Source organism: Camarhynchus parvulus, chromosome 5 (genome assembly GCF_901933205.1).
Source record: "Camarhynchus parvulus chromosome 5, STF_HiC, whole genome shotgun sequence".
Classification (NCBI taxonomy): Eukaryota; Metazoa; Chordata; class Aves; order Passeriformes; family Thraupidae; genus Camarhynchus; species Camarhynchus parvulus.
In genome coordinates, this window is record NC_044575.1 from 40,140,721 (window position 1) to 40,283,604 (window position 142,884).

At 43.7% G+C, this 142,884-nt stretch overlaps 4 protein-coding genes across 5 annotated transcripts; 2 read left to right on the forward strand and 2 right to left on the reverse strand.

Annotated features, from left to right (window-relative positions):
* Nucleotides 1-374: 374 nt before the first annotated feature.
* Nucleotides 375-14,432, reverse strand: ALKBH1 (alkB homolog 1, histone H2A dioxygenase). Its single transcript, XM_030948739.1, has 6 exons — nt 14,287-14,432; nt 11,438-11,546; nt 7,230-7,392; nt 3,678-3,768; nt 2,416-2,609; nt 375-1,889 (listed from the first exon to the last, which is right to left on the reverse strand). Exons 1-6 carry the CDS (start codon nt 14,410-14,412, stop codon nt 1,469-1,471), a joined length of 1,104 nt encoding a protein of 367 aa, XP_030804599.1. The 5' UTR covers nt 14,413-14,432; the 3' UTR covers nt 375-1,468.
* On the forward strand, nt 14,145-18,407 carry SLIRP (SRA stem-loop interacting RNA binding protein). The gene is made up of 4 exons (XM_030948740.1): nt 14,145-14,572; nt 14,728-14,786; nt 16,429-16,536; nt 18,283-18,407. The coding sequence occupies exons 1-4, from the start codon at nt 14,479-14,481 to the stop codon at nt 18,340-18,342; spliced, it is 321 nt and encodes a 106-aa protein (XP_030804600.1). The 5' UTR covers nt 14,145-14,478; the 3' UTR covers nt 18,343-18,407.
* Nucleotides 18,340-45,110, reverse strand: SNW1 (SNW domain containing 1). The gene is made up of 15 exons (XM_030948736.1): nt 45,023-45,110; nt 36,574-36,855; nt 35,400-35,553; nt 32,843-33,004; nt 27,093-27,188; nt 26,897-27,003; nt 25,961-26,065; nt 25,792-25,861; nt 24,951-25,016; nt 23,566-23,682; nt 23,071-23,212; nt 21,297-21,393; nt 20,349-20,466; nt 19,184-19,347; nt 18,340-19,107 (listed from the first exon to the last, which is right to left on the reverse strand). The coding sequence occupies exons 2-15, from the start codon at nt 36,654-36,656 to the stop codon at nt 18,903-18,905; spliced, it is 1,686 nt and encodes a 561-aa protein (XP_030804596.1). The 5' UTR covers nt 36,657-36,855; nt 45,023-45,110; the 3' UTR covers nt 18,340-18,902.
* On the forward strand, nt 45,039-117,751 carry ADCK1 (aarF domain containing kinase 1). Of its 2 annotated transcripts, none has more exons than XM_030948737.1 (11): nt 45,039-45,088; nt 47,959-48,096; nt 52,408-52,491; nt 73,930-74,133; nt 95,040-95,198; nt 98,943-99,101; nt 102,299-102,415; nt 111,497-111,646; nt 111,871-112,068; nt 115,221-115,414; nt 116,753-117,751. In XM_030948737.1, the coding sequence occupies exons 2-11, from the start codon at nt 47,971-47,973 to the stop codon at nt 116,922-116,924; spliced, it is 1,563 nt and encodes a 520-aa protein (XP_030804597.1). In that variant the 5' UTR covers nt 45,039-45,088; nt 47,959-47,970; the 3' UTR covers nt 116,925-117,751. The 2 variants fall into 2 exon arrangements, with proteins under 2 accessions (XP_030804597.1, XP_030804598.1); XM_030948738.1 differs by lacking the exon at nt 45,039-45,088 and adding an exon at nt 45,172-45,643.
* The last annotated feature ends 25,133 nt before the right edge of the window (nt 117,752-142,884 follow it).

Sequence of the window (142,884 nt, forward strand, 5' to 3'; positions counted from 1 at the left end):
TTAGACCTTAAGTTACTGGAACTCCTTGCAGTATTGTATAAGGAATTAATTGCATGCAAATACACATTCACCTCGTATGAAACAAGCAGACCAGACACTTTACCCATGCGGAAAAGCTGTCACATATGTATTAAATTGGACTTTGATACTGCAGGCAACACCCCTCTGCAACTGCCCAACAAACCCTGAATTGCCCATAAGCAAAGCAGCCCTACAGACATATGCAGGGTTCCTCCACAGGAGCTGGCAGATTGCAGAGGGAGTAGATCCAAAAGATACCTGGAGGGAACTGCACAAGAGATACAGCAGCATTAACAATACACTGGAACAACTAACAGGGAGAAAAGAAAAGAAGAAAATAGCCAGCCCAAAACTGATAGAGATCTTTAATTTAAAACCAAGTAAGTTTATTCATTGTGAAAGTGCAACAAAATACCCCAGGGATAGCACATTCCACTCCAACAATTAAAATTGCATTAAAAAGTAGATAGGATGGTCTGAATCTTAAAAAGAACTAGCACAAAAGCTAGTGCTTTTCTTTGTTTCAATATATTTATCTTTGGGTGACAGAGATAGTCACTGATTAGTTTTTTAGGTACTTAATTTACAGCTTCATTGCTTTTATTTGCAAGTCATCCTGCTCCTTACAGATGCTAGCTTGGGACTGGAGAACTGTAACACACAGGCACTTAGGAGAGGGCAGTTTTGAAAGAACGGCGATGTTGGGCTCAGTCACATACGGAGGAGACCCAGTTGGGAGCTACTAGATATTCTAAGCAGATATTGCTCCCAACTGTTTCTCTCTGAAATCTGAGATAAGATGTTCAGTACCATTCATAAAAGCAGATTCTGCTGCAGCTGAGGGGATGCAAGCAGGCAAAAGGAGAGCACAGGACTACAGAAAGCTTACAGCAGGTGTTGCTTGAGGGAGCTGCCAGTTTCTGGCCACTGAACCCATTTTTGCTGTAGCAGTAATTATCTTGAAAATGCTGCAGGTAGGTCTTACACCCATAGCAGCCCATTCTCATACACACTTGTTACTTTGCTTCAGCTGAGCTTTACAAGCCCAACAGGATTCTCCATCACATAGCAATTATGTATCTTCTGCGAACACTCTCGGCCCAATGATTTCAAAATACTTTAAAAGCACCACTCCTAAAGCTTAAACCATTTAAGCTTAACCAAGCTTAAAGTTCTCTGACATACAGGTATTTTAAAGGAAACAGAGTACAGTAAACATTTGCAACAAAATGCCAATAGAGTTAATCTCCTGAGTCCCAGTCCTGAACTTATCCTTCTTTTCCTTTTACATTATTTTTCTCCTCCTATTTATTACAGCAAGAAGGACTACATTTATTCTGCACGAGTTTATTAACCACAATACAGACAAGTACTTCCAGTATTACATCAGTTCCTAATTCCACACGGAGACTGCCTGTCTGGTCCATGTCAGTATGATGGCCTGGTCTCAGCTGACTCTGTTTGGTTTGTGTCTTTTGGCTTTGCTGTTCTCATGATAACTGTCTTCAGAGGGTGCTTGGCCCTTTCCATTTGTCCCAGATTCCTCTGGAAATTTCTGGCCCTCAGCCAAGACCTGTCGAATAGTCATGTTGATGCGGGAGGACTGCAGGTACTTGGCACACACCTGCCAGTCCTCATCAGAGCTGTGCTCAATGACTGAGCCAGCAGGAAGGTCTGAAGAAAGAGCTTGGCTGAGGCAGGAAGGTAGAGCTGTCCCCTCAGGGTTGGGCAGGACGCGAGGGACAGCGTGGTACAGCAGGCGGCTGAAGCCAGACATCACCATGATATCCCCGCTGTGCATGAACATCGCTGTCGGCGCCTCCTCCCGCTTCAGGCCCCCCAGCAAAAATATCGAGGATTGCCCAAAGCTAGAGACGGTATAAAGATGGAGAGAGAAAACAAATTCAGGTAGAAGACAATTTTCTGTACAGTAAGAAAATATCAGTTATTAAATTCCTTCATAAAAACCACCCCAAGCAATCACAAAAACCAGAGGGATTCTTAAGAATTAAGAACAACTTTTAGGTGGGAACATGGCAAACAGACTAAGATCTGGTCCAAGATAGGCAGAGTATGAGCAATTGCCCTGCCAGGTTTGAAGCTCTGCTGAGATACTTCTTTAGTACCCAACTGGCACTCTGCTGCTTTAGAACAGACCTGTGCTCTCTGCAAAAGAGCTCTTCACTCCAGGCACTATATCCAGACTATTCAAGCAGTCCTTAAAGAAAAACTATGTCCCTGACCTACAGCGTTCTGTTATTCAAATCTTCTGAGAATGAAGATTATATACCCAATTAGCAAACCACATGATACTGCCTTCCCATAACCATAAGCAACCCTAGAAAAAAGCCATCTGTCTTTGCATAACACTCAAGTGGGCTTTCCTTGACTCACCTGAATGACAACAGGGGCCGAGAATGGTCTAGTTCAGACTCATCCACATGAATTCCCAGTGAAGAGTCAAAATGATAGTAGTTCAAAATCCCTGCTTGGGCTTGGAAACCCCGAAACCCACAGGCTGCAGCCACTTGCTCTGACAGGAATGCAAGGTCTGAGGGGAAAGGAGTGTGGTGATTTGCTGAGTACTTCTGGAAGGAGAAGGGGGAGAAAAAAAAAAAAAAAGAAAGCCACACCCAACACATCAGAGCAGCAAATACACTTGGAAACAAACATTGAAAAAGAACTCAAAATCTTGGCCGACAGTAATGGAGAAGGACATCACACTTACCTAGAAAATGACTACAACACAGGCAGAACCACAGCAAATTTACCTCCTACCATTAAATTCGTGGCCTATGCTGAGACTGACAGAGATTCAATTAATTGTGGAGTTAATCATTGTATCTAGATGCTAAACTTGAAATCAGTAAGATAGTACCAACACCCTGAGGATCATCTCAGCCACAACCTGAAGCTGCCAATGGAAAAACAGTTCCGTAGCTCATCAACAGAGCTCCAAAACAAGCATCTTTATTCCTTCATTAATAACAAGCAGAAATCAATTGCAAACCTACTTTTTCTCTCTCCCATAAGTCATTCTGAGAGGACTGGAAGATAATAACCAAAATTTTATTAAGGCCATCCAATAACAAGTTCATCTGGTAAATAAAAGGCTGCAAGCAGATTTGGCTATCTGCAATATACAGATAAGATGCATATTCACTCTACCAGTGTTTATCAGCCTCCATCTATCTCAGTCTCATGAAAAATAGTTTATTTTGGTCAGGATCCTCAAAACAGCTGTTAGTTGGTAAGAAAGACTATAGTGGTTCAGACTCATTAAAGTTCCAAAATCATATGAGCAGCAGTTTTTTCTTGTTCTTGCTCACTCCACTGAAGAGTAGTTTCCCTGAAGTCACACACAGCTTAAGAGTTAGCAATGCTTTTGTAATCATATCATTTGGTAGGTAAAAATGTCACTTACCCTGAAATAATTGCAGGTTTAGAGCTGAGTGTATGCTATCACGTTAACTGCTGTTAAACCCTTCACACTAAACCAATACAGATTAAAATGTTCTTAAAAGCACAGTTTGTTAGTGCCTTTCCTCAAGACTGTCTTGTAGGATCATAAACATTTTATTCCATTATGTCCTTCTCTGTTTGCCATTCTGAGTGCTTATGGCTAAGAAAAATGGAGAAGAATTTAACCTCAGTACCTTAGTATCCCAGTTATAATGGTAACCAAGGGTCACCCAACGCAGCTTCTCCAATAGGCTCCTGGGCTCCCACTTACTGGAACCTTTCCTTCTACAAAGACAAAATATAAAGAAATAGGATATTTGTTAATTTCTGAGGGGTCTTCTGGTACTGCAGCATACAGTAATGAGATTCACTCATCCATTTCACAGCCTATTAAAACCAATCAATGCTAAACTTTTATTTTCAATGCCAATACTTTCTTCCTCCAAAGACCCTGAAAATTTGGTTCATGAAACGTGTGGAAGCTGTGGGGCCTACTGCCAGCTGGTGTCAGTTTGAAAGCTTGTGTTTTCAAATGGTACCTAAGAGATTATCCAATGGAAACACAATGAGTAGCACAGATTAAGAAATCAGAATTAAACATGCCCTATTTGAGCACCCAAAAATGAAAGACCAGAATCTGAAGATCTGAAATCTGCAAATTCAAGGAAAAAATATTCTCGGCACTTAATGGAAAATTACAAGAGAGGAAAATGAGTTGCCTGACAGTGAAGCATAGCATGCTGCCTAATATTGCAAAGGATAGTTAGTTCTACTACTTGGGACTTTGATAAAATGTCCTTAGGATGGGCTGACTTGCAGTAAGAAGCAAGACTTCTCTAGCTATGACTACAGCGTCAAGAAGTCCAGACTGCAGGTGTCCCCTTATCCAGACTGCTATGCAGGACAAAGAATGTGACAACCCTGAAGTAAAGGGACTGAGTGGGCTGAAGCCACACGCCAATTTACCATTCTTATTTGTAGGTGATGAAAGAGAGAAGAGGCTTCAAGGAGAGGCTTCTAGGACAGACTATGGAAAAGCCTTTGAAAAGTTACAGAGTACAAATAACTAAATCAGATAGAAATATGTTAATGACAAATACAAAAAGGAAGGTACACATCTATCTTCTAGTCTACTCACTCCAGCAATTTCAGCATACTTGCATATTTTTCTCAAGCCAAGTCACATGCTTTAGTAAAAAACCAAAAATATAGAAAAGGGAAATATCCTCAGAAGATAAACAGTAGTACCATACGGCTGGCTCTCATTTATAGCCTCATTAGTTCAGCATGACATGCTCTCTTTTACAAAAAAAAGATTGATATTTGTGCTGTCATGGTCAAGTCTCAGCCAAATGTCTGCATTTAATGTGCATTTCTACCTGGATACACCGTTTGTTCCTGCCCTTCAACTACGCCATCATGATAGCTCAGAAGATAAACCAGGAACAGGAGTAAAATGCAAGTTTCTTTACCTTTAGCAATTTTTCTTAGCTCACTGATTACTGAAAACAGTCTTTGCAATTTCCATCTGTCATAGGGTAACAGCAACTGCAATTACCATAAACACCAACACAGTAACTGTCAAATAGATGCTGCTTGGAACAATTTGTGTAGCCCACAAGCAGGAAACACAGCATTTAGAAAAGGGAGAGCCCACATTTGTTCTTGTACATCTTTCAACTGACAAACAATGTTCATAATGAAACAATTTTAGCATGTGCCTTTCAAAAATGCCCCTTTTTTGCTACAGTGCTAAAGTGTTTGCACAACAGCAAGAGCCCAAATGTGTGTGGGAAGTCCCTATTCCCAGAACTCAGTATTTTACATGTGATTTCATATATGATTGCTAAGAAGGGGAAAGTATGAGTGTTGTGTATCTGGAAACATTGAGGTCCCACAAGAAAGCACAGAAAAGGTCTGGTATAGCTATGTTAGAAAAAGACTGAACAGCATGGGAGCTTTGGTCTGAAGATCCCTTGTTTCTTTATTTGCTGGTAATGATTGCATCTCTAAAACCCCTCCAGGCTTTTCCTTATACACAAGAATAGACATACGTATATATCTGTCTATATCTCCCTTGTGGGAATGCTCGATTCCCTTTTATGCTTTTGATCGTCCCCAGTACCAGAGAAAATACTCAGGCTCCACTTTGTGAGGAAAGCATAGCATATATGTCTAGGAATTGTATAGATTTACCCTACCTTGTGATTCCTGCATCCTGAAAAGAGCAGATAAGCCATGACCCAAGCACATGCATGCATTATCCTGATGGCTTTAAACAGCATTAAAGGTGTTACCCATCTTGGAAGTAGACCTCTTTTCAGTTAAGCACTGTTTCTCACCTCCCTGAAATGCTTTCACTCCAGATACTAGAGAGGCTGGCTAGTTCCACCTGCTGCCTCTAGGTATAAGCACAAATACAGCAGTTTGCTCACTTGAAGACTTGGGTAAGTACTCCACAAAACTGCCAGGGTTGCTGCCAGCCATCACTTTTCTAAACACTGTTTTCAACTGAACTGGATTCAGCTGCAAATTAACCTCTGCTCGGATCATTCTCTGCACACAGGAGGTCCTGCTGGGAGAGGCCTGTCAAACTGGAACAGTACCCCACTTTTTTTGGCCATTGGGCACAATGCACAAACCTTTCACAGAACAATTTTTCATTCTTGACAGAACACAAAAATGGTGTCTACATTTCTGTAACTAATTCTGACTGAGGCTGGAAAACAGAGGTCAGAGTATAACTTCTGTCTTAGGTGCAAACAAGAAGTCACAATCTTGTAGATGTCAAGAGGTTTTTGAAGAAACGTCTCAGCATGTCAACCTCACTAAGAGACTGAGGTGGAAGATGAGCATTGTAGAGAACTCTGGTTGCACCATCACACAAAACAATCATTATGAAAAATGAGCAGTGAAATTAATAAGGTAACAATATCCAAATAGCTAAAAGACTGTGTACTGTAAACAGTCTGTCTTATATATTTTTTTTTACAGGTGACTTTAATAAAATTCAAGCTTTAAAAAACTTTTCCTTTTTGTAAACTTTCTACTTGACTTCAAAACTGGGACAAATTCTCCATTAAATTCCAGATCAGGTAGAGGAAAGGCAGCTACATCAGCCACAGAATTCTGAACCTGATGGAATCTTTCAGATTAAACAGGATTGCTATTAAAATGGTACATTTAATACATGTAATTCAATGTCATGCTGAATTAAGAAGAACCACAAACAAAACCAAACCAATAGAAATACTTTAGAAATGAGAACACAGACACTCTTAGATTTGAGAAGTTCAAGAAAGTACAGCTAACAGCATTTCTATTACACTGTACTGGGTCTAAGAGCTGACTGGGAAGAAGTGCTACCATTAGTGGGGAGTTTTGGAAAGGATCTGTTTTGCCTCAGGAAAACTGAGGCCCAGAGGAACTTCACGGTTCAACTCACAGCTGAGCTTAGCAAGCTTCAAGCACCACAGCAGCCAGGGTCACTACGTAACAGTTCACCAATGGCTTTAGAACAATATGCTACTGGAAAATCCCATTGAGAATGAAAGCAGAGAATTAGCAAGGATGCACATGAAGCTATGAAATAGCCATCTTTAACTTGGCATGTCTGACACCATCTGTTTTCTGCCAGCATGTACACAATCTTCTTCAGCTTCCCTTCCCTGCTCCATTTTCTTATCCTCTCAAAGGTGAGATCTGGCTCCAGCAGTTTTGACCACGAAAGCTGATAGTGAACCCACCTCAGCTGCTCCTTGCTCTGTCCCCACAGGTCAGTGGTCTTCTCAGGAGCCATGTGCAGGTCCAGGTTGCAGACATTGGGTTTCTCAGGGTATAGCTTGAGACACTGCTTCACCCAGTGACGCTGGCAGCCAGGAAGGAAAGGGTTTGGTATGAAAATAAACCCTGAGCACAAAGAAAAGAGGATGGAGACAAAGAAAGATTAGGCATTTCCTTAAAAATTATAATAAAGGACATATCCATGTAAGGCATATTGATTACAGGAGATAAAGGAGTAAGAACAGTTGTTTTGGGGAAAATTTTATTTCTTAAATTATTCAGCATGACTTTTCTCTTAAGTCCAGCAAAGTTAGAGCAATTCTGGCCTAGTTTTTCCATGCTTCAAAATAACTTTATCCCTGGCTCTGAACTCATACTGTCTTCCTTCTGCTACTTCAGAAAGAAGTCCCTGAGCTGAGCAAGTATGTAGTAATGTAAAGTGTCCTCCCCTTTTCTTCATGCTTATTTCCAGGTAAGTCTGGTTGTATCCATATTTGCATTTTGATATGGTAACACTCAGAAAGGGCCATGAAAGTCCAGTGATATCCCAAACCACTTGTTATTGACTGTGAATACTCTGCAGGCGTTGTTAATTAACAAAACAAAATAAACATGCAGCTATTCTGCACATTCATTCAGCCAGGCACCTCAGGCAGGGTTCAAGCAGCAGCCCATATGAGAGATGCTATTAATCAGTACTGTACCTACTCTGAGAATCAAGGCATTCTCTCAAAGACTGTCAGTTCAATAAGACTCACCAACACAAAATCCACATGTAAAGAGAGATAAGGGTATAAGAGGAACAAAGGAAAAGGAGGTTTTAGGGTTTTGGCCTACTGTGTCTTTTTGAACTTCTCAGTCATATCAACTTAAGAGAGACAAAAATAGGTGAAAAAAGAAGCAGCAAAGCCAGGAGTCTCAGTAGGATACAAACTTGCCTTGTGGCCTTATGAAAGTGGTAATAAAAACACAAGAAGAGCTACCTGCCAACATACCTCAAAGACTCAAGATTAAAGTAACTGATTAGAAAAGAAGCCTTCAGTGTATTAATAACATATGGTCATTCACTTCACCCTGTTCCCTGCACTTTCAGACTATGGTAGCCTTCTGATAGGTTTGGCTACAAGAAGTTGCTTTGGCAGAAGCATTATATTTACTTTCTGTTGGCAACTACATAGAACAGAATAATAATACTGCCCTTCCTGTCTGCAGCTTTTGATGTGGGGTTCTTGAAGCAATTTACTGCATCCATGAAATTACACTTTACTCTGCATGTGTTATCCCCAGGTATTAATGAAGGCATTGAAGCCTGGAGAGTTAGTTACAAGCAGAGATGAGAACAAGAATCCAAATTTTATGGCTTTTATCTCACAAACTTGGAACATGCTCATGTCTCTCCACACCTTTCCTTGACCTAGGTTTCTCTTAAGAAACTAGACTGGTCTAGATTTACAGAAGCAGTAACAACTAAAAAGTGGGTTACTACTATGCTCATTGCGTCAAGAAAGGCAGAAACTGAATTTTTAAGAGTCACAGAATTTTACTATAAAATTCTGTGCAAACATAGAACAAAGACTAATAGTGCTAGAAATCAGTGACTTGCACACATAGGAGGGAGAAAAGTAAGAAATAATAAATATTTCTGTAGCAATCTTTCTGAACTGACTGAAGAACACCACAGACAAACTTTGAAGACAACATAATTCAACCTCTTGCCCTTGAAAGATGTGGGAGGAAAGGGCAAAAGAATTATTCTTTGTGAATTTGTATACTAAAGAAAACTGCCCTGAGGAAGCAGATGCAGTGCTCTTACTGCAGTACTATCTTGCTATGCACTACAAATTAATTTGCACTTAATGAAAGTGGTCTCCAACTTCAGACAAAGGAAGGATAAGACATGCAGATGTCTAATAACAAGAAAAACCTCTCATAAAAAAAGTGTCAGTTACAAAGACCTAAAGACAGCATCACATGCTTCTCACAAACTCAGGATATCACAATAGAAATTCACCCAGATTCCTCCATCTTCTATTTCATTGCTTACTGTGGGGACAAAACCAAATGACTTCCTTTCCACTTGCTCATAGAAAACTAAAGAAATTCTTACTTCACTTAGCAGGCTATTGGGACAGCTCGTTCCACATCTCCTACTGTTTAAGGATGTCCAGAAAAAGGTAGCTGAAAATGATAAAATACTATTCTCCTCAAGTCCACACATGACTTGATTCTAAACAGGACAGATAATTTGTCAATGTATTTGCATTTCATTTTAGTAAAAGGTTTCCTTTGCCAAAGCAGAAGAGAAATGCAGTTAAGTGGGACACCTGTGATTCCCCACACCCCCTATGTAATTACCAGGGAAGACATTTAGACAGACAGTAAATGACAAGCAGACCAAGCAAGGGCAGCTATAATATGACAGACAAGTGGAACAAAACATTTACAGAGGCAAGAAGAGGCAGAAGCCTTTCTCATGAAGTTTTCCAATTCCCTGTGTATTAAACATGCCAGATGGGTAGCATGGCTGCCTCAGTTTCAGAAATAGTAGGCTGGCTTCAAAGCAACCCACACAGAAACTGAGGTCCCAATAAATGGAAAGAAACATGAGAAAAAAACCATAATTAACCAACCAAAAATTCCTGAAATAAGGAGGATCTGGGGAACTACAAACTCATCAGCCTTACCGAAACCCCTGATAAAATGATGAAGCAAACTTCCATGGTAGCAACTTCTAGACACATAGTGGCTGGGAACAGAGAGCATGGAAGGCAAATTTTGTCTAACCAGCCTTACTGCCTGATACAGTGAGATGTTCAGACAAGGGGAAAACAGGGAATTATGTTTACCTTGGCTTAAGAAAAGTTTTCCATATGGTCTTCTACAGCACCACTGGAGCCAAACTGGGAGCCATAAATTTTTTGGGCAAATTGAAAAAGTAAGCAAAAGGTGGATGGATCACCAGGCTTAAAGAATAGTGATTTGACGATTCAAAGTCTAACCAGCAGCTGTTATGAGCTGCATTCTTTGATCCTGGGGCAAAGCTAACTAGATCTACATCAACAACGTGGACGATGGGATGTTCATCCTCACTTCACTTACAAATTACATTAAATTGGGGCAGCAGTGGATCTTCTGGAGGCTAGTGCTGTCCCTGAAAAGGACTCTGACAAATGAAGGACAAGCTAAAGAGAACTTCAGAAGTTCAACAGCAGTAATTCTGCATCTGGGGCAGAATAACACCATGCAACAGTATGGCCCAAGGGCCAAGAGCAGCTCCAAACCAAGGCCAGGCTGCCTTGAGGACAAACTGAGCAGCAGTGAGGGCTGAGACATAAGTGACACATCCTGGTATTGGTGAGCACCACCCACAAGCATGAGAGAGGAGGGGAGCCTGAATCTTCTCAGGTGCGCACAGCAAGATTGTGAGAGACAACAGTCACAAGTAACAGCAAGACAAATTTTTATTAGATACGGGGTTTAAGAAAAAAAACATGGCCAAACATTGGTACAGGTGCCCAGAGAGGGCGTGTAATCTCTCTCCTTGGAGATTTCCAGAACTTACCCATACAAAGCTCTCAGCATCCTGATCTAACTTGCAACTTCATCCTGCTTTAAGCAGGGTGTTGGCCTAGACCTCTGGAGGTGCCTTCCAACCTAATACCTCTCTGTGACTATACCAGGTAAACTGCAAACCTAAAACACATTGCCACTTCTGAAATAACCTGCCTAATGAAATTACTCTGCATATTGAATAGGCCAAAAGGTTCTTATTCACTTACTGTACTCCATGTCCTACACTGACAAGTAGATGCCACACTTCAACTGTGAAACTACTGTATTTCAGCCATGTACCCAATGAGCATGCTGTATATTGAGGAAAAACAGATTCTACAGAAATATAGTCTCTGCCAAAGGCAACAGGACTACTCTCATGAGCTATAGTCTGGCTGATCTCACCGTGAAACTACTGGCTCTTCTCATTTTTATAAATATTGCTGGATCCCACCCTTTAGCTGATTTGTTTGTCCTCCTGCACTTATGACAACATTAAATTACATTTAGGCAAACCAATATAGCTTTTTCAGGCAGGACAAGAAAAACAAGATTGACACTGCATGAATTCAAAGCAATGAGGTTGTGTTTAATTTTTCTTGAAATCAGAGGTACCTACCTGGATACCCACTGAGGCCATAGGCTTTCCACTGGCTAACTGGCTGTAAGCCTGCTCTGTAGGCATCTTGATCACTGACTGAAGAAATACTGAGCTGTGATCTGAACACCTGGAAAAATAAAACAGGTGGTTTTAAAAAAAGTGGTGAGAACAGGTGGTTAAAAAAAGAGTGAGAAACACAAAACTCATCCAAAAATAGCATCTAAAAGGAAGAGTGCTACCATGCTTGAAGGTAACTCTCGTGAAAATGCCAAATGTACCACAAAACTACTGTCTAAACAGCTGTGACCAGGACAGGGCAAACAGAGCCAGCACACATTGAATATAAGAATCAAAAGGTACTTACAGGTTTTATCTAGGGATGAGGTGTCCCCCACTCACAAAAAACCCCAAACAATATATACCAATGAGAAAAAATTCATGATTTTGGACAGTGATTTGTCCATTTCCACAGTACAGCCTCATCATTATAAAACATTCTGGTAACTATCAACCTCCATTAGAGAGCAACATACTGATAACACTTCTTACTTTCAAAGAACATTCCAATCACAGTTGCCCATGATCCTAGAGAGTAGATGACTAATCTCATCTCTAATTTACAGAAGGATAAGCAGTCCAGCAATGAAGTAGCTAAAGCTGTCAGATATGAAGGACTACAGAAACTCTGTCAATTCTGAATTCTGTTCCAAACATCAGGATCAACAGCTCAAGGCTTGGCAAGATGTATTTACTTGACACCCTCCCTTATGTTACAACAACACATGTATTTAAGCTAACATTTGCTGGAAAAAACACACCAAACTCATTCTACTGTGTTTCCACTCCCTTCTTCCTTTAGGACAGGGAACTGTCTTGAGGGCAAGGCAGAAGCAAGTCGGTTTTGTTCTGGCTTAGTTCCCCAGTCCAGCTCTCCATGCAGCAGTGGAAAAGTACAGGCTCATATAAGGAAAGAGATGGCCAGGCACAGAAGGAATAAACAGGCAGAGACTGCAAGACTTTGTCTATGACAACTTAAAATGTGTCAAATTAAGGCCTTTGCACACAGCCTCTGTAGTGGTGCATGTGTAAATCAGTCTCTCTGCAGCTGACAGCTCTAGTTAACATTTTCTGAACAACAGGACTAAATTACATACATAGAATTTCTAAGAAATACTGAACTATTGCTGGACAGCATCATTTGGCAATATAGTCAATTTTACCAATTTTTCAACTCTTTGTCAAAAGCAGCTTTGTGAGTGCCAGCCTTGAGCTTACTTCACAGTCCTGCCCACAGAGCATCCCCAGGAAGTCTCATCCTCTGACCAAAACTCTGCCACCTCACTGCCTGCTCAAAGTGCTTCCACTCCAGATACTGCCTGGGCTTCTGGAGAACAGGAGGTGTTTCTGAGCTGAGGAATTACATGTGCTGAATCAGTTAAACAAGCCTGGTAACAGGGCAGATGGGGTATGTCACACTTCACTGCAGAGCTCAACTGCATGAAGCAGTTTTCGGAGAAAAAAGAAGCAATACTATCTAGGCCAATCTGCCTGGCCTGTAGGTCTTAAAGAGAAACAGCAGATGTTTTTAACCTGGTGGAAAGAGGAATAAAAGACGTTTTCACTAGTAAGCTGTTACCTGTTAGCTGTAACAGGCACAAAAAAGAGCCATATTGAAAGAAGACAGATCCTTGTGATGTTCTCAAATTGAATTCAAAATTAATTTCCCAGAAGAGCCATAATGCTATAATCTTTTACCAGATACAGGATTCCTGCAAGCTCAAGAAAGGCTAAGATGCTAATAACTTCCTTAGTTAATTCTAATGCTTCTAACAATTTCATATGGGTCAAGTTTTCTGTTTCATTAGCAAGAGCAAAATTAAAATCCAAAAAGATAGAAAAATAAATAGCTTAATAGAACACTAAAAAGAAAAGACTAAGGATTGAAACAATGAAAAATTAGGCAAAGTTTCATTTTAACTATATTCCTCACTCCTTTTTTTGACATAAGCTCATAAGTAGAAAATCCCTGGATAACAACACTTTAGCAGATTTGTGTCATTCTTTTGTGAGCTGACAGAACAGAAGACAAGTTTTAAGGATCATTTCTTCGTCACTGAAGACATGGTAAACTACTATGATGGCTCCTACTTTCAGCTGTGCTGATGACTGTATTCCCCACCCCACTGCAGCAGCCGAACTCGTCCTGATGACTAAGTCCAGCATTTATTATACAGGCGCAAGAAAGGAGAAGAAACTTGACTAGGGGAAAGGCAGTACAGCAAGGGGAAGCTGATTCCAGCTCACCCAGGTATTTCAGGGCTAAGACAAGGGCTAGCAGGGAAACAGTGTCAGTTCTGAGAGTGAAACTCGGCATTTTTTATGTTCATACGTTCTGCTGCTTAAGTATCACGTGGTTCTATTAGAGGCTTTGAAGTTCCCTAACTGCAGTATAGGGAGCTAATTAAATATTATGAAAGTAAACATAAGGAAAAGTAGTAAATCTGTGACTGGGCATGGCGTTGGCCAGGGGCACCCGGTGCCCTCGGGCAGCGTCCCCCGGCTCAGGGACACCCCGGGCGAGCCCGGCTCTGGAGCCGCGGGCCCTGCCCAGCTGCCCCACTCGGGTCACGCTCTCCCTTTTAAACCAGCACAGGGACCCGTAAGAGGCTCAGCGATCGAGTGCAGCGTCGTATAGACAGAACGGAAGCGGCACTAGGGATTCGGCGTGGGGCACGAAAGGAAAAGGCAGGTGGAGAGAGCAGGCTGCAGCGACACCGCCACAGCTCCGCACTGAGACACCGCGCCGAGGGCGGGACGCGCTCGGAGCCGCTCGCCGCGGGGCACGGGCAGAAGCAGCCCAGCATTACCTGGCCCCCCGGCGCAGAGAAGTCCACCACGCCCCGCAGGTCAGACGCGTCGCGCTGCCGATAGAAGCGAAAGAGCCGGCGGAACGCATCCTCCCCGCCCTCACGGGTCACGGCCGCCGCCGCCATTTCGGGCCGGCCGGGGCGGGGCCGCCCCTCCCTCTCTCCGTCCCTCCCTGTCACCGCAGTCCCGACATGGCGGCGGCCAGTGCGGTGCGGACGGTCGGGCGTCGCTCCCGGCGGCTCTTCGACATTTTCGTGGCTGAGATTCCCTGGACGGTGTCGAGCAGTGAGTCTGCGCCCCCCCTCCCATCTATCGCCGCTGCTGGGGCTGGCGGGGTTGGGCAGCCTCGCCGCGTGTGCCGGCATAGGCCGGGGTCGGGCCAGGGCGGCGCGGCTGCGCGGAGGCGCCGGGCCTGGCTAACCTGGTGCGTTTTCTCACAGAGGAGCTGAAGGAATACTTCTCCCAGTTCGGGTCGGTGCAGAGGTGCCAGCTGCCGTTCGTGAGTACCCGCGCGTCCTCCGGGCCGCACTTCGTGTCTTCTCGGCGAAGCGGGGAAGAGTTGCTTGCCCAGAAACAGCTCCCCCGCTTCTTCCTTGGAGCTGCAGTCTGGACCCCTCATCTTGAACTCTAGCGAGGTTTTCAGCGCTCTCTACCCTTAGCTCCTTCTTCCAGGAACGCCACTTATTGAAGCTTAGTGATTTCCATTGGCTTTCAAAAAGCTTTACAAAGTACATCCTTCAGTATCCTGTTGATGCTGCCATTTCTGAATAATTAATCTAAATGCTTTGAGCTTTTCTATCATCGTGTTGACATTCTTCTGACAGAGAATAAAGTTTTTGTGTGCCTGATCTCACTGGCTAAAACCTAAAGATGTGGGTATGAACCTATCGTCTTTTCCTGCTGTGGATTAAGACCCCATCCAGAGTGCAGGGCTAACACAAAACCTATAACCTCTGCAGTGTGCTGCCAATGCCTCTGTTGTTTAGGCTGTTTATCTTCTGAGTGTATAGATCAGGGATTGTAGTATCTAGTGCACTTTTTAAAAGATGAACAGTCAAAAAATGTGTTCCTTTGCAGGTAAATTGCAGGCCATTGCTCGAAGTGTAAAGGTTCTGTCTGCTTGTTTCTCCACTTCAAGTAATCCTGTTAAATTAAGCTCAGTGTGTAGTGAACGTCATTGAGCTGATGGGTTCACTCTCTGTTGAGGATTAGTTTGGAAATGGAGAAAGTTTGAAACAGGCTGGTTGTTGTGAACATTTGAAGCTGAGGTGCCTGCCTGTCACATTTTTCCTCAAGCCCAGGTCAGACTGCATTGTTTTGTTGCAAAGTCTGGTAGCTTACCACAAACCCACCTCCATCACTGGTTCAGGTCATGCACGTGTGTACATTCAGATTCAGTGATTACTTGAGTTTCATTACTGCCTAAAACCCAGAGGTACAAAAATCACCAGTGTAGGACCAGCCTAATTTAGACATCACTGTGGTACTGCAAACAAGCAGTACCTTGTAGGTGGTTTGAAGTGTTGCCATTTATGCCTGATGACGAGAGTGGCTGAGCTGTTGTGAGCTCGGAGTGGGATCAGAGTAGGGACAGAAGGCACTTGGATACACCTGGCTTTTCCTCATTATCATCTGTTTATTGACAACTGTCTTTTCTGACTGGTGAATTATTTCTAAAACTAACCTTTTTCTTTTCAGTGCAGTTAGTGCTTGTCATTTTGAATGGCACTCTGCTTTTGTAGTCTCTTAAGCAGCTGCTTTATCTTGCTGAATGTTGTTCAAGTACTGTGGCCATTTAAATGTCAGTTCTGTTGTGACTGGCTTATTAGTAGATAAATACTGCAGTTGGAAACTACTGTCTATACATTATTCCAGACTTCAACTGTATCTTAAGATCGTGATTTTTTTGTTATTATTGCTAGATTCAAGTTGAAAGGGATGTAGAACAGCCTTTGCTAGACCTCTCACCTGTCACTGACACCAAATGTTAGTGTGAAAAAGGTTCCTGAAACAGCAAGTGTGCCAGTTCCTCTGATAATTTCTGAATCTTTAAATTTAATATCTATAGAAAGTTTTTAACAGCCCGTGTGAATATTTCCTGTAGTAATTGCATTGTTTTTTTTTTTTTAACTGGTAATTAGAACAGAGATACAGGCTTTCACAGACGTTATTGCTGGATTAAATTCTCAACTCCAGAAGAAGTTCAGAATGTGTTACAGAAGGACCCCCACATTCTTGAAGGTTCCAAGGTAATGTGCTAATTCCTTTATTACCATATTCTTTCAAAGTGTGGTTAAGAATTTTGTCAGTCAGTGTGCTTTTAATGTTTTTTAAACCATTACCACTTCTGTTTATTCCCTCCTCACAACTTGAATTGTTAGGGGTCAAGATCATAGAGGTACCAGAGAGATCACACTCAAGAGACCAAAAACTCCTGCTGTACTCAAGGAATGTGAATGCAGTAAAACTGGTTGGGATGTGCTGTGCAGCTAGTTTGCAGTTTGTAATGCAGGTTTCTGCAGGTGGGTTCCAACATCTGATCTGGATGTTGAGTGGCAGGGGGAAGATGATAAAGAAAGTGATGCTAAGCTTCGAATTTCAGTGAAATTTATGTTTTCTCCGGCTGTCATTTCATACAGGAGAAATCAGCTTCTTGCTTTCATGTGTTCAAGACAACCCTAAAGTTATTGCTTTAGTGTAGGGTCTTGTTCTCTCCATCTTTAACATTTTAAATGTTAGTAAAACAAAAAATAAAGCACTTTGGCAATCTCAGTGCATTAATGTATGGCATTGAGACAGTGTACTGGTCTACTACACATACAAAAGTGTCTGTCCTTGACTGGTCAGCTAGAGCCAGACACCTGTATCCTCCAGCTCCACTCCAGCACAGAAACACAGCAAAGCCATCTCACCACTTTCTCAACATTTAGTGTGCAGTGGTATTGACAGATAAGGAATAAAGAACAGTGAATCAGTGGCTGCCCAAAGCCATTTTATTAAAAGGTCTCATCTCAAAATAATTGGAAAATCTCATCTGGTATGTTCCCTAAATAGGGGATTTTCTTACAGACTTACATGTGCTTCAGCATAGTAGAGAGTGAAACCATGAGCAACAGGCAAGCTGGTGTATCAGACACAATCAGTTCAAGCTTTGATTAATCAATATCCTTTTGACAACCAGTTTCTTATTTTGAGATGTTAAATGCTAGGAGATAGTAAAAGGAATTGATGATAGACTTCAGTGATGCAGTATTTTGATTGTGGTAAATTATTTCACTTGCCATGGTTCATATTACTGCCCAAGTCATCACTGGTTGTGGTTACTTGAGTACCTATTCCCAAGAAGAACCAACCTGCAAGTTCCAACTGGTACAAATTGGGAGCAGAAATTAAGACTCTTTAAACTGTGATTAGATTGGCAGTAGATTGGTCCTTCATAAGTTGTGTTGAAATAGGATGTTATCTGTATGCAATTATCAAATTAGGTACTAGAAGTAACATAATATTTAGTGGCAATTTCCTGGCAATTTTTGCTGCTTTTTGTTCTTGAATCTGTAAGGATAGCCACATGCATCTAACTGCCTAGGCTTCAAAGACTATACTCTCACAAGAGGTGCATGCTAAGAGGCTTCTTTATAGTGAAATAAAAAGCAGAAGGTAAGCAGTAGTTATTTTCATTTCTTAAAAAATGTAGGCTTCTCTAGATTACATGAGCACTTTTCCCAATTTTTCTAGGCTAGGTTTAGACAGTTACTTTTTATTAATTCCGGTTGAAAGCACAAGCTTTTTTTTAAGATGCATTTTGCTGGTACAACTAGCAATTGCTGTGGATATATATTCAACTTTTGTGTCAGGAAAGCCCTGGCTTGGCGCTTATGAAACTGAATTGGTTATAAATGTATCTTCTGCTTTCTGTATCAATGTTATGGGTGATCAGAAATGAAAATAACAAACTTCCTTGCCTAGCTAATTTCAGTAATTTCCATTGTTTTCAGCTTGCTCTCAAACAGCAGATCCGTAGAACACGCAGTCAAAGGAAGAGTCAAAGCGAGTGAGTGGTGGAAGGAGGCTTTATTTCACTAAATGTAAAGAAACTAAAATAAAGATTACTGAGAAACTATGAATGAGTACTTGTTTTAAAACAGAATCCAGCTGTTTCCCCTCCCTTGTTCAAAAATCTGTATAGCCACACTAAAACACTGAATTATTAACATCCCAGCATCTGTTACAGCATAAGATGATCATTATATACAGCATGAAAGCTCTTAACAGATCAGGTCAAAGCTTCAGCTACCTACAAAAACTAAAGCTGTAGGAAGGGGGCTACATTCTTACCCCTGAGGTGCTGGGCAGTGGGGAATCAGCAAAGTCAGAACTTGTTGAAGAATAATTAATTCCCTTATGAAATGTTTCAAAGTGGTCTCCATGTCTTCTCTCTCTTCAGGTAGCTGTCCCATGTAGAAGAGTTAGTGTGTGTATGTATCCACACGGCTAGAGTTGTGAAATTGCTGTGATACAATGCCATCCTCCTGTACACTCAATATTAAAAAAAAACCCTTTTGCATGAAGTCCAAGCTTGCAGTCCATTTCCCTACCTCTCAAGGAGCAGGGGCATTCAGTCCTTCCTCCTCTTCTTGCTCTCGTGCTCATGTTCCTTAGGGCGGCTGCTGTCTGATGGCCGTTTAGAGCCACCGTGTTGCTTGGCTTCCTCCAGAAACTTGTCCAAACCAAATGGATCCTCCTCAAATTGAACTGGTCCATCTCTGCCCCTGCCTCTGGTGTTACGATCCGAGTTAGAAAACTCTTTGTCAGGAACAAACCTGCAGGAGAAGATGATACTCAGTTGACTAGCTTCAAAGTACTAACTAAGAATATTTCTTAAATTTATTTCCTTACCTGTTGGTCTTTATTCGAGCCTCTAGATCATCACCATACATATCCTTATCCAGATTTTTACTTGGCCTGTAGATGTTTTGGGCCATATCCTTGCCACTTCTCCAAGGCTGGTCATAAACATTATAAATTTCATCCTCTCCTCCAGCAAAGCCACTATCCATACCCTGCGAGGAACAGCAGAACAGCACAAGTTAATTGACAAAACATCAGCTAACTTACTTTATCAACAAAATACATTGATGATGTTTCACAGTTACACAAAGATGACATGGCGTGATTTACAATTGATTTCAAATGAGTCCAAGCACTTAATGAGGATGTGAGTGGGTTTGGGTCTGGGATTAAGTCGAGAAAATCACATTACAGGCCTCAGTCCTACTCTTCCAGATAGCAACAGGAAGGATTTCAGGCCATCCGCATTTCAGAATAATGGATCATTTCAGTCTGCCCTGCAAGTACAGCTGTCTGTAATAGCTACGTACAACCATACAGAAATGTGTATTATTCAGAATTTCTGGAAAACATGATTTAAGCTGACTGATCCAAATCACACAGAGGCTTATATAAACCCTGAAAGTATAAGTATCTGCTTGTTCATTTTTGGTTCATCAGCTTTCCCTCCTTGCCTGCAAGTCTTTCACTGGAGGCGTGAAGAAGAGTGATTGACAAACTGCAGGTCTATTGAGGGATTTGCTGAAGCCCAAATCTATTTTGTCATCTCTGAATAGTATAAAATTCAGGGAAAATAAATGTTGCTGTTAACTCTTTGTATCTTCAGAAGTATTAACACAAGCAGTAATGGGAAAAGAAAGTATTTACTTGCTTCTCTCTGAAAGCAGATTTCCTATTCAGTCAGTACATTTGTACAAGAGAAGAAAATGAGGTCACTGCAGCTTGAAGGCAAAATAGTTTTTCTCCCCAGTGAGAAAAATCACAACAAAAACACTTTAATCCAGCTATACACTTTTTTTTTTTTTTGGCATAGGCTCTGGATAAAGGAAATCAATAGTTTCCGAAACATTTATGTAAAGATTTTTTTTGAATGTATCCACACCAACCATGAGAACAGCTTCTCTTTAGTATTCTGTCTGTACCTACAAAGGAATGATGAGCATGTTCTCATAGAAAGCTACACAGCTTTCTATGAAAAGAAAAGGTATTTTACCTTGCTCTGGTTGAACAGCCTCTGGTCATATTGGATTTCATTGGATGGCCTGGGGTTTGGTACCCCCAGGGCAATAACTTCACTGATATCTCTGTTCTCATTTCTTTGCAGCTTTGACCTGAATTAAAAATTTGAAAGTTTTATGAGGTCAGTAAACCATACTTGTTGACACACTCAATTGCAACCCGATCCTGTATTCCCTGCTAACAATTTGCCTCAGGAGCCAGCTTTTGACTGTTGTTCTTCCTTACTAGGTAACATTTAAAATTTGTCTCCTGGCAAAGGAAACATTTGGAAAAATTATGTTCAGCTGGGTATGACATTTAAATTTGCTTTCCACTATCTGCAATTCACATCAAGCTGATTTGGTCTAAAATGTCATATTTATTTTTTGCAAGAATTAGTGCAGTTATGTTCTGGAAAGGCCGAGCAATCCAGTTTCAACATACTAGAGATGTTAAGCATCCAGAAACCATTTGCACTCAAAAATCTCAGTGGCTTCAGCCAATAAGATACTCCAGCCTACCTCCATAAATCTAAGCTTCCTTAAAACGAACAGCTTCAAGAAACAAAGCCACTATGGATAACTCTAGTCTCACCAAAATTAGAAGATTCAGGTTTAAATATTTGCTGTCAACATGTTAATTAAACCTGAACATAAAACATTAAACATGAAGTCCCGCTGAAGAAAAACCCATCCAAAACCAACACAGCACACCCCTCTTTCCCATTCATGTGGAAAATTCTACACTTTGAAGAAAGTACTACAGTATTTTAACACAGAAATGCCTTTTCATATAATGAACAAACTGTGCTTCATACCAGTCACTATCTCCACAAGATACAACTCAGGCACTTATATCAAAAAAAGGAAAGCCCAGTAGTAGGTTCCCTAGTGGGGAAGCCAGTGCCAGTACAGGAACAAACCAGCTTTTTTTTGTGACTCACCTTTTATCAGGGGCTGCCCGGGAAAGATTTCTGTCATGCTGCCTCTCTTTGCGCCTGTCATGTCTGATTTCGTCTCTTTCTCTAGCTTCTCCATCCTCTGAACAAGTAAAGATTGCTCATTATAGACAAGTATTTGAGGTTTGAATTAATTATGCCACAGACATTGGCATAGTAATTCAATTCAGTATTATTTTACAGAAGAGTAGTGACCCTTAGCACTATTTAAAATGTTCCATTTTAAATAAACTGAACACATGAACACCACAGCTTTCTTAAGCCCCAAGCAAGTGACTGTTCTAGGTAAGTCAAAGCAGACATCCTAACAACTATGTTCTTCCATCTTTCAAGAGCTTAGAATAATTGTCTGTCTAGAAATTAATATCCTAAAACATTTACAGATCATTGTATCATCATTCTAAGCATAATAGTATCATTGAAACATGCAGGGATTTAAGTGTTTCAAAGAACATTATGTGATGCAATATCAGAAAATCACTCAGGTTGGAAGGGAGTCTAATTCGAAACCTGCTATCAATGCTGAATTCAAACCAGGTTGGTCAGGGCTTTTTCCCACTCAGGTGAGGAAAACCTGCAAGGATAGAGACTGACAGATTTCCTAGGCAGCATGTTCCACTGCTGTTTGTCCTCACGGTGAAAATCTTTCTCCTGACACATAGTTGAAACCTCCTGCTTCAACTCTTGACCACTGCCTCATTCTTCCACCAACTTGGTGAAGCATTCTGATAATCATTTAGGGATCACTGTGATATGATCTGCTGGGTAACCTTCCCATTATCTGGCCCCAATGGCACATCATCTCCTAGCAGAAGAAGCCTTATTCTCTCAGCATCTCCTGAACCTGAGCTCCATGACCATTCTGATGCCCTTTCACTGAACTGACTCCCATTTATCAATGTCTTTCTTGTACCCAGAGGCCCATAACTGCACAAAGTACTCCAGATGATGTCTAACAGGTCACCAATAAAAGGAAATTATCACTTCCCTTGACTTACTGGTTACAGTCCTGCAGATGCAGCTTTGTATGCCCTTAGCATTACTGTTGCCAGGGCACACTGCTGGCTTATATTCAGCATATTGTCCACTACAACTCCTGAGTCCTTTCCAACGGAGCGGCTCTCCAGCTGGCTAGCCCCCAGCCTTTTGGTAAGAGGTTAGTACATCCCAGCAGCAGGATTTGGCATTATATGAGCATATCCCTCTATCTTCTGAAGAGATTGTAACTGCTTTCTAAGTTCATAATCTTGATCTTTGAAGTGTAAGTTCCATCAGAATAGAAGACAGCACAATGGACACAACTCAGTTATGTTGGCAGCAGGGTTTTTTGGGGCCTACTAGCCAAGAAAATTGCTGCTCTGCAAGATCAGTTACAACAGTGCAAGAGCCAGAATATTGCATTTATCACCTTTGATAACTTAAAGATGGTTTAGTTCTTCTAGACAAATCTGCCCTTCATCTGCAATAAGCTAAAAAAAATTAATTTAGAACTGTCCATGAAAGCCATCACTTACACTGATGCATTATTAACTTCAAAATTCTCATTGTCCTAAACCTGTATACATGAACATACTGATGTGAGGTTCAAACCTGCATCCCATCAAATCAGCCAGTGAATTAACCAATAAAGATATGAACTGATGTCATACTTAGAAATTCCAGCTGGTATTTAGATATTTCAAGTTCTCAGATTATTACTCCAAACCCACACTTATGAATACTAAAAAAGCCATGGTGTCTTAATGACAAAGAAATGTACCTTTTTCAACATGGGTTTTGATCCCTGCTCTTCTCTCCCTGGCTTTCTGAGCCATTTCTCGGAGCTTTTCCTCATGTTTCTCCTTTTCTTTCTGAGCCATCTTCCTCTCCACCTGGGCACGCATCTCTACTGCCTCCCGAGCCTGCACAAAAAAGACACAGTTAAAAACACAGAAAGTGTAGCACCTGGGATACACACAGATCTGTCACAGAGTTAGCCAGTAAACAGGACAGAAAGGAAGCCAAAATTAGGAAGCTTAAACCCATCAGCCACAGCAGTTAGAGCTGAGAGACAAGACCCGTGACTTCCAATAACTGAACGCACGCTGAGCCCACGATTCACAGATAGTGGGGATAAGGCCTTAAGTCTTAGGTTAGCAAAGAAGCAGGACAAATCAAAAAGCTAAAGCCTATTCACAGCTGATTTTGTGAAGGAAATTAACATACAAAGATGGTAAAACTATATGGAACAAAACAGTGTGAAGAACTACCTGACCTTTCTGTCAGCAATATAGAGTGCCTCAGCAAGTTTGGCAAAGTTTTCATTAATATGAACGGTCTGCAATCCTCTGCCATCTGCAGCCAGACGCTTATCTAATGGAATGGTGTAACCCTACCGTGGGAACAGAGAGGCAGTTAATCACAGAAACAGTATTCGTTATAACAAGCATTATTATATTCATTGGGTAAGAAAACAAAACCACATACAAAATTCACAGCCCATCATTATAATGCCTCAATGGATGTCCTTTACATATGTACTTCAAATTCTTGCCAGGTAATACAAAGCTTCACTCCAATTCCACCCGCCCACCAAATCCAAATCACAGCTTCCCTTCAAGGTTCATCTTAGGACAAAAGATAGTTTTCAAGTGATAAGGTCCACTTTTTGCTTTATATTAAGAACTACAGATAATAGCTTCTCCACTCTAAGCTGTTTTACAATTTTTTGCTTAAAAATTGTTTTACCTGAACTGTTTTCATACCTGTTAAGAGATTAGCTGATTCAAAATGAGAAAGTAAGGGACAAGGCAACCAGCAAAAGTAAGACACACTAAACACCAATTTTGTTTTCCAAAGCTAAAACTCAAAATTATTTATAGATTATATTTAAAGATTTTTTTAGTGAGCTCTACAAATTTTTTGCTTTGGTTTTAGCATCTGTAACCTAAAATTTGATCTCCTAATTAGCATCAGTCCCAGTTAGACAGCTGTGTTGCAGTAGGAAAAAAAAGTGACATCCAAACATACAGCTTTTCCTTCCTTCATTTGAAGAGGCTGGCTCAGGACAACAGTTTAGTATATTTCAGAATGATCAGACTAGTTAGTGCAGCAAATGAATTCTCCCCTCTCTAGGAACATAAACTTAGTAACGGATAAAAATCAAATGGACAGGACATACCTACTCAAACAAGGAACAAAAATAGCTAGCTGACCAGTGATAAGAATTAATTAATGAAAGAATGCAACAAGGAAAACTTTCCAGAAATATGGACTGCAGTATTAAAAAGAAACATGCTTAAGTCTCTGATAGTCTGCTGTTTTTCAGTTTAGATGGCTTTACTTTGTGACCTTGAGAGATTCTGACTTTGGACTGCACTATTATGGGGATTTTAACTAATATAAATTTTCCTCTCAAAATTTATAATCTCTGGCATGAAGTAACATATTCACCCTCAGTTCTATACTCTCAATTGGACAACCTTTATATGCCAAACTGAAGAAAAATTAACTCTATTACCATGTGTTCTCCATGCTGGAAGCAGCCAGTTTACCTAACTCTAGATGTTTAACATCAGTATTATTCAAGCTTAAATCACTCACTTAAGTTTCCTATCAGGGTGAAGAATTAGAAAAATAAATTTATGGCAACTTAATTACCTTTGCATTTTTCCAGTTTGAAATGCACGGAGGAATTTTCCACTCTTGCTGCTCTTTCACAGTCATCTGATTTAAGAGAATAAGCAAAGTCATCTTCAGATTTATAGTAAAAGGAAATACTGTTTTCTTTCTCAAAGGCAGCTATGAAACTGTTGAAATGAGTTAGAGTAGAAAGTTCAGAATTCCACAATAAAACCCCAGCTCTTCTTAGCAGCCGTAAGATTGCCGAATCAAGGAATGGTTTGATTGGAACGGACCTTAGAGATCAGCTGGTTCCAAACCCTCTGCCATGGGATTTATTTTTGCACTGTATCTTTGCCAGCACTGAATAAAGTCCTGACAGCTCTTCAGCATCCTCTTAAGCTTTCATCACACAGCCAGCTTGTTAACATCTGCACATTTAGCAGCTATTCAAGTTGTACCAAACTGATGAGCCACCACTACACTCATCTCTCAGAAGGAGCTAATCCTTAATGACACAAGTCAGTGTTATTAAGGATTAGATTAAAAGTGTTGTCTAAAAGCAACATAAGAGTACCAGGCTAAGCCTTAGTCAACTCATTCATGCCATGAACAAATTCAGCAATGCAACCCTGAATAAAATATATTAAACATCTACTCAACCTTTGACAAGATAAATGAAAATACAGCTACTTTCAGAACTGTCCAAATGAAAAAAAGAAAACCACAAACAAAAAGACTGCACTGGGCACCAAGTTTATCACTTCAAGTTTATCAGAAGGTCAGTAATGAGAAGGTACACAGAAATGAACTAGACTGAAGAAGAATTTGTGGACCCACCTAAGCATTCAAAACTGAGAACAGCTATGGCATTTCATACCTTTCTACTTGGAGAGTGCATTACAGGTGCTGGAGGAGATGGTGGTCCTCGTGGAATCTTCTTGTTAATTCTGAGCAATTAAGAAAACAAGTACAATTACAGTCAGCATGTTGCACAGAAATACACTTCAGAATCTTCTATTTGTCCTGAACAAGCCATGAATACTTACTTGAATCTTGGAGGCTCCATAGGGTCCTTCTGCATTTCCACCATCCGAATGACTCTCTGTTTTGCTCCAGAGTTGAATGCAACTCCTTGCTGAGATGGTGTGTACCTGAACAAAACAGTGCTCAGCTTTCTGCACACAGCTAGATATTCCTTTCCCACCTCCATTTTCACTCTGTTCACTGCTCCAGCTGTGGTTTCATTTTATCCACAACAGTTTAAGACTACCCCACTATCAATGTCAGCAGCAGGTATCTGCACAGATGATACTGCACTGAGTGCAGACTCAGTTACACCAAACAGAATGTAACCTCTCTTCAGGGCTACATTCTCCTGTTTCAACCTAGAGTTGAAATAGCAGAAAAACAAGTACAGTACATATAGCTTGTCACAATACTCCCTACCTATGTCTGCGAAGCCCTGGTGTTCTTTTACTGTTCATTAAGAACCTCTTCACATACCTTTTTTCAGAATTATCTTCAAGCCAAGTGTAACCCTGCTATTAAATTTTTCTGTGTTTGAAACAGAAAAACACCATAAGTAAGTATCAGCCTCCTCATAATTACAATTGTTTCCAACTACTCATTTTCTGCGAAGGAAGAACTTTGTTATGTGTCTTGTTGTGGCTTGAAACTTGCAGTAAGTACTTTACTTTCAGGGCAGCATCATTAATAGTGATCCTTGGCAAATCTGTGGTTTTTTGCTAAAACAGTAACACCTCCAGAGTGCCATAACTCATGACATGTTAAAGACATATTTCTACACACTTCAAACTAGGTGATCATTAGTGGGTTAATTCAAAATACAGAAGCCAGTTTCATATTCCTTACAGAAGAATAGAATTCATGAGGAATTTCTGTTCTCAGACATTCAACAAATATGCCAATTTTAATCCATTTTGTATATCACACCATTCTACAGCAACACCAGCACTACATACCGAATGTACTGTGCAGGAGCTAGCTTGTCAGCAGCTCGAACTGGCATGGCTGCTGCAACTTTTTGGGAGACTGATTTCTCCAAGGCCGCTCTTGTCTTCTCTGTTATCTGAAGAAAAAAACCACAGTGTACATCTCATCCCATTACAAGACATAAAGCATACCACTGCTAACTAGGCACATCAGTGCATACAATACCTCTCTAATTGCCTCCTCATCTGGTCTTTGCAGTTCAGGATCATCCACATTCATGACCTCTTTTGGCACAAGATCCGTGTACTTGCTGTAAATGACCTGGAAGACATTAGATTCTACTAGTGCTGGTGAACAGGAATACATGTATATATATCAAAGGAAATGTTTCAGGCTTAGACTATAAGCTGAGTACTAATTAAAATGAATATACAGCGATAAATGCATTATGATTACATATTGTTCAATTAGAAGACTGGTTTACATATATACTCTGGACCCCATTTTACACATGGAGTAATTGAAGAAACAAAGCAATCTAATAAATATAATTGTATAAGTTGCTCTCAGAACTGGCATTAGACAGTAGTTTTCTGCTTCCCATTCCTAGTACTTTCCTTTTTAAGGGACCCCAAACTGATAAAATCCTGCATGTTTTTACTTCTGTTTTCAAGGATTACTCATGATTTTGATACAAGTATTTTCCACAATCTGTATTTTTTCATTTCACTATGTGTACTAGTTTCTTGAAAAAATAAATACTTGAGAAATCTTGACACTTTGCCTTATATAGGTACTTGAGTTTTCACACAACCTGCAGCTAGCTCCTGGCAGCTCTAAGTCCCAATTTTAAATACAGGGAAAGAACACTATTAGATGGCTTCAGGGAAAAATGTATTGTATTACATTAATGTTTCACATATATCCAATAAAATAGGAAGTTTTAGTTCAAAGGGTTAAAAGTCAGGAACTATTATTTCAAGTTCATTATACAGTACATGTCCAACTACAAAATTAACCTTTAGCCTCAGCATTAATTAATCACACAACAGTCATTTTCTACTTCTCAGCCTTCACTCCTAAAATTTAATCATTTTAATTAGTATCAGCAATATTCTAGCTTCTCAGATCCTGAATGAAGGACATTTGAAGAGAAATGTTCCTCTAAGGTAATTAATTTGTAAGTTCAAATGTCTTGCTGAAGAAGAATATGAAAAACAAAGTACGCTGAAGGATCTGTAGAGCATCCCAAAAGACAAAAAAAGAAAATAAAAAAGCTAGTCCTTGTGGTGGTCCAAGAGTGATCTAAAAACTACTTGACACTGAGGTACAAATAATCTATATGAACTATTTAAACTCTGAAGCATTGTATGGAAATGGCAAGAAGCTTTATTATTGAATAAATATATAATGTAGATTAAACGATCCTGAAAAAACAAATATTTCTGTTGCCATCAAAAACTTCATACACTTGCATGTTTGAATTGTAGTCTTTTTTCCGAAGTGATAAAAAGAGGCAGATGATGAATTTACAATTATTTTTGTTGTTTTTCTAGACATTTATCTTGTTTTATGAGTAATGTTATTTCATTCATCTAAGCTAAAGAAGAGACTGGGATTGTTTGATATTGTACTGTGCCCATCCACTACTATTTTTCAATTTACAAAATTTGAAAGGAAGCATGAGCCTGAGCAATCACTCTGATTGCTACTGAAAAGCAGAATCTCCTTCTAGGCAGAAAGAAAAACCTCTAGTTTTGCTACAATTACATGATTCCCTGGCTGGGACAGCCTTAACAGGCAGCAATTAGAAATCTGCACGCCACTACAGTCAGAAAGAAAATAATATTACCTAACTAGCTAAGATACTGTACCACATGGCAGGGTTTAGACATCAATCACATTCAGAGTCTCACAAGGCACTTGATAGATGCAAATGTCTTGACAGAAATTACTTAATTTGCTACACAGAAATCCTCAACATATTTTGTTCTATATATCTCAACCAGCCCTGTACAGTGCTCATCAATCCTATATGTAAATCAAGAATTTGCTATCAAGTGAGGCAGCATGACCGCCTTCCTTGTCAAAGAACCGTTTCTCCATATGAAGTACATACAATTTACAAAGTCATTAAGATTACCTGGTCGTAAGCCCGGTACACACACCAGAAAACAAACTGGTAACAAACTCTCAAACCAAGCTCTGCCACAAAGGCAACTAAGTTGTGAGTGAGTAATGCTTTTGATTATTTAAGTCAGATTCATGTTCTCTTGACCTATCCCATATCTGTGACAAGACTTTCTTCAACAATGGAACTACTCTCTTGTAAATGTTTGATTCAATTGACAACCTTAGGAATAAAACCTGTAAATAAGCTTCATGATTGTTTTTTTTTTTTCTCCTTTAACAAATAAGCCACCAGCCTTAGGCCATGAAGAAGAAATCAAACTCCAGCATATAAAGTTATTCTTGCTGGAAAAAAGTAAGAGACCTAACAGTTCCATTCTTTGATTTCCATACTCTTTCTTCTATCTTCATAAAAACACAGGATGCAATTACATGTTCTTATTTTACTAATAAAGGAACAGCTCCAGTCTCATCAAAATATATCACAATTGATGCATTATTTTAGTCTGGCTTTTAGTAATGTAAGTACAGAAAGTATTGAAAGAATTTACAGCAGCACAAGAACCAACCCCATAGCTAGGCTAGAAATTCTTCATCTCGACAAGCAGATGGAACTCCATCCGCAGATCCATAAGGTCACACATCCAGGCCTGTCAACGTTATCCAGCATTTCATGTCTAGCAGACTTTCTGCCAACCCCAAACAGGAAGCTTGTCAGACTATCACATTGATGTCAGTATTTTTCAAGGAAAATACTCTGAAGCCACTATTTTTAAAATACATAAGGGAACAGATGCAAGGAAGATGAACCACTGCAATAGCAGAAACTGCTGACAAGTCATCCCAAGATAGGGGCTGGGTGATGGAACTGCTGCCTCTACAAAGAAGGCAGAATACTAAATTCAACTTCAAAAAATCCATAACCTGTAGCAAGAACAAAATTTGCTTTCTAATTGAGACCAAACAAGTAGCTCCTAGAATAGGTTCATAAACTCCATCTCATTTCTGGCAGGCTGCTAAGTATCTGTTTCTTTTAGCTCTAAGTATTAAGATTGAAGAAATATTGAATTGTGGCTGCAGCTCTCTGGAAAATGAAACTTCTGCGTCTAATCCTACTGACACTGTACTATCAGAAGCTCTTAAGAGAAAATATTCCATATTATTCAACTCAACACAGATCACTGAAGAACCACTCCCTATGACATATCTGGCAATACTTTCTCCTGCAAAGCAAATCAAACCAAGCAATAGTAGTTCTGCTGTTTTCAGTGAAATTGTTTCAAATAGCTGTTGCAGCACAGAAAGTCAATTTTATTCTGAGCTACATCAAAAGAAGCATGGCCAGCAGATTGAGAGAGGTGATTCTGCCACTCTACTTTGCTCTGGTGAGACCTGAGCTGGTGTGATGCATCCAGCTCTGAGGCCCCAAACACAATCTTGACCTGTTGGAATGAGTCCAGATGAGGCCACTAAGTTGACCACAGGGCTGTAGCACCTCTTCTATGAACATGGGCTGAGAGTTGGTGGTGTTTCAGCCTGGAGAAGAGAAGGCTCCAGAAAGACCTTACAGCAGCCTTCCAGTACCTAAAGGAACCTACAAGCTGGAGAAGGACTCCTTGTAAGGCCATGTACTGACAGGACAAGGGGGAAGTGCTTTAAGCTGAAGGAAGGCAGGTTTAGATCAGGATTAGGAAGAAATTCTTTACTATGAGTGTGGTGAAGCACTGGAACAGGCTGCTCAGAGAAACTATGGATAGCCCATCCCTGGAAGTGTTCATGGCCAGAATGAATGAGGCTCTGACCAACCTGGTCTGACAGAGGATGTCCCAACCCAAATCATTCCACAAATCTGTGATCTAATCTTCCCTCAGTTTTACTCCCCTTTGACTCGCAATACTTAATCTTTACTCTCAGCTTTTACATCCAGCTGGATGCAATCAAGATCAACCTGACACAGAGAGGCAGAGCTCAGGATTTAGGAAACCCAGCTCTACAGTTCTACAGAGCCTGGTTTCAAAAAAGTCCCACATCTCTTCCATCTTGGTGAATGAGACAGAATATGACTGCCTTCATTATAGACAACATATGGAAAGTTAATGAAAGTACAGATCTTCATGAATCAAATATGACAAACATTAACAGCTTAAATCTAACTCTACCTGTTAAGAAGCATTTTCCTAACTTTAAACCAAATAAGACCCAGTGAAAGATTATGGTCATTTTTGTCTCAAGCCTACTATCATATCTAATTATTTTTCAAACATACTAAGATTCCAATCTGAACAGTTCTATTATATACAAATTAAAGATAATCTGACAAGTAAGTAAAGATGTATTTGACAAGTTGTAAAAATGAGGGTTTAACTACACTAGATTTTTCTTATTATTTGGCCCGCAGCTTCCCCTAAATTGATATGATTACTTCTTGTCTAATTATCTGCTTGAAATTCTTTTGTATGCTTTTGCCAAAGTAGCATTTCTATTCAGCATGAAGTATCAAATCTTTAGTAAAAAATTATTCGAATAGAATTAATATTTTCACACCTTCCTCTTGAAAAATAATTCCAGGCATTAGATAAAGCCTGATGGAACTTCAAGAAAAGTCCCCTCAATAAACATATTGCCACTGCTGGGGTTTTTTTTTCTGTTTAGTCTAACTACTTTCTTCCACATGATGGCATGCAGTCCAGTTTGCACTCATCTTTTTCAAAGGTACTGCAGTAACGTATGAGGCAAAGGATGAGGATATGCAAGATGTGATGCTTTGACACTCAGATATTAATTAAATATAAAATCCTACTGGCTGTAGAATCTATTTAAAGCAATAGATTTATCTGTTAAAAGTATTTTCTCTGATATTCTTAGAATACTCATCCTATTTTTTTGATTGAGAAGTAAAGTTTGTATTTTGGTTTCCTCCCTTCCTTAAATGTAGTAAGACATGGGGCATGTTACGTAATCATAAGCTTTTCAAGATACCCTAATTAAAAGCCTAAGAAGTCAAATTATTTTGACAACAACTATTCATATCTATTAGCTAAAACACTCTTTGTAGTTAACATTGTTTAGACTTTCTTTACAGAAGATGCTTGCTGGAAGAAGCAGCTGGTCACACACTTCATCAGGCCTCAGCAGTTTTCCAGACCCCAACACCTGCCTTAGAGAATTAAAGTCCACAGAGCCCACTTGGTTACACCTGGAAAGGCAGGTGTAAATACTCCTTAAAGGAGACTTAGGTACCTGATCTCCTCAAAACTATTTAGGACCTCAGGTGTCAACTCCTGGTTTTAGAAAGGCTACTGGATACAGGAAGTTGAAGTTTCCCCTTAAAAACTCCATAAGAATCTTGCTATCTCTGAACTCAGCACAAAACTTCTGTAGTATAACCACTGGCAATACTTTCTGCTACAATTAAATAACAACAGCAAAAACAGAGTGCCAAAACCACTGAAAACAACCAGAAGTGTCAAATGTTGGATCAGTAAGACACAAGGTGCAGTATTCTGAAGGCTGACCTGTGTTTTCTGTCCATTTTTTGCCCCCTCTCTCTACATGCTGAAATGAGGCTGCAGAACTGTTTTCACTTTCTTGCCTTCATTGGAAAATGAAAACTGCTAAGCCATCAAGTAAGTTCTGTGCAGAGATTTTCCCCATTTTTGTCTTATCTTTTAATTACATTACAGAGAAGATCCCAATTTCTGCCTGACATTATTTTAATTCTTAAATAAGAAAAAAGGACACAATCCATGTGGCTAATGCCATACCAATGAGTTCAAGGACATGCAATGTGTACACAAAACTTTTCCAAGTACATACACCAGCTGACAGATTGGAAGAAATATTACCTTGTCCTTTGACTGTCCTTGTCGAGCGATTGCATCGTATTTTATCTTTCCTTCTGCATCCACCTGAACAGCCAAAGCATTGGACATTTTCTTCTTTCGGCCCATATCCAATGGATATTGGGCCACGTGAATTTCGGGGAAAGCACCCCCATCTCCAAAATCCTACAGACAAGAAAAAGTAGTGAATGTCCAAAAGAAAAAAAAAATGCAAAATAGAATGGAAAAGCAGATTGATTTCAAACAACTAACTTGGTAAGTATGCTCCAGTAACATTATTCTTTCACTGGTAAGAAAGTAATTAATGAGAGAACTCACAGTTATTAAAAGACACTGAAATGGAGAGATATCTCGCAGTAATTATTTCCTGCACAAAGTCAGAACAGATATTACTGACTAGAATGTGCAGGCAATACTATGCTACAGACAATACAAAATTAAGTATTTAATTCTCATGTCACTTATTAATGAGAACTTCAAAAATTGACCTTCTGAAATAAAGCAACTGTGGATACTAAAATTACAAGAGCAGCATTTTTATGAAGACTTCTACTGGTTATTTGTTGCTTTTCACACCATAATGAAGAAGATAAAAAAAACATTCCATTCTTTTCAAAGCCTGTAGCTCATACTTTACAATGCTACGTGTGTCAAACATTCTCTTACTTTGATGTGTAAATACACTGAAAATTGGGCCAGCACCCAACAGCCCAATATTCCTATGGTTTATTCCTCTCTCCTACAACATGTTGGTGCAAAAGCATTTAATAAACAAAATAAAAAGCATTTAATAAACAAAAGACTTCTTAAAGCAAATCACCCTGGCTCAGTACCACAGAGGATGCAGTGGTACCATTCATAAAACAACTTCAGGTTACAGTTTCAAATGCAACACCTTGGAGGAAGCATTTGCTTTAAGCAGCATGAGCACCCATCCCTTTCTCTGCTGCAATGGCATGGCTTACGTGGAGTCTGGTAACAAAACAGATCAAAAAATAAGAATGGGTGTGTTGAGCACATCAATCTCCCTTCATGCTCACCATGTGACCAAGTAGTTACCACCACTGCGACAGAGTGGACTGAGAGTGGAAATGACCAAGCAGAACACTTGCAAACAAGGACAGTGCGCTTATCCCATCTGCAAATGCTCCTTGAAATACAGTTTCTGTTATATGAAGTTTTCCACTGCTTGTCCCACATTCAACAATTAGCTGTTAAAGTATTAGCCAGAATCAAATTCAGTCATTCTTCAATTGTTTTTTTTTTGGTAACTTTATGTCTTAAGAACAGGTTTTGCATTTTCCAGCAACGGCAGTCCAGGGTCACTGGACAAAGGTTATGCTTTGAAAGCATTTACTGAAATTTGCACTTGTATATGAAGCAGAAAGGAGTCCTTAACAGGCTTTTTGGGATGTGTATTAATTTGTGGGCAAATGGTGCTGGAAAGTCTTCACAAACCTTCAGCACGTGGCTTCTTAAAAAATTTCTTTAGTAACACTAAGAAAGAATAAGCGCTACACTATTAACTTTAATACTCAACAGTGTCGGAAGGGAAACCTACACTGGGTATAATGAAAGTATAATTTCTGATATCATACATATGCAGCATATGACTAAATGCTGAACTCACATAAGAATGCTTCCTTTCAGTGAACCACTGGAACACCTACCTGAAGTACCTGGATTACTACAGAACAGTGTTGGATTTAAAAAAATGGCACTCAAACATAAATGAGGGCAATGCTGTTACAAGCTGATGAAATTATGGTATTTGGAAACAATGTAGGATCATACATGAACTACTGCAGTAAAACTTCAACAGCATGCTTGTTCCAAGAGCACTGCCTTGGGACTCATCAGAACAGGTCTCAGAAGTTATTGTCAAGGATCACTTCAAACTGTAAGGTTTTTCTGGCTCACAGTTAGAGATTGTACTAAAATAGTTTTGTAATCAGATCACGTCTGTATTTTCTTTCTACCTTTAGCAGTTCCAGTTTAGATTACATTAAACTGGCAAGGGTTACAACACATAACATTGTCCAAAACCCTTTAGCCAGTAACATACTTAAACAACAAATATTGACTAATTTTTAAGTTTCCTTCCAGCTATAAGAATTTTGTCCCCCAATAGCGGCTATCTTTTTGAACAGAACACATGAATGTTCTCTTCTCTGATACACACACATTCACTTATTTCAGCTATAATCTAGAATTTGCATTTAACACTAACAGCAGAACAATATGGATGTCTTTCCCAGGGGAACATTGTGCTCACAGACTGTAAACCCTAAGGACTACAGACATATTTCCACATTGCAACACGACAATCTCTGAACAGAAGTAGACATCGACCATCCTGTTTACCATCAAATGTTTTAAGGAATCTGGTGGATTAGAACCTCTCCCAACACAAAAATATATCAAGAAGTCTGGGTCATGTGCACTGTAAGGCTTTGCACAATTCTCAGCAATATTCAAGGTGATCAGGGTTTATTTCTACTCCAGAATTTGTTTTCCCCTTTAGCAAACTCATTACTATTGTATCAATTCAAATATTTACCTCTAGTACTCGTGGTATCCATCCTTTCCGGTAACCATATGGGGGAGGTTCCCTTCTGGACGAGACCAGAGCAGCCTGCCTGGATCTCTGAGCTCTTGCTCTTTCTTCTAGTTCTAGCTGATCTTGGGACAGCTGGGTTGGAGCTGGCAAAAAACTGGACATCCATGGACAGCAACCAAAAGAGAATGAAATAAAAAGTTCATTCCGGTAACTTCACTCATGGACACTCAACTATGCTTGAGCCAACTTCTTGCTAAGTCAATACTTTCTCAACAATCACTCTCTATAGACTAAGAAACAATTTATGAAACTTAAGCATTGCACTCATAAATGTGAGAGCAGCTTCTGAAATTTAGCAACTTCAGAGATTAGAGTTGCAATGTGTGCTTTCTCAGCATTCTGAAAGACTCCTACAAAAACAAATGCTAAATTCACACACATTCACATCTTTCTTGAACAGAAAGAGTGGCAATACCCGTTTCCGACAGGAATGTCACACATCACTGGTGTTCTTTACACTACCACGAATAAGAAAGAAATATTATGTTCCTATGTCTCTAGTCCCAACGATTCGCTCTTTCTTCCTCTCAAGGCAAACACCCACAGACAAACCTGACAGCGACCTCCCATCTCAACGCCTGACACCCCCCTGCCAAGGGCAAGTCGAACCCCAATTTCTTCACTTCCCCTTTTTCAGCTCTTCTTGTCTACACAGCCTTTTTGTGCATTTACTAAGAAAGTATCCAGAGAAACCCGGGATTCCGGGGCAGGCACCGGAACTGCACTCCCATGCCCCGCGAGAGACACTACAACTCATAACAAAGACCGCTCGCCCTCTCTGACGGTGATGAAACCTCGATCAAACCCCACGGGCCCAAGGGAGGCGGAGGAGCTCCTTCCACCCGGAGTGAACACGCGAAAGAAGCAGAGCCTGACCAAGGGCCAAACACCCGCTCCCGCCAGGGCTCCCCCAGGCCCCACCGGCCCTGGCCGCACTCTCTGCGGCCGCGGCCCGGCCGCCGGGCCCACTACGCACGAGAGGCCGCGGCCCCTCAGCGCACTCCCTAACCGCGGCCGCTCCCGCCGGCGGAGCCCCGCAGGGCGGCGGGGAATCCCCGGGCCGGCCGGGAGCGTCGCATCGCCCTTACGGCCCGGGTGGGCCCGCCCGACCCACCTGGTGAGCGCCATCTTAACCGCGTAGGCCGTCAACTCCGCAGCGGGACGCCGAGGAGGGGGAAGGCGGCGACACCTGCGCATGCGCAGCACCGCAGTGTGCCCTGTGAGTTGTAGTCTCCATAGGTCACTCGGGGCGCGGCGGCGTACGCGGTAGGCCGCAAAGCGTCATGGGAGGTGTAGTTTTACAATATCCCGGATTATTTCTTCAACCATCCTATTCCGCTCCCCCGCACTATTCACGCAGTCTCCAACAAGTTCAGTAACTTCACAGTTCATCCAGCTGATTATGTCCAAGTAAAAAGCAGAAAATATAGAACAAATGGATCGGAATAAAATTTATTCTGATACCTACTGTTTAGAAATCGTTGAACAGGGACATGGGAGTAAAGGGAAGAAAAGAGACTTAAAGTGGTGCAAAAATATTGATTTAAAATAGAGAAACCTCTGCATTAAAAAGGAGTTGTGCTGTCTATGTTTAATTGGCATTCATATGTTACACAGGAGTTCTTTAAATCAAGAGATGCACTCTAGAGTACAATTAAAATTTGGAATGTGAAAAAATACTTCTCAGGGAGCTGTAATACATGGGAACTAGGTGGAGCTTTACATAGGAAAATCATTATTTGAGTTAAAGTGGCAATATATAGCACCATATATAACCAGATACAGTTATTAATGAATAGTTGCTATTGGTACATCACATCTAGTGAATCAAAGGTAGAAGAGTCCCACTGAGCCAGGCACGGTTCATCTAGAGAAACAGAAGCCAGATAGGGAAGAAAAAGGTAGAATGACTAAAGAAACAAACATGCTCTATCAGAGATTTAAAAAATCATACATAAGAGGCAGGAATGTGATACAGCAGAGTAACTGTCTTGCAGTCCTCTAGTCATTTTGTCTGCCTTATCATCTCCTAATCTGAAGGGTGAAATACTCCTTCAGGCTAAATTAATCTGCTACAACTTCTAGGACTGGAGAGATTTGGAGGAAAGTAAAGGCAATCCTGTGCAGTGTCTCTATGCCTGAACTCGTCATGTCCAGTGGGAATCAGCTTTTGGTCTAACATTGTGGTGACAGCAGCTCTGTCACCACCTCCATGAATGACAGATACTTCCCCTTCTCTCTGAGATAGCTGGTGTCTTATGAGCAATTCATACAAAGGTAAAGATACAAGACATCATCCCACCATTTATCAATTATTTTCCTAAGCAAAACTCATCTGTCATCCCTTCTACCCAATTCTGTCACTCATTTAGTAACAGTATTGCTGTTGTCATATCTGGCAATATTGCCACCTGATTCACGAGCCTTCTTTCCCCCTTAGAAGTTGCCAAGGCTTCTGTGCCCAGCTGTTATACCAGTCTCAGTGAAAAAAATTGTTTTATCCCTCCTACTTTGACATTTCTTCTCCTTTCCTTGCTGTGGAGTATTATTAAATGCTGTATGTGGGGAATGCATTGCCACACCATTACTTCTATCTTCTGCTTATGAGGCTGTTTTGATTAAAGAATTCGCACTGTGCAACACTTGAAGAGGTGTGCCACTGGGGTTGGGAAGTGGCTGGCATTTCAAAGTACAAAGGAATCACCACCAGTGGATCAATGCTGCTTAAAGTATTTCTGAGGCAGTTACAGAGGAAGGAAGGCATACACTATGATTTATACTAGTCACCATTTTCATCAGCTTGCTATCAATATGAAATATTCATCAAGTCTGTATGTTTCAAAATGAGTGGCAAAATGTTCAGGGATACTGGGAGGAGAGTCCTACATTGTGAGCTACATGACTTGGTAAGTAGAACCAATTTAAATCAGCTGTGTTCCTGCATCACATTGTACAAACTCATATCTGTAAGTAAGAAATGCAGGGTTAAGTACAGTCTGTGCTGGGAACCAGTGACTTTGAAAAGGACCCATGAGGGTTATGAGAGACAAGCAGCTTAGAACAAATTTCTTGTGCTACGAAGTAACACAAAGTCTCATGCAGGCCATAGATGTAGAAGTAGTGATATGGCAAACTCTAGAGGAACTCTGGTCCAGGTCTTCAAGTTTCTAAAACAATTCTGGAAGGTAGAAGAGGTTTAAAAGACTACAAAGGTATTATAAGGCTACCATTAACTGGACGTGTAGGGGAAATACAATAAGTAAATTTGTTTTGTGGTGAAGTTTAAGAGGTAAATGTTACTATTGCCAGACTAGAATGAGGTTAACTCCATCTATCAGCTCTTTGACAATTAGATTACAAGGAAAAATTACCTGAGTGAGCAAATGAAAACATTTAGTATTTTTTGTTCATTACAAAAAATTGAGATATTTGACCATCTTGTATATGTACCTGTGCAAATTAGAAATGCAAGATATTAAGCCACTCCTTAATCTCATAGAGGAAGGCAAAACCATAACCAGGGACTGGAAGTGGAAATTGGGGAAATTCAAATGAGAAATTAGGTTGAAATATTTAACAATGAGAGTGTTTAACCTTTGAAAAACTGTGGGAGGTGCTCACTTTTCTATCCCTTATTATCTTCTAATCAAAGCTGAAATCCTCTGGGAAGAGACAGTTTCATTATTACCAGATCTGCTTTGGGCAAGCCTGAGCAACCAGGGCCCACACAGGAACAGTCAGAAGTGGTCACAGCACCAAACCTGACCAAGTTCAAGAAGCATCAGGACAATGTCCTCAGGCACATGGTGTGATTCTTGGGCTGTCCTGTGCAGGGCCAGGATCCTTGTGTGTCCCTTCCAACTTAGCTTATTCTGTGCTTCTCACAAAAGAAACATTAGGCAAGGAATGGTTCTGACAATCTGAGATGTATTTTCCTCAAACATAAATCTCTCTCTAAGACAAAAAGGATTAATTCCTTTCTGGTTTTATCAGCATATTTTGGACAATATCTTTCTGGACAATGATATCAGGTTTCCACATGCATCTCTATTCACAAAAATGATTGTGCCAAAATGATCCTTGGTATGGTGAGTAAGGAGTTCAGGCTCTGTGGAGGTTTTGGCATGGCTGGGAGCAGGGACATTTTTAGTTTGATGAGAATATCACAGCTGGTTTTAAGAATATATTTCTGATGCATTCTGAGAAGTTTTTTGGGGTACGTTTAGGGTGTTAAATCCTCTGTACCTTTTTTATCTTCAGCACTTCAGCACTTTTCACATTTGCAAATCCAGAATTAAATGGTTCATGAAATATCTTGTAACAAATGAAGATGATGATACAAAGTAATGGAATAAGTGATTGTTAATATCAGATACCTGTATGCCTATCTGTTGCTGCGCATAGTTGGATAAAAATTATCAAAATAAACAACTCTTCTTAACTCAAGGGATAAATTATGGACAGGTAAGGTGCTAAATAGTGAAAGAGAAGAGATTTAATTTGATGGAAAGGTTCAACCACATCAGCAATTCCTGTACTTCTCATTCCCTTAGGCGTTACAGGCAGCACTCAGAAGGAATAATTATAGCTGGGGGAAGAAGGTTTATTAGTGCTTTTGTAAAAAAATCTTTACATTCTTCAAGCCATGTCTCTGTTCTCTGGAACAACTGAAATGAAGGCTGGTTTAATTTCTGTTATTTGTTGCATATTGTAGAAAAGTAAACTCTCTCAGGCAAAAATGTTCTCATGTACTTCTATAAAAACCACAGACTCTGGGGGTGTTTTGCAAAGGTCTTGGAAGCATTCCACTTCCAGGTGGTAAGATCATTTCACACAGGACATGTTGGCCCACTGACATTTCCCAACAACCTGCAATAAGAAGTGGAGTGCCCTTTAGGCACCAACAGCTTTAGCAAATAAAGTAAGGGGAAATTTTTTGCCAACAGAAATTATGAGAGAGAGGTATGGAGCTGGCATGCAATTGCCTAAACTGATACCACACAACAAGGTTGAGCAAAGGCCTTGAAGGAACAAAATACTGGTAGAAGTGAATTTTGCTGCTTGTGTAAAGCCCTGCTCTCCAAGGAGCACATCAGTTTCCACTGTCACATTCAGACTTTGGTGACTACTGAGTCACAGGGACTGAATGACCCTGGGCAATGGGCATGTTTTTGTGGAGACATGTTTTATCCAAAAATTGGCTCTGTACAGTATGATTGGCAAGAAGATGCTACTTTAAAATTTTATGGATTCCAGAGTCAGCTCTCAACTTTCTATTGCTGATATAAAGGCAAAACCTGCCAATATCCATTTAAGTCGGACCAAGAATTGGTAAAAAAAAAATCATAGGATCACCCGCTTTCTGGACTGTTTTGTTCTTTTCCCATGCCTTCTCTCCATACATGAGGAATATCTACTATAAGTGAGCCTTTGCAGATATCTTGTCATGTTCTTCATCAAAGTGAAGCTGAAAAAGACATCGATTCTCAATAGGGAGGGCTGATTCTGACCTTCTGTCCACTCTTCAGGCAGTGGGGCTGCTCTTGCTGCTCCAGTGCTTGGGACAGAGAGGCTGAGCCTTTGGGTTTGCATCTGCATTGCATGAGATTCACACCTGGGATGCAAATGTCTTCAACAGGAATGAAAAGGAAACGCTTTTCATAGTTTGTCTTTCACAGCAATTTGGGGTAATCTGAGATTTAATTTATTCACCAGTTGAAAAGGGAAGGGAAATCAAGCCAGCATCTTTCTTTCAAGCCAAGGTTTTTCTTGCAGAGCCCCGTGCAGGCACACACAAAAGAGCTCTGATCACTCTAACTAGGTGCTTGTTCTAATTATAGAAAGATTTAGCGTTGGTTACATAATTGCCCACTGCACATCAGCACAAGGCATTGTTATGCTACAAAAGCCTCTTCTTTATTCCCCTCTCTGCAGCAGACCCAGCGTCAGCCTGTTTAACAGAAAGCTGCAAGGAGCAAAATAATTCTGAAGAAACCTCCCATAGCTTTCCCAGGAGAGGCCAGCAAAAACCAGATGCTGACCTGCTCCCTGTGCTGGGAGCATTGCCAGCATGTGGGATCTAGCCACCAAAGCAGAGGACTGATAGCCAGGGTAGCAGTCTTTTAAGCATCCAGGGTAGAAGCAGTGGGCTGTGGTCAGGAATCAGTGGTTGTGCTGAGGTTAGAGTTGCTATTTTTGATTTTTATATGCAATAGCACAGTAGCTTTAAATGGACACCCCACTATTATGCCCACTATCAGCCTGAGCCATGGAGGCTGTGAATTTGCAAACACAAAAATCTATTGCAAAACTTACATATGCTTTAGCAGACAAAAGAACAGTAGAGCTTTTCCCTGTATTTTTAAGCTTTTTAAATGATGTGATTTGGAGTTGTTACTTCATGTTCAATCTGTATTTATTTCTCTCATTTCCTCAGCAGTCCATCAGGTTCACATCTCCCTTTTTAATTTCTTTTTTTAAAATTTCTTCCTCTTTTTACCTCCAAACCATGAAGCTTCCTTCCAGAAAATAGTCTTTCCCACATAATTTGTAATCGTCCAAGACTAAGCTGTGATGCTTCACTGCCCCCCATCAGTTCAAAAGCTCCCATCTGTCCTAGAAGGGAAAGAAACTTATGGGATTGCAGCCAGTTTAGCCATCATATGGCTGATGCAGCAACTGCCATGTGGGCCCTGTATCCTCAGTGTGCTAGCAGGGTAATCACCCTCATCTCTGCCCTTCATAATTTGTAGCTGCTTTGTTTCTTAGAGATGATATTTAGCAGCAAGCCCTCACTGTGCAGGCATTGACATTAAGGTCGGTCTGCAGCAGAGTGCAAGTGAGGAAAACAAAAATGAAGTGAAGCCGGACGGAGACAAAAGGGTACTGTGGCACCTTGACTCTATCTGGATGGCATGTGCCAACCAGTGCTGCTCTGTCACTCCCCTCCTCAGCTGGACAGGGACAGACAACAACAAAAGCCTCATGGGTTGAGATAAAGACAGGGAGAGATCACTCACTAATTACTGTCAGGGGCAAAACATGGGGACTGGGGAAAATGAAATAAGTTGATTTTTAACTTATTACCAATCAGATCAGAGTAGGATAGTGAGAAATAACTCCAAATTTTAAAAAACACCATTCCCAAATCTCCCTTCTTCACTCTCAATTTTCTCTATTTCCTCTCCACCAGAAGAGTAGGCTGACAGGGAATGGGGGTTTTAGTCAGTTCATCACACACAAATGTGTGTTGCTGCTCTTTCTGTCACAGGGGTGGAACACCTCACACTCTTCCCCTGCTCTGTTGTGGGGTCCCTCTCTTGGAGAATTCTCCACCAACTTCTCCAATGTGAGTTCTTCCCATGGCCTCCAGTTCCTCATGAACTTCTCCAGCATTGCCTCTCCACAGGGTCACAAGTCCTGCTAGCAAATCTGCTTCAGTGTGGGCTCCTCTTTTCAGAGGTCCACAGGTCCTGTCAGTCCTGCTCTAGGGGGTCACAGACTCACAGCCTCCTTTGGGCATCCACTTGCTTCAGTGTGGGGTCCTCCCCACACTGCAGGTGGACATCTGATACACCATGGCCCTCCATGGGCTGCAGGGGCACAGCTGCCTCATCATGGTCTTCACCACAGGCTGCAGGGGAATCTCAGCTCTGGGTCGTGGAGTATTATGACCCTGAGAATAGCTCAGCTGGTTAGAGAATAGTGCTACTAACACCAAGGTTGTGGGATTGATCCCAAGCTGGGCCATTCACTCAAGAGTCGGACTTGATGTTCCTTCTGGGTGCCTTAGGATATTCTGTGATCTGAAAATATCCACCTCCTGCCTCTCCTCCACTGACCTTGGTGTGTCTGCAAGAGCTGTTTCTCTCACATATTTCCACTCCTTTCTTCTCTGACTGCAATTACTTCTTCACAATAACTTTTTTTCTCTTACCTATGCTATTGCAGAGGTGCTACCCCTGTCATTGACAGGTTTGGCCTTGGCCAGCGTTGGGCCTGCCCTGGAGCCATCTGGTGTTGGCCCTGTCAGACACGGGGGATGCTTCTATCAGCTTTTCACAAAAGCCACCCTGTAGCATCCTCCACCCCCCACAACAAAACCTTGCCACACAAATCCAGTAAGGTACCCATCAAATGTTCCCAATATTATGTTGATCTTTAAGAAAACTACTTAACACACCACTGTCCCACAGCCAGGGAGAAGGGAGTTAAATCACCTTTACAGCACTTTTCCACAGGGGTGAAAAACCTATTCATCCAGGAAGAGAGACTTGTCATCAAGATGTTTTCTTGAATGCAATGTCATGGTCTCCCGAGCTAGTAGATGGGACAGGGAGCAGAATAGTGCTCCTGTAATCCAGGAGGAAGCAGTTAGTGCTGCTGAGCCACTTAGATGCTCACAAGTCTATGGGACCTGATGGGATCCATCCTAGGGTGATGAGGGAGCTGGCAGATGAGCTTGCGAAGCCGCTCTCCATCATTTACCATCAGTCCTGGCTCCCTGGGGAGGTCTCAGATGACTCAAGGTTACCCAGTGTTAACCCATCCATAAGAAGGGCCAAAAGGAGGATCTGGGAAAGTACAAGCCTTGCAGCCTGACCTCAGTGCCTGGCAAGTTTACCGAACAGATCATCTTGAGTAAAACCACACTTCACCTACAGCATGCCCAAGCAATCAGAGCCAGCCAGCACAGATTTTGAAGGGGCAGGCCTTGCCTGACCAACCTTATTTCCCTTTAGGACCAGGGGACCTGCGTGGTATCTGAGGGAGAGGCTGTGGATGTTGTCTACCTGGACTAGCGAAGGTTCTGGAGCACATGGCCTATGAGGAGTGGCTGAGGGAGCTGGGCGTGTTTAGCCGGGAGAGGAGGAGGCTCAGGGGACACTTTACCACTCTCTATGGCTGCCTGAAAGGAGGGTGTAGCCAGCTAAGGGGTGGCACCTTCCCCCAGTAACCAGCAATAGCACAAGAAGACGTAAGCTGTGGAAGGGGAGGTTTAGGCTGGACTTTAGGAAGAAGTTCTTTCACTGAAAGAGTGATTAAATAATGGAATGGGCTGCCCGGGAAGGTGGAGGAGTCACTGTCCCTGGAGGTGTTTAAGAAAAGACTGTATGTGGCACTTAGTGCCATGTCCTAATTGGCAAAGTAGTGTTAGGTCACAGATTGGACTCAATGATCTTAAAGGTCTTTTCCAACCTAGTTGATTCTGCGAAACAGAATGCGAAATTTAATTTAAGTGTGAAATTTTTTTAAGAGTGCAGAGCATAGGTTTGCTGGGAGCTTCACTGACAAAGTGAGATTGCATTACCTTGCAGTTACCGAAGAGGAGCAGGTAGCAATCCTGCAATCTTACAATCCTGGGTGCCAGCTGCGCACTTCCCCGCAGCAAGGGCGAGGCGTCAGCGCAGCGCGGGCCCCATCGAAGCGCAGCGCTCCCCCCGCCAATCCCCGGTGGGCTCGCCCAAGAGCCGCCCCTTGCAGTCCCACCGCGCCCCCGCCCCTCCGAGATGCCGCCAAGCGAGACTACGTTTCCCGGCGTGCCGCGCGGGCCAGGGCCGTACCGTGTGCGAGGTGCAGGGGGGAGCGGCGTGGGGCGCGCGCGGGTTGAAGTGCCGGCGAGGCGGTCGGTAAGTGCCGCTCCGAACGCCGGCGGAGCGCTCGGGCCGTCCCGCCCTCACAGCCCTCGCGGCCGCCCCGGCCCGTGCCGGGGACTCCGGGCTCGGGCGGCGAATGCCGCCCGCAGCTGCGGCCCCGGCGGCGGGGACTCGGTTGTCGCAGCGCTCGGCGAGGCCGGGGCTGTTCGCGGAGGCTGGAGCGGCGCGGGGTGCGGAAGCTGCTCCGGGAGAGCCGGCCCGGCCTGAAGAAGAACGGAGAGCAGGCGGCGCAGGCCCCTCGTGTCCTTCACGGGCAGATCCCGGGCGCGGCGGCGGACGCGGGCCTGGCGGCCGGAGCGGAGCGGCCCGGCCGGGGCTTTGAGCGGCGCCGGCTCCCCCTGTCCTCGGGGCGGACAGCGGACACCGCCGCTCCCGGGCCGCGGCAGGCGGCGGTGGGGTCACCTTCAGGGCTCGGGCGGGGAACCGGCACCGCCCCGGCTGCCCTGCTGGGAACAGGAGGAGCCTGGCTGTAACGTGAGGGACACCTAGGTGCGCCAAGTTGTGTGAAAGTCAAAGGAGCCACCTCAGGTGAAAAAAGGGCTGGAGGTGATCTATCAACGCAGGGCTTAATAATGAGAGGCAGTGACATCCCAAGGCTTGTTTCACAGCTGACAGGGCCCTTAAGATATCCCTAGGGGTGTCATAGTGGCTCATTTACGTGGAACAGGCTCCTTCATACCTTATGCAAAACTTTGAAATACAATTTACTTTAGAGAATTCTATTTCTGTACCTATTATTGGAGGCGTTTTAGTTATTCCCTTTTTATTGCTATAACATGCTAAGCATGAAAGTAGGAACTTGCAGAAAAATTAAGCTTTGCTGCCTGTTTATTTGCTACCTAAAGTTCCCATCTTCTGTTTGTGACGTACAGCTGGCGGGTATGGCAATAGATGTGATGTAACAAACTGCAGATTATAGCTTCAGGTAGGAATAATATGCAAGAACAGATGGACCTGCATCCTGCTTTCAATAAAATGTTCTTTTAGTATTTGAGAAAGTGAAGGAAAAAATAATGAAAAAGAGAGGCATATTTTCTGTTAAGAAAATGTCACTGCACCTTTCACTTTTCAATAAATGAAATTTTACAGAAATATACAAGGAGCACAAATGATTTAATTAAAATACTTTTCAAAAAATTACTTTTGAAGGTGACAGAAGATACAAGAGATCTCTGTAAAAAAAAAAGATTTGTCCTGCTGGAAGAAACACCAAAATTTGTAGAATTCCAGTGAGGCAGGGGACGGAGGGTGACTTTTTTTTGGTGAAGTATGTGTGCATTTGGCTGCAGTCAAGAGCCCAGGTTTATTTTCTGTTGAGCTTGATCACAGATTCAAAGGAGTACTGGTCAGCCAGCTACCCATTGTGACAGGAGAAAGAGCTGGGTTGCTGCAGGCAGCTGTGACTGGCACTGATAGAATATGCCTCAGCTTTTCTGCCTCACAATTGCCTAGGGTTTGTAAGGAAATAAAAGGAAATAATAAAGTTTAGCTAAGGTTCATGTACAAAGGTCTCTTGTGTTATATTAGCTTATTTTGCTGATTGTGTTCTTGTGAACTGTTTTTGAAAGACTTGACCTGTGTCACTGCATGTGTTTTTTGGTTACAAGGCTCCGAGAGGAAAGGCACAAGCCAGACTGACCCTGCTAAAGCTTCACAATGAGAAGCAGGCAAGTTTCTCAGTCAAGCCTAGGAGTGGGAGGATTAGTAGACTCCATCTTGATGGGGTAAGAGCCTGCACTGTGTCCAGGGTGCTCTTGAGAGCTTGCAGAGAAGTGACAATACCTTTTGATTTGTGGTAGAAGCAGAAGGAAAGGTCAATCATACTTTCTGCCCAGTACCAGCCACAGGGAAAGGAAAGAAAAATGTGCCTAATTCCTTTTTGCTTTTTTTCATATCTGAGTCCTCTATGGTGACATAAAGAAATGGAAAATATGTAAATTAACGTGTAATGAGTTACAGGTTTATGCTACTTTATATGCTGCAAACAATGAATGTAGTGATCCAAAGTGCTTAGTGTGGGAAATGTGTTCATTCCCCACCCTTGTCCCACAGAAAAAAAGTGGCTGAGAAGTGTCTCACCCCAGGCCTGTGTTGGGCCTGTGACAGGGCTAGGAATAGGCTGTACATTCCTGCAGATTGCTGTTCTGTCAGTATATTCCCTGTCTGGCACTTGGGTGGGATGGTGATAATGAGAATACAAATCTCACTTGGTCACTGCTCAGGTCCCCCATCTGCATTCTCTGTAGTTGTCTGGCACCGACTGCTGGAGTGGCATACAACCTCCTGGGATGCCTTGCCTCTTCTTAGATCACTCATCATCAGTGTGGAGCTTTTAGAACTAGCCTGGCAGAGTTTCTAACAAACTTTGGGTCTTCATGTTGCAAGGGCTCTTTTTAAACCTGGTGTTTTTATATTATCTGTTGTCTCCTTAAAATCTGCCTATGCTGTGATGTCTTCAAAAATTTGGGTTGCAAAGAAGTGCCTGTTGATAGGATCAGAATTGACTTTTGGTGATTTCATGCTTCCTTCTGTCTGTCCACCTGTTGTGTCTCCTTGAAAAGCCTTTGGGATCCTGAACAAATGTTTTGTTGCATTTATGCAAGGTCTAGCAGTGAGTTACTTCTGGATTTGTGGCCTGTAGACACTGTTGAGTTCACAATAGGAATGAGCAACTTACCCTCAGTGCTGGGTGATTGCTTGAGCTCTTGTCTGGGGGCAGTGCTAGCAATGTGTCATTAGGCAAGGAGCAATTAATACTTGGATTGTCAGGTCCTCTGGGGCTGTGGGCATCAGGTCACTGAGTCCTTATCAGATGTTACAGTTGCTGTTTTGTATCTTGGCAGGGTTCATCAGTCATGGCACTAAGGGCCTTGAAATTTGCCTCATTGACAGCAGCTGCTTCTGGCATCTATCTGTATGGAAACAAGTTCCTGGATCCTAATGATTTTGGAGTTGTTCGTGTGGGCCGAGCCATTGCCACAGTAAGTTCTACCATAGCAATGTGCTGGAAGATTCCTAGATGGGTAAGGGAATTGAAGTTCACAAGAACTTGGGATTTTCTGCATTCCCTGTCTGCATTTTCAGCTGGCTTAGGAAGTCAGAATGTCTGTGGGGAGCTCTTCAAGTTCTTGACACTGTGGGGAGAAAGGAGGTGGAAGCATGTAAGGAATACAGCTGTTGTTGGCACATTTTGGAAAGACAAAAATGGATTTACTGAGAGCTGTGTCTGCTTCCCTGGGTAGGGTGAGACCTTCAGAGCAAGGGCTCACTTTGGGCCCACATTTTCATCAACCACCCTTCAAGGTCAGTCACCCAGGTACCGTGTCCTGCTGCCTTTTAAGAGTGACTTAGGTCAAACCCTGTTCTCTGCATATGCCATTTTAACATTTTGTTATAAGTATCCTGGCTGTGTTGATAACTAGGGTAACCATTGCACTATGACCCTTGGTATGAGTTTTGGGGAGAGAAGGACTGCTGTTTTGGGGATCATTCTCAAAGCAAGAGTAAAGTGAGGATGGGTGATCACATACGTCTGAGACTGGAGTGGTTTCCAGTGTAAAATGTGTAAAATGAATGCTATATCTGCCTAGCATCACTGATATTTCTCATAAAACTGGAAATGGGGGCTGCTGCCTTCTCCTCGACAGTGTTTACTGATGAATCCATGAGCAGCCAGGAACATGGAGAGCAGAGACTCTGGAGGGGGTATCAGTCTCCCTGTACCTCACTTGCATTATACATCTGTCACTTCAGGCCACAATCTCCATCATTTACAGACCCCCAGTGGTAAGCAGCTGTCTGTCTGCATTTTCTGTGACTTTTAAGCGCTTTGTTAATGAGTTTTACAAGGAGCTGGCTCCTGAGGGCAGATGCAATAAGAAACAAGCTCTGTGGGTTGGCTCAGGTGCCATGTGCGTGCAGCATCATGAACTGCTGTGAAAAATGAATGTTTAATCTGAAAGGGTGAAGGCAGAAATACAAACTGTAATCTTTCCTTCTTACTTAACAAGTCCTAAGCTTCATGCTTGTCCCTAACCATAAGGTAGTGCTACCTGGTGGCAGGGGGCAGCTCTTTCCCTTTTAAAGCACAGGAATATGAGGCAGGGAGAGGGAATGCAGCTTCTTGTTGCCGGAGGAGAATCTGTTATTCAGGGTGTTTGGGTTCTCCAATGTGTCCTTGAGTTCTGCCTGCCTGACTAGTGTTTCTCAGTCACTGTTTTTGTGGTAATCTACTGTTTTAAGATAAAAATAAGTGAGAAGTTCCAGTGATGAGGCTGTGCAGTTGGTCTGTGTTTTGAGTGATGGTAAGAGATTACTTTCCTGAAGAATAAGAAGTAGGGGAAAAGAAATATTCTTTGCTTTAGATGGTGGCAAATCACAGACATGCCTGACTTTCATGTTCTCTGCCTTCAGGGAGGTCACAAGTCATTGGCTATAAAGCGCTTCACTGGTCCTGCTCTTAAATGCTTTAGAGGGTTCTACACCCAGAGCTGCAAGCAGTGACCCCAAAACCAAGTTACCAGTGCTCAGTCTTCTGTAGGTGATGGTAGCATGTGTTTAAATCTGTGTGTATACTTTTAAAAAAGAATGTTCTGTCTCTTTCTGAATTCTCAGTTTCCTCTGGTATGTATGACTGCATGTGTTTGATTTGCTTCTGGGAGATTCTTTAGTCTTGCTGCACCAGTGACCTCTGCCTTCCCTGCTCATTTTTGGACAGTCAGAAGTCAGCTCTCACCTGAGCACAGGCAGCTTGAATTGCTGTCATTCCTTAGGCATGGGCCAGGTGAAGCCAATAGAGCAGGCATGTTTACTTCTAAGAAGCTCAGCTTTGGGATTATTCTTTTTGCAAATGAAAGATAAATCTCTGTAGCAAACAAGTGATTTTGGATATTGAATATTAGTGACATCTACATAGACCTAAAGTATCTGTCCTTCAATCTAGCCCTGCCCTGGCTTCTTACCTGGATGCTTGATTTCCTCATTGAACCATAGCCAGGCAAAAGCAGATTGTAATGAAGAGACTGCTGTTTTTAAGAGCTAATAAGTTCAGCAGCAGCAGACACAAAACTTTAAGACAAGTTACAGTGGGGCAAACAAAACAAAACAAAAGAAAAGCCTGGAGAAAAGAACACATGAGTATCAATGAACCTGATGTACAGCTATGAGACTGTACAGATTTCATCTGAATTTGTTTAGAGGCATTTGGGTCTGGTTGTATTTTAAGCGTTTTGGTTCCATTCTTTGCAGACTCCATAAGAAACTTGATGAAGCTCACTAGCAGAAAATTTCTTTTTAAGCCTCTGCTTAGGGAACTGGCTCTTATGTATGGGTAGACAGCTATTGAGGGGTAACGTTGTGCTATGGCTTGATAAGATCTGAGGATAGGTTTAGGAGCAGTGGAAGAGTGTACAGTGTTGAGAATTCATTGATACCAAGTGGGACATTTAACACTGGGCCAGATGCAAGCTCAGTGAAAGTAATCTGGCATTTGTAAAGGGAGGGATTGGTTGATTCTGTTGACCTTTTTATAACTCTGAATTTCAGTCTCACACTGTAACATGAATGAGAGCACTAGTCTTGGATGAGAATGAAGTCAGTGGCATGGGCAGCATCACGCTGCAGAGCGTTTCTGAATTCTGGTAACATTAGAAACTGGCAGAGCCGTTGTGCATTTGCTGTATTCTTTTGAGAGTATACCAGTTGTTTTGGTTATGTGGAAGGAACATTCTGTGCAGTAGCTAGACACTGGGAGGGATTTGGCAATGTCAGAGTTGCCTATCAGGATCATCATAATATTAATTTAGTGTTTAAGATTACAGTGTAATTAGCAACCGCTTAATTAATTCCCTCTTCCTCCGTAATACAGGCCAATCTGTTAGCTGCTTCTTTTTGAGTTGGAGGTGATAATTACCCTTGTGGACCAGAGATAAAATAAGAAGCAGCTCAAGCCTTGATGCAAGACTGATTTGAACCTCCTTCCACTTCAAAGTTGTTCTTTGAGGTTGTGAAGTTACTTTGAAAAATTTTTCTTCTGTATGGTCTCTGTAGCTGTGCAGCTCCTCAGTTCACCAGGGGCAAGAGAGCCTGAAAAGCCAGAAAAAAAATTGCTGTGTTCAGTTTACAATTTGGAAATCAGGAAACATGAGAAACCTAACCTCCACAAGGAGGGAATGTGTCTGTTTGTTACTGATTCCCAGCTTGGTCCATTCTTGGATGCGTTTCTGAACTTTTGACTTTTTTTCCCCTATTGTCAGTTCTCCTGGCTTTGTCTCAAACCAGGTTTGCTTCCCTTGCCCCCCTGGCTTTCATGATACATTGACTGTACTTTGTGGCCTTCCTGGACATGTCTATGGTGAAAGGTGGGGCTAGTATCCTGTGCCAGAATGGAATGCTACCCCTTCAGTAGGGAGATTTGAGGAAAAGTGCCTTTCAATGGGAGTAACACAAATGGTTCTTCATGGCAAGGATCTTGAAATTCAAATGGCATATTAGTGGACAGGCTCCTCTAGGTGTGCGTTCCCTTCTCTCCCTCCAAACATGACCTGTATGTTTCTCTCCAATTCACTGGTGTTCTGACTGTGGAAAGAGAGGGACTTTAGTGATAGGAAATGTGAAATACCCTGGATCTATTTTCAGAAATCATGAAGTCACTTAAGAATATAATTCCATTGTCCATGGCAACGTCTAACTAACAGGTTTGAGCTGGATCCCATTGAGCTGGATCCTGTTTTTGTAATTGGGTATTCAACCCTTTGGCCCCACAGTCCTTTGTGCAGCTGAATATCCCCAAAAGTACTGCTGCTTGTGCTAGTCTGAGTTTGTCCTCAGTCACTCTGTTCCCTGATGAGCCTATACACAGAGCAAGGTGGTTAGGCAGTTTGGATCTATGAAGCTGTGGGATAACTGATGGGGCACAAAGAGAGTCTGGATGACCTCTGTTACTAGCAGCAGACCTTACTGTGGAAGCCCACATGGCTGACTGAAGATGAGAGTCTGCTGTGCAAGGTGCTGTACAGAGATTAGGAAAATGCTTTGAGCATCTCAAATAGAAGATAGTATAGGAGTGTCAAGTGTTGCTTACATATAGTTACATATCAATGAGGCCCCTGCACTTCTTTTTGTAAGTGTTCATTGAAGTGAAATTATTTTAATTTAATTTATTGAGTCTTTTGCCATAGGCTTCACTGTGGAGCCTGAACTTTGAAGCCTAAGGTGTGTGCATTCTCTTTAACAGAAGTCTTGTTGTTCTGATAACTGTAGAACTTGCTCAGCATTTCTGGTTTCATTTGCAGACAGCAGTTATCACCTATGACTACCTCACCTCTCTTCGGAGTGTCCCGTACGGATCAGAGGAGTATGAGTTCCTCAAATCACAGGTAGGTAATAGCTCTGAACTACATTCCTTGGAAACTGCAAGGCACAGGTGTGTTGCTGTAATGTTGTCATCTTAATAACTCAATATGCTTTCTACAAGATTGTTAACAGCAATATTAGATAACAACCCTGTATTAGGACTTGCATTGCCCAGTGGAGTAGGTCCTTAGTCAAAGGTGGTCGTATGCATTAAGTCCAGCAGAGGCTCAAGTCCTTGGTGTATGCATTTGGGCTCTGCTGCCCGATCTCAGCTGCCCAGACTGGTTGTGTGGTGGTCAGCTGCTGAGAGTGGCCTGGCGGTGCTTGCTTATTCTGCATATTGTTTGGTAATGGCCATAACATGAAGGCTGACTGATTGAAGTAAAAGGAGTGTGTTGAAAAGGAAATAATAGAGATTAATCTAACTTACAGATCTCTGAGGAAATGAGAATTGTGCAAAGTTGTGTACATCTCATTGCGAAACACACTGTTGTGTTTTGATATCAGTAATTAACAATACAAAAAGCATTAACAAAAGCATTTCTAGTGAGAAGGAAGATAAGCACCCTCGCTGCTCCTCTCAAGTCTTGTGCTGCAACTTTCATTCCAGCCTATAGCCCTATAGTTCATTGAGCTGTGAATAAAACTTGATTTTGGTTTTAGTTGAGTGCTTGTGATGTATGTTAGCCAGGGTTTCTCTGCTATTTGAGATCAAGGCCTCTTTGGAGTGGGAAATACAGCTTGTGCCAAATTAGGCTAGTCTGCATAGTGTGTTTGAACTGCAGTTTTTAGCCTCATTTTTCTTCTTGGGCCAGGTAGAATTTAGGCCACTGATGTGGTTGGTTATAATTGATGAAGTGGTGCTCTCCAGGGATTCTCAGACTGGAGGGACTATAAAGCTGAAACAGCCTTGACTAAGGTAGAAATCAGTGACATTGGACTCCAGCATGCTTTAGTATTCCTCTGGCAGAAAATCCACATCCTCAATATGGTCTTAGAGTATCTGCAGTGGTTTGCAGAATGGCTTCCTTGAGCTTGTTCTCATCCTCTACTGACTAAAGATGCTAAGCTGTTCTAATGTAGATCCCCATCCCAAGTGAGTGACACTGATGCCCTGGCATAAAATGGAGATTGGTGTGTGTTGGAGTCTGGAGTTTCACTGTCCATTTGCCCATGTCTCTGCCCTGAACGTTTGAAACCTGGTTTGCAGAAGGGCTGCATGTAGCTTCCTTGAGTAGCACCGAAGTTGTGGGGTTATCAGTACTGTGGACAGCTTATCATTTGGCAGAATTTGCAGCAGCTGTTGCAAATTCCTCACCTTTTGCTGTGTATCTCCATGGTTTCATTAACCTCTGTTATGTGGGTTTTGATGATTTGTCAATTGCTGCCCCCAGCAGCCAGAAAGGGCCCTGTTTGCTAACACTGCACAGAGCTGTGGCCTCCCTGCTTGGCAGCCAGGACTAGTCAGCCCCTGCATGTGGCAGAGCCAGTGGCAAGCACAGCATGCCAGCATGGCCAGCAGTAGCCTTCAGCTGCAGAAAGGGGCATGAGCTGGGAGATAGGAGGAAGCTGGCACAGGCATGACATGAGTTGGTGAAACTCACTGACCAGTGGAGTCTGGTCCTGCTGTTGGCAGGTGTTATGGAGTGTCACTGCTGAGCCTGGCAGGAACAGCACTTGTGGGTTCTTCAGCAACATCCCTATGGAGCTTGTGCTAGTGAAGCATCAGTTTGGCATGGGCGATACTTTGGACCTGGGCGATTGCACACCAAATTTTATCTCAGTGTAGTTTTAAGTGGATAGCAACCAAGTCTTTACTACCTTGCAGCTCTTTTAACTCTTTGTGGCAGCTGATTTTGTTGGTCTTGTATTAGCTCAGAACGACTTCTAAGAAGTTACCCCGTTGGAGTTGGTACTTAAGATTAGTCACTGGATAGGGCCTAGAGGATGTAAATGCCCTGCCCAAATATGTGTTGTGTTTTAACAGTACTTATCAAGATGTTGCTTCTGCTTGCTTCTGTCCTGGATAGATCTCTAGTACTCTCAGCCCTTCATTGTACTCTGTTTGTTTCTGTCCTCCTAGTGAGGCCAGTTTAACCTGCTTTTCACATACCAAGAGTTTGTAATTTTCTTGTCAGCATGTGTATGAATTAGCTGCTGATTTCCAGATGCAGTTTTGGTGCTGTGCCTAGAAGAGAGACTCTGTTAGGCAGGGTGTATCTCTGTGTGTGTGAGAGAGATTTGGTGGCCATGGGACTGCTGATAATGTCAAAAGGTCTGAATTTGGTTTTTGTGCCTCTGTCTCCAATGTTGGGGTACAGGTGTGTATATGTCTGTGATGTGCTTGCAGCTGGGAGTGGAAAAACACTTTTTTCTGTGGATCTCCTCCTGGTACTCAGCATACTGGTGATGCTACTCCAGTGCAAATAATGCTTAACTTGTTCTCCATGGATTCCCAGTGAGACATTAAACTGGGGTCTCTAAATTACCCATGGCCTTGCATGAGAGATGGGAAGGTTCAGTGGCAGCACCAGTGCCTTGAGCCTACTGGGGCCAAACAGGAACCTAGTCATTAGGAAACAATTAAATGCAAAGGAGATTAAGAAGGAAAGGGGTTCCCCATGGACTTTTAGCCAGGTTCCTGCTTAGCTCCAAGGAATTATCTTCAATTTTACTATATATTTCTGTCCCTTGTGGACCAGTGTTGATGCTAATACTCTAAGCTCCTCAGTTCCGAGCATTTTTTTATGGCTAGCATGTGGGCCATACTATGGCCAAAGTTTTACTACTTTCCACGAGGTGGCAAGCAGTAGATGGGAATTCACTCTGTGTCCTGAGGTTAGTTTGCCTCTCCCTGGATCTCCTGTCAGCTAGGAGATATGAGAACCCCCTTGCCAGATGGCACACATTGCTGTCCCTCAGCAGCAGCCATTTTTCATTCCTGCCCCTGCCTGAGGCAGAGATGAACCTCCTTATGTGCTTGGGCTTTATGTCCTTCCCAATGGTTGCTTCATTTCACCACTGATGGCTCAACCACATTGGAAATTCAATCTTTCTCCTAAGTTAGGGATCCTTTCCTGGTGTGTGGGCCCTTTTCCTGTGTATGATGGTGCTGCCAGTGCACTGGTGTCAAGGGCAGTTGTCAATGGTTGGCTCCAAGACATAATATGTCTGTAGGTCTAGTGTCAGGAGTATTAGGGGAGGTATGACCTCTATTCATTTCATGTCTGTTTCATTAAATGATTCTGGACATCTTTGCACATGTAAGCTTGGGCATTTCTTTTCATTTCTACTCCTACTTGCACTGGGCCAGAGGAAGAAGGAAGGCAGCCTACTCAGTGCCATTTCCTTACCTATTGTTTTCTTAACAAAACATTTTATCCCATAGAAGGTTACATTTCTCTAACACTCTTCTGCCTCAATGAATGTTGGCCCTTCACAGTGTCTGTCTCCTCAGTACCAAGTCAGCCTGCCATGGGACATTTCCAGTGGTGTTCCTCTCAGTGTAGCATCTGGATGTCTTGGCTGACACTTCTTCATTGCTGGCATCAATTTCTGTTGATCCTGCTGTCAGTCAGGAGGTGTGTCACAACATGCAGTTTGTTCAAGGCCTGGTATCGATGGAATTCTGAGTTGTCAGTGTAGTAAGAGGGTTGCAATGGGTCAATTGTCTTTGATTTTGGCAGATTTTGGCACAAGTGGACACAGTTGAAAATCTGGAGCAGGACATCTTTTTGTTGTTTTCCTCTGTAAGACAAAAGGTTGCTGCTGTGAATTTTGTTTTTTTTGTAATGAAGAGAAGACAGCAAGGAGAAAGAGGATCTGTGGTCAAGGTATCTCAGAAGACAGTGGGAATCCATTCTTGAATTAACTTTGTTGGCTACAAAATTGCTTTGTCAGGGACGAGCCATTTGGGGAGGTTAATTAAATGTCCTCCTTTTGAGAGCAGGATGAGGGTGTTCTCGTCATTCAAACTTATGGTTATCGGGCTGTCGGTACCTCGGCAAATGTTTGGAAAGTGTAACCTTGTGCCATCATTATACAGAATACGATTTCTTGCTCCTTGGAGGCTCTTCCTGGCTTTGCTACATTTACTTCTCAGAGTGGAGTGGGTATTTTCAAAATGAGTTTTGTTTCACCATAAAGTTGCACAGTGGAAGGGTCTTGGAAAGAAGAGGAATGAATGTATATGTTGTGTGTTTTCAAAAATAATCTACAGTTTCTGGATAGCTCAGACTGATGAAATAGGCTGTGCCTTTGGACTTCTGTTGTGATTCAGTAACCCATGTGCCTTAAATATTAAGTGATGTCTTAAAATAGTTTCTTCCTGATGGAAGTGGACTGCATCTGCAGAGAGCAGTCCTCAGGAACTCTCCATGGCATTCCTTCAAAAAGGCAGCAGTGAATGGGGACTGTGGACTGTCCACCACAGCCAGTGTGTGCAATGGTGGGTCTACTTGTGCTTCTGGCTCTGGTGAACTGAGGTGAGAAACAAATGAACTTTCTTATGGGACACAAAATAGCCATTAGGTGGCAGTGACTTTCTGTCACCAAACTAAATGGGAACCAGTAATAGAGAGGTGAAGAGCTTCAGAGCCCATCCACAATCCCTGAGTTGATCATGTTTGGTTGCCCTATTATGTGCTCCCCAGGATATCTCTTCATCTAAAAGGCATGGTCAACACTAATGCAGTCTAAAAAAGCTGCTGTCCGGGCCAGCTGGTGGCTTGATGACTCTACATTTGAGCACTGCTGTCTGGCAAACTTCCTGCCAACACATAAAGCATGAAAGCTTTGCACTGAAAACATAACAAGCTGTAAAATAAATCTTATAATTAATACACTTCCTTTTCCTCCTTGTGCTTTCTGGAGTGGTGTCAGCTGAATGCTCTGGCCATAGCATCTATAGGTTTTAATTTTGTAGCATTGAAAAGGTCCATTTTTTGTGGGATCTGTGCCTATGAAACTAGATATTCTTCAGTCATCTGCAGTGATTTATTCAGAGAAATGGCCCATCTACTGTGACATTTTTGAAGGAGGAAGAAGGAGAGAAGTGAGGGTAAGGAGGCAGTGCCTCATGTATTTAATGTTTTTTTCCTGGCTGTGCACGCTTGTCCCTGAAGTGCTTTGCTCCAGGAGCATAAGTGTGAATTGTCATGCACTCGGCTTGCCTGAGCCGTCTTCTCTCGGCTTCCCAGGAGTGACACAAATGCCTGGGGAGCATTTAGCTCCCTCTCCTCAAGGTGGGGCTATCCCTTTTCACTTGAATCCCTGAGGACGTCATCACATTGCTTCTTTAGAGCTGCTGGAGGTACATAGGAGCCAGAGTAGTATCTGAAGGACATCTCATCTGGTAGAGTGGGGAAACCATTAGGAAGCCCTGGGAGGATGCAGGCTGCAAGGAGCTTGCATTGTAAGAAGCATTATAAAAGGAAAAAATGAAAAGTGAAGAAATAATCAGGTTTTATTTAGTGTTTGGCTACGCCTTGGGTCCCAGTGTGAAATGAACACTCAGCAGTGCAAAGTCAAGAGTTATGGCAAGAGATGGTATTTTCTCTGAAGAGCTCATGGTCATGTTTGATTTGCCTAGATTTTCACCCTAAATGTGAGTGGTGCAAATACAGGCAAACACGGATTTCTCAGAGGTGGAAGGTCTGTGTAAAGAGGGAAGGATATAAAAAGCAGAAATTACTTAGGGTTCCACTGTAAGTCATTTAACACTGATCCTATTGATGTTGGATCAGGCCCTGATTAGGGATGTTTTCTTAATGAAGGACTGTGTGGCCTTGAACTACTGACCAGTTTATATGGTTCACAGAACACAGCAGAATATCCTGAGTTGGAAGGGACCCACAAGGATCATTGAGTCCAACTTTAAAGGGAATGGCCCATATGGTTGTTGGGGGCCACCTGTAAAATCAGTAGAACTGACAGGTAGCCAGTACTTAATCTGTTCTAAGAACAGGAAGACAGCTGGCTTGAGAGTAAAAATAATCTTATCTGAGGCTAGGAAAAATAGATACCTAAAAGTTTCATTTGAGGACAGAGACGTGTACTTGCAATGTCAAAGTGGACTTCTGAAGTGTTGTTTTGTTTGCCCTTTGAGTCCTTAGCAAGACCCATCTTGTGGATTCTGTTTCCTTTTCTGAGGTTGTTGTAGTTAGCTTGCAGTGAAACACTATCTTGAAAGACTTCAAATTAGGAGTAAAAATTAGATGTAAAATCAGGGGTGAAGAGAATAGGTGGCACGCAGAGGATATTTCATGTATCAGTCCAGGTTGGAATTTCTGAGCAGGACTAAATATTGTAGATTTGCTCTGCTAAAGCAGTGACCTTATCACATTCTCCCCAAAGTGGATCTGATAAAAGAATGTGCTGGAGGGCAGCTCACAATTACCTTACCTGTCAAGAAAGTGATTTCATTTAGCTAGTTAAGTCAGTGGTGAGGGAATTGCTGTGGTGGGTGGTGTCTTGCAAATACTCCTCTGGACTTGTTTGTAATGTAGGAGGCATCTTAGTAGGTTCCAGGCAAATCCTTTTAACATATGTGGGGGCTACACTGTTTGCATACTTGAGGGAAGGATGTCTGTGAAAGGAACTGCTGTATTCTTTCACCTGGTGTCCCAGGGCCAGGCAGGACTCTGTCAGGCCTGTGGACTAGGAAAAAAGGAAGCTGTGTTTCTCTTGAACTAGAGTAGTTGATGATTTAGTTCTAGGAGTAAACAAAAAAGTATTGTTCAATGTCAAGTTTTAAAGCTACCCTTGCTTTATTTACTGGTGTTCATGTGTCCTGATTAGAAATATGCATTTTTGTACATCTGGACAGGCTCATCTGCTTACCTGTACACGTGTGCCAGTTTGTTCAGGTGGGAGCCTTATAGTAAAGTAGCCATTTTTTGAACAGAGTCAAAGGTTCAAAGATGGCTTTGAAAGAGTTAATCCAAGATGGTAATCATATTCACTGCTACACTAGTTAAGCCTACTTTTGGCCCTGTAGAACTGGCTTGGGGTGTCTTAATTTTTGTTGGGTTTTTTGTTTACTTGTATCTTTTTTGGCTTGAGAGTTCTGTCTCAGTGGCTGCAAGTTCTGCTGATGGTGCACCATTCAGAGCAGCTTGCTGCTCCTTCCTCTGCAGTAGCATCATTTTGGCAGGTCTGACACCAGTAACAACTTGTTTTTGTCAGTGTACTGAGCCAATGTGACATGGAAGAGGACCACAGCCAGCAGATAAACAAGGGTTGTCTTTATAAAACCTCCACTCTGTTCCGAGCTCCACTTTAACCAAGAATTTGCATGTGAGCTTGCACATATATGAAACTGGCCAGTATTTTATGAAACGCCTGATGCCAAACCTGAATCCATTTACTATGTTGATAGTTTTACTGAATTTAGAGGTAAATTCACTGAAAAGGTCACTAGCAGAATTGCTTTTCAAAAAAAGCCCTATCTCTTAAAATGTCTTTACTGCCTATGCAGTCTTTGCTTGAAAATGTACTCATTTTGAGTTGCCTGTGAACTCTGTAACTGTGCAGCCTGTTTGTTATTGTAGGGCTTTTCTGAACACAAGTTGTTTTTTACAGAACTGCTGAAGGGCAGCAGGTTTTGTTTATCGTAGGACTGTTGTGTGAAGAGAAGTAGGGAAGATAAGCTTTTCTCCCTCGGGCCCTTTCCTTTGCATTCACAGTCAGGCAGCACAGCCAGGCATTTCCAGAGCTCAGCAGGAGCTTTTTCATCTCTGCAATGCCCTGGTATTGCCTGCTCTGTCTCTCTTCTTCCTCTCCAGGACAACATCCCTGCTTCTATTTCTTGTAGTAAGCTGAGGTTTTGCTGTGTCAGTCTGAATTGGGAGTTATTCCATGCCAATATACAGAATGATGATCCTTGGCTGGGGAATGTTAAATTGAAATCCTGAGTGATGGGGATTGAGAAATAGCAAGGCTGTTAGCTGGAACTGCACTGTCTTCACTCTGAGCTGGGGCTAGTTCAGGACTGTGTGCTTGAAGACAAGGGGTGACTGCAATCTGATGGGCTCCCAAGAGCAATACTAGCTCCTGCCACCCTGACTGGCAGGGCTGTATCTGCAACTTCCTTGACTTCCAGTCTTCCCAAGGTGGACTGAATCTGTACCAGAAGTGAAGGTGATGTTTGATTCTTTTAAACCTCTATTTTGATTTTAGGGTTAACAAGTGTTTGGTAATGTGGGTAAGTACTGAGCAAAATGCACACAGAAGCAGCTTCATGCATGTATCCCTCCTGGTGTATCCCCATCTGAATGTATGCAGCTTCCCACACTGGCCCTACACAGCTGAGCTCTCTGTTGACTTCTACTTCAGGCCTGTACCAGGCCTAGTGGCAGATTGGGTATGGGCTTACCCCACCTGGCCTTGCATTCCTTGGTAACTCATGTGGGGAAGATTTGCCACAATCCTAATTTTCTGAGAACTGAGACCCAAGTGCTGGGAGGATACATTTCCAAACCCAGGCAGGACACCTCTCCCAGTCTGTGGCTTTGCACACTTGTGTCAATGGCAGCCAAACCAGCAGGTTTCCCCTTCTCAGTCCCTCTCTGGAGTAGGATTCCTGGCTTTGGCACAACTTGGTCCTCGTCTGAGAAGATGAGCTCCACAGTGTGCCTTAGTTTCATTCTTGTAAATCTCCCTCCAGAGACAGTAGGATGTCAGGTTTCACAATATGCTGAAATCCAAGGAACTCTTCCATTTACAAATAGTCTAAAAACCCACTATATTTCTTATTAGTATGGATGGAGTGAAGCAACTAATGCAGACATGTGAATTTTGTTTGAAGGATACTACATTTAAATAAAGTAACAATAAAGAGGTCAAGCTCTGTCCTTTTGCAAAATCTTTGAAATTGTGGGATGTATGGGTATGTAATAAAGAAAAGTTCCTTTAAATAGTGTTCACTGCTTATAATTGTTGGACATATGTGTAGTAAATTAAAGAAGCAATGTATTGATAAGACCATTTACCCACAGGACCCCCATCCCTGTGACAGATGCTTCTCCTTCCACCTGCATTGCTTAACAAATTTCTTCTCAAGAGGGGAAATGAATTCTCAATAGCATCGTGCCTAGTAATTACCCACACTGTAATTCTGATGTGCAGTGCTGTCACCCACCATTAGGTGGGAGTGGAAAAGGCACTGCATTTTGTTGATGGTTGAACATTTGTTTTCCTCATCATTTTGACACCAGAGGTAATTGCCATTCCTGAAATATTCTCTTGCTACCATTACAAAGCAACTGTTAGGGACAAACTAATTATGAAGAGTCTTGTTATGACAGATTAATAGGCCAACAGAGGGGATTTCTTTTTTTTCTTTCAGGCAAATGAGTGGTAAAGTCTAACAGCTCCCATATAAGTGCTTGAAACACATGCTTCTCTGTAAGCCAACAGATTTTTTCTTAGAGATGGGAGATTTGAAATACTAGGACTAGAGTGTAGAATGGGTTTCCAAGCTTGCTTTTATTGAGCTTTTGGTTTCCAAACATTATGTGCCAAAATGATCTAGGGTGGGGGCATTGTCATATGGAGGGGAGGGCTTAATGGTTGGTATTGGACCAACGCCTTCTATCTAGGTTGTGGTTGAGCAGCGTCATGAAGGCTTGAAGTGAAGAATGCTGGACTTGTGAATTTTATGGATTTTAGAACAAGACACAAAGTCATTATCTGGACTGCTTTATTGCCACTAAGGGTTTTCTGTGTCAGGGAGGCCAGAATGATGTGCTGGTTGAATTCCAAGTGGCCAGTATACTTGTGTCCTTCAGGAAGTTCCAGATCACCTGCTCTAAATTATTCTTATGGTATACTCTCTGGGAGCTGTTGTGATGTGGCCCAAACATGTCTGCTTTCCTCTAGTAGAGGGGACTGTGGCGCCTTGCCGCCCTATGACTGAACCATTCTGTCAATGCTCAGAGGAGGAGGACTTTGAAATACCTGTATTTCTCACTGCTGTGTTTAAAAGCTCCCACAGTGTATGAGTAGTTTCGACAGCAATCCCTGTCAACTTGGTAATTGTGCTTTCAGAGAGGCAGTCAGGGAGCCTCGTGGCTGACTGGCTGCTATGGGCTGCTAGTGGCTGCCAGGTGCTGATGAGCAAACCATTAAGAGGGAGCCGATTATGGACTTCAAAATAGAAATCATGTAGATTTAAAGAAGCTCCTGGATGAGGTCTGTTCATGTTCTCAGCTTTGCCTTGATGCCTCCCTCAAGTTGTCATTGCAACTACAGATCAAAGGATCTCTGCAGGTGGAACTGAATCCCCTTGTACCATCTCCAGCCAAGTGTTTGTCCCTGCAGCACTCTGTCCAGAAAAGGAGCAAATCTTCAGAGGTAATCAATGCACAGCCCCCATTCATGCCACGATCTTCTTAATGAGAGAACAGGGAAGCTCCGTTCTTTTCCAGAGACTGAGTCAAGACCATGTTTATGTCATTTTCTATCTTCTCCTGCCTGCTGATATCAACTCTCAGTTTCACTGTAACTTCATTCTTCATGGAATCTCTGTGTGGAGTATGTAAATGCTTTAATATTAAATATTTGAGGCTAGAAATCATAGATATTATTAGTTTTGGATTATTAGCAAGTGCTTTCATTTCTTTGCTTCCTATCCATCTTCTGTTGTGCAAATTCTTTAGCATCCTTTTTTTTGCCATGCAAATGTTGTCTTTGGGAACATACACAGTGATTGTACTTGGCCAGCAAGATCTGATTCTTTGGAGGATCTTTGTCAGTATTGTCATTCTGTCAGGTTTTGCACCAATATCTTTTCTCTTGAGTTTACTATTTGCCTTCTAGCCAAGGTTAGACATTGGCTATCTTTGACTAGCCTGTTGATGGAGAAATGTTGAATATCTAGTTTTATATAAAGATGATCTCAGCTTTATTCTCTTCATAACCTTGGTGAGCCACAGCCAGGTGCAGGGGAGTCATGGACAATATTGTTCATTGTGATACCAGCTGTAGTAAAGGCAATTGCCTCTGGTACTGCTGGAGGCAATTCCTTCTGCTTTTTGTGGGAGCAAAAGTAATCTGCTCTGGGTAACATGTGGCCTCACCTGGGCTTTCATTTCACCTTTTTGTTCATCTCAGTTTCGTGCCATGTCAGTTATTTGTGTTTTACTTCATTAAATTGCTATCTCATGCTATATTGCAGCGGTACTCTCATAGTCAATACAGATGCTCTCTCTTCCTTGTGTTCCTAGCAGCCAAAAGAATTCAGTGGAACAAATGCTACCTTCACTGGCACCCACATAAGCCAGTTATAACCAAATTCTGCTTCTACTGACACCTGCAGAAACCTATTGTTTTCAGTGAAAAAGTACAAGACTGGCTGCAAGAAAGGATTGGACCTTCTAATTGCAGTTTAACAAGTCTATTGTGTATGAATCAAAAGAGGCACCAGCTCAGTCTCCCATACTGGTGACATTGATGGGATGCTAATAGACACCAGGTGCCTTTCTTGGTGTGGAGCTGTGTGGTGTCAACTAGATGAAAAAGCTGGAGTTATATTTATATATATTTTTTTTCACTGAAGTCAGCAGCTCTGATGGATAGCCAGAAGGGAACAGACCTGCTGAGTAACAAAGGGACATTCCTTGTGGTTTTTTTCTTTTTTAACATAGGCACTTTTTTTGAATGTAGAACCACACTTTGCCATTGGTGATGACTTACTGGCACTGCAGCCACTTTCTCTGTTGGATGTGGTGCTATGACAGTCACTGCAGGTTTTTGGAATTGACAGCGTAATCCCATAGTTGTTATCTTTCCTGACTTCCTCGTCAATCCAATTTAATCACTTGTAGGTATTTCATGTGTTACTGTCTCTTTCCTCTTCAGGCATCCTGTTCCTGTGGGAAGAGGTCTGTGCTTTAAAGGTCAGAGCTTCTCAGATTAAAGAAGGGGGAAGGAATCTGCCTCTGTCATTTTGGTAAGGGCCTGTATTCTCTTTAGAGCCACTGCAATAAAAACCCTTCTTTCTGGGGTCTGTCACCAAGGTGGATGCTGGTGTGTGTTGCATGGCTGTAAGAGAGGGAGCAGGCTTGCTCTGCTCCCCTGGCTGTTGGAGTGACCTGCCAGGAGAGAAGTTACATATGTACAAGGGGGAGAAGCTGCTGTTGCACAATTTAATTGCCTGACGTTGACTCAGATAGGTCCTGACTGGAGGTCAGCTGTGACGTGCAGCTGGTAGGGTGGGATTCGACTGCTGGGAAGAGAAAAATGCCAGCCCAGATTCTTCAGCATTGACAAAGTGGATGTGATGATTTCTCCCCTCCAGCTGCAGCAGCTGCCTCTGTGCTTCCTACTTTTCTGCACAACCACAGTAGGAGAGCAGACTCTGAAGCTACCCTGTCTGGACCCTCAGCTGAACTAGATGAGACTTAGCTGAGCTTTCTCAATGGTACTTGGGCCATCCTTCCTTATAAAACTTACCTTTCAGTGTTCCTTTCAGTCTGTCTTCTGCATGTTGCAGCTTCCTGTGGAGTTCATTGCTTTTCCAGCTCTATTTTATTGCAGGATGGAGTGTGGGAACTCAGGGAAAGGCTGTCAGATCTCTATCTTGGATCCTGCTGCTAGGATTCTTCACTTAGCTTTGAAAGTGTAGCCAAATCCGTATGACCTTGAGTGACAGCTAATTGCTACTGTGGCCTTGTTTGAGCTCTTCCCCCCACCCATGGTCCAAGACCAGACCTCACTTCCCGTGCTACTGCCTTTACAGTCTTCTTACATGGAAATAGCTGTCTGGGGACTGTTGTCCCTTCAGGTCACTTGTACTGCGCAACATCATCTCTTGCTATTCCGTCAATAGCGTGCAGTTTCTACAGGGTGTGTCAGCAGCTCCTGTTTAGGGGACGCTTCCGAGTGTAGTACACATCTTAGTTGATACTGTTGCTTACAGGGCTTCTTAGGACTTATGGGACCGTGTGAGAGTCCCCCCACAGCTAAACACAACGCTAAATACCATGGTGTCTTTACAGTTTTCACTGGCATCCCACGTGATTTGATCCAAGCTGAAGCGAATTAATTTTGTTAGCCAGATTTTGAGAGGTGCTGTGTCAAATTTATTATCATTTCACCTGCCTCTGTGGAGCTGCAGGCTCTGTGATCAAGACATGTGCCTCATTTCATTGTGGCTTCTGTGAATGTCTCTGTGCCTTCTGCAGACATGCTGCTGAATTACTTTCTGTCCTCCTTGGGTCCTCTGCAATGAAGCACAGGACAGATGTATTTGTATATCAGCCATCAGGACAATAAGGCACTGAATGCACTTTTATAAACCTGCTGTCTTTGCAAGTAGTATATGTTTGTGTATACGTGGGTCTGAACCTTCTGTCTGGGGCAGATCTGCTCTGACCTTATCCTCATGTGTAAGTAACCATTCACAATAACGTATGTGCCCCACAAGAGAGGCTGTGTGAAGGATCTCACAGGGTAAAACAGCCTCAAGAGCAGAACCTTGTTCACAGGAAGTAAAGTCTGTGGGTGTAGGGAACTTGACGCTCAGACTCCTGCTACAGGCACAGAAGTTCTACAGCACAGTTGTTTTAGCATGTTGTTTTCCCTTTGTGTCTGACCAGCCCTTCCCTCCGCTCCTTGTTTTCGTGGCTCAGGAGACTTACACAGAACAGTGCATTATGTCACAGGGGTGTCTAGAGGGGAAACAGCTGCTCTCTTCAGATTTTTATCTGAACTGCCCCACAGATAACTAATTGCAGCTCAGTTGCTTCTATTAGCTATTTACCTAAAATTGAGCTGGCTAATGAAAATGTTTCTAATTAATACGAGGCAGATTAAAACTCATTACAGCAAGGTCGTCAGTAATGAGAGATAATCAGAGCACAGATGACCGAGCTTGGAGTAAAATGAAGATGGAACACAAGCAGGCGATCGGTGCTGGTTGTGCATGCACCAGCCAGCAAGGGCAGGGTTCAGCAAGGTGACTGCTGGTGCTCTGCCCTGCAGTTGAGAAACTCTGCTTTCCACTCTCCAGAGCAGCTTGGGGCGTGACTGGCCAAAGAGGTAGAACTCAGTCTAGTGTAAAAATGTTTTCTGAACCAAGTGGCATCTCATACTAGTGGTTTGTTGCTAGGCCAGCCTTCAGTCACCTATATGACCCAAGCTGTGAATAGGGGTTTTAGCAGGAAAGATTGGGAGTATGTGTGGTACAGGTGGGATGTCAGCACTTGCATGCGCTTGTGTGTGGAAATTCAGAGTCCTGATGGCTCGGAAGGTGTGAGCTTGCATATCTGTTCAGCATAAAATGTGTTAACCTAGGTTTGCAAGAGTCCATTGTGATCTCCAGGGAAGTTTTGCATGAATTATGAAATGTGTTTGCTTTAATTTCAGCTACCTGTAGCACTACTGATACAAGGCCACAACACCAACATTAGATTTCAGCTGTCTGTGAGCCTACTGTCTATATTCCATTAGTACTGAGTTTACTGGCCATCCTGCTAGTCATCCTGTGTGACTCCTTGTTTCTGTGTTTATGAGACTGAGAGGCTAAGAAGTTGTCAGTTTAGTCAGGGGATCATCTCCTTCCTTAATCCTTTCCAAACGATAAAGCTCTCTTTCTCACTTCCTCTCTGTCCCACTGGCAATCAACTGTTGTGCCAGAATTTCTGAAGGGTCTTACTAAGTTAAACATAACTCACAAAAATAATGAATTATTAGGTAGTGAGGTACATTGCACCAGGACTTATTCCAATTCTAAAGGTGTGGATCTATCCATCATCAGCGATATGATCAGTTAGTGTTGGTATAAGGAAGCATTTGAATGGCAAATATCTAGTGTGCTTGGGAATGAGCTTTCATAAAAAGTAAGTAGGAAAGATAATACCAAAAGCAGGCAATAACAATTTCATTTAGAGTTGGGTGTCTTCCTGCAGCATCCTTGCTGCCAGTCAGTTTGATTACCAGGCTGCTAGTGTCAGTGAAGGATGTAGTAGTTTACATTTACTGTATGTTTATTCAGATTAGTTGAAAGAGGAGATAACAGTCCCTTAGACAGAACTACACTGTCACTGAAATGGGTTCTACGTTTTGTATTGCTGTTTTTAAAGCACCCAAGTACCCTATTCACATCACCAGTAGCTGTATCCTCCCTAGGCATCTTTACAGATCTTTTGGCGTGGCCACTGATTTCAGTTTCTCACTGTGTTAAATTGAGGCGGACATCTTTTCATTTTTCTCTGGTTTGTGCTGTCCTGTGTCATCTAAAGCTGTTTCTACAGTTTTACTAGTCCTGTGTATATCATTATCAGGGGTAGAAGAGAAAAGCACTATGGCCAGATTTCTTTTCTATATTCTCTGACATGTCTTTTCTCCCTACCCAACTGTGTTTTGGAGATACCCACCACAGAGGTGATGACATCCTCTTTTCCCCCTGTAGGAAGTCCAAAGGACAGCCTGGCTCTTCCAGTCCAGTCTCCTACTGCATTTCTGGAAGAGTGTTCTTGTCCAGGATGGCTGATAGCATATATGCTTGGAATGCTTCCACCCACTGTGTGCCACAAGTTTCTTCCCAGCATTCCAAAGGCATAATAGGAAAAACCATAAGCAACAGTTCTGTTGTTCTGTGGAAGGAAAGCAAGAGTTCATCACCAATGTCACAAGTCCTTTGAATGACAGGTAATTTAGTGAATATGGAAGACCCTTGGAAACAGGTTGACCTCAGCAGAAGATTGAACCAGAATTTGGAAGCTGGATACACCAAATAGGTTCTCTAAAGGTTTCAATAATGCACCCTGTTTGCATTCTCTGGTTGTGGCCAGACAGTAGGGTAATTTTTGTCTTGATGCCCTGAGCAATAGTGTTTAAAGCCCTTTAGACATTTTATTAGCTGTAATGTTCTTATGAGCCTGTAAAATGGAGAATAGCGGTCCTGAGTTTTGTAAAGAGCTTTGTAAAAGCACTTTTAGAGATGAAAAGCTCCGTATAAAATCAGGTATGGTTGTTTTATCATAAATATCTAAAGCCTTTCTGAATTTCATTAAGCTCTTGGCTTCTCTATTCTCTGACAGTGAGTGCCACTGGTTAATGCTGTATTGTGCAAAATGGGATGTAAAAAAAAAAACAACTTAAAAATAGTTGTTGTTTTGTGGAATGCCCTATTTGTGGGTTTATGAGAGTTGGAATGAGAGGGTTTTTTTCATTATTGCATACAACTTTTCTCTCTTATGCATCAACTCTCTGTAATTTAAACAGTCTCCTAACATCTCAGATCTCTTTTTTAATAGACTCTTTTATATGACATGATCATATTTCCCTTGTCTTTCTCTGTCCTTTTTTTATTTATCTACCTCTTTTTTGTGATAGAATGTCTAGAATCCAGGGTGGGGTTGTGCATTTAATTTTTACAAGTGTTTTGATATTTTTAACATTTTAATCTTTCTTATCACAGTCAAACAGTTTTTTTTTTTTATTTTCCTGACTCACTCTATGCCTTGAGCAGGCTGAGCCATCCACAAGAATGTGATCCAAGTGCTGGATGATTCCAGTGAGTTGAAAGCCCAGCAGTGTGTGTGTGTGGGGAGGAGAGACTGCACCTCCCAATATGTGTAACCTTGCAGCCATCTATGCTGAGGGTGAGATCCCTCAGTGTATTGATTTTTCACCTGCCTTTGGTAGGGACTTGGCAGGGCTGATTTTTCCATAGTGGTGAATAATATCTCTTACATGTCATGGAGTTTTTGTCACTGCACTATTCTCTCCTTTGGCAGATCACTGGCAGGAAAATGAAACTTTGGTGTAAGAACAGGCATAATGGGACACTTTGCTGGTTGTTTTTGACAGTAATGCAGGTCAATCCTTTTATGGTAGAGAGTTCCTGCCTCCTGTGCATTATGTGGACCTCTTCCCTATTTCATCATGTTTCTGTTTCCAGTGCTAGTTCATCCTCCCAGGAAGAAACAATGAATGGATAGACAAGGCTTCTGCAGGGTTATCTGGTTTAAAAATGCTCAGAGCAGGTTGAAATGAAACTGTGGTGAAAACAGCACTAAATGTTGCAGCCTTGTCCTGATTGGAGTGTCTTCCATTGCTGCTGTCTGTAGTGCTGGGTTTCTGAGCTGGAAATGGGATAAAATGAGCAAGTGATGTTCTTGTATCTCCAATAATTACTGAGTTTTCCTTTCATTCTTTGTGAGGATACTTATTGAAAGTCCCAGTAAATACCTCTTTTCTATTGGCTATTGAATTAACAAGCTCACAGTATTTTGGTGGACTGGTGAAGAATGATTTTTTCCCCTCAAAATCCCTGTTGGCTTTTTGTCAGTCATATCACATTTAGCTAGATGATTTTTAGTACTCTCTGTAATTATTGTCTCAAGTAATTTAGTTGATACAGAATTAAAGCTTGCAGGACTATAGTTTCCCAGATTTGTCTAGATTTTTCTTAAAAGCAGGGCAACACTTATTCCCTTTCAGTCCTCTGCAAGGTAACAGTTTTAATATGAGATTTCCTTTTGTTATGGTTATTAGCATCTCAGCTAATTTTTTAATTAATCTCTATGTGATTGAAGTTTTCCGTGTTTTCCGGAGACACCTTTCCTGAAATACTGTCGTGGAGAGTGTATCTCCATTGTAAGCAGCAATGGGCAGGCTGTTCTCTCTGCACTCCTAATCTTCATTTCACATTTTGCCAGCTAAGAGTATGCCCTGCACAGCTGGGATATCTTTTCTGAGGGATTTCATATGAGGAGTTGCTTCCACCACTTACTTTACTGTCTTCAGTGGCCTTTCTGAGCACTTTTGCCACCAGGTCTGTCACCAGATATCAAATACTGAAGTTCTCACTTGTAGATTTTAGTCTGAGTATTTATTTTCTTCTAAATTAATTACTTTATTTTTAAAACTAGATTAACACCTGCCAGTTCATGACATCTGTACATCTGATGTTCTGATAAGCAATTCTTTGCCTGTAATCTGTGTGAGTAAAGGCTCCTTCAAAAGCAACCAAATTACTTGAGAAGCCAGGTCTGCTTGTACATCAAGCATAAATTAAAATATATCCCTTTGCAGCTCTGCTTGCTGAGCATGCGCTTTATCCCAGAGTTGCCTCTTCTCTATACCTAAGAGTTGTTGCTTTCACAGTTTTAATAATCAGTGCTAATCCTAGTCTAACCTGGGTGTAGGTAAAGCAGAGGAGTCTGATAGCCATGTGGGTCAATGTAGAATTTGTCTTGCTGAAATTTGCAGAATGGATTTAAGACAGAAAGAGATGCCCATGTGGACTGGGGAAAGAGCTGTGTACACAGGCAGCATTTGTTATCTGAGGGCCTTTCTGATGAAAGCTTATTCTTGATATTCCTCGGTACATGAAATGCTTCCTTTCTTTGTGGTGTGCTCCCAGGGGTGATGCTTACAAGTACATCTATGTAAAACTAGGTGTTGTTTCCAGCTAAAAAGTCTTCAAAGTATTTCTTGGGCAACAAACAGCAGTATCTTGAAGAAAAGTTCTGAGCCATTCTGGGGATTTCCATTTACCTTGCATTTTCTTCAAGGTGGAACAGAAACATGTGCCACCACTACTGGATACCATAATAGGAATGTGATGGTCTTTGTTTATGATTAAGGGAATGTAGTCTGTCAGAGGAACAAGTGCTGCATCTGAACTCTGACCTATCTTGGAGAGATCCAAGAAAATAATAGAGATCATTAAGAAAGTTTTCCGCTAAAAAACCTGATCTAGTTGATAAGAAAAGAGTCCTTGGAAGCTGCATTCACAGTCCTGGTTCATACTCAGAGTACTTCTGCCTCTAATGCATACTTGAGTTTTGTAACATCTGTAGGGGTACAGGTATACTTCTGAGACATGCTGCTTGGTAATCTTGTCTCTAGAAGTGCAGGAGCTGGAATTCCCTCAGCCAGCCAGCCAGCCAGAGCATCTATCTGTTAGGAGTTTAAGCCAAGCCAGTTGTGAGAGCATTGTGGAGGATGCTTTGCAGGGGTTTTTGTTCTGTTTTGTTCCTGGAGTCCTCTCTAAGGACCATCTTGTCCAGGACTGCTGCATTCATGAGGCCAACCAGCTTCTCAACAATGTGGATAAATTTATGAGGGCAAAAATTTCCTCTCATCTTGTGTTAGAGGAAAGAGGTGCTATTGCCACCTCGTTCCCATCAGTGACCAGCTGTGAAGATATTCTTGCACCCTGCATGCAAGTGTGTCTACAAGCAGTTGCATTTTTCACCAGATGCGTTTTCCAGCCTGTTTTTTCCATCTTCCTTGGGAATCCATGTATTGTGGGTAATGCCCTGGAGCCAGCACCTCAGCTACCCTGAGCTGGCTGCTTGTCCTGACACCCAGCACTGCACTACAGCCCCGGGTGCTGCTGCTCTGCCCTGAGTAATGCTGCAGCCTGGAGTCAGCAGGATGGGCTCCTGCTGTGTGTGGGAGATCGCAAGACCCTGTGCTGGCCTGAGCTCAATGCTGGGAGCTCAGTGCTGGCTTTCTTGGAACACATCTGTAAAGAGCCTTGCCCCTGTTTCCTGCCAGTGCCTTTGGCTATGGCTGCCCAACACCTTGAGGTGTGTGGTTGGCCACCACTCTCCTTCACTGCTGGCAGGGGTTCTCCTCCACAGCTGGAGGCAGTGGGTGGAGGATGACTATTGGAGCTGCAAAAAAGCTGTTTCTCTGTGATGGGCTGCACTCCCGGTGCTGTGACAAACAACCCAGCTGCACTGGCTCCCTCTCTCCCTTTCTCTTCTATTCCATTACTCCCACCCTGGTTTTCTTGCTCTCTCATCTTCTGTTACGGCTTCCTTCCCTTGTTCCTTTTTGGCCTACTTTTGTCCTTGCTGCACACAGGGAAGGAGAACAGGGAAAGAGCCAGAGCAGAGGCTTTTTACAGCAGGAGCTTCAGAGCTGTTGTGTAAAATGCAGGAGAATCATGTGGGAGACTTGAGGCGTACTCATGGGTGTTACTTGCAGCCTATACATGTGGGAGTGTTTTTGAGCTGGCAGTATGCTGGGGGAAGCTCACCCACACACGAATTACCCTTGCCCATATGTGCCCACTGAGGAAAACGTGCATGTACGTGTGTGTGATCGCGTGGGCATCAAAGTGTCGAGTCTCACACTGAGGCCAAGACTTGCACATTAGGCTTTCTTCTCACACTCCCCTAGGCCTGTGTTTCATGCACTTGCAGCTTAGCACTCAGTCTGCCCCTGGCACATTGCCAAATGCGAAACATTCAGCCTGTCCCGTGATGTGACATGGCTCTGCTTTGCACAGAGAGCAAAGATAGCTACTGAATGGTGTGGGTGTATGTGGTGTTCATGAATGTTCGTGGAATTGTTCCTTTGTGTCACGTATTTCAAGGCATTTGCTGGAGTCCATCACCACAGGATCTTGTGCAGGTGAGGGCTGTAGACACAGGATTTGACCTTCAATGATGTCTGACACAGAAGCCAGAGGAATGAGGAGACTTCATGCAGATTGGTGTCAGGCGTTAACAGGAAATGGGTGCACAGTTATTTTTTGTTATTGATCTGCGTAGGTTTTATTAATGTATCAGGGTAAACTTATATGAAGTTCATTAAATATTATTCAATATAGCTGTGTCCTTGGCAGGAGGCTTTTCTAGTGACAGTGATAAAGGGAGAATAAATCATTGTCACTGAAGGATGTGGTGGCTGGTATATTCTTGAGGAGCAAAATGAACTGAAAGAGCTGAAATACAGATCAGGCAAGTGGTTGGCAATGGGTGTTGTCATTTGGTAGTTGCATTTGGCCACTGTGAGCACAGCTGGCAAGTCTTCTAACACTTAGTTGCTCAAAAAACTGTCATTGCAGACTTTGTTGGCAATTTAAGCAGTAAGACCCAAGACCTGACTAGACTGGAGGGATGTAATTCCCCTTGTGCATGTAAAAGCGAGGTGAGGAAGATGAAGGACTGCCTGTGTACTGTCCTCCTCTCTGCCAAGGAGAGATCTTTAATTTTGATTTTTAACAGACTCTTTTTCTGAGTTCCTGGAATTCTCTGGGATGGTATCTGTGGCTTTCTTCTCATTTTAATTCACTGCACTCATGCTAAGAGTCTAACATAATGGTTGAGGTCATGATTTTTGTCTTTTGACAAAGAGTTTCCAAACTCTGCATCCATAGTGCAGAATCACAGTGACAAACCAATGCTGTCCTATGGCCAGACATTTTATTCTGTGCAAGGATGTGCCAAAAACTAATGTGCTGTGGCTGATCATGATGCCTATACAAACAAGTGTTGAAGCCCTTTATATTCCGGAGCATCTTGTTGTGATTTGGTTCAGACCCTTTAAATCCAGCCAGGGTCCTACTAATGAACTAACATGTTAGATGATGATGCCCAGAATCAAAAAAGGAAATCCTTGGTCTGCTTAAATACTGGACAAAATAAGATGTGTATATGGACACGTGCCTGTAACTGCAAAAGGGCTTGACTGATGTTCTGGTCTCTTCACAGGTGCACCTGCGCTCTGCTGAGCGCCTCCGGGAGCTGTGCTGCTCCAACCGAGGCACCTTCATCAAGGTGGGACAGCACCTGGGAGCACTGGACTACCTCCTGCCCGAGGAGTACACCCGCACCCTCAAGGTGCTGCATAGCCAGGCCCCACAGAGCACCAGGCAGGAGATTGAGCAAGTTATCCGTGAGGATCTGGGCAAAGAGGTAGGAGCAGCCATAGCTTGTGGTGGCTTCTCAGGCCTCAGCAAGCCCTGGACAGCTAGAGGAAGGAAAACTGCTGTTTCTCAGCTATAAGAGACACCAAGGGGAGATACCTCTTCCTTGCTTCTGGGTGAAGGCCATGTGAGTTTTCCCTGTCCATCAATGGGCATTATTGGCAGGCTTTGGTGAGGAGAAGATAACAGAGGAGTAAGGGTGTGAAAGGTGCCAGATGGAAATGGCAGGACTCAACAGAGCAGTGTACTCTGTATGCCAAGATGAACGGGGTTGCTGGAGGTCAGGATGGAGCACTGTCTGCCACACTGAGGAGTGGGAGCTGGAGGTATTGATGTTCAGGACAAAGATGTATTGGCAGAGCTCTGTGAGGGATGACTGCTCTCCCCTGGCTGCACTAGACCAATTCCAGCTAGCACTGACAGCCCTTTACTTTCTCAAGCCCCTAATTAACCCCCAAAGAAAATAATGGCATAAATCACTTTTGGTGCTGCAGTCAGGTAACGCAGTAGCTCAGGAGTCAGTGCCATCATTAACCCTCAGCAGCCCACAGCACTGAGATCAGTAGGTAAGTGACTGTGTTCATTAGATATAAGGAAAGTAACCGCAGTAAATTCAGTAAATTACTGAGGGTGTTCTGCTACTTTGCATCTTGCTCTTTACAAGATGTCCCCTCACCTGTAGCCCACGTTGAGGAGAGGCCTTTCAAGGATCACAACAGACATGGTAAGGAGGCAGGCAGGAGGCAAGTGTGCAAAGGTGATGCTAGGGAAAGTGTGTGTGTGGGGGGAAGGAAGACAGAAGGTTGAAGAAGGGAAGTCGTGTGTACATCTGTTTTTTCTCATATATAGATATTTTTGGGGCTGTTTTTGTTGTTCTGGCCTGTCTGACTGTGTGGTAGGGAGGTGTGGGGGAAACATGAGGTAAGTGAAGTATTTGCACCTAGAGGGTATATTATGGGCAGATTTGAATGGGGTGAGTCTGCCTCTGTGTAGTTTAAGGGTCTACATGTTGTCTAGCCAGGAATGACCATTAATATTTCCCTGCAGTTCAATGGCAGGGTTAATGTCAGCTCCCAGTCTGCAACATGCTGCCTCTATCAGCATTCCATCCTTGTAGCAAGGTTGGTACCAGCTGTGTTTCATAGCTCAGGGGATAGTTGGAGCAGAGCAAGCTGGCTGCTCCCTGCAGGCCTCTGCCCTCTATGGGCTTTCATGTGGCAATCTCCCTTCCACAGGAGCTGTGGAAAGCCACACCAAAGTTAACCCACATTTAATTACAACACTAGGCACCTCTGGCTCAGTTTGTGTGGTGTCTCTTGGAGGTGGGACATTTTCTCTCAAGTGTATGTTCAACTGCCACTGATAATCTCTGATTTCTTTGTGCTTCTTGGGAGCTAGAGAAATGCTCTGTGCCTCATTGATTCCCAGTGAAGCAGCTCGAATACAATCTTACCTATAGCATTCACTTCTTTCACATGGGCAGTGCTGGGCAATATTTAATTTTGAAGTTACAGGGGAGGGAGGGTAAAAAAGGTAGAAATGGTAAGAAAGTGATGGAGAGGAAATGGTAACAAGGGAAAGAGAGCAATGATAAAAGAGATAAATGAAGAGAATAACATGCATAAAAATAAAGGACCTTGTAAAACTGGGCAGTATTAAAAGCTGATGTAAATGCCTGTATCAATAGTTTCAAGGTACCAAATCAAGATATTTAAAAGCAGAAAGGATTTAGGAACCTAATGCACCAAAGCTGTCATTACTGGAGCCTAGAAGGTTTAATAGGGTTCCTTCAGGAACAAATTTAATTCCAATGTAGCTAGATCTTCAGTATATTTTAAATATTATATACTTATCTGAAATATAGGTAGCAGAGCAGCAAGGTGGAGTATCAAGGCAGAGAAGAGTGCAGAGAGGAATGCTGAAACTTTCCCTTCTGGGGCCAGCATTACACCTGAGAACTTGCAGATGAATTCAAATAGAAGAAAAAATGACAATGAGGGAACCTTCTCAGAGTGCCTAGACCTAGTCCTGCTGCTCTCAAATTCAGTGGTAAGACTTCCAGTTCTCCCATCAGGCCCAAGAGCAGGGCTCTTCAGATGAATCTTAAGTGTAGGCAAGAAGTAGTTACATACAACTTGGATCAGTGCAGAACAAATGGGACAAAGAGCAACTGGAAATTCAGAGATACCTAGGGAGGAATGTAAGAAGCTAACAAATTAGGCAAGAGCTTGCAAAAGGGCAGGAAGATGAAAAAAAGTAAATTTCATATACAGAAGCATTATATTTTCAGCCAATTAGAAATAGTCTGCCTTCTGACGTGACCTACTCCTGTGAATCTTATCATGGACTTGGGTGTTTGACAAATGTTTTACGGGAAAACTGGTTTAAATGGAGACCATGCCAATGGAACAGATATTTGAGCAAAGACAGAGCATTTGTGAGGTGGATTTATGGCAGTTCACCATGACTTTGTTGTTTGCACACAAACCTACTTGATACCCTGCTGATGGGGGGGTCTCCCATTTTAGGCCAGCGTTGTGGCTGGGGACTGGGAGCTGCTCTGATGTGAAGGTGAATGGCATATGTTGATTTGACACAGAAGCAGAAGCGTCATATATGCTGACTGTTGGGTTGTCCTGTCCAACCCTATTTTAAGTCCAGGGCCAGTTTGTGTACCTATTAGGGGTCACTGGGATAAAAATAATCAGTAGTGAGCAAATGCTGGCTTTTTAACCTCAGCCACAGTAGTTTGGATGAGTGATGATGGGAGGTGATAATTCTCTGGAGTGTTAATATGCAAGAAGTTGAGGTGGGTGGGGTGGGATTCACAGGGTAGTAGCAGTGGGAGAGGCTATGCAAAGAAATCTTTACAATAACTCCTGGAAGCAGTCACCAGTGAGATCACAGAGCAAGAATCTTTTGGGGAGACAGTGGAGATAATGCAGGTTGGGCTTGTTCTGGGTGTATTTCTTGGAGGAGTTGGGAAAAGCTGTGTTGATAAGAATGGGTGTTAAGATATGAATGAAAGAGTCTCTCCTACCTCTATTTTTATGTTCCTTGCTTGAACAAGGTGACACCTGGTTCAGCTCAGTGCTCTAACTCAACGAAGGGCATGCAGGGCAGAGTCAGGCAACTTCTGGTAAGATGTGGACACCATGCGTTTAGGGAGAAGGACTGATGAGGAGCTCTGGAAAATAAGACTTTCAGAGTGGGTGCACCTTAAAAGCACAAAATCTTTGTGCTTAGAAGCTGGAAAAGGTAGAAGAAATTTTGACAGCACTGGGATTAGGGACATTTCCTCCCTCTGGTAGGCTTGTTGGAAACAACTGTCATGTGGCTGTGGGATACAGGGATATTGGGGAGGTGATGCCATTCTGTTCTGATTAAGGGCATATCACAGCATCCCTTTTCATAGGATGGAGTGGTTGCAGAAGGACTTGTCAGCTTTTACAACCCTGGTGTTGCAAATATCCTTTGAGCCTTTGTTACCTGGCTCCACTACTGGCCAGTGCATTCCCTAATACGGGTCTCACTTTTTTGCTGCTGCACAGTGTTGTCACAAGTTAGATACTGGGACATCCCCTTGCTTCACTGTGTACTCTTCTCTACACCAACACACACTTTTACCTCTTTCTAGTCCCAAAATACCTCCTTGTATTGCACATCCCAGTAGACCACAGCCTAGGTCTACCCACTCAGCACCACTGTATTACTTCTCCTATGTACAACAAGATGTCATTTTTCACAGCCTATTGCTCATCAGCTTCCAGCCCATCCTTACAGATTGGCATTTTTAAACCAACTTATTGAGCTTTTACCTAAGGCTTCTTATTCTCTCTCTTGATATGTTTGTGTACTCCATACTCTACTCAAGCCTTAACTCATGTTGGAGGTAATCTTCCTTGGTGGGAGACACTCCCTTCCTCCCCATCTGTCGCTCTTTCCTTTCAGAAATATCCCAGTTCCTGCTCCTTTCTGGCAGGTTCCTGTTGGGCAGGTTCTCTAGTCATTGTTCCTGTCTCTGGTGTGAAGTTGTTTGGTTGGAGATTAGGGCAAGGATAAAGTTTCCACTCCCCCATCTGAGGGTGGTGTGGTCCCAAGCAGGGTCTTTCCCATGTTGAGGGTGTGCTTGTGTAGTGCAGCTGCCAGGTGCTGTGTCCATGCTGTCATTGCTTGGGGGTGACAGGCTGGTGTAAGGCATGTGGCTAGCCAAGGGAATGGGTGTCTCTCCTTGTCTCTTGACTTACCTTCACATCTAACAGGTCCTGAAATTGCTGCAGAGGAGTAGAAATGGTTGAAGCTGAGCAATCTCAGATGTTACCAAAAGATCATGGGTTAAGATAAGAACAATTTATTGGAAGCAGCAATGAGATAAGAAGACAAACAGTAACAGCAACAATATTAATAATGAAAGGCATAAGACAAAGAAACAATTTACATGAAAAGCCCCTGACAATAAACAATATCTGACTGTTCTGTCCACCACTTTAACTTGATTGGAAGGAATTCCTTCTCCTTGGAAGAGAAAGTCCCTTTCTCCTGCCACTGGCAATGGTATGAGGTGGTATCAAGTAACTTTAGGGTCCTGGCCACACCTCTCCTAGCTATTGCAAAAAATTAACCTGGTCCTGATTGGAACCAGGGCACTCCCAAAGTTCCCAAAGCGTTTTTTGTGTTGGGTACATGAAATATTATTCATCTGTTTTTGAAATGTACCCATATACCCCTGGGAATATGGTCACTGCAGTGATCTGCAGTGGTACTGCATGGACATTTGACAGGGAGGGACAGAAATTGTATGCCCATGTGTACTGCCACGGGAAAGACAGAAAACGAGACCATAGCAAAGTGCTAATCCCCAGTGCAAGAGATTTCCCTGTCCTCATACTGCTCTGAGGATATGAGAAATAGCACAAATAGAAAAAACTATTTTTACTCCTCTTTCTATATGAGTTCTTGGTATAGTATGGCAGCCTTTGCTGTGCCAGTGACAGGGAGAAGGATGGACTTGATTCCCTGATTCTTCTGGAATTGTCAATGAGCATTTTAAGCTCTGGCAAAACATATGCTTCTTTTTGATTTGCAGAATGATTCAAGTAATGCTCAGCCCTGTGGGAGAGGAGCAAGGCCTTCAATAGGCTGTTGGGTATTATGCTGCATGTCCTACAGCATTCAAGTTATTCCCAAGGTAAAATGAGCCACTTTCTGTAGCTGGATCCGTATGGTGCTCTAGAGAAGTTTCATTTACTGTGCTATATCACAAGGTCTTCATGTCATAATGAAGGTTGCTGCAGGTTCTGTTATGGCTCCAGAAAGCCTTTTCCTGGGTGGGCAGTGTTGTCTAACCCTTCCAGGATGCCAGGACAGGTGCCTGCTTCCTCTAGTGTTGCACAGCCTTGTGGTTGAGTGCTCTGCCCACAAGTGCTGATGTATGCCACAGTGCACAGTCCCTCTCGTGGCTGCTTGGGTCTGTGGACTGATGCAGAATGGCTTTGCTGAACACCCAGGTCTCCTGTGGCTTGTGAACCTGGTTCTGTCCTAATATACCATCTCCAGCAATGCTGTGCTGTGAATGGTCTGCAGTGATGGTCTGTGAAGTCCATCACTGTGTGTTACATCACTAACAGACTCTGGGCAACCAGATCTAGGTCAGCCAGAGCCTCTTTGCCTGCTATGGGTGTTGTCGGTCACTCATTCTGCATTACTCTCCATTACCCACCGGTGTGGAAGCTGAGCTGTGGTGGCCATTACTCTGACAGTGTTAGGGGCTGGAAAGTGGGATGGGAAGACAGGGCCCTTCTCCCACCACTCTGAGTCTCTTGCAGTACACCCAGCAGGGCTTCCAAGCAGACGTCAATAAAAACCACATTTTTATTAAAACTGTAATGACAAATAAAAAACCTTCACATTTCTTTCAATAACTTGGGATATAAAAAAGAGATTTTTATCTATTATGAAAAGGATTTTGGCCATAAAAAGGTAATTTAAAGAGTCTGAGATGGATGGCGAATAGCATTAATGTCACCCAGAACAAATGGTCCTGCATTACTCAACTGAAAGGCACAAGTGGCTGCCTGTGCAGGTCCCACTGCTGCTGCTGCAGCCTCTGCTGTGCTTGCCCTGCCTTGTCTCTGGTAAGAGGCCCCAGTCACTGGCAGATCTCAGTGTGGCTGCCTCTACACCAAGTCCTTGTGTGGGCAGCAGGTGTCCAGAACTGCTGCTCCGAGGGCAGATGGGGAAAGCAATCAGAGAGCTTTATGTGCCTGGGATACTGAACCTTGCTTTGTTTCTTGTGTCCCTGCTCACTCTGTATGCAAGCTTCAGTGTTAATGACCCTTACTGTGGTGCCAAGGACAGCCTGCTGTCCTTACTGCCAGGGGAGCTTTTGAAGAGGGTACTGCCTCTTTCCATGGGTTTTCTCTCCACTCAGAGCTCCTGGGAGAATTTGGCTGGGTCCTGCTCATGGCAGCCTCTCTCTGGGTACTCTAGGTCCCTTAGTCTAAGAGAGGGAAGGTTTTGAGTATAGATTAGAGGATAACCTCTTTTGACTTCTTTCAAATTAGTAAGATTTACAATATAGGAAGTTGGACAGTAGATTTTCTGAAGGATTGTTTGGAGGGCCTTCTGTAAGGAAGAGAAAAGCTTCAGATAGGAAGTGCAATGGGGAATGGCCTGGTAAAAATAGTTCTGAACTGGATGCTTAGTGACATTTTTTGCCTTCAATTTACAAATTCTTTAGGTGCCTGGGGATTAGTGTATGATGTACCTGCATGGAATTTGTTGGCTCAGTGTCTGTGCAGACGGTAAGCTGTATTCAGTACAGTTTTCTCAGAGTTCTGATTATACCTGAAGTGTTGCTCTGAAGCAAATACATCTTGGTTGACAGTACCCACAGCAGCTGTGTCAGGCTGTATTCCGTGTCCACATCCTGCAGAGGTGGTGCATCTGCTGCACAGCAATGCTCAAGCCATTGACAGAAAACACTTTTTAGCATGTGGGTAACCCTTCCAATTTCAAACAATTGCTGGAAATTGCAGTCTGTAACTGGGATTAATAGTCCTTATTTGTCAGGACCCAGGACATCCCTCTGGCTGTCCTGAGCAGCCAAGACCCCTGCCAGGGGTCTCAGAGACCCTGGCACACAACCCAAAATGCCTGTGGTTTTGATTTTGACCCATGGAGCAAATTACCAACCTTGTATGAAGATCTGCAAGCCACAACAGTTTAAGTAGAATGTTAGTGAAGTTATCACGGGGTGAAAAAGTAGATTTTAGGGTTTTTGGTATGGGGGTTCAGGAGGCAAGATGGAGGGAAGTGGATGTGTCCAGCCTTTCTCCTTCTTCTTCTTGGCCTCCATCTTCTGCTGTGATGTTGGCACTTACAGATTGGTTTAGAGTAGAAGCTCACTGTCTAACATAGGTGATAGGTATTGGAAAGTAATTGTAAACATTGTACACATAGTTTTTAGTATAAAGACCTAGCACAACCCCGGGGGCAGGCAGAGTGCCTGGAACTGTCTTGCTGAGCTGACCTCAGCAGGGCAGGAGAAAATTTTTTATAGATAAGATAAAATAAACAACCTTGAGACCGAGAAATTAAGAGCTCTGACTCCTTCTTCAAGCGCCGGGCTGGGAAAAGAGACTTTCGAACTTTTCTCGGGGTCACTCTGACCAGCTAGAGATCCCGACACTTATTCTTGCATATGGAGACTTTCTTTTTTCAAATGTGTATTTCCTTTGCTCAGCAGTCTCCAGGCATTTCTGGCACAGTAGGATCTGTGTAGGGGCAGAAACATTGAGGTGCTATGTTGAGGGACTGGTTTCTGTTTCAAAGCCCACTGCTGATACTCTCTGAAATACTCTTGATACTCTGATCTTGACACAGGCTGGGTTTACTGTGCCTGATTTTTCTCTGAGGGAGTGAAAAATCCCATCATCTGCCTGCCCACTGATTTTTTAATATCCTACTTGATGCTGCCTAGTTATTATCTCCTAATTTCTTTCACAATTTTACATCTGCACAGTTGCTTGGCTCTTGACCCATCAGAAACATGAGAACATGATGCAGTGAGTCAGGAAACTTTTGGCAATAGGTTATTTGTAGGTGAAACAAATGACATAAGATGAAATAAGGACTGCCAGGGCCTGACCTTGACATATCTGTATTTTTCCAACACACAGAGTAGTGACATAGAATTTTTATGAATTTATAAGATGTACAGTGATCTAATAAGTTTTGTTTTATGGCGCTTCTGGGATCTGTCTGACAGGAAGCTCTTGATTTCTATGGAAGGATGCTGAGCCATAAAAAACACTTCAACTCTGCTTGCAAGTTTTCTTCCCTGTGAAAAAACTGCTAGGAGCATTGGAAATTCTCCTTATGAGAAGCCATACACTCAACATGCTTTTATGTTTTAAGAACTGAGGCAAAAATTGGGATCTGAGGTGTCTGAACATTTTTTACACTGTTAGTTAGCAAAGTGTGTTTGTTCCTTATGGGCAGACCAGCTTGAGGAAGTTTTGTCATGTTATGTATGTGAACATTAGGCACATTTTGCTCTTATTTTCTGTAAGCTTTGCAGTATTTAGTTTTACAGGATGTGTAGTTCAGAGCCAAACCTCTGAAGCTGTCTGTGACAACTGAAGAACTAAATTCACATGACCTACTGCTTGTGCCAGGAGAGCTCAGCTGAAGCAAACCTACAAGTTTCTCCCTTACAAAGCTCACATAACCACTGCATGTCTAATTGGCAAGTTCTTGGAAAAGGCTCTTCAGCACCAATCCTTCCAAATTTCAAATTATTAGTAGAAAATTTACATTCGTTAGCTCATTTTGGATAATGAATGAAACTGAGGTGGTATCAGTTGTGCAAGGAGAGCAAAGCTAATTTTCTCAAGCACCTTATTGGATGTAGCTGATTGGTTCAGGTCTATTAACTGCTATTCCCATTTATCAAGACAGGCTAGAAGGAGGCTAGAGCAATTAAAATTACCAGGGCTTGTTGAGAGGGGTTATAGTAAAGAAGTCTCTTCATGTAACTTTTCCTGCCTTGCCCTTGGTAAACTGCAAATGTCTTTGCCCTGGCAGCCAAGAAAACCTGTGAGCCAATGCTTCCCTCCTGGTCCATCTTTTGTCCTTTGGACCATAACCTAATCACTTCCTCTTCTATTTTTTTTTCCTTTTTGTTTGGAAGAGGTGTGAAGCTGGTTCTTAATGGGATATCCTGGCCAAGGCCTTTGCAGTTCCCTTGCAGTCATTAAAACCAGCTCAGGAATTACAGAATGGCTGCTCTGAGATAAACATTTGAGACAGTGGGTGGCTCTCAGTGAATGAGCAGGAAGGAATGGAAAGGAATGGAGCAGACTGGTTCTGTGGGCCTTATCTCTCTAATGACTGCACAATCATAGCATCACAATGTGTTGGACTGAGTGTCTCCAGTGACTTAGTATCTTGTACCTGATGAGGGAGAAAGTGCAGCCTGACCACTCTGGGATACTCTTACCTGGCCTTGCTCTCCACAGGGCGTGTCTAAAGTGGATCTCAATACTTGGCCCCTCTTTGGTGAGGTGAATCCTTAGTTCTAATGAGGTGCTTTTTGAGATGGTTACAATAGACGGAATCCACCAAACTGTTTATCTTCATCCACAGAAGCCCAAATATTTTGAACTATAGGAAACAGAGCTACATACCAGTTAGTATTTAGAGGCTTCCTGTCCCACTCCTATTCCAGAATATGACTTTTTTGCTCCATTTTTGAGCTGCATCAGCCTGAGGGACGGAAGAAAGGCAGTTGGATTCTGGCTTTAGAATGGTGGGTTGCTAGATTGCTTGGAAATGCATGTGAATTAATCAAAATTACCCCCCAGCTTTGTTTCCATAGCCCACTTTTGTCCTGGTAACAACCTCTTGCGGTACGCACTGGGGATGCCAGAGGAGAACTCATATTCAAGCTGTTTCCTACTGCACCATGGACTGTCAGCCCTTCCCTTTGCAGTACTTGTCACCCTGCAGTGGCAGCAGCAATGCTAGGCCTGTAAGTGTAGTTGATTTATGTTAACTGTTGAAACAATAATGTTTAATCTTTAAAGTGCTAATCTGTTTTTTATGTTGATTATGAATAGGCCAGCTGTGCCTACTTTCCTATTCATAGAGTTTAGTGAACAAGCCCGTTTCACAGGCTGGGTTTGGAGGGTAATTTACATGAGAGCAGACACTGCTTTAAGGAAAGAAAATCAGCTGGTTACACCCTTGAAGCAGGGATTTGGCAGCCCTGCACTAAGATCTGGGGGCAAGGAGAAAAAGCATGGGAGGAAGAGGAGAAAGACAGATAAGTGAACTGTAGAAGAGGCAGACAGATTAGAGCAGACATGTGAAAAGTAGAGGAAATATGGTCAGGAGAAGAGAGGAAAAGTTGATATTCTGAGGAGAGATTGACAAGAAGGAAACAGGACAGGATGTGGCTGGTTTAGCATAGGACTTTTCTCTTTGCATCAGTGCAGAGAGCTCAGGGCTCCATGGTTTGTATGGCTGGTCATTAGGGATGATCTAATGCATGGTGCCAGCGACACTATTGGTGAAGTCAGTTGTGGATTTAATTTGTCATGCAATTGTCTCTCTTGAGGGACTTTTATTGATCTCTGTATGTTTTTTTTCCTGAGAGTTGGCTGCAAAGGATACAAACTCCAGGGCCTCATCCAAACCTCTTTGTAAGTTATTCTACCTCAGCTCCTGTGTAGTCCCTGCACCTCGGTCTCTGGTGTGGACTGCTGAATATCTGTGTCTTTCATATTGACTTGTCTGCCATGTGTGTTGGTGTTTCAATACCCATCAAGGAACAGTTAACACCAGTAACTGGCTTATGAGCTTTACATCTTTGGCAGAGCTTTACTACCTTTTAAGTGTAATTCTTGTAAAATAGTGACCTTATGATATCCCTTTCTTCATACCAGTTCAGTTCAGGCATGGCTTCCCACATCTGCCAGACTGCATGTACTTCCAGGTCCACCTCAGATCCCTACTCCTGCTTCCCTGTTCTATTAATCTGGGGCAATGTTGTGCTTCAGTAAGACTTCAGGCTTGCTTGTATCTACGTAATTATAACCAAAGCCAGAGAAAGGTTTTAACTGGGCAGGATCTGTCTGGGACTGGGCTTTGCCCTCTGCATGTCATCATTGTACTCTGCCTCTGTCCACCCTGGTGACAGGCTGCTGGATTGTCCAATGCTGCTTCTGTCATTCCTGCTCTTTGTCCCAGGTGATGAAGATCATCAGAGAGCTGGAACACCTCTCCTATGAATACAGGATGAGAGAGTTGAGATTGTTCAGCCTGGAGGAGGACTCGGGGAGACATCATAGCACCTTCCAGCACCTAAAGGAGACCTATAAGAGAGCTGAAGAGGGACTTTTACAAGGGTGTGGTAGTGATAGGACAAGGAGGGATGACTTCCAACTGAAAGACAGTAGGTTTAGGTTAGATATTAGGAAAAAATTATTTTCCGTGGCAGTGGTGAGGTACTGAAACAGAGAAATCATGTCTGCCCCATTCCTAGAAGTGTTTAAAGCCAGGCTGGATGGGGCTTTGAGCAACCTGGTTTAGTGGAAGGTGCCCCTGCCCATGGTAGGGAGGTTGGAACTAAATGATTAAGGTCCCTTCCAACCCAAACTGTGATACTGTGAAACAAAGTGCAGTCCTGTCCTGCACGCACACTGCAGGAACCTTCTACTCCTCCTGCACACCCTGCCTCTGCACACACACAAACACTGTCCTGATCCTATTCTTCATTTGCCTCTCTGTGGGTGGATTTTGCCTACCATTCCCCATACAAGCTGTGTACACAGATGCCCTGCTTTATGCTTCCTTTTTAACTCTGTGCTCAAGCCCTGGCACAGCTTCACTTCCTGACCAAATCCTTGTACCTGACCTCTTCCAAGCATCCCCTCATCACACTTTATATAGTCCCATAAAATTGCCCATACACATTAACCCCCAGCCCCCCTGCTTTGTCTTATATACTTCTTGAAGCCCCCAGGCTCTCAAAGCTGAATCAGAGGCCTTTAAGAGGAGGCACAGGTGAAGTGTGTCCCATATATCCTCAGGCTCTGGCAGCTGGTTATTTCTCACAGGAATGCTGCTGTTGTGCAGGCTTACTGCTGACAGCGTCCTTGGGCCATCTCTGCAGTCCTCTCTGAGCCTCCCCCTGCCTGGCTGTGACTAACATGGAGCTTGTTTATCGTGGCTCCTTGATCCTTTCCTACACAGGTTTCAGCCAGTGCGTGGCAGGAATGTGTTTATATCTGGAGTCAAAACGGTCTTGGAAGTTCATTTGCCCCTGGGTGTTTTCTGGAATCTAACCTTCTTGCTTATGTGCCAACTGGCCCCATCTCTGTGGCATTTTGAGTGAGTCTCTATCTTGGTACAGGTAAGAAATTTTTTACATTGACCGCTACCAGTCATGGCAACAGCCTCCCCAGGGATGTGGTAGAGACCTCATCACTAGAGATTTTCAAGGCTTCCTTTCCCATGAAAAGTTAAAGCAGGCTGTGTTTTGAGGTCCCTTCCAACCAGAACTGTTCTGTGATTTGATGATTCTTTAGAAGTGTTCTGTCTTTGCACCAGGCTGCTGGCAGCTCTAGGGGTGATATGTCATTTGGGAATATGTCTTCAGGAACCCAGCCAAGGGGTTCTGTGTGTTGGGGACCTCCACATATCTTACTACATGTGTGGCTCAAGAGAAATTGGAACTTTGAGGGGATGGGGGACAATTGGCTTGTTTTCACCTGTCATTTGTGAGCATTAGCACTTGATGTCTAGATTCAGACCTCAAAATGAGGTCAATGTTGATGATAAGGTCGAGGCTCCAGGCATGCTTGACAGAAAGTTAGTGACATTCTCTATTGTGATGAGAAAGGAGATAGAAGGGATGGCTTGACTGAGGAGATTAGGAACTGTGCTTTGGCTTTGTTGAATGTGAACAGAGATATGACTGAAAGAAGATGACTGAGAAACAGGCTGAAATTGTAGTTTGGCTAGAAGCAGGCTGATGTAGAGTACAGAGCCAGAACTACAAGTCAGCAGAAAGGAAGTGGGAATTTTATGTGAGCTATTATCCAGATGCAGCGGTGGGGGTAGAGGTTGTGAGCAGAGCTTTGTATAACATCTCCAGAAAGCTGGGAAAAGGATAAGCCAGCTGCTCAGATATACTAAGAGAGCAATTAAAAGAGCAGAAGGCTGAGGAGACTTTTCCCTTCCTTAGGAGCTACTGGGGCATTCCTGCTATGTTAGCACTTTCAGCACTATTGCTTGGGAGCTGAAGAGCTGCAAAGAACACAGAAAGCCTTGAAAATCTTAATATAAAGGGGCCACTACTGCTCTACCTCAGCCATGGAATAAGAATCCCTTTGGGCAGATGGGATGCAGCAGAGTTGTCTTCTGCTGTGCTTCCACTGTGCACTGGTGTAAAAAATGAGACCCTCCTTTGTTAGCAGGGGGAGGAAAGAGAAAGAATGCTTTTGGTTAAAATACAAAAGATGGCTGGGAGTGGCATCATTGTGTGCTCTTGAAGGACTGTGATTCCAGTCTGAACAACTGACCAGTGTGGCTTCATCCTCACAGACAGGAGAGATGCAGAGCAAGTAGCATTTCCCCAAAAAGAGAGAAAAGAGTGGATTTAATGAGCATTGCTCAACTGGGAGAAAGATAAAAGAGCAAATCAAATGGGGCATTTGTATGTGCAAGGCAGGAGCAGGGAAGCATCTGCCCCATAGCCTGAACTGTTGGAGTGAATAAGTAGCTCACCAGTCACTATTTTTTTTTCCAGCATGATGGAATGGAAAGCAAACAGGATTATATAGGTGTATATGCACACCTTGGCTTTATTTTGCTTTGGTCTGTGCATTTTGCATAGGCTATAAGATACTTATGTCATGCAAAAGAGAGTGCACAGTGACAGTGTTTACTGTGCACATTGAGAGACTGCAGTTTTACATCTTTGCTTTTCCCACAAGCATAGTTGTTGGTGGACTCTTGCTTGACCATTAGGATAAGGAGGCACTGGCTGCTGTTGGAGGCCAGTCACAACCAGGCTGGGCTGCAGAAATGGTTTAGGGTCACAGGTCATTGCGCTAATTAACTGCATCTGGGGACAGAAAATAAGCATTTTCTCAATGTCCATGCCAATGTTAGAGGGACTGTTAATCTCTTTGTTATCACTTGGGGATTCTGAGGAAGTAGTTGATTCAGTCATGCAAGGTTCTTCCACCTTCCATCTTCTCCACAGGGAAGTGACTGGATTGGCAGCTTAAAATTATGATGTAGCTTCCAACAGCAAAACCTTTTCCCTTAGTAATGGACATTTTTGAGAAATAGAATTTCTTGGAATGTAATTCTGTGTATGAGATTATAAACATGAGGGAAAGCTACTTGGATGTACTTTGACCAGGAATAATGTTCACACACACACATATGGATGAATTAGAAACTTATTTGGAGACATCTCAGCTTTGTTGTTTACTTTCTCTGGTTTCATCTATATGTTTGTGCTACCAAAGATGTTGTGCTAGTCCTGTAGATGATGTCTGGACTCTGCTTTCTTACAGTTTAGCTTGATATCTGCCTTACATCAGAAGTATATTGTGCAGTTTCTCTGCTTTCAGGGTGCTTTGTGAAACCAGCACCTGGACAAAGAACAGCTGAACGAAACTAAACACGGGAGAGGCTGTGGTGAAATGCTATTGGAAAACCTGTAGAACTCCCAACTGTGGAAAGCATCTCTGGGTGCTGAGCTAATCTGTTAATTTTAGCATCCTGTGTCTCTGGAAGGTAGTAGGACATCCAGTAGCTTAATTGGTGAAAAACATTTATCTCCTTGTGCCAGTCAGGATGATGTTCCTGAGCCAGTTATGTTCCAGTCTGGCCATCACAATCCTTGCTTTTGTTAGGCTGAATCTTGTTTATTTGTGGGAGCCATGGATAAGTGGCTCACCTTTTAGAGAGATGGAGATGAAGTCCACCTCACACACAGGGTCTCAGAAGACATATCTGCTCTGTCTGCTCATTGCTCTTACTGCCTGTTGTAGCTGTCACCACTGAGATCCAGGTTTCGATCTGGGATGAGTGATAGTCTCAGACAGTTCTGCCTTGTCTTAAGGATCTGACTCAGGAAAATAAATGAAACTACCATGAGTGTGTCTGAGCACAGACTATTATGCAGGAGTCATCAGGGATGGAATAAAAGGTGCTTTTCCTCAAGGTATAGCTCTGTAATAATTAAAGGTACTATACAAGTTGACTGATACTATTGCTGCACAGTTCAATGTATGGATGTGATGAGTACAAGAGTGGCTTTGTGTAGGCTTTTCCACTGCTTGTCTAGTCAAAAGAGACTACAGAAAAAGGATCATAGGTGAGCAGATCACGAAGTAGCCAGGATCGTAGGTATCAGACAGTGAATGAGTGAGCAAATGTTGGTCTCTGGCTGAGGGGGATCAAGGACTCTTCCTTTAGCAGAGCTCATGTTCTGTAACACTAATGCCTTTGTAACTGAGAAATGCTGTTGGTAGGATCCCAGAGAAGATTCTCAGGGTTTTAGCAGGTAGTGGGCTGCAGAGGTCCAAAGTGGTACAACGTAGAAATAACAGGAAAAAATGAACTTCACACCCCACCTGAGTCACAGCCCTTTTTCTGGAAAAAATGCTGATGGTTGATGGACTGCCCTGATTTTGTACTATTGTTGTGAAATGTTAGCAGTGATTAACAGAGTTAGCAGTGATTGGCATGCCAGGAACAAATGTATACCATTGGCATGTGAAGTGACATGTTTGTGGCTGTGTGTAATAATTGTTGTATATGTATTATACAGATAGGTTTTCAAAAGCAAAGCTAAAAATGCGGTCCTTATAAATTAGACAAGGGCAGATTTCTAGCTGTGTTGACAGCCCTGATTCTGCTCATTGAAGCATGAGTGCTGTTGCATGGTGTGGCCCAGTGTCGCATGGGATATCAAGGAGAAACAATGTTAGACCTCAGCTCTTCCAAATTCTAGGCAGGCACCTTGTTGCATCTCTCCCCCTGAAAAGAACCGCCTCACTTTTCCATCCTGTGCACTGAAAGATGCAGGGATTTTCTGTAATAAGCCATAGGTAATTGTTTCAGTGCATGAGAACACACACATACCTTTACCTGCGTTCATTTGGATGCAGCATATACCTCTCTATATATGTGCACATATGTGTAAATGTAATATAAACACCAGCGAATCCATTGAGAACAAAACCACTGTTCTGTTTACATCTACAATATTATTAAAAATTCTGAATTAATAAATACATGTTCTTGACAGATGAATTTGGGAACCATCAATTAAGCTTGGCATTTATTAGGTGGGGAGAAGTCCAATCAGATTTCACTGACTCAATAAAGCCGCCTATAAATTGTGGGCTTTTTGTTCTGATGTTTGATGAATTATTCTTCATAATCCACTGTCTACTATGATAAATCTAATCTTTCAGTTTTTGCTGTTTTAATAATTCTCAGAGCAACACTGTGACATTTTGTTTTTGTAGGGGGAATAGAAGGGCTGGGGGGATAGAAAAAAACCCTCGCTGTCTGGGAAGTATATTGCTCTACAACAAAGTAACGTTTTTCTCACAGTTAGAGCTCTGGTCTTGCAGACTTGCAGGGATCAGTGAGTCCTTGGCAACATGAGCCATTATGTGTATCTTGTTAAAAAGATGACCAGCCTAGGATGAGGTTTGCGTTCCTTAAACCAGGAGGAGCATTGAATTTGAGAGCAATAGCATGCTAGTGTTGATAAAGTGAATTCCAAAAGTCCTGATGCCTTCTGCTGTTAGTGTTCCTGCATCTCACTGCTTCCTAAATTTGTCTTGAACAAACTGCTGACACATGGCCAACATTCATCACAGTGGCAGAGCAGAGCCGCTGCATCTCATGTAGAACGATGTTATATAATGCTGGGCTGGGGAAGGGCTCCATGACTTAGGCTCCTGCTCCAGAGCACCATGCTAGCAGCCTTTCTGGAGAGGGAAGAGAACATACCTCTCTGTGAAGTGGGCAAGTTGAAACCAGGCTGTAATACTCCATCATTTGCTGAAAAACATGGATATAAAAAGGTTGGGATTAAGAGGCAATATATTTCAAAAGAAATTAGTAGCAAGACATGCACATCTAACTGTTATGGTTTAGAGATTAAGATATCAGGCTGGAACTTGGGATATCTGGGTTAAATCCCAGCTCTGTCAAAGACTTCTCATAACATGCTAGGCAGGTCATGTAAGGTAATACTTTCAGAAAGGACTCAGGATTTGGGAGCTTAAATCCAATTGATTTCCAGTATCTTCCTGAGTGTTTAAGGACAGGATTTGCAAAAAATACTGAGGCATCCTGGTGCCCAGCATTGTGGCATCAGGTGGTATGTGCTGCAGACCCTGGGAAGAGCAGCTGTGCTTTGGGAAAGCACTTCAGTATGTGAGGAAGCCTGTAGCTGACATCTGGGAATTCCTGGAAAGCCTGAGTTTGCGCAGGGCCCATGGTGGCTGTCCATCTCATACCATGGCACTCTGGGCTTAATGTGGTCTCTAGGTGCAACCTCAGCACAAATCCATACTCATAAGTGTCAAAGTAAATAGATTCTGTTAGAGCTTTTATACCAGTTCTTTGAGGTGTGAATACTAATACCAACAATCATGCATATTTTGCATATTTAAAATTAAATTAGCTTCATTCTTCAGAACAGTCAGGGCTGTGTTTCCAGTAAGTGAAGTACAGCACACATTCATTTGCTGGTGGAGCATGTGCTTGATGGGGACCTGGCTTGCAGAAGGAGCAAAGGAAATCACTGCGTGCAGGGACACCACTCACCTGTATGGCTGTAAACCTGCAGCTGGCTGTCCTGCTCCTTTGAAAGAGCAGCTCTAAAGTTCCTTTTAGACCTTTATTAAGCGTGGCGGGAAACTATGCTGTTTAATCTCCTGCCAGGATTACAGATGGTAACAGCAAGTTTGATGAGGCCATTTGAGACCAGCTGTAGCCTGGAAAAAACTTGAGAGTTCCTGAAGTCAGGTGTGCTCCAAGACTGTCCCAGACCTTTGCTTGCTAATCATCCATTCTGGAAATAATTTTTGTTAAGGGTGCTTGTGAGCAGTAAGAGCCTGCAGCCTCTTCCAAGAACTCCCTGCTTGCATGAAATGGGTGCAGCCACCTTCCCTTGGAAAGACCCCACTCCCTGGCAGGCAGTGTGGGAACCAGGCTCACCTCTTCTCTGCTTCCATGTCACACTGCCTCTTGCTCGCTTTTGTGTGTCTGGGACACAGCCTGCAGCAGAGGCATTAGCTACCTCCAGCGAGCTGAGAAAAGACAATTCCATAATGAACGAGGGTCATTTGCTAAGTGGGGGGTCCTGGAGCCCAGCCATGATTGTGCTTCTGTTTTATCTCAGCCTCACACCTGCTCATGTAATGGCTTGGCTGTGATCTGCTCCCTCCCCCTCTGCATGCTCTGCCCTTCTGCTCCTGGGGTATCCATCAATTCTCTGGCCCTATTGCAGTCCCTTGCCTTGCTGTCTTTGTCTGCAGCCTGTGAACATGCACAAAATTGCCCTGGAATTCTGGGAGGGCCACTGAGCTGGCTCTATCAGACATGACTGCTAACCTGACTTCTATGTCCTAAGCAGCGAGTTTTTAAATGAAACTCTTCTATCCAAAATAACTCCTAGACACAGCTTTCTTCAACTATGTTTCTTTAGAAAACTTAGTCACACGATAATGAGGTGTATATTTTTCCTGCCAGAGGGAGCATGTGCAGCTTTTTTTTTTCCCCCTGCATGCATTCAGTTCTCGTGAAAATGGCTAGATTGACAGTGTAGGCAATTAAGAGGTTTTGAAATCCAGAGCAGATGGAATTTTATCCAATTTATATATGATCTTACTAAAAATGTACCTTACTGGATTCAAGCCAGTGAACTCCCAATTCTGTGTTTTAACCTTTGGGGGATGTTACCCAGCTTCATGACAGTTAGAGTAGTAACCAATTTGTAAAGGATACATCCCTCTGATACAAGGATGTAGGGTAGTGAGAGAGTTGAAGAAAATCCCAGCTCGACCTCATGTGGCAGGCTCTCTCTTTGCATTTTTCTTTCTTGTGGGATCTTACAGACCAGCAGGCTCTTGGCCACCTTAAATCTTTCCCCTTAATAGATCCTTTCTTCAGGGAATACATAAACTTCACATAAAGGTAAAAGTCCCTGTGTCTTGAACACATTTTCTCTTGAGACACAAATGTCAATAGGTTTGAATTATGGACCTGCTGTAATTAAAAAACACATAACTAGTTGTTTTTAAATGCAGTTGTTTTACTTAATTGATTTTGCCGCCAGGACCAAAGAGAATTAATTAAATAAATAAAATGAACCTTCCTAGTGAATTACTGGAGGCAGCTGAGTCTGTGTTGGCACCTAATTACTGCAAATGCACCGGTTTGTTGCTAGCAGTAGTTTTCTGTGGAAGGGGCTGGGAGAGAAGGGCTGGGGTGGTGTGGGAGGGGGCTCATTCCTTGGCAGCTGCAGGAGGGAACAGGCTGCTCCTTGTAGTATTTTTCTTCCTTTTCAGCAAAAAGAGTATTCATTTAAGGCTTTGCATGAAGACTTTGCTTAGAAGGTCTTTATTCATATTTAATTGCTAGGTTGCTGCAGCTCCCATCTTTAATTACCTTTTAAAAAGCAGGTTATAAAAATGCACTGACATTCTTTCTTTTTTGTTACTGCATAAATTACAGGCTTCTCAACTGCTCACTTGAAATCAGTTGAGCCTGCTAGAAGGGTAGGACAGGGTCCCTTTGCTGACTTCTGGAAACCTCAGAACTTATGTTCACCTTGCCCTACAGAGCAGGACAACAATCCTCAACTAGAATTACATGAACTATGCCTGAAGCCACATATCTGTGTTGGCCCTTGCTGTGAGCTGACTGACTGTGTGGAGGGGTCTGGCTCATCAGCTAGGCTGAAATTGCACTACCATGGTTGTGGTGTTCGCAGAGCCTGTGCTGCATGGTGCTGCCAAGAGGCAGGGTGCTATGTTATGCAGGGGAGGTGGGCTTTTGCCCTCACCCTTCTCTATCTTGGATTTTGCTTCCGGGACCTGCTCCTGGTAAATCTACTTCATCTGTTACTTTCCTTATAGTCCAGTCCTGAATTTCTCAGCCAGAGCTTCTAATAATTTCCTCTCCTGCTTGCCAAGTGCTTTGCTGTCCCTGATTGGTGCTTTTTCTGAGCTGAGAGCACTGGTTACTTTTATGGAAGGTATGGCAAAGTCCATCACATTAAACATGTTTTCAGGCCATGTTGTCATGGTTGAAACAGCAATTTTTGTCCTCCTGCCCTGAATGCAGCCCTTAACCACTGCTCCCCAGTCATGTGCTGGCTTTCACCAAGTAAACTTGCTGCTGCTGTAATGCACAGGAATACACACTGACAGGTTTCAGAAGTGATGGTGGGTGGTATTAAATATCTGCAAAAGAAATACATGCAAAGGAACATCTGTTGGCTTCTGCACCCAGGATGCTGACCATAATCCCTTCAAGCCATTTTCAGGACAGCCTGAAGAAGTCTCTCACACACTGCCTGGCCCCTACAAGTCCAAGATGAAATGTGCTGCTGGGACTCTGTCACAGGTTTCTGTGAGCAGAGTATCTCCAGGGCATTTGTGTGTTTGGCAGGCTTCGGTCAGAGGCCAAACAGTGACTAGGCTAAGAGGGGGGGACAGAAGAACTATGAAAGGGCTGAGTCTGCCCAGCTTTGGCACATGAACTCTCTGACCTGTGGGCAGGGCTTTCCTGAGCATGGCTTCTGTTACCTGAGGCTGATGCCTCTTTCTCTTCTCTTGGCAGATAAAAGAGCTCTTTATAAGTTTTGAGGACACTCCCTTGGGAGCAGCATCACTAGCCCAGGTACACAAAGCAGTGCTGCAGGACGGGAGAACGGTGGCAGTGAAAATCCAGCACCCCAAGGTCCAAGCTCAGAGCTCCAAGGATATTTTGCTCATGGAGGTAAAATTACATGTTGATTTCGAACTTACAGAATAATTGCTGTTGAAGTGTATGGGGACCACATTCATCAATGGTGTAAGCAGGTATAACAATACCAACCTGTGGCTTTGAAACCTCCACAGAGATCAATGCTGTCTTGCAGGATTAATACAGAAAATGAGTGAGGATTGCAGTGCTGGTGATTGTATGGACGGAGAGACTGAACAGCAGGGTGAGAGGGAAGGAGGGCAGAAGGAGAAGACAGGTAAAGATTAATGACATTATAGTAAGTCCATATAAGACTTAAGAAGTAGAGAGTGAGTCCTGAAGTCTCTTTTCAGCCAGTGTGCTCATTAACTAGTCTCAGGGACCATTAACTGATCTCTTGTAGTCAGACCTGTGTGGTCAAGGAAAATCATTGTTCATGATTAGCATGTTTTTCAATTAAATTCTAGTGTGGATTCAACAGTAGATGAGGTTGCTATGATTCAGTTTTGTTTCTTCATCAGCTCCATAATGCTGAACTGATTAATGGTAGAAACAAAAACACTGAAATACAGAGAGGATCACCTAACAGGGGGAAATACACAAATGAGGGATTCAGCTAGGAAAAAAGTTTCAATGCCTAGCTCCTGTTCCTCTCCTGAATGGTAGGTACCACTCTTATTTCCTAGTGCAGTGCTGTAGCTTTTCCCAAACTTCTAAGTCTAACTATAGAAAGGAGGAAGTGGAAATAAACTGCAGCCCTGTACTGCATTGCAACAGACAAAGATGCCAGCGATATAGTATAGAACACCAAATGGACAGGGCTGTGGTGGAGGAGATGGGAAGGATTAGGTTTGTAAGTGCTAACACTAAAGCTTTTTGCTCTCCTAATAAAGCATATATATATATATATATATATATATATATATCTGTATATACAGTAAGTGCACAGTAATTGGCAGACAGGCAGGTCTATGGTACTAAAGAGGGGAAGCTTAAGCTGAGGAGTTCTGATGAATGTTTGGAGGGTATTGCTGATGCAGTAACACAGTTCTCCATCACAGAAGATCAGAAATCAAAAATTCTGCCAGCAACCTCTCAGAGCACTGTGTAACTAAAGCTTCTTTAGGCAGTTAAAATACCCTGCTTTGAGCAATCCTGGCTAGTCTGCATAGAAGCACAGCTGGTTCCAGCTGGGGCACATAAGTTTGCAACTGAGTATTTAATTTGAACTCACAGTGAAAGAAACTTCTGGGTTCCAAAGAGATCTCCAAATAAGATAGGATCAGTCTGTTTCAATGCTGGTTCGAGAACACAGAACTGTTTGAACTGGCTTTGGGTCCAGCTGAAGATTTGAATTTGATTCAGATCTTCTCCAGGACTCACTGCAGTGGTCTGCCCAATGAATTTGCTCCTGTGAGTCATCATGTGCACAGCACTTCTCAGGGGGCTTATGACATCCTTGTCTCTCTCCCAAAACAAGGTGGCAGACAAAGAGCAGTCAAGGATTAAGGATGAGCAGGTAATGAAAGAATATGGGATCAGGGTAATAAGAGGATTCTGTGTGAATGACCCAAAACCTGTGTTTACTTTGGGACATTTGCCCTTCTAATAGTGGATATCATAGGAACGTACCTCCTCACACCATGTTGCTGTGATTGCTGATTATACTGGTAAGAGACATTTAAACAAATTATTTTAGAATGATTCCTGTCTTTTCTGGCTTTAAACTATTCCTTCTGGGAAACTTGGAAATAAACCAATGTATTTTCTTTTGGTAGTTTAGTACTGTCCTTGTACAGACAGTCTGGTTTACCATTCACATGTTGTATATACACAGGTATGAAAAGGTAGCTTAGAATGTGATGCATGCAGTTTTGTTTTAAAAGGTCTCTCTTGTGGAATTTTGGCTTACATGCATCACTGTATCCTTGTGTGGGGCTGTTTTTGTGTAGACTGATAGAAAGCCAGATCACATGGGCTAATGTTCTGGTCCTTTAAGAATCAGACAGACATTGCAGCTAGGTAAAGAGGTTGATTTAAATATTGAAGGAGATGGTCTCATCTAGAGACTGATGGGAAAGAATCTGAACAAGAAAAGGTAGCTAGAAAATTCCTAAATTCACTTGAGGTTTCATAGCATCAATGCTGACTCTTTAAAAATCAGTACAGCATCTGATAAACCCAGAGAGAGATACCTCACTGCTCTCTCTATGTCAATAATTATTTCAAGACAATATGTTGACAGGTGTCAGAAAAGGGGTGGGCAAAATACTTGTTAGGATGTCCCTGCTGATGGTCAAGTTGGCAAATTGATTGAAAAGAGCATTTGAAGAAAGTGAAAAAAAAGCATGAATTTTCTCACATCAAGCACCAATGGAATAATCTTGGAGACCCTATGAAGTTTATGTTCATGTTCATGAAGATCGCTGGTTACATTTCATTTGGGTGACATAAATTTGAAAGGATTTATGCCTCTAGATATAACAGTAAAAAAATACAATTCAATACTGTCTGGAACCTGGTGATTACATTTTTAAAGGAACATTGAGTTTGCAACTGACATTTAGATAAGAGAAGTTGAGACGAGGTAGAGAACAAATGTTGTCACACAACTGAACAGGAGCAGTGATGGTTGGTAAATTTATTTTTGTCATACATTTCAATGTTAGCAGCTTCCTGTGTATACTTGAAATGTTCCTTCTGCGGTGCAGGAGTTCCCACCCCAGTGGTGGAGATTGAGAAGGGGCAACTGTGCAATAACAGACACTTAAAAGCCTGTTTCTGTTTCCAGATGAATGTGCAGAACAGGTAAAATAAAGACAGCAAAGTGCATTCTATTGTTATGGGTTTTTTAACTTGTTTTATGACTCAGTTAAAAACAGTAAAAAAAATTTTCCTTAAGATGTGGTCCATATTGTCAGCTTGTGTAAATTTGCAGCGCTGGTGGAGAAACTGTCCCTTTGTATGAACAGAAAGCATACTTGGCTGCTGTGCAGCTTTGATTATGCCGTCCAGTTGTGTAATGTTGATTCGCTCACCCCTTAAATGTTGCTTCAGTCAAATGTTTCAAGGAACTTTTTGGTTGGGATTTTCAAGGTGCTGTGTCTCTGAATATCTAATCTCTTTAAGAAGAGCATTCCATGTGGTTAATATATGATACTTGAGAAATACCTCCTTAGCCTTGTGAGAATGGCTTTGGCTGATGCTGAAGAGCAACTTGCCCTCTGAGCTCCACCAGAAGTGTTATTTAAGGATCTGTAGCCTACTTACTGTATCGAAACTCCACTGTGTTCTTTGAACTGCCCAGAGGATTTTCTGTTCTCAGCAGTGGAAGAAGTAACATGGAGGTGACAAGTACTGCTTTTGATACTCCTCATCTACATTATCTGAGAGCTGTTCAAATGAAGTCAAAGAATGACTTGTAGAATTATAGGACCCAGAAGATTTCAACAAGGGCAACACCCTTGATGAGATCTGGCCACGTGGTCTCTTCTCCAGAGCTTTGTTCTCTTACTTATAGGCAGCATTCAGCTGCCCTCCCTTTGATGTGTGGGCTATCATTTAACTCCTAGATGTGCCTTTCTCTGTGGAAGAGTAGGCCAGAATTTGTGTTACATGACCAAGGCATGACACTGTGTTGTGATACTGCAGGAATCCTAAAAGCACTTGCTTTTTTATTTATAAGTTACATGGAATGATCCTATCAAAACAGCACTGTGTGTGGCTGTGTGGCTTTGGAGCCAGGATGCAACTGATTGTCTGTTTCCTTGTTCTCAGGTTCTCCTCTTGGTTGTGAAGCAGATTTTTCCAGATTTTGAGTTCATGTGGCTGGTGGAAGAAGCTAAGAAGAATCTGCCCTTGGAGCTGGATTTCCTCCATGAAGGCAGAAATGCAGAAAAGGTTGCTCATATGCTCAAAAATTTTGACTTCCTGAAGGTGAGGAAACTCATATTTCTTTCTATGTATGTGCATTAATAGTCTCCCTTTCTTTGTCTTATGCCCCTTATTCACCAAGTGGAGGAAACGTAAGGAGGGAAAATGAAGTTCAGCCCCTCTGTGTTGTTCATCCTAGACTGCTCTGCTAATATGGACCCGTAAATGCTCTGAGACATGCTTTCTCCTTGTTCCTTTCCTACTGAATGTACTCTGTTGGGTCAGGAGTGGTGGCTTGGGACCAGCAGTCTCTGCAGCCTACTGCTCATTTTCCCAAGTTTTCTTCCTGAATTTCATTTAAATTTTCTTTTTGAACTTATTCAGAGACTGTGAATTTGCCGTTCTTTACTGAGCCATCTGGTGGTACCTTTCCTTGGGCTCTATCTCAGCTAAGGGCACGAAATGGACACGGAACAGAAAAGCTAGACTGAAACTGATGATGTCAAGCAGTATTGAGGACATTTTGTATCTCAGGAAAAAGCATATTCACATGAGTCCTTCCTACTGCAAAAAAGCACATTCTCGCCCTAGAATTGGACATTTATCCTTTATACACATCTAGGGCATTCATGTTACTTCATACAGAAACCAAATTGCACTGGTGTGTGGTCTTCCCCACTGATACTTTTAGCCCACCTCTTCTGCCACACACTTAGGTCACTGGTAAATATCTCAAGTACAACCAGACATGTACACATCTCAGTCTTGGAAAGACATAAGGCCACATCATCAAAGTCACACATTCAGAAATCTTTTGCTGACATACAAGAGGCACAAGCCTCCAGTGTGTGCTTTCTGGAAACACACATAGTGCCATGGTTGCAGTCACTGATGTGCCAATGGCACATACAAAAAGGCAGCAAAAAATGCATCCTGTGGACCTTTGTGGATACACACTTCTAAACGAGCTTGTCCCCTCCTGTTTATGCAGAAGTCCCAAGATATCAGTGACAGAGGTGTGAAATAAGGTGAGTTTTTGTTAGGCTTTACAGGCTGATCTATCCATTTTTCCTTGCTCCTTCCATGTAAGGGATGTAATTCCATGTTGCCTAACGCCAGCTTTGGAGTAGTCCTTCTGAAGCCCAGTGGCAGCAATGGCCTTCCCATAGACACAGACAGGTGAAAGCCACCACATGGAAGGCCAGAGTGGTTTTGCTGGGTGGGTGCCTGTCAGAAGTGATGCACCTTGGAGAGTGTGTCCGGTGCAGCTGTAAGTAGTGTACTGTGAAGTAAATCCCCATGGAGACAGCCAGTCACCTCCTTGCTGGGGTAAGGAGCTATCCTGATATCAATATGTGTAACCATAACAAATGACTTGAGATGGCTGAATAATGGATCCTCCCATCTGATCTGCCAATTCAGAGACGTGTTCATCACCTAAAAGCAGTAGAAGAATTGGGCTTCTGTATCATAAATTTTCCTAAACATGCCAGAAAGCTGAGAAGTAGATTTTGTGCTATGAACCTGTGTGAGCTTTTAAAGCCAGAGATAAATTATTTCCACACACAAGCATTAGAGCCAAACATCTGTGAGTAATTAAAGAAATCACTGAAGAATTTGGCTATGATTGAGAGAGGCATCTCTGACAGTGTGAATAGCACTTTACAAGCCCACTGACTTGCCTGTGTAAATCCTGAGACAAGACTGAGTGTCATTGGAAGTGAGCTAAGGGATCAGAGAGCTACATGGGATGGGGAACTCTTAGTTTTGGAGTTAGCAGGCTTTCTCACCAACCTAACTGCAAAGAATGGGCATGCAGGTCAGCTGGGAAGGCTGTGTGTGTCTGAATCTCCCTTGCTCATAGTGGATCTACGGCATCAAAGTCTAAGCAAGGTTCATGTGCAATGTATAACCGGGGGTGTTGAATGATGGGACTGAGGGATGCTGAAATTGCTCAGCAAAGGAGCCTTTGATCTAAAGTGGCACACACATGGTAAAGTAGAAGTGGTCTCTCTAGGACAGGAACAGGAGGGAAGCAGCTAGTTTGTAAGGGACTGGGATATTGTCAATAGTTAAAAGCAACAAATGCTGCTTGTTCAGGAGCTATGATGAGCTACAAGTGGCCTGACTGGTTAATTTCTGGTTTTGGTCAGTTGATGGAAAACACCTCTTCCCTCTTCTTGTCCTGCCCTAAGGTGCTGATCTGGAGTCCATGGCTGAGTCAGGAGGGTGAGGAGAGGGGACTGCACAGCTGGCTTACTATTTGTATGATCCAAAATTATTATGTCTGTCATAGTAATGGGGGGCACAGTAATGAGAGTGGGTGGAGCTCCCTTATGTCTTTGCAAAGATGTATGTATGTGCCTTCGCCCATGTGCAAAAGCAGATTGGGGCAGATTGAGGGTTGGTCAGTAACATGAGGAATTTCAAAAGGGAATTCAGCAAAATGGCTCTTGACAATAGGGACTTCAGCGTGGGAGAAATTTGTCTGGTGAGGGAGGCTGGAAAATGGGGAGCCAGCCTGAGTGACACTTTTGTCACTGCCTCCCTGGGTGACACCAGACCTCTTCTCTGGTACCTCACTCAGTTTGATTTACCTCAGCTTGAATGAAAACTGCTTTGACATTTTACACTCATTACTGTGTTGTTGGCAATAAGATAATTAAGGGTCTCACAGGGTTTCTGTGACAAGTCCCTTATTTGTGACACTCGATTTTTCTCCCAGTTCAATTGCAGATGGCCTAAGTATGCAGGGTTTGTCATCTCAAAGGCATTCGTGTTCCAAGGGGCACTGCGGAGATACAATTTATGATGAAGGCTTATAATTTTTAAAGCTGCGTAAGTGGACGCTGTGCGTAGCAAACGAGATGCAGTTCCTGTCTAAAGGAGCTGAGTGGATGATTCAGAAACTTGCAATAGGTACTAGTTAAACAGCCCAGCTAGAGGAGCTGCAGAGCAGGTAAGAAAGGTATCTCAGACATCACTGGGAATGGGAGGTGGTCAGAATCCTGTAGAGTGTGGTCAGAAATGTTGCATGAGATCAGATCCTACTGTAGTTGAATTGGTGTATTATCCTTCTACACATTGCTGCTGTCCTGTGGAAGAGCCTGATGGATGAATTTACCTCCCTTATGCTCATCAAAAAAGCCAAGTCCTCACTTCAGCTGCTTCCATTTTTACTCCTTTTCTGGATTTGTGTGATATATTCTTCTTCCTTTCCCAGGCTGTTGCTTGACCTAACCCATCTGTTTCTGTTTCAGGTCCCCAGGATCTACTGGGAGCTCTCCACAAGCCGTGTCCTTCTCATGGAGTTTATGGAAGGGGGACAAGTGAATGACAGGGCCTATATGGAGAGGAATGGCATTAATGTCAATGAGGTAACTTCTCAGCCATCTTTGAATTGGGCATGCTGAGCAGTGCAAAAGTGATTTTGACCTTGATGCAAAATGGAGGCTGACAGGATGGGATGGGACAGAAGAATAAATAGACACAGATGTGAAGGGAGCAATCAATCTGAGAGATCTTGGTTCTTGTGCTCTTTGGAAAAGTACATAATTCCTTTTGAGAAACACTTTCCTGTAGGCTGCAGAGCTAGGAAAATCTTCAAGGAGACATAGTGAAAGATGACCATGCTCTTACATTAAAGACACTCATGGTTTGTTCCAAGATGGAAGTTCCTGTTACCCTAAAGGAACAACTTTGGTTTCTGATTATATTTATCTCATGAACTTTGTTATTAAGAGAGATTTGAAAAATTCTGTCTGTAGCAAAACATGATCAGCTCCATTCATCTGGACAAGTCCAAAGAGAGAGAGTTGTTTCTTTGAGTGAGTTTATCCTATACTTCTGCTATAGGCAGAGGTGAAATCTAGCCCACACACTCAGAAGAGTGAATATTCCTCAAGTCTTGGGAGTCAGAAGGGCTTGTTTGATCTATTAACAGAAGGGCTCTTGAGCAATATGTACATTTAGATTTTGAGGTGGGCTTTCTCATAGATCTCAGACAGCAGGTCCATTTTGAGACTGAGGTAGTTAGCATAGTGTAGCTCCCTGGGATTTTCGTTGAATTTTCTCAGACTGCTAGAGATAGCACAGTTGTAGAGAAACAGCTAATTTCAGTTTTTCTAACTTGCAGAGGCTTTTGCTTGTGATAGAAGCAAAGTAGGGTGAAAATTTTTGCTAATTTTTTTATTTATCCATGCCTTTGGGAAGGTTGTTTTGTGATGACTTGGCACAATACATCCATGCAGCAGTGAAATCACATACTTTCCTGAGTCTGAACTAGTCTCTAAATAATAGCTAAGAAGCAATTTTTAAAAAGTTGTCAACAGACTTCTGCTACTGCAAAGTATAAGCCTCAGAGTTCCAGCCATCCATCAGGTGGAGGATGTTACTCAGCTCAGTGGTAGGACTGAATTTTCTTTCTTCCTTTTCTCTCCCCATCGCCTGAAATTAATGATTGCCAACAAAGCAAGGTAGAAAGGGGGGAATACTGAGCCAGTCAGAATAATGTGATGGGAAAAGAGATCTGTTATTATGGCCACAGTAAGATGAAGTAGGGGCAGTGCACACCCCAGACTTATCCTGTGGCAAGGTGCAGCAGATGGGGACAAGGTTGCCTAGGTTAATTATTGGCTGCTGCTGTTGTTGCCCTGTGTAAAGGACTGCGTGGCATAGTGAGGAGATGGGCAAAAAGGCAGCAGACCCTTAAAGGAGCATGAGGAGGGGGTGGCAACCTAGGTTTCAAAACTGTGATCTGGCTTATAATATGACAGCAATCTTGGCTTTCAAGAGATGCATTAGGTCCCTATAAATCACCTGAATATATTTATTTTATCAGTCCCTCTATCATTTTACTCCATTTTGTTTTATGGTGTGGAGGAAGAGGAGTCTTCACTAAGCAGGATTTCTTTTTTGTGACAATGCAGCCTTGAAAAGCAAGCTGAGCCTCTCTCCTCTAAATGGAAAGGATCTCTGAGGTGAAAGCTCCCTTCAAACCAGGTTACTGACATTTACTTAATACCGTCTGTAGCAGGATTATCATTAAAGCTGCCCAAAAGCACATTAATCTCTCTGGATCCGTCCAAGTGCTGGATTGTAATGGCATTTAATCAGAGAAGGCTTTGATTTCTAAAGACAAGTGCAAACATTGAAATATCTGCCTGTGGAACAGTTACTTATTCATGTACAAGTGTACTTGTACACTGTAGTGTAGCTGAGGAGGAACATGCAACTGGGATATTGACAGTGAAAGAGAAGTCTGGAGAAGGGAGTTACCAAGAATGAGCTGGCAGGAATTTTAAGGGAAGACTAGAACGTGGCAGGGCTAAGAAGGGGGCATCTGGAAACTGGACTCTTCCTATTTTAAAACACAACATTTGCAGTCTTGGTTGGGAAGGTATATTTGGAAGAAGTAGGTAGAGCAGGGAAGAGAGAAAAATTAGACTGAGGGGCTCTCAAGGGGTTTGTAGCATACTGTATACAGGAGGAAAGGAAGGGCAGCAAGGCTACTTAGATCATGGATTTTTAAAGAAGATCCCAAATGGCACAAACATTCCTTTTTTTTGTATCCATTCTGATTATACCAGATTCATTTGTATTTGTATACAAATCTTAACATTATCTTTGGTCTGCCTCATGGGTTCTCCGTGTCCTTCTTTGTGAGTTCTCTACCTGACACTGCAGAGGCTGCTGTATCAGTGGGCTCTAGGACCTGTGGAACTTCCAGATGTGCTCATGGCATGTGCTGTACACCCTCAAACCAACCAGCCAGCTCAGGTAGCCAAGTGAAGAGTCCCCATGATCAGCCTGGTGTGGATTTGAGTCAGGGAAAGGAAACAAAGCCATGCACTTCAGCTTGCTAAGAGCCTGGTCATGAGCCATGGTTAATTCAGAAGTCAGAAAAGTGTTTTGTCCAGCTGAGAATTGAAATCAAACAGCTAAGGTACTTAAGATGAGCGGCTGTGTGCAATTATTGACGTCTGTTACTCCATCCTACTGTGTTGTTTTCCTTCTTTCTGTTACTAAATGGATTCTACGCTGAAACAGTATCTCTTAACTCGATAAAGAGCCCAGTACCTTCCTGCAGCTGACGGCTTTGGAACTTGAAATAGGATTTCAGTGTGGGATTTACCCTTCTGCCAAGAGTCAGGAGCTGTAGCTGTGTAGCTGCTAAAATTTAAGTGGGATTTCCCCAGGTGGGATCCTTTTGTCAGCAGTGGAAACCTCTCATGTCTGAAGTATTTGTGCTTCTAACACTCAAGAGTTAGATGAAGCAGAGCATAGAGAAGAACACTGTTTCTAGGGAAAATGGCTATTCCTGCTCTTTGCACTTACTGGTTAGTCTGGCGAGAGGTTTCTTTGCAGATTCTCTTACATTTCATCTTGTGTGAAGCTTAGTGAAATTCACAAGGTACTGATAAGCAGGAGTAGTGACCTCTGGTATTTTCAGCTTTTGAACTGTGCACAGACACCAGGTAAAAGAGTTAAATTACACACAGACCTGTTTCTTACTGAAAGTTGGTATTGAGCATTGATGTCAATCAATTGCTTAAGTCTGAACAAGATGCTTTACATTAAATCCAAGGAAATATAACTGCATTTAAAACCAAGGGAAATGATCCCCATGGTCATTTTGGGTCTGACAGAGATGCAAGAAACAATAAAAAAACAATGAGTCGTCTTCTTTAGCTGTGCCCTTTTGAGAATCTGTGCAAACTTGATGAGTTAGTCCCTCAGTTCCCTGGGTGGATGAATCAGAGTATTTCTCTCCACCTACATGCCATGGAAGATGGAGCATTGAGCATGAAAATAATTTCCTGAGTCCCCAGCAGAGAATATGGGGCATGCTGGGAGTGCGCTCCAGGAGTCCTAAAAACTATTCCTGTATCTTCAGGACATCAAGTGTGTTCAGACATCATCTTGCTGTGATGCTAGATCACTGGATAGTAATAGAACTGCCTAACAGAGCACTTTTGATCCTCACAAGTGGATCAAAGGGTATGAAATCAGATCTCTTGTGTGACCATCCTAATCTACTATGGATCAGAGCCATTTCAGAGCAGAGGCAGAGAAGGCTTCAAATTGTGGCTATTCTCCAGCCACATCCTTTGCTAATTTGACACCAGTTTAATTGGCCAGAATTGCCCTAGCAGGATTAAGCAAAACCTTAGACAATGTCTGTAATAACAACAATGAAAGCAAGCAAAAACCCAGTACAGTCTTCAATCCAATTAACCTTCGATTAAGGTTTCAAAATCAATGCTATTATTTTGGCCGGAGGAGGTAATATTGAGCCCTGAGAAATGAGCTGCACAACGACCTTTACTTTTAATGAGATCAATAGAAGTTAGTGTCGCCATCTCTTAAAATAATTGGCAAATATTACAGCCAAATTAAAGCCAGAGACTAGTATCTGCTCCTGATCTAAAGAGACAGTCACAGATGGAGGTGGGATGGGAAGGGATGATGCCCTATCAGGCAGTTTCATCTAGGACTTATCAGGGGCAGGCAGTGAGATCATCTCTACAGGACCATGACACAGTATTTTTTCTTTGCCTTTCTTCTTCATGTCAGTTAGAGGCATAGAGCCAGAATCACTCCAGCTTGCTCACAAGTACAGGAAAGCATCAGTGACTTTCCCCGGATAACCCAAGCTGGTTTGTTACATTGCATTATATCATGCTACTCGTGAGCATGATATATGTGCTTTTTACTGTAGGAATGCTCATAAACTCAAATTTGCATGCATTCTTTGTTTTCTGAGAGGTTTCTTGGTAATTTTTGTATATTGGTGTTTTTAAAGATGCTCACTTGTGATGAACTTTCTAGAGTTTTGTTACTGTCATGTTGCTCTGTCAGTGGGTGTGCTGATTTGTTGAGGGGAGAGTTGCATAGAGGGGCAAGCGTGACAGGTTGTCTAGGCTTTCAAAACTGATGGCTGCAACATATTGTGGCTGCATATATCACTGCTGGTACCTGCAATGCAGCTTGGGATCCTCTGAGTTAGGTGACAGAAATGCAGTAGGTGTACTTGTTAAAATATTTGGTACACTGGATATGACTCCATTAACAAGAAAAAGTGGGGATTAGTAGGGAAATTGCAAAGCAGGTAGGAAACTCATAGAAACAATGAGATTTGCTCTTCAAACAGATCTCACTAAACAAATTGGCGATGACCTCAACACAAACAGAACTGTATCAAGGAGATTGTTGATGACACCAAGCTGGAAGGTCTGACATTGTAGAGGAGGACCAGAGTAGCAATAGCACTTGTTGGCCTTGAGGACTGAAGTGGTAGAAAGGAATAAAAAGGAGCAATGTCAAATGGAAAGTCAGATTGAGTAGGTAAAAAGCATTTGGGTAATGTGTTTAGGCTGCTCTGAAGTCCAGCTCTTATACATATATCTGTCACTCCATTGCTTGATTATTGTCAGCAATCTGTTTATTCCTCAGCTCTATTTTTTTTTTAAATGAAAACATTGGGCTGAAAATGTGTGGTTTGCCAGACACCATGGTGTCATGGTCATGTCACATAATTTGGCAATGGCAGGTTGGTATTTGCATTGACTGGTAGAGGCCACAGGCTCGCGTGGTGACTGTAGTCATCATGTTCTGCTGCAGCGCAGACAGGCAAATTTAGCTTCTTTTAGGCAATAACACTCCTTCTGGCAATAGGCAGGGACATGCCTCTGGCCAGACCCAGAGCCTGATGTCATCCTGATATATCAAGCTAAGCTCTGCTTGCTGATCAGCATAGTTTTTTGTTCTTATGTGTTATGCCTAAATTATGCCATTCATGATGCACCCGCTTTTGCCTGGTTTTATTTCTTGTAGCACATACAGAGCTACAGGTGCTTCTGCTTCCTTGCTATTCAAACCTCCTAACTGGTAGACTGTTCCTCCTCTGCCATTCCTTAGCCAACTTTGGAAACTTCAGCTCTTTTAATCTTTATCCCAAGTAAATGCCTCCTGCATCCTGCTCATTTATGAGCTTTTTCTGAACTCCCTCTGTGTAGTCTGCATCTCTTGAGTTAATGAGGTGTCTGGAAGTGAATGCAGAATTCCAAGACTGATTATTATTTTTTTACAGTGTGCAGCAGAACAATGCTGGGGGACACTGATGGGGACACTGGTAATGATAAAGACCTTTTTTTGTTGGATGATAAGCAGGGAAAGGACTGATGACCTCTCTGTGTCATAACAAAAAGCCTGTGTTTTAACTGTGGTCTTTGCTTCTGTAAATCATTGCAACCTTTTTTCTAATTTGTGATGCACCTTCACCCTGAGGTCTTACATAGCCTAAATGTGTGCTGAATTCCTCCCTTCTCCTGAGCAGAGGTTTTCATAAGTCTGTTTTCTCATTTCACCTAGCCATGTTCTTCCAAAGTGAATTCTGTAGTTATTATTTATCCAGTGGCCATCTCAATAAGGATGGAATAAAGGCCTGAAGTGACAAGGCACAGTACTGAAGAATTAATGTATATAAAAGTTTCATGGTTTTTTTCCTAAACTTTCTCAAGAAATGTGGACACCCTTTGTCTGAATTATGATGATAGGTTGCTATTCACATACTACAGTTTCAGACCCTAGAGTGTAAAGCTTCCTATTTTCTTTAGAATTTGACAGTATTGTTGCTTTCTGTCTTAATTTATTTTGTATCGTATTTTAGAGGTATGGTAACAGACAAAATTATGTAAAAGTACTTCAGTGTGCACCAGAGCTCCATGGTAAATTTTTTCTGAAAGTGAAGACTGTTTATATGCTTGCATCATAAATCCCTGTAACATATCTTCTGTATGCTAATGAAATAGTACAGAATACATTCATATGTCTTAAAGAAGTCAAAGTTTAGTTGAAGATACTGGAGATAGTCAAGGTTGTATGTTGGGGGTTAGGTAAATATAAGAACAGCAGGGAAGAGCGAGAGAATGGGGATCTTGCAGTGAACATTGTCTTCTTCCCATGACCCAGCCTGTGAGTCTGAGCAGGGCTATGACCCCTCTCTTTCATGGGAGGATGCGAAGCTGAATCTCAAGCTGCTTTTCTGTTGCACTATGGGCTGCCAGAGGCTATGACCATAGATCTATTTAGTTGCTTTTCTGCTGATGGTGACTCGGGAGGGGGGACCATCTCTGCATATGGAACTTGCAGCCATATCATAAGATGCTGTTAATGAGGGTGGCATGGATAACCTGGTGAGAGGTGTTTTTGTAGGATCCTAGGATATTTGGGTTTGGAAGGGAACCTCAGGAAGTTTTCTATCAAATCTTCTAAGGCAGGGTCAGTTATGAGGTCAGACCAGCTTACTCAGAGTGTTAGCTAGTCAGGTCTGTAAAACCTCTAAGGATGGAGATTGCACCACCCCTTCAGCCATGACCAATCAATAGGTTTGCAGAACTGCCAGCCCTTGTCTGGACTTGTGTTCAGTGGGTATGAGGCATCATGTTGGGCCCTAGATTGTCCCCAAGTCCTCATCTTCTAAAATTCTGTGCTTTTCCATGCCCTTGGAAGACAAACAGCTGAGACAGTGAGGGCTGAGTGTGGCTAGCCCAGTGTGTGCACCAGTGTCAGGGTTGATGCTGTGATCGGTCATAATGTCTGAGTCCATTCCTTCTGGTGTATGGGTCCCTGGGAGGCTTTGTGAATGAGTTATGTGATGGGCTTAAAGCAGACTATTTGGCATGTCCTTGGACTGTCAGCAAGGGCTACTCAGCTCTTTTATGAGATCACAGCACCTGGTACATTGGTCCTGTCTAATTTTAGAGCTTGCCGATCAAGGAGACTTGTAAGGGTCACTTCATGGCTCTGGTGATCTCTGCTGGTGATTCAGAAGGGAAACATCACTCCCCTCAGTCAGTACTTAAAATAACACCTGCATGGCATTGGGGAAGCTGCAGTACAGGAGATCACAGGGCTCTGCTGTTTGTGTGGATGATTCATCATGGGGCGGGCCAGCATTCACGTGATTCAGCAGCAGTTCCAGGTCCCACCTGAGGGACAGAGGATGGTTTCACCTGATCCTACCACTGTCCCTGTTAGTGTGCTGCAGGAAGGCTTCTTGTTCTTTTTCCTTATTTGTAGTTACTTGGCCACTATTCATAGTGAATGCGCCTCTCAGAGGTGGCCATGTTTCAGAGTAAAGCAAGCCCTTTCTTGTCTGTCTGGTTTTCTGCAGGATGAGCTGTCATTGCTATCCCTGCTACCTCTTCTACCACCTCTGCTTATGGAGACAGCTGCCAGTTTGCTGCTTACAGAGTGTGTCTGGAGATATGCTTGGAATAATTTATAACAACTGTTTTTTAATTGCTCATTCAGCACTCTGCTGTGGAGCACTGTGCCTCTTGGGATGGTAGGAAGGGCTGATGATGGGATGGCAGGGCAAGGCTGCTGTGTTAGTGCATGGTAGGGGACTGATCTCATGCCCTGGGGATGTTTGCTTCCTCCTAGGAGGTTTTTAACTTTAATAACATCTCTTGGTGATAAGGAGCAGTAGTACGGAGGGACACAGCAGTGACAGGATGTTTTAAACAGCTTTTCTCTGCTTCTTCGTCTTCACAGACATTGCAAATCACATTAGCATGGGTCTGAGGAAAGGAGGAGGAAAAGTGGGGGACAGTGTGATGGAGGGAGGGGAGAGGGAGCCCATGTTCATTCTGGTGGGCAGACTGACTAGCTGAGTCTCCCCTCACCCCTTCTCCACTGTGTCCTGCTGCCACCCAAGGATGGAAACACCTGATCTTCCTCCAAGCAGTCTCACCCACCCAGCAGCAATTTCCCTGCCTTCCCTGTGAGTGCATGTCTGCCACTATCTGCTGTCCCACTTTCCTCCTCATTACCAGAAACCCCTTTCGTACCCACAGGTACTATCTCTTTTTTTTAATGCTAGACAAGTGTCTTTAAATAATCCGTGATCCCACAAACACCTTCATGGTGCTCCCTGCATGGATCCTTCCCTGAATGCCCTGGACACCCTGCTACCTGTAGATGCCTGCAGCCACCCTGTGCCTCCATCAGTGTCAGGAGCTGCAGGAGCTTGTGTGGGGATATGAGCATGTACAGACCCTTGCTTCCTGGGGTGTCACACAGAGGCTGCTTGTCACCCTGGTTTTTTAAGATTTTCTAGGCCTTCTGATATTGACATTCTTGTGGTGAACTTTCTCAGACACTTTCTGTAAATAACTGATTGTTTGTCTTCTTTTATGGAGGAGGAGAAAGTTGATGGACTGTTGGTTTGACCAGTGTCATTGGAGAGATGTCACTGTCACCCTCCAATCCACTGTCACTTTTGGAAAACTATAAATGTTGGAGTCAGAAAATAAACTTCCTCTTTCTTCCTTCACCTTGAGAACGGTGGTGTGCTTATGTTCTTTCGTGTCCAATAGTGACAGCTGCCTCCCCTCCCCGGCAGGCACCCTACTGTGGGTGGCAGTGTGTGACCATGTCTTGTCTCCTCACAGATCTCTCGCAACTTGGGGAAGCTCTACAGCGAAATGATCTTTGTGAATGGCTTTGTGCACTGTGACCCACACCCAGGCAATGTGCTAGTGAAGAAGTGCCCAGCCTCTGGCAAAGCTCACATTATCCTCCTGGATCATGGGCTCTACCAGGTATGTGGGTATGAGGGGCTTTCAGGGCCTTGTGAAGCTGCCTTTGGGCATCAGGCTGCAGCCTTGCCCCTCTAAGCACATAAGTTTTTCCTAATACTTCCATAACCCTCTAATGGTATTTTATGACTTTGAAGTAGAGGATAGGGCACAGGTAAGGGATGGAAGACTTTTCCCCCTGTTTCCTGTCCTCTATGGGCTTCTGGGGATCATGTCTCTATTCCCAGGTGCTGAGCGAGTCATTCCGCATGGACTACTGCCGCCTTTGGCAGGCCCTCATCAAGGCTGATATGAAGAGGGTGCAGAAATACAGCCGGCGGCTTGGGGCAGGGGATTTGTATCCTCTCTTTGCCTGCATGCTGACTGCCAGATCTTGGGAGTCTGTCAACAGGGGCATTGACCAGTCACCAGTCTCTGCCAGCGAGGTAGGTCTTGAGTGTGCTTCCCTAACGTGTGCCCTTGCTTCTCCTCAGTACCTTTCTATGTTGAAATCACTAGCACCACTGATAGTACAGCAGTGCAGGGCAACCCCTGGCAGCTCTGTAGCAATTTCTGCAGTGATAGCTGATCTAGAAAAGAGCCAGAACTCCTTCTGGAGTATGCAATATGTTTTATAGTGGCTGAATTTAATTTCCCAGATTCACTTGTCATGGGCTGCTTAAATTTTGTATAATATTTTAATACCTAAGTATTCACCATTTCTGGCTGGGGAAATATTAGTGGATTGTCCTTTCCTTAAAAAAAAGTTGAATGCATCTGTGCAGGAAACCATCAAGGAGGCTAGGATAAGGTACAGGAGACATAAAGGTTTAGTGGGACAGACGGATAATGCATTGTCACTATTCATGTAAATTACTATCAGCACTGATATAAACTTCTAAAAAACCCTGGAAATTACCTCCCAATCAAAAACCCTATTAACTTGGAGTCAAGGTTGCTTAACTGCAGATCCTGTCAACTCAATCACTACAAATCTGGGAAATTGCCACTTATATTTTTCACCCTTTCACACCCACATGTGCTGGGATCCTTCTCACGCTTCCTTGCACACCTGATAAACACAATACCCCACCTTAAAAATAGTAGCAGCCCTGCCAGTGTGCTCTTTCTAGAGAAGAACATGAAGTGATGTTGATCAGCCAATGGACAAGTGTCTGTAAGTAGAAGTGTGTTGTATCCTATGGTTTGCTTTTATCTGCACACATCTGTAGTAGAGTGGATGAAATTAATTTAAGTAGCGTTATAATATTGTCCTATGAAATTCTCTTCCAAAAGTTCCTTCATTTTGATGGATGTGTCAGAATTTGCTGTACTGACTTGCCATTATCCATAGCAATGAGTTGGTCAGATACCTTGGGTAATGGACCCCCTCCCAATTACCTGAGTTAATTTTCTGCATGTCAGAAATAATATAATGACTATCTAACAGATCTGTGCTTGATCTGGTGAGTTCTGGAGCTGGTAGCTCCAGAAGAAAATTCAGAGGTGCCAAAGCAAATTGGTACAGCATTGACTCCTGTACTACAAGGCCAGTGTTGAATCTGAGTTAGTGAGCAATGTTTATTCCCCAACTTGCTTGTGAAGGTTACACCAGAGGTGTAGCTGCAGCTACAGGGTACCCTGTGTGTGCTAATGAACTTTGTCATTGAGTTGATTTGCATGTATGGAAACAGCTCTGTTGTCTTTGCCTACATGACACAATTAATGCTGAAACTAGATAATCCTGCAACAGATAATGGGGAGCTGAGCAGATTTGCTGTGGCATTAGGAAATGAGCTGCTGCTTGCCCTTACTTTAGAGGTGAATTTGAAAGATTTTATCAGCAGCAAGAGCTGAGCACTGTGTAGGCAGGTACCATCAGTGCAGAGCTCCAGAGAGTGTGCCTGAGGATGTATCAACATGACAATAGCCTGTGAGACAAGGAAACAACCTTCCTGAAACAAAATCTTATCTGTAGTGCTGTACTCAGTCTGGGACACTGCATCTCAAGAAAGGTTTGATGAAGCTGGGGCAAGTCCAGTAGGAATCTACAAGGACTAGTAGTGGCCAAGCAGATGCAACCCATGAGGTAAGTCTGAGCAAGTTAGGTCAGAAAAATAATCTGGAAAAGGCAGGTCAGGAAGAGTTGTAGAAGTGATTTTCTAGTGTCTTAAAGAGTGCTGCAAGCAGGACAAGCAGTCATGGGTTTAAATTCAGCTAAACATGAGAAAAGCCAGATCTAGTGGCAAAGCAGTGAAATGCCAGCGTAGATGGTCTGGGGAGGTTTTGATTCATGTTACTGGAGAGTTTAGGTGCAGGCTGGGCAAATGTAAGAGGATTGCCATAGGTATAGTTGTTCCTGCCTTAAGCCAGGGCCAAGCAGCTGATTGCTCAGGATGGCTGCTGCCTCTCTCATCTGATTTAATGATGTCTTTTGCTGCATCCTGCAGCAGCCTCAGCAGCTGCAGCCAAGGGGCTTTTCTCAGGTCCTGTGGCTTAGCTTATTTCTTCCTCTGCACACAAGCTTTGCCCTTGACAGAAAGTGACAGTTCTGATGGCTGATCATGTGGTTGTTTTGTGATGTGGACAAGCAGCTGGAGCTAAAAATAAAAGGAAAAGAAATAGAAAAGAAAACCTATGTCTGGAAAATAATGTAAGCTCTGCAATGATGCTGGCTGGGGAAAGGCATAAGAGATAATCAGGGAGGAATTTTCTTCCAACAAATAATGGAACAAAACATTTAGGAGAGCTAAACATCTTCTTGCTGAAGCCTTGTGTATCTGGTTAGTGATGGAGGCAGGAGGACACAAAGATTGGTTTGTCAGCAGCAACCATGGTGGTGTGTGAGCCGTGTACATCTCTGACCATCATGACCTGCACGCTCAGTTTGTGCAGGTCTGTTCCTTTATAATAAGTTTGAAGTTCACAAAGTGTGAGATCCCATGTCATGCACTGTAGGCCATCCCTCATTCCAGAGGAGAGAAGGCTTCAGAGCTGTCATTTCCTACAAAGGAGCCTCCTTCCTGTATGAAGTTATTTACTGTTGCCCTGCATATGTCCCCCTGGATTTTGTAGATTTCAGATGTTCCAGAGACTTGTCTTTGGATTTCATGTCATGATTCATGTCATGGCCTCTGTAGGAAGAGGTGGGGACAAGGTATGCTTATAGGATCAGCTCCCAGCTACAGTGTGCTACATTAACTGGGATGGTGAGGGAACTCTCAGATCTAAAAACATGAAGAAGAGGCGTGGCTGACTATCTTGCCTGCTCTGGTGGCTTGTATTTGGAGAGGAGCTCATCTTAAATGGCTCAGGCTGTAGTCCCTAAGTTATCACTGGGTTGTTTCAGTAGGGGTCCTCAATGGGTCCTCATCTCACTGAGGGGCAGATGGGATATGGCAACAGTGATCTGTGCTATGAGTGCTGTGCCCAGTGTCTGCAGGAAAGCAGGACAGAGCTCTGTAGCTTCTGGCCTACTGTCATGATCTGTTAAAACACTGTTCTCTTCCTGCAAATCTCAGCTGTGTCTGGACCTGAATTTCCCATGTACTCTCACCTTCTCTCTCCTTTCTCCCTGACATGACCTGGCTGGCCACAGGACATGGAGATCCGGTCCAATGCTGCTGCTTACTTGCCCCAGATCACCCAGCTCCTCAACAACGTTCCCCGCCAGATGCTGCTTCTGCTGAAGACCAACGACTTGTTAAGGGGGATTGAGTCAGCCCTGCACACACGGGCCAGTGCCAGCTCCTTCCTCAACATGTCTCGCTGCTGCATCAGAGCTGTTTCCACGTGAGTCTCTGAGCCAGACATCAGAGGCCAGACAGGGAGCAGCAGGAGCTGCAGGACAGACCCTGAGATGGTGGTTGGATTCAATCAGAAGTTCACAGGATAAGGCAGAATCCTGGTAATGGGGCAGCTCTAAGAACAAACCAGAAAGTCAGTCTGTAGATTATGTCTGGTGGTTGTCAATCAGGTCCATGGTGACAAGACAGGACTGAGGTCAAGCAAAGAGGTCAATATGTGAGTTGAGGTCCAGGTCATGGGGCTTCACAACAGGGCATGAGCTGAAGACCATTATTCTTCCAGTGTAGCTCAGGCAGGAACTGAAAGTGCAGGTCTGAGATTAACTGAAGTTCCTGGGCCTATGAGCAGAGGGTTGGGGATGGTTCCAGGCTAGTCAGGGCCATTAAGGCTTATTAGGGCCCCACTCAGGGGGCCTGACAAGGCTCTGACTCAACCTCTTGACCCTTTATTGTTAGCTGTGGATCTCTTCCTCTCATTGTGGTCCTAGCCCTGCTCAATTACACATCTCAGCCTCTGTCTGTGCTGTTCTTACACCCACCACCCTCTTCAGAGGACAAACCTGTCACCCTGGGGCTGGAGACGGGAGTAGAGTTGGAGGCCTTAGGTTAAGGGTTTAGGATTTTTCCCCTCAGAGGAGGGGAAGGGGCTTCTTGCCCATTACAGGCATTGCCACTAGGCAGTATTTGTGAGTAGCATAGATCTTAAAGTTCACTGCAGCCTGATTGAGGGGATTGGGCTGACTGAAGATCAGGCTGATGTTTAAAAGCCAGGAACAGGAGTTGTGCAAGTGATTTCCTTCTGTGAGTCTTATGAATCAGTGCACTTCTGCCTCAGATTCTTCCTCCTTGTAGATGAAATAACAGTTTTTCCTTGGGCTGATGAGGGACCTATGAATCCCATTTAGCCCCTGCTAAAGAAAGGCAGAGAAATACTTTTCCTGGAGTTAGTGTGTCAGGATTGCTGGAATCTTAAAAGTGTGCTACCAGGAAAAGCAATAGGGGTGTGCACCTGTGTCTGTGAGCTGAAGTGAAGGTGGGCAGAGAAGCAGAGGAATGCCATGACCCAGGATCACCACACACAGTGGGAAGAGAACTGAGTTCTCAAGGGAGCAGGCTGTCTGTTCTGCCAGATTCATTCTAAGAAAGGTGGTCCCCAGCTCCTCAGAAGTACTGCTTAGAGAAAATCCCTGCTTCCTGGGGATTCTCCAGATGGGGGATATTGCCACCCCTGGGGAAGGTCAGTTGTGCAGAAGATGTAGGACAGGCCTTCTTCCTCCTGGGCTGTTTCTGGCTGGATCTAACGCAGCTGTTTCTCTCATTCTAGGTACCAGCGGAGCAAGAGTCACTCGCTTTACAGGAGGGCCCAGATCTCACTCACAGAAGCCCTAAGCCTGTGGCAGATCAACTTATATGAACTCTTTCTGTGGCTGAAGGGGTCCCAGCTGGGGAACTGGGTCATTGCTCTCCTGAGACGGATGCAACATTTCACATACTGACATGAACTGGTGGGAGTGGCCTGGGTGCTCCCTCCCTCCCTTCTGCTCTCCATGGCACATTTGTCTTTCTGACTATTTCTGTCTATTTTTGGGTCTTACTCCACATTACACACTGCACTGTCCTTTTCTTTTACAGCATTAGCTTCCTCTGTGGCACAGAGAGGTTGAGTTGGTACCAGAGCCCTATTGTTTTGTGGTTTAGGAAAAGTAGGTGCGTGATAGCTTGTGCCAGGCAAGACAGGTAAGGATACCTTCTTTCCTCATTTGTGCAAGTTAAGTTCCACTCAGATTCTAGTGGGGTTGTGCTGGAAGCAAATGCCTCTTCTACTCTTTCTTAAACAATCTTAAAGATTTTAAGAGAATCCCAGCCTAATCTAGAATGCCCCAAAACATTTCTCAGACCCTCAGAGGTGGTAAGTCCCTTTAAAACGCAGTAGGGTTTATATTAGTTTGTGCAATCTTCTTAGTCTGATTTCTGTTTAGGTGTGCAGAAGGTTTCTCAGAGGAGTGAGACCTTGTGGAAAACTGTCACTAGGGTTTTCTCTTCCAGCACCAGGGAAAGAGGACTCAAATGGTGAGAGTGGTGGACTAGGAGTCCAAGTTTCTAAGGTTCATCTCCAGTCCTGTCAGCAAGTGCCTCTGTTTTTGGACTTCTCCTGGCCTGTTTCTTTGCAGGTAAAATGGGACAAGGGGACAGTGATCCTGCCCCTCTTCTGAAATTCCAGGAAGGCAGTAGGAATGACAGCTCAGGGCTCTGAAACTGCTGATAATGTATGTGTACTGTACAATACGTCCACACAACAAAATAAATGTGTTGTATTGAAGACCTTTGAGGGAGGGATGCTTGGCTGTGCACTAGAGTTATGTTTGGGTCTCTAACCTAAGTCCTGTTTCCATTTCTCCACAAGGGAGTGATGCCAGGCAGTGCCGGCAGCTTCTTGTAAGCAAAATGTCCACTTGATCTTTTCTTTGTCCAAGAGGTTTGTACCACATCTGAGTCCTCTGGCACTGCATCACATGTGTGTTGGGATGGAATGGAGGAGCAGGCATCTTTCTGCTGGGAGAACACCTCACACCCTTCTTCCCAGATCCACGCTGAGCCTGCCTGCTCCCTGCCTGTGGAAGTGCACTGCAGCACATCTGTGAGATGTCACCATCCCCATGCCACAGTGAGCATTTCACCTTGTCACTGCCTGTGATGTTTTACTGCTCTGGCCCAGACAAAAACCTGCTATTTGCTTGATGGTGCAAGTGACAGGTCTGATGGCTTTGATTCTGCAATTGTGGCACAGCTACAGAAAGCCTCACCTAGAGGTCTACTTTATGTGAGATGTATCTGAGATACTGGAATACAGCTCTGCTGTTTGTAAGAATTCCTTTAGCCAGGAAGGGTGGATGGAGGTGGCTGCTTACATCATCTCAGCTTTTCTCATAAACTATCTTTGTGAAAGGGGGCATGAAGGACAGGATGGGAATGTCCATGTACTGTCAGAAAGCTTGCTAAGCTGAGGGTAACTCAGGCACCAAACTGTGCCTGAGAGCAAGCCACAAGAAGGCCATTCACTCTCCTAGTTTCCATACAATTTTCCAACTTGCACAGGTGTGAGACCCCACCTTGAAGTGAGTTTATTTACTTGGGAAGGGAAGCAGGGGACAGAGTGCAGCTAAATGTGTGTGTGTGTGAGTCCCTGGCAAATCAATCATCTTGCTGGCTGTGCAGGAAAGGGAAGGAATGTAATCCAGAAAAGGTACCTGGCTGCTGATGGGCTTGGGCATATGGGTTAGGGACTGCAGATGTGCAGACAGTGGCTGTGTATGTGCACCAGCATGTAGGCAGAACTGGCTGGCTCAGGACTGCCAAGAAGTGGTGTGTAATTGGCAGGGTTCTGGACAAGGTATTGCTGAATGTGGATTTTAGGTCTCTTTGGGTAGTCAGTCCTGATCCTGGCACTGGCTCTCTGAGCCCTTCCTGCTTTGGAGGCAGCAGCAGGAGTGATGTGCTCTCTGATCTTTGCTAAGAGCAAAAGAGAAATCCAGTGTGACTGAATGTCCTTGCAAAGCTCGTCTCCAACCCCTGCAGTGACTGGTCAGAGATTCCCTTGACTTCTGGGTCATATGATGGCATCAGGGAATGGAGTGGTGGTAATTGCAGGATGAGACTCCTGAATTGACAAAGAGTCACTGGGGCCCTGGAATACTGGTGCTGCAGCCTGTACATGACTAATCTTTGCTCATGTGAGCAGTCTGGCTGAATCAGTGCCTTGCTCAGGCACTCACAGATGGTAGGCTGGCCAGCATGGGTGGACCTGACTTGTTCTTATCACAAGTAGAGCTCCTCTCAGAAAGCTGGCCTGGTGTGCCTTGTTGAAGTCCCAGAGACCCTCTAGTAATGGTCACCAATTGCACATCCTCACCTTGTAGCTGCCTCTGCAAATGCCTTTGCCTGTTCATGGCTGGATATATTGACCAGAGCACTGTTTGGGTTTCTCATCTATGAGGGAAAGCTCACCCCACATTTAGACCCTCATTTCTAGAGGATCCCATGTTGTGGAGAGGCTCCCTGTAGCTGTCATTTACATTGGCTGTCAAGCTCACAGCTGCCCTCAGCCACGCATGTTCTTTAACTCCTTCAAAATCCCACCATACGACTCCTAGTTCTGCTACCTGGGGAGGGTCCTGACTCTAAAAGTGGTAGGGAACCAGCAGCCCCTCATACTGGTTTCTGGCAGTGTGCAGCAGGCAGAGAATAGGGAATATTTGGCAGAGCTTTGTCTGTTGTAATTAGTCTCTGCTGGGAAGCTCTGTGTTGGAATGTTAGCAGAGGGACTCCTCCATCAGTTGTGCTTAGCTCTCACCCTTCCCACAGTCAATCAGTGAAGGTTTGTCTTAAGAAAGAACAAGCAAACACATGGTGTTTGACCCTGTAACATTCCTGCCTTGGCTTTTTGCTGAAAGCTCTCAGGGGTGAATACGTTAACAGTATTTTGAAAAGACACTTTCTCATCCCAATGTGCAGTTCTCAGACATGGGTAACCTGGACCAGGTCTGTGCACGTGGCCTCTCCTTCCAACCTGCATTTAATAGTGTTTTCACCATCAGCAATCACAGCTTCTGCTGCTTTGCTTACAGGCAGCACATGGGCTGCTGTCTGCACAGCTTCAGCTGTGAGTGAACTGAAGTTTGGTGCAGACCCTAAATGTTGGCCTTGCAGCCCACCAACTCTTCCTCAGGACTAACATGGAGGTTAGAGCTGTGACCAGAGGTGCAAAACTGATGGGCATCTTTCAGCTCCTGTAATATGAAGTACTTTGTTATAGCCTTATGGCATCACCAGTCCTAATGCTCTTGGTGCTCTCAGATGTGTTGGGAAACCAGTGGACATTTCATCTGGCATTTATATGTGCCATCATTACATCTGCTGGAGGTGGAAAAGGGTCAGTCAGGGAAAATAAAGTTGCTGTGCAAAACTTCCAAGAATCTCGGGTATGAAGTGAACATGCTTTTGAACATGTAACTGAAGGAAAGCCAGAGAGAGCATTAGTCCAGGCTGAGCAGCATAGCCTTTGCCTACCCCCTCTAGTGAATGCTAATGATGACAGGTGGGTGGCATTTAGATTTGCAGATCAAGGCTGCATGGTGCTGTCTGCCATCTTGCAGGGGTGTAGAGGCCTCATGCAGTTGCAGTGTAGAAGCTTCAGAATGAATCACATGCTGCTTCCCACAGAATATGTCTTATGAACTGTGACTTGAGTGCAGCTTGGCCAATGTCAAAGTCATTCCCTTCACAGTGACTCCCCCTTCCAGTGCATCACTTGGCAGGGCTCTTCCCCCACCTCCACTGTGCATCCCTGCATCCTGCTCTGCTATTCCATCTGCCCCTGTACCTCTGCATTTAGAGGGGTATGGGCAGCCTGCTGGGTCCTGGGCCATGCAAGAAGATGTCACACACAGTGGGCTGGGTCACAATACCCAGCATTCAGATGGGAGCACAGAGAGGGATGGAACAAGGAAAGGAGAGGGAAGGGAAAGGGAAGGGCTGGCTCTCAATCAGCCCTGCTGAGGTGCCTGCAGGATGTGGGTCATCTTTCTTCCTACACCATCTGCTTAGGTGCTGGCCAGGACTGTAAAAGACCTGGACAGTAAGAGACTGTCATTTAATTAATTAATTATCTGCCTGAGAAAAATTAACCCTTTTCAAGAATCATACAGGTGACAGTGGCATACCTCACATGTTACTCTGTGAGGTACCACTAGGACCAGGAAAACCTACTAGTAGACTAGCAGCCCTGCAGGAAGGGGTTACAGGGGACCCCACGTAAACGTGAACTTACAGTGGAAATCATGTCCAGGGCTACTTGTTCTCCTCTTCTGCTTGATGCTACTGACTCCACACCTGAAACTATGTCCTCTTTCAGTTCTCTGGGTTGAAGACAGATGTTGGAGAACTGTATTTGGTCTGGTGGAGGGCACATGACATGGTCAGCACTTATTCCTATGGTCTGTAAGGGAGATGGACTTGTTTAGTCCTGGAAGGAAGAAGTAAAGAGATGAGCTGATCATGGCTGGAGGCTCTGAAAGGGGATTAGAGACAATCTCCTTCTGGCAGTACCGTCGAGTAAACAAGGGCTGTTGGCCACAAGTCAGAGTTTGCAAAGTTAAGAATGAACTTCACCAGGAGGGTGGTGCAAAGCCGGGACACGTCACCCAGAAAGGGTCTCCATCCTGGCTGGCCAACAGAGTGGCTCAGCTGGTCTGCTGACTGGAGTCTTCCTCAGGGCAGGAGAGGAGTCAGATGCCCAGTGGGCCCTCCCAGCCAGCCTGTTGGTGAAGCCATACAGCCATGGCATGGAGCAGGCAGGGAGCTGGCTCACATGGCCATTGAGTCAGTGCTATGGGATGAGGTTGGATCTGGGTTTCATCTTTCTCAGCTCTCCTTCTGTGTCACTGTCTGTGCTCAGACATGAGATAACATCCCTGACCAGGTCTCGTCTTTGATTTAAAGTCCAGGCTTACCAACTGTTTTTGTTTGGTTCATTTGTGGAGCTGTGTGTGAGCCTGCCTGTGCTGGCAAATGCCAGCCTGCATAGCTTGCCTTGCAGTTTCTATCAGCCAGCTGCCTCTTGTGTCCTTCTTTCTTGGGCAAAACCTGCATGTCCAGTGCCTTCTGGAAGGTAGTGGGTGCCTTTCCAGGACCCTGTTGTGGCTTATGCGAGTTTTAAATAGGTTTTAAACCTGGAGGGAGTAAATTATATGCACATCCAGCTGAAGGCTTCCTGAGTGGGAAGGATGCTGAGTAATCTCTGTGTGATGGTAATCAGGTCCCATCAAGACAGTTTGAAGTTTCCCTGACAGGGTATTTGAAGCTACACCTGTTGGGGTAGTGATCAGTGCCTCTGCAGGGAACATGCCTGTGTGTCCATCCACAGCAGTGCCTGAGGGAGCCCTGGGCAGGACATTGACCATACTCTTACCCACACACCTTCTGCTGACCCTGTGCAGCTCATGGTGACCTTGTCAAATGCTACCAACCTTTTTGGGCTGACTTGTGTGACCCAGAGAGCATCATTCTGCACCATCCTCCATGTCACTCCAGATCAGCCACAATGTCAGAACTCAGGATGCTCTGGGCACAGCTTCCCCTTTGAGCTACTCACTGTAATCAGGTACTTGTGACTTCTGGTGGTCTGGTGAAGACTGTTCACCTAGACTGCCTGAACAGTGGAGTAGGGAGGAACCATGCATGGCATTTTACTATTATTTTATTTTGTTTTACTTTCTTTTTATTTCCATTTGATTCAGAGTCTTATTTGCTGAGTCTACTTTTCCATACTCTGATACATATGAGCATTAAAAACACTCATAAAATCTCTTCCTGTAACTGAAGCTCTGCTAAGAAGGTCACGGGACTTGGGCCTGACCTAGCAGGACAAGTCTGCATGTAAAATGCACATTAGCTGGTGGTGGTTTGGAGGCTTGCAGCTTCAGGCTTAGCATTGATGTACACAAGCAAGCATCTTCCCAGGGTGGCTGTACCATGAGCCCTTTCTTTCCTTTCAACCCTCAGCCTAGCAGTGCATCTAGCTTCAATAAAGCAAAGATGGAAGAGGTTACTAAATGGTAGCTAATAAAAAAAGTGACATGCATGAAGCCTGGTAATACCATATTGCTCTAAATGAAAATGAGGGGGAAAAATATCATGGGGGGGCATTGTTATTGCTGTCTTGTACTTCACTAAGGCTCAACTATCCATCATGCTGATAAGGCTGAAAGGAAAACTTGGCAATATGAGATGCATACATCACAGGGCAGTGAGTGCCACGGCTGCCTGCACTGCACCCAGTATGTGCTGGGACTGCAGTAGCTTCTCTGTGTCATCAGATAAACTGGAGCAGGGCAAGCCTGTAACTGTAGTATCTGTGAGCAAAAGGTCAGTCGGCAAATAGCTGTTCTGCAACAGCTGGTTTGGAGACCTAAGCAATGAGGTGAAGCAGACTGAGGACTTTACTTTGGGGTATCAATGGGCCTAAAACACATTGATGTGTACTGGGGAGAGCAGCAGAGGAAGACAAAGGGAGGAAAGCAGACAGATGTGGTGCAGGAGTCAGCTAAGTGTGGTACCACCGATAACTTTGCACAACAGGCTGAACAGTCAATTTTAGGGGAGAAGAGTCTTACGCTGGAGAAACCATACTTGGCTGTTCAGTTGTGTTCCCAGGGAGCTCCTGAAGCCAGTGAATGTGATGGAGAGCTGCTCAGACTGTGTCAGGTTGCCCTTGCAGCCCTTGCTGGCTTAGGGCTGTTTCCTGCAATTTGCTCCTCAGTCTTCATCCTGCCCAGATTATGTGGTTGATGGAACTCCATTTTTGAGACTGCTCCATGGTCTTACTCAAGGGAACTGTGTCCAAGGTCTTCTTCCCATGGTTTCCTTTGGTTGCTGCATTTGCTCTCTCTGCCAAGCAGTGGCTGCACAAGAAATGGGATCCTGTAGGGGTCTCCATGGGAGGGGTTGCAAACCTGCTTGGGTGCTCCTGTGATGTGCATTGGCAGCACCCAAATTTTGCTATGGGAGCAGGTGCTCCTCTGGCCCCTACCCTGGAGCCTTCTGCAAAGTCAGGGCTGGGGAGTCCTACCCTGATGACGTGGACAGCTCTGGGTGCACCACATAAGTTCTCTCCACAGCCTGTCTTCTGCTGGGAGTGGAGAAGGATTATTTGCCACACTGCGCTGTGGGGGAAAAATCACAACTACATGTGTGGCAGGCAGGCAGCAGAGCACAGAGCTGCCTGGTACCACCTTCAGTTGCCTTCTTCACTGGCTCTGGGGCTGCAGATGTCCGAGTGGGGCTGCTGAAATGAAATGCTCTCAAACCTGGGACATAAATCATGGGCACAGTGCTGTGTGAAGGCTGCCCCTGGCATTTAGCTTGGCCTTGTTGCATCAGTACCATAGCATGGATGGTCTTTTGCACAGAGATCCTGCTGGGCTGGGTCATGATCTGTGTCCGTGCAAATGCATCTATGGCAGTGGCAGCTCAGCAGAGCCAGACACGGCTCTCTGCCTCTTTCCCTTCCTTGTTGCTTTCCCTCTGGGCTGAGCTCCCATGCTGCCTTGCCTTAGCTGCAGCCAGCCCAGTCTCTGGCCATTGGGGGAGGTTTCAGGAGAAGATGGAGCACCCCCTGGGAGAGAGATGTTTTGTATTGCAGTGGCACACCTTGGCAGAGCACAAGGAAGATGTAAAGATAAGCCTTGGGAATAGCCCAAAGCAAACTGCTGTCAGACAGTGGCACAGTGGTGTTATATGACACCAGGGTCACTCCCAGCTTAAACCAGGATGATTCCCAGGCCCCTCCAGGACATTGCCAGGGCATGAGTGTTGGCAGGGAGCACAATATGACCAAGTTGCCTTCTGACCTCTCAATTGAGGCATGGGGATGGGGTAGCAAAGGTAGGGGAATAGGGAGAGAGGCTGACGAAACTGCCCAGCTCTGGAAATCAGCAACACTTTTGTCTCCTTCAGGGCTGCTGGTCATGAAAACTAACCATGTGACAAATGCCAAGGGTTGGGGCTGTCTCTGGACAGCTCAGGCCATGCTGTTTACTCACGCTCCCCACCCCTCACATATCCCTATATCTCCCTTTATTGTCTTGCTGCTTTTCTTACAAGCTCCCATCAGGCCAGCAGTGTCACAGCTGCAGCAGACATAGGGACCCATTGCCATCCACACAGCCTCGGGCCCCTCACAGGTACCTGCCAGGATGGGACACACCGTGACCCGCTGGAGCCAGCCTCACAGAGGTAGGTCCCCATCAGCTGCCATCAGCCAGTCCAGGGCATGCCCCTCTTCCCCATAAAGCAGGGTTTTGGCACTGACTGCCACTGGGGACACCCAGCTGCTCTCTCTCAGGTAGTGACAAAGGCAATTACCTCACTGCTGAGCTCCCCGGCTGGCTGCCGAGACACTTACCTGAAATTAGCCGTGGCCAGTGCGTCGCAGAGGTGAATGCAGTTGTGATTATGAATGCACTTCTTGTTTGTCTTTTCAGTGCCGAAATCCTGTCAGCGAGGAGAAGCGATAATAACATGCTATTAAGTTCTTTCTGGATAATGTAATTCAGGAGTCAGGAGGCAGTTTGGTCATTTATGCCTTTGAAAAGCTCAGAATAATTTTCAGTCATTATCTTCCATTTTAAAGAGACCGTTTCAAACATCAATACCGAGAGCTCTTCTCCTCACCGCCTCCCCCCTGCTTATGTGGTTTTCTTCCACTTTTTGTTCCTGTTTTCTCTGAGCTTTCAGGGATCTGGGGTTTGTTTCCAGTCATTCATTCCCCCTAAACAGACCACACCCAACCCTCTCTTTCACCCTTTTTCTTTTTATCATAGGTTTTGGAACTCGCTGCTATTTTATTCAGCATCTTTTAAGTTGTGGTTGGTGAAACATCCCTTTGTGAGGTAGGGGAGCACCGCTCGGGCCTCAGGTGCAATGAGAGGAGGGGGATGTGATGTGGATTCAGGTCTGCAGGACTGTGAGTGTTTGAAGCAGTGTCCCCCCAGGGCCAGTGAGAGGTGGGCAGAGCTGCCATGAGAGTCCGGCTGCCCTTGGGAACGGTGACTGTCTGGGGGCACTGCACATGCTGGAAGTTTTGGTTGCCTTGGGATGCCCAGGAGCAAGTCTTACTGCCCAGGCCATGGCACAGGCTTGGGGCTGGGGAGCCCATGCATCCTCACCACTCTGCTCCCAACCACTCCCTCTCTGTCTTTCCAGGCACAGCCGTAGCCAATGGCTTATATACGGACCTTGAGCCTTATGTTTTTTGCTCATGCTTTTGTAAGCAGAGTAAGCAGTTAATGGATACTTTTGCCCTGAAATAGTCCCCAGGATAGGGAGCTGAGAGGCTCCTTAGCAGATGCAACTTCAACACCAGCTTACACTGCAGGCATGAAAACAGACAGATGTCTCTGAGTGAATGCAGCAAAAATTATTATCAGAACTGGGGCAGGAAAACAATCTAGCTCCTCTCCAGCATGCACAGAGCATGGCTGAAGAAGAGAATTTTATTCATTAAGTTAACTGGCAATGATCCCTGAAATGTCAGCCTTGGCCTGAAGTTTGTCTCTAGGCTTGGAAAGCATCCTAGCCCTTCTGTTTTTAAAAGAGGAAGGTAAGGCTCCTTCCATTTTTTATGTGCTGGCTTTGCCAAAGTTTCGGTGCAAATAGGAGGGAAAATGTCCTTTCATTTGCTGCCTACTTCCTTCACAGGGGAAATGGGATCTCCCAAGCAGAGTACAGAAAATCCACAAGGAGCATGCAAGAGTCGCATCAATCATTAAGCCTGGTTCGTATTGTTCAGCAACTTCTGAAGGCACTGTTGGGCACTCCTGTGCCAGCAGAGTCAGCGGTGGAGTCAGGCTGTGACCTGGCATGAGCTTCTTTGTGGAGAGGCTGTGGGAAGACTTGCACAGAGAGCAGACTCATTGGCCTTGCTCTGCCTAGAGGATGTGGGAGCATTAGTAGCGCAGTGTGGCTTCATTAGGAAGCTGGCCCAGCATCGTTAGCATAGAGGATACAGTCTCCTTGGGACAGATGTAAAGAGGGATGAGAATGCTCTTTCCTTTGTGAGAGATGGAGAGGCCTTTTAAACACTTTTGGCAGTCCCAGCCATGAATGCACAGTTCAGGGCTGGCCAATGATGCCAGGAAGGGAACCCTCATGATAGACTGGGTGCAATGGATGCATCTGCTCCCAGATGCTGTGCCTACTGTCTGCAGAGAGGCCACAGAAACAGAGACCTGCTGCTGATCCAACCATTATGGGCTGTGCCTGTCTCCATCACCTGCTGACTCCCTGCTCCATGTCCAGTTGCAAGTGCCCTTCTGAGTGTAGCAGCAAATTAAATGTGTTTTTTCCTATGGCCTGTGGTAGTTAGGGATTTCTTCTACGAAGGTTTGCTGGTACTTGGTATTTTAGCTTGCACTGCAGTCTCTCGCAGTGGGGGTGCTCAGAGAGTCCTCTCTCCCATCTCCACCTACCTATTTTCATTACATTTAAAAGACTTTAATTGTCTCTGGGATCTGTATGCCTCTCTTGGTTGAAACTGGAGAAAAATTTGAATAGATGCTTGTCAGTAGGAAACTTGTAAAGGTTCAGGCAGCCCAGTCCCTCCTCTCAGGGCAGCTTGATGGGATAAGCTGTCTGCCCTTAAAAAAATTACTAATAAGGAAAACACAAAGGAAAAAAGAAAGAAAAAGTGGTGAAAAGTAGAGGAAAATGGATGTCTTAAATGGCTTGTTATATCAGCCAGATGCCCATTCACTCTGCCAGCAGCCTGTACAGCTTAGTCCCACTCCCATCAAGAAGCTTGCACTTTGCCTCTCTTCTTGCATATTTGTTCCACTTGCAACTGGTTTTCTGAGCCTGAGTTCTCCCCAGTTTCTGCTACACTGGAAGCCTGTATGCCATCACTTCATGGCACTGCTGGCTGGTGCTATGGGCACAGAAAACAAGGCACAGGGAGGGCCTGACAGCATGGGGCACAGCTTCCCTTGGCTCCCTGCTTTAGGCACAAGGCAGATGTTGCCCCATCTTGGCTGCATGAAGCTGATAGGGCTGTGCCCACCTGCCCAAAGCAGTCTGCGTGGCAGACCTACGTGCTGAGTCATTTCCCTGTTACTTTTCTTACTGCACCCTTCCTTCTTAGCCCACTCTGCAGTGATGTTTCTCTCATGCTTGGTTTGCCTCTCCAGGCTGAAGGCGACTTGGCTGTGGGTTGGGATATATTGTAAAGATGCTGATGTTGCTTATCCGTTTTCCTTGTTGTGGAGGGATGTTGGGTGTGGTTTAGATCACTTCAAAGACCAATAGTTTAGTCTTTAATAGTGGTGTAACTCAGACCTCTGCTCAGCCTGGGCAGCTGGGACAGGCACAGCAGTCAGGCTGGAGGCATTTTGGCAAGGCTGTGAGGAGAGCCAAGTCTGCAATGGCATCACCAGGCCAGGAGTTTGTCAACCATCCTGTAGAAGCACCAGCTCTGGCATTGCAAGAACAGGGCTCAGGGAACCCTATGTGCTCATAGGATGTGGGCTCAGCATGGTCATGATGTTCAGCTCCAGCTCACTTCCATATTTGCTTTAGCTAATAACACTATTCAGGTTCCATAAGTCATCTGAAAACTACCTGGCTCTTAGCAAGGAGAATTTGTAATGGAGGTCACTGCAGTGTGAGAGCAGGTAAGTTGTCTCTTGACAACTAATTCATTCCTGTGCTCCTTTTCCAGCCATCTTCTGGGATTTGAGGCTGTGGAGCTGCTACTATGAGTGTGCATATGTGTGCTGATTTCTGTGTGTGCACATGCTGGCTGGAACACTGAACTCCAGCCTGTGCTGGTTTGCTCCCAGTGCCTTCTCCCCGCTCCGCCGGCTGTGCAGAGACCTCCCAGCACCGGTGCCAAAGGACTGCGACAGACCCCTGGGTGGCAGCAGGCCATTTGCTTGATGGATTATCCACTCCAAGCATGAGACAGTAATCTTCAGAGGAACAGGCACAGAGAAAGGGGCAGAGTTAATCACTTTGAGCATGGACAACAGTTGGAAAAGGAGAGGGTGAGCAATTCTAAGAGAAAACAGTGTGGTTTGAAGGGGAAGAGGAAGCAAAAGGGAAATTAAAAGCATGCTGCAAAAAGTCAAGGGCTCTTGCTTGGTCAGGAGAGACAGAAGATGACTGGGTTTATTACAGCAGGGTGGGACTCAGCCTCCATCAGCACCCTCATTTTGTCATTGATTTCTCACATGTTCAGTGGAAAACAGCTGCCCACTGATCTCTCCACAATGGGACACTGGAGCTTCTGCCCATAAATACACACACTGCACAGTTACAAATGGGAGAGGTTGGGGAGCAGAGTGCTGTTTAATCTCTGACCTCACCGCCTGTATTGGGATAGCAATAAGAAGTGCTCAGGCAGGTATATTATGCCTTATGGATTCAAACAACAGATTCTGCTTGAGACTATATTAAGAAGTGGGGAATTTAGATTACAAAGGCAGCTCTATGTTACTACAACATTCACATAGAGATGTTTTTGGACTCCATACTACATTACTCCAGGGAAACCATCTGGGCCTCACAACAAACCAGCTAAATGCTGTGCGGAGGGTTTTTTACTTCTCTGATCTGCAGCTGGGTCAGTGAGTATATTAGCCACTATTTCCAAATCTTAACAGGTTATCTCTAGGCTTCTAGCAGCCTACACAGCATCTCTCATTTCACAGAAGGGCTTTGATATATAGGGGTTGAAAGCATTGCAAGTCCTGAGTATTAATGCCTGAGTTAAAAATCAAATAACCAATGTCAATAGACAGGATACATTTATGTTGTCATGGCATGTGCCAATGGATGATCCCTCTATGCACAGTCTTTCAATTTGTTTTTCTTTTGTTTGGCCACAGAAGGATGTGATATGGCACGGAGATTCTGCTAGGTTTGGGACAGAGTCAAGAGACCTAAAGTGAGAGCCTTGTAAGCACTACTGTTTTGTTGTGGGTTTTCATTGATGTCAGTTCGAAGGGAAATCTACACTAGTCCTGAACTGAGGTCCCTGAGAGCACTTACAGGCTGTTCACCACCTCTGCTCCAGGGCTGCATGTGTAAAGCAAATGTGTACACTAATCCCAGACACAAATCTTCTAGTTCTCTTTTGTTGGAAGGACAAACCACATGCTCTAAACATCTGGCATTACACAGACTAAAGGACAATGGATGGAAAAAAGTAATTAAAAATATTAGTACTATTTACAATTAAAAACCACAGTTTGTAACATAAGACTGGAATCTTAATGGCCAGATTAGACCAATGCTCCATTTAGTCCAGTCTGAAGCCTCTAAAAGTAGTTCTTTCTGGCTGGTGCAGAGGGCAGTGGAAAAGCCACACAAATGGGCAACACTTAAAACTTGCCAAGTAGAGCAGTTTCTTCCTGCTTTATACTTCTATTTATAACAGGGCTAAACTTATAACAACAAAGTTTGTATCTCTTAGATACATTTATTAATCTATATGTATGTATTTACATATATTGCAGCTGTGCCCGAGTACCTTGAAACTGTTATAAGCAACGCAGGGTACAGTGACAAACCAACTGACTGTGTCTTTCTGGGCCCAGCCATTCCTTGTGATACAACAGTGGCAAAGACTGAATCACAGTGGTCACCAAGGTGTCCTGTCCAAGCCTTGCTAGTCATATGAATCACTTGGCTCTATCACCAGATAGTCTTAGGCACTTAAGTTGTGTGGGCTGGAGTTGAATCACCAAGACCATATGAGGCATCTCAGTTCCCAAGATCAGTTCAGTTGCTCCAGTCCACTGCATGATAATTCCAGAGCCAAACCTACCTTCCTTCCGTCCGTCCTTCCCACCCCTCCCCTCTCACCCTACCTCTTTTTCAAAATCTACCTCTGTGTATACCAAGGGGCTCACTTAAACTGATTTCCATGCCAAGTGCATCGGTAGTTTTAGAAAGTAATTTGGGCTTGGAGAACCTCTCCTGTCCCCTCCCACTAATTGGCCTGGTGTTTGGGATGTTGGGGAGCCAGAGAAAAGATGCTGCTGGTCCCTGTGGAAGAAGGAATCAGTTGATGAGAAGAACTGCTGTCTGTCATGGCTTTTGGAGAGAAGGTCAAGAGCACAGGCTGCAAGGGTTTTGTCTGAAGAATCTGAAGGAGTTCAGGGCCTTGAATTGGAGACAATGGATAGGAGAGGTGGAGGACTCTTCACATATAAAATCCCAGACTTTGTATATGGGGTTGTGGAGGGATAGAATGTAAGAAAATAAAGATAGTGCAGAAGGTAGTCTCACCCCTGAGGAGTTGCAGCTGTACTAATCACCAAAGATTAGGAACAGGCCTGCCTTTAATAGGCCACTTGTCTTCTTATTGGACACACTGTGTCCAATAAGAAGACAAGTGCTGCAAAAGAGCAGGTTGTGAGGAGAGGGTGAGGAGAGAGTTGGAGTTTGTTGGCTGTGCTGTGAGGAAGGAGTCAGTGCTGTGAGGAGCTGCCCATGAGAAATCACCGAGAAGGTATGGAACTTTTGAAATAAGTTGACAACATGGGGTGGAGAGGGGCTGATCTCTATTGGTCATCATGTGGGCCTGCAGTGCTGGGGAAATGTGGAGGCTGTGGAGGAACAGGGTCTTGTGGGGCCATCTGTAGTTCCAAACTGAAAGAAGAAAAGAAAACTCTCAGTGTGATTCAGGGAACAGCCTTGGAGATGCACCACAGCGCACCTTGCAGGGATCTCTCTTGGCATGATGGAACATTTGCTGTCATGGTCTCTCTGTCTCCTCCTGAAGCTGCCAGCAAGGAGGATATCTGGGGAAAGTGTGATTGCTCCTGAGCTGCGTTTCAGCCTTGGGAATCCCCAGCCCTGTGGTTACCATGCTGTATTGAGTGCATATTTTTTTGTAAATACCTATTTTGCAGTTTTTCTCTGCAAATGGAATTACTCAACAGTACTCATTGCTTCAGCTAAGCAATTTTTAATAGATACAATACAAGGAAAAAAGAGCATGTTGGTTCCAAGCACTTGTTGAAGGGTCTTAAAACCCCCAGCCACAGCACATTCTCTGGTGCAACATGACTCAGTGTCTTTGGCTGATGTCTTTGGTGACATTGTTGATGACTAAAGGTTTTTCCCAAGCAGCAGAAAGTTTAACCCTGATTTATAGCAAGGGCTGATATATTAATACCAGCAGTATTTTTCTTTTGCTGTTGTCAGGGTGTGGCACAGAAGGGGAAGAGTGAGTATACCTCTTCCTGCTGGGCTGAGGGTAAGAGATACGTGCAGCTGTGTGAGCTTTAAGAGATACATGCTGTGTACTAGAACCTGTCTTGCAATTATGGCTGGGCCAAAAGAGAAGGCCAGCCATATTCAACTGAAAATAATCAGGAGATCGCTAAAGATTCTAATCAGGCAGAAATATTTTTCCATCAACTCATTACAAATGATAATGAGGTTGCAGCTCTGGATTTTGGTTGTGTCTTTTCTTGCTGAAGTTAATAAGTGCGTCTGCTGAAGGCTTTGGTAACTCATTTGGTGTGACCTGTGGGCAATGTGAAGAAGGAAGGGAAGAAGGGGCAGGGGGAAGAACCCAGAGCAGGGAGGGTCCCAAGGACCAGGGTTCTTTTGTCTGGTGACCTGGAGAAAGGCAAGTATTTGTCTGCTTCTTTGTCTGGGAAAAAAACCAAGGCAAGGGTGGCTAGTGGAAGTGCTGCTCCTGGAGATAGTGGTGGCTTTTGAATATGATAGTGTATCTCTTGAATTTCTTTGTGAGCCTGACAATGAGTACATGAGGGGACCTTCATCCTGTCCTGTATGTTGGTTGTGGGCATGGGATGGTGTGTGATCACAGCTGAGGACAAATGAGAGTGTGAGAAAAGCAAAGCAGTGCAGAGACTTTTGGATGGAGCTGTGTTTTGTGGTGGTCTCTGCCACTCTGTATTCCTTGTCACCCCATGTCACTGAAGAGAATTTTGATTGAATGCATTCCTTACACAGACAAAACCATTGTTGTCTGCTGGCTCACCAGCACCTGTTTTCCTCCCTGGTCTTCTACAGAATTTGGCCATGTGAAGAGAAGTTTGCAGTAGAAACATCTCTGGGAGACTCAAAACATAAACCATGTTTTACTAAGCAGTATCTGAGACTTTTGCTGAGACTAGTACTAGGTCTTATTGACTGACCAAAGGTACCAAGTCTACCCTGAGAGGCTGCTCTTAAATATGAAGGTCTGTGGCAGGCTGTATTTGGTTTGGAGATCTCTTGTTAATCCCCCTTGTGTTAGCTACTCAATAACCTACCTCACAGATTCCACTGTATCTGTGAAGCCATTCATCTGCTGAGACAAATGTCCTCCTCTCCTACCATCAGTGGCAAAGGTCATCAAGGTGGAAGCAAAGAGCTTCTGTGAAGTGATAGGAATCTATGGCAAAATAGGTATTGGATATATAGTTCTGTAAATTCACCACCTACTTTGATGTCAAGATGCTAAATAACAACTTTTGGTTTTGCAGACCCTACAAAGCAATCTTGACTTTTAAATCTTTTTGTCTTAGCCACAAGGACTTTCTGGAAACTTGAGGAATGAACAATGTCAGAGAGCAGTATCCAAGATGGAAGGAATATAAGCAAGGCTCTGAGGCTGCTATCCAATAAGAGTTTGTAAATAGATAGGAATTTAAGAGGGTACACTAGAAATGCACCCTTGAGCTCTATGTCTGGCTCTCCCTTCTTGCAGAATCAGGAAATGAACCTGAGAAGCATCTGTTGGATTCTGTTAACATGTTGTGGTGCATCTCTTTGGGCTCTGTTACCCTCCCAATAGCTTTTGTTGAAGGGTGGATAGCTATGTCTAGTTGACAGGTCTGACTGAAGGCCCATTCTTTCCCTGTTTACACAATTTAATGTCTTCACAACATGAAGACAAAAGCCACAATAGGAGTTAAAATGACATGATTCCTCCTCTAGGTGCTGGCTAGCAGCAAAAGCTCTCAAAGAAAAAGATGCTTGGAGTCTGTGTGGGGGCATTAAATCAGATTTACTTTAATTTGGACAGAAGAACGTTAAGTACAAAAATTAAAATGCAAAATAATTAGCATCTGAAGTTGCAGGAAGCAATTCATTTGGTAATTCCACTGTGAGCTTGATGGGCTTATGGTTCTGGGGTGTGTTCTTAGTTTTTTGCTTCTGGCACTCTCAGCTGCTATCTCTATGCTACATTGCTTCACACCTGGATTGACCTGCCTTTATAGTGTGTCCTTGACATCCAATCAATGTGGTTTTGAAGCAGAAATGGTCCTATTAAAATGCTGTTGAGAAATCTAAGACTCTTTTTCTAGTGCTATTAATAGTGGGTTTGTATCCTCCTCTAATGTGGCTGTGCTTTCATGCTCCCATCTGAGCCCCTCCAAGGATTCCTGGATGTGTCTGGCAGAGATCCTTGTTCCTAATACTGGGTGTACGTGTTGGAGCAAATACAGGGAAGGGCCACTAACAGGGCTGCTGTCCAGTCTGAATGTGGTGAAGTACCTGAAGACTAAGGACCAAACCAGACTTTGTGGTAGCACTGCTGCTGCTTGCCCTCTTTCTCTGGCTAGAGATCCCTGTGATGGTGCCATATCTCCACAAGAGTACAAGGAAGCAGCAAGCTTGATGTGGTAATGAAGGCTTATGCACATGATGGGATTTAGTCAGGAGACTTTTAGATTTTTGTGTGAATTCCTCTCTGCGTGATCCAGATGGTATCCAAGGAGTGTCACAACCAAGCCATGCTGAAGTGGCTACAGAGTACAGCAATTGGCAAGTAGTGTTCCTTGGGAGTCTGTACTGGGAGCAGTGTTATTTAATATCTTTATTAATTGCATAGATGAAGGAATCAAGTGTACCGTCAGCAAATCTGCAGGTGACAGCAAGCTGAGTGGTGTGGTTGACACACCTGAAGGATGGGTTGCCATCTAGAGGGATCTGGATAAGCTCAAGAAGTGGAGCCACGGGAGCTTCATGAGGTTTAACAGGGTCAAGTACAAGGTGCTGTACCTGGGTTGGGGCAATCTCTGGTATCAGCACAGGCTGGGGATGAACAGAATGGGAACAGCCCTGCTGGGAAGGACTTGGGGGTGCTGGTGGATGAGAGGCTGGGTATGACCCAGGTCTTGGAGCCCAGAGAGATAGTTTGTGTCCTGGGCTGCATCCAAAGCAGTGTGGTCAGCAGGGTGAGGAAGGGGATTCTGCTCCTCTGCTCTGGTGAGAGCCCAACTGCAGTGCTGTGTACAGCTCTAGGGTTCCCAACACAGAAGCTCTAACATGGGCCTGTTGGAGTACATCCAGTGAAGGGCCAGGTTCTTTACAGGGATGAAGCACCTTCCCTATGAGGAAAGGCTGAGAGAACTGAATTTGTTCAGCCAGGAGTAGAAAAGGCATCAGGGTGACTCAATTGCAGCCTACCAGTACCTAAAGTGAGCCTACAAAACAGATGGGGAGGGACTTTTGACAAGATCCTGTAGCGATAGTGTAGGAGTGACAGTGGGTAGGACGGTCGGGATGGACAGAGACGAGAGATCTCTGAAGCCAGGTCGTGGAACTTGTGGTTTATTGCAAAGGGCCTGGGTGCAGGGCCCTGTTTGGAGCTGCCAGCCACAGCTTGGAGCAGGTCCCAAAGAGGAGCCTGAGAGAGAGAGCAAGCAAAAGAGAGAGCGAGGAATAAGAGGATGAAGTTCCCGTTATGATACAATAAATCTTCTGTGCTGAATATTCTAATTTTCACTAACCAATCTAGTACAAGATACAAATCCTATAGTATTTACATACAGGCTATAACAATCATTATATTACCATGCTGTGTTACATTTTAAACCCTGAAAACTACTCTTTGGACCCCTTCTGCCAAGCTAGTAGGGTCTGCTCTGACCCTTGGACCTGTCTGCAAGCAGAGGGTGTTGTTTCATCAAAAGGGGATTACCTTCAGCAGGCCACACTATTATTTTCCAGTTGTTCAGTAACTAAGTCTTGGTATCTCAAAGATTGCTTTCATTTCAGTCTTGCTTATAGTTTCCATATTCTCAAAATCTTTTGCTAGGCAATTATATTTATAAGGCTTTCTTGTTTCATCTTCCCCACCAGATAGGACAAGGAGGGGAATGGCTTCAAACTGAAAGAGAGTAGATTTAGATATTAGGAAAACTGCATTACTGTGAGGGTAGTGAGACACTGGAATAGGTTGCCAAGAGAAGTAGTGGATGCCCCATCCCTGGAAGTGTTCAAGGCCAGGTTGGATGAGGCTCTGAGCGACCTCATCTAGTTGAAGGGGCCCCCGTGTATGGCAGGAGAGTTGGAGCTAGGTAATCTTTAGGGTCCTTTGCAGCCCAAACCATTCTGTGGTTCTATGAATTCCAGCAGGCAGCCTGTGCAGGATGTGGAAAGGAGTATGATGAGTAATTATGCACTGTGTTGCAACACAGCTACACAGGGAGGTTTAAATGCTTCTTTCCAGCTATTGCCTGATTGCTGCTGCTGTGTTAACAGGAGCAAGGATCCTCTCTCTTTTGGCATTCAAACCCTGCATGTTCAGTACATTTGTAGCAGGGACTTCAGCTTTCAGCTAATTTTGCTGCTACTTTTGCCATCTTCTACCTTCACTGTCATCTCAATCCTTCTTTTCTGAAACACTGTTGTGCCTGCTATCCATCCATCTATCACAGCCCCTTGCCACCTGCTTCAGGATTTTAACACCCATTGGGGTATTAAAAAGCAAACACATTGCTTGGCATGTACAGTTTTTGTAGTAACAGATACAACAAGTGAAAGCCTTAGAAAAGGCATATTGGCTAAGTTTTATTAATGCATTTATTAATTCCTTTTCTTTAGGAAAGACAAGACCTACATTGAAGCAAAGGACCTAAATCAAATGCTTCAAATGCATAAAGATCTTCAGGCTCAGAACTTTGGAACAGCTACTACTGCAGATTTTTTTTTAGGTTGTTGTTGTTTTGGGTTTTGGGGCTTTTTTTCTGTATGCTTTAGGATGCTAACCAAAAGGGACTTGAGCAAAAAAGTAGGGCTTCGCTTTGGACTATAACCTCCCACCAATATACTTAGTGTTTCTTTTCCATCTATATCAGGTGGGAAAGTGGGAAGGAAAATGGAGCAAGTGGGTAAGATAACCTGGCTTGGTTTCTCCATCAAAATCTTCTGTTTCCTGAGGTATTACTGTCACCTCTTCCAGCATAAGTCACTGACTGAGGGTAGTGCATGTCCACCAAATAACCTGTGAATGGCTGCCCATCTCAGTGTCCTTGCCCATTAGCTGAGCTACCTGCCCAGCCTTTACTTCAGATGTAGATTCTGTGGAGGGGACAAGCAACCTAGAACTGACCTGCTTACTGGGTTCTAGGGCTCAGATCTGGAAAGAAAGACCAGATTAATATCACAAAAAGTGAAAGAATAGCCACTGAATAGTTAGCGTAGAGCCCGGAGCTTGGCACTGGGCTGGGATGATGGAGGCAGGAAAGAATTGGTGCAGTTTTGAACATGGTAAATCCATCTCAACACAAGTCTAAGAAAGTGAAGTTGGATTGGGTTTTTTTTTTGTGAACTAATGGAGAATGCTAAGCCTTAGAGAGGGCCAAGATCATATGGTGTGGAAGTAAACACCTATTTTTGTTACAAAAAGTTTGAACTGTTCATCCTAGCCTTCTAGTCTCCTGGCAACAGAGAAGAACAGACCATGCTGGGACCACTATTTTAATCAACCTAATTGTAGGTCCTCTCTCTCCTCCCCCAGCAATCAGCCTCCTGGGAGATAGAAAGCCCTTTTGAGCACATCACCTAAAGGACTTGGAGACCCTTTAGTTTGCCATGCTGCAGTTACATGTTTTGCAGTGCAGTATTCATTTCATATTTCTTGACTGGAAACAAGGCATTACTTTTGGGGGCTTTGCATTTTCCCGTCTGCTACGTTAAAATGAATTTTTTGCTTTCACTTCCCCCAAAAATATTCCAGTTGGACATTAACTGCAAATAGAAATACTATCTAGTTCCAACATGTTTCCCTGACTACCTCTTTTCCTGCCCATGATGTTCAGAAGGCCTTTCTACTTCCTGCTTCTGTCCAGAGAAGTGCTCTCTATGCAGACGTGCAAAACAAGAAATATTTTGTGTATAAAGCATATGGTGAAACATTTACTCTGGTAATAAGAAATATAAATTAATTTCAGTCTTCTTAAGTACTTCTAGTACTTTATCAAGGTTTATCCTAACCTTCTCATCCTCCTGGACTTCTGCAGCCCCTGGGCTGCTTTTCCAGCATGGTCAATGAGAGAAAGAAGCTCTGGTACTGAAGTGTCATCACACAGTGGGAAATTCTGGCCTCTGGGATGATACTGTGAAAAAGCTCAGAAGTGTGTGGCTACACAGAACAACTGGTGTAATGGCTGGTGTGAAACTGTTTCAGTGCAGTGTAATTAAATTGCCGCACTTAGTGCAAAGGAACCAGGCTCTCCTTTTTCCTCTCACTCTCGCTGTTTTGGCAGTAAAAGGCAAAACAACCAGTTTTGTGTTTTTCTCCTCAAAACCGTATCCATGGTTGGTACGGGGTGACAAAACCCGTCTGCTCTCCTTTGCTGCCTGGCAGCAATATAACACTGGCCCCAGTGTCAGCTGGCAGGGCACATCATAGCTTCCTTTTCTTGCTTTCTCTTCTTCTTCAGAGCACCTGCAAACAACTAGGAAGCCATTTCTGCCCAATTTTTTTCTGGTTACACTTTTTCCCCTCTATGTTCAAAGGATTGACCTCAAATCTATCCTCATCAGACAAGTGACCTGAAGTGCATGCTTCTAGCCACAGCTTTTCCAGGGTCACTGCTGGAAAGCCTCCCAGGCATGAAAAGAGGTTTCTGTTTCCACAGCTGCAGGTCCTGCAGCACCCCTTGTACACATGAAACCTGCCCAAGAAATGGGTAGGACCCACATCAAGCAGAGTGGTTGTTGGGGATTCATGGTGCCTGTTTCCATGTGGGCATCCTGCTGTGCTGGGAACACTGGATGCCCAGGAAGCTCTCCTGCCTTTTTGCAGGTGAGCTCTCAAGTACTGGGCTGTATCTTGAGGCAATTTGGCAGGCACTGGGGGCAGCTGATGCAATTCTTTCTTTATTCCCCACTCTGTTCAAGTGCTGTAACCCAGCAAAGGCCTATCTATCAGAACTGGGAGCAGCATGCAGCCCTCACAGGGTCGCTAAATAAAACCCCATGTGCTGCTCAATGGCGCCTCAATTTCTGTTGTATTGTTGTTGCAGGAATCATACTTTCTTTTTTCATTTGTATCCTTGCTCTCCCTACCGCTTTTTCTTTTGAAAAAAATCCACGGAGTGATTAGATTTGCAAATGAACGGGCAGGGAAGTGACAACAGAAGTAAGCTGGAGCTGAGGAGCACAGGTATAATTACTGTAATTAACTCAAGCAGCAGGGGCACAGCCAGTGTTGGGAGCATCGCTGGGAGTTGCCGTGGGCGAGAGATGGGAGAGGAAGAATGGGCAGCTGCAGATATTGTCTGCCCCAGGGGTCCCCCTTCCCCCCTTGAGTGCATTGATAAGAAAAGTGTAGTTGTGCCCTGTCCCTGTGGCACGTCCACTTAGGCTGCAGGGACCCACATCTCCCTGGATGAGGCGCACACGGGCTCCTTCTGTCTTGTACCAAAATTACTCAATGTCTTGCTTGGGCAGCCACTTAAGGATATGCCCTTGTTTCCTCTAAGTCTCCAGGAGATGGGGATACCCAGTGTGCAACAGCAGTAGCTCCCTGCCAGACAGGGAAGCAAAACCCCTCAGCCACAGCTGAGCCCTTGCAGGAGGGGCTGGGACAACTGAGGCCAGCTGACAGCTTGTCTCGGAAGCTCTTCAAAATGAAGGTATATTACTCACTGACTTTGCTAGCTGCTGGTCTGTGATTTTATGGTTGATCTAAGAAATGGCCTTAAAGATCTTCATTTTTGGCTGAATGAAGAGGAAGCATGACCTTCTCAATTTGGAGAGAATCACCATGGGATCATGAGGAGACATATATATGACATGGGAGATGGTGTTTCATGCACTCCTGATTATAACACCAGGAAAGTTTTATGATCACTAAAGAAGGAAGCAGAATGTGTTTGTCTGCCCTCATTCCACTAGTTACAGTCCTGTGGTCACTTCTCTTGGTAGTAAACACTTCCATAACCTGTGTCATGTTCCTCCAGGAGCACTGCAGGCCATGATGCTCCCAGCACATGCTCCCTGCCCATTTCCACAAGCACACTCTGCCCTACAGCAGAACATTGTGACGTGTCTGCCTGCACCACAGATCCTGCAACAGGATCTAGCTCTTGGTAGAAGGACTTCTCTTTTTGTAAGGAGATGGGGGGCTGCCTTCAAATACAGGTGTTACAAACACTACTAGTTGCTGTTGGTCCTATTCTTGGAGTCTGAGACTAACAGTGGTTTTAGGGTTTTATAATCTTTCTAGATGTGACTGTAATTTGTTGGGTGGGTGCATTAGATTTAGGGTGTGAGAAGTTCACACAGGAAGACATAAACAAAACAACCCCCAAAAACTCTGTATTTTTGGAATATGCACAGACCAGCGAGCCTGGGATGTAAACAGTTTTCCTGGCTGGGGCTATGGAGTGAGGGAGGCATGAGCAGGCAGCTACGGAGGTCTGAGGCTCTGTAGTCACCCCTAGGAACAGTTACACAGGCTTGTTGGAAGAGGACTATAGTTTGGTTGCTGAAAGATTAATGTTCCAGGCTCTGCTCCTCATAGTGTTGAGAGCACATAAATATGTGTTTGGCATATTTAGAAAATAGATTTGCTGAAGCTGGGTAGGGAATGGTGTGTTTTGCTGTACTGTAAGAACTTCAAAACTCTCCCTTTTCATTGTGGAAAATATCTGACGGGAGAGTTGGGGAATGCAGAGGTCTGTGAACAGCTTCAGTTTAAACTTGCTACTACTGATCAAAAAACCTGTAGGAAATAGGATTGGAAGGGGCTTTGAGAGATCATCTCGTCTGTCTCCTTGCCCACGGCATATCCAGCCGCACCTCCTTTGCCTTTGTCAATATTTTGACTGAGCTCTGGGCAATTTATTCCAGTGCTTCCCTATTCTTAACAGATTAACTCAAATCTTCCATGCTGGAGTTGAATTTATTGCCTCTTATTCACCATGGGCATGGAAAACTGATTACCTTTTTCCTTGTAGCAGCTGTTCAGATATTTGAAAACTGTTATGGTGTGCTTCCCCAGTTATCATTTCTTTATCTGGACATTCTCTGCATTCTCTGTCTGTTCTGTCTACTCTTGTTGGCCACGGATCCTAAACATTTGTCCATTCCCCTTCTCTCCTGGGCTCTCTCCAATTGGCCTCTGTCTCAGAGTGGAATACCTAACACTGGATGTAATCCTTCAGGGAAAAATCTACATCACAGGTCTGTCAGACTGACATTAGAGTCCCAATATGATACTTGTTTGTCCTGTGGTGGTGAGACTTGGTTTTTATTGCTTTTCAGACTGTGGTGTGCAGTAACTTCCAGACCCCTTTTTGTGGAATTGCCACCTAGACAGCTGTTCCTTTTTCTGTATTAATGAAGTTGATTATTTCTGCTTAAGTCTAATTACATGAATATGTCCTCGTTGAATTTTATCTTGTGTTCTCAGATCATTTGTCCAATTTGATGTGATTATCTGGTATTCTATTTCTGTCCTCTGGTGTATTCAGTCCCACTCAGCTTGATGTCATTGGCAGATTTAATAAGTATATACTCTTTTTTCCATTATCCAAGTAATTAATGGCAACACTGACTAGTGCTGGACCCTCCAATGAATACCTATAAGATCCACTCAATACACCTTTCATTTGGCAATGTAACAATGATAACTATTTTAAAGAAATGTTTTTCTAACTGAATGTTCTTATCCCTCAGTACATTCTCCTAGACAATCTTCTCTTAAATATCTTGAGTCACATGTCAAAATGTTGAGACATTGCACTTGCTGCCTCCCAAGGCCTGTTACTCTGTTGGAAGGGGAGACTAGATCTCTGTGACTAGAGATGCTCTTGTAAATCCTCATTGTTTATTATGCTGCTCTTTAGGAATAATTTCTACTTTAGGTTCAAGGTGCTCCTGTTTAAAGGATACAGTTCAGCACTTTAAACTAATGGCTTTCAGCAGCTTCATGTGTACTCATAAAATCCACTTCATACTTGGAGGTAGTTACTTACTACTAGTGGTATTTATACTGAAGTGAAGGCTGAGTCCCAGAAAACTGCTGATTGGTCACATAAAGAAGGTTGAAACTAAGAAACCACCCAAGGAAACTTGCCCCTAGATCCTGGTCCAAAAACGTAATTTGAGTAAGCCAGGTTACAATGGGCAGCAGAATTCTGCAGCAGCATCAGTAGCTTTCCTCAGAAATGCAGGCACCAAGCAGGGCTGGCTATGACAACCAAACCCCCTCAGGCTGTGGATGCTCCCAGCTTGGGTCTTCAGCTGGGCTGGGCACTGGGATGCCTAACATGCACCATGCTGGGGCAGTGCTTTAAAGAAACAGAGTAAGCAACATAGTCCCACACTCCCTAAAGAAATAACTTGCATCCTAATCCAGGAATGAGGATAGATTGTGGATCCCAGTTGCTCAGAGGTGTCCTGGGATGAGAGTTTGAGCAGGCATCTTGCTCCAGGCATGTCCCTTTTCCTTGTGCACATCCTGCTGCTGTCTTTGGTGGCTTGTGGTCCCATTCACTATGCCTTTTTTAAGGGGAATAAGGGCACTTTCTCCCAGCCTCAGGTGAGGAGTGGCACTGGTATCCTGCCTGCTGTCTTTCTGGGCTGAGCCTTGACACAGCTGGGTGTGCTGCCAAGCACCTCAGCTATGCACTAACTGGA

What these genes read in the sequence shown, in the direction of transcription:
- ALKBH1 (XM_030948739.1), bottom strand. Translation starts at nt 14,412, where the DNA reads ATGGCGGCGGCGGCCGTGACCCGTGAGGGCGGGGAGGATGCGTTCCGC. An exon ending in CAGAGCAAGGAGCAGCTGAG is followed by an intron (nt 3,769 to 7,229) that starts GTGGGTTCACTA and finishes TTGTCTTTGTAG; the next exon opens with AAGGAAAGGTTCCAGTAAGT. An exon ending in ATTATAACTGGGATACTAAG is followed by an intron (nt 2,610 to 3,677) that starts GTACTGAGGTTA and finishes TTCTCCTTCCAG; the next exon opens with AAGTACTCAGCAAATCACCA.
- SLIRP (XM_030948740.1), top strand. Translation starts at nt 14,479, where the DNA reads ATGGCGGCGGCCAGTGCGGTGCGGACGGTCGGGCGTCGCTCCCGGCGG. An exon ending in AGAGGTGCCAGCTGCCGTTC is followed by an intron (nt 14,787 to 16,428) that starts GTGAGTACCCGC and finishes ACTGGTAATTAG; the next exon opens with AACAGAGATACAGGCTTTCA. An exon ending in ACATTCTTGAAGGTTCCAAG is followed by an intron (nt 16,537 to 18,282) that starts GTAATGTGCTAA and finishes CATTGTTTTCAG; the next exon opens with CTTGCTCTCAAACAGCAGAT.
- SNW1 (XM_030948736.1), bottom strand. Translation starts at nt 36,656, where the DNA reads ATGCGCAGGTGTCGCCGCCTTCCCCCTCCTCGGCGTCCCGCTGCGGAG. An exon ending in ATGAGGAGGCAATTAGAGAG is followed by an intron (nt 27,004 to 27,092) that starts GTATTGTATGCA and finishes TTTTTTCTTCAG; the next exon opens with ATAACAGAGAAGACAAGAGC. An exon ending in ATGGAGCCTCCAAGATTCAA is followed by an intron (nt 25,862 to 25,960) that starts GTAAGTATTCAT and finishes TTAATTGCTCAG; the next exon opens with AATTAACAAGAAGATTCCAC.
- ADCK1 (XM_030948737.1), top strand. Translation starts at nt 47,971, where the DNA reads ATGGCACTAAGGGCCTTGAAATTTGCCTCATTGACAGCAGCTGCTTCT. An exon ending in ATGAGTTCCTCAAATCACAG is followed by an intron (nt 52,492 to 73,929) that starts GTAGGTAATAGC and finishes GTCTCTTCACAG; the next exon opens with GTGCACCTGCGCTCTGCTGA. An exon ending in GTGAGGATCTGGGCAAAGAG is followed by an intron (nt 74,134 to 95,039) that starts GTAGGAGCAGCC and finishes TTCTCTTGGCAG; the next exon opens with ATAAAAGAGCTCTTTATAAG.